The sequence below is a fragment of the Jatropha curcas genome, chromosome 2, assembly GCF_041381405.1.
Source record: "Jatropha curcas cultivar XTBG-Jc1 chromosome 2, XTBG_Jcur_1.0, whole genome shotgun sequence".
Classification (NCBI taxonomy): domain Eukaryota; kingdom Viridiplantae; phylum Streptophyta; class Magnoliopsida; order Malpighiales; family Euphorbiaceae; genus Jatropha; species Jatropha curcas.
In genome coordinates this window covers 4,947,960-5,069,855 of record NC_143152.1, presented here as the reverse complement: position 1 = coordinate 5,069,855, position 121,896 = coordinate 4,947,960, and the positions used below count along the sequence as shown (strand labels likewise).

Sequence of the window (121,896 nt, the reverse complement as noted above, 5' to 3'; positions counted from 1 at the left end):
GAACTCTAGATATACAAAAACCAATCCATACAACTTAAACTAATCAAGGAAAATGGTGAATTGACAAGAGGTTTATAGATATACAAAAACTAAAATACAAGCGAGAACAATGAGTAACATATAATGAAAAATAAGTATGTGCAAACGTAAAAATTCTCAAGACAACTAATTATTAAATCAAATGAATTTGCTATCGAAAAATTAGGAAAAGTTTAATAAATTATGGTAATTAAAATTAAATTTTAAAAAATAATATTATTATATAATAAAAAAAGAATAAAAATTATGAATAAAAATAACGAGTATAAACATGTGCAACCCACGTCGAAAAATACTAGTATATATATTTGTATTAATAGTAAGTATATCATAGGAATAAAGGTCAATTTGGTCATAAACTTGTTTAGAAGGATCAAAAAGGTCAAATTTGACCTTTTTGGGCTAATTTTATCCCTTAAACTTGTATAAAATAATTCAAAAGATTTGATTTCACTTTTTAAGTCAATTTAACCCCTTGAACTTATTTAAACTGATTAAAAAAAATCATATTTGATATTTTGAGTCAATTTAATCTCTAATTCTTCATTGTACTTATAATGTAAAAATCATTATGATTAAAAAAAATCATATTTGATATTTTGAGTCAATTTAACCTCTAATTTTTCATTATACTTACAATGTGAAAATTATTATATAAACATTTATTAAAACTGTAGTTAGGATGAGTTGACTAATTTATTAAAAAAATAATTAATTATAAAATATAGAAAAATTATATATGAAGTATTGTATCTCTATTTACCTTGATTGATGGTTTTGAGTTTATAAATATCTATTAATTTGAACATTTTAAAATTAACCTCGGGTTATCGCTTATGGAATCTATGAATTTTTCATATTGAATAAATTAAAATTATAATACATGTTTATAAATTTATTATATTATAAGAAATGATGTTTTTATAAATTTTAAATTTATACTCATAAGTGTTGAAAAAGTTTGATCTAAGTGCTTTTAGTGTAGGATAAAAACAGATAAAAAGTCAATCATATTAAGTTAAATCAATTCGTAAAAATCAAAAACAAATTCAAGGATTAAATTGACCTCAAAAGTAAAATAGAATTTTTTTTAATCATTTTATATAAGTTCAAGAGCTAAATTAGCTAAAAATGTCAAATCTAAACTTTTTAATCTGCTAAATAAGTTTAGGGATCAAATTAAACTTTATTCCTATATCACATGAGAAACTATAAAAGTATGAACTCAATCTTTATAAACATTTATAACGTACATATAATAAATAAAAATTAATACGACACACAAGCTCGGAGTGGTACAAAATTTAAAGTTGTCATAGTTGAAAAGATTTTATTTAAACACTATCCTCAGAGCAAGCGTGAAAATATATGTGAAAAAAAAAAAAGCAAAGTAAAAAATTGGTATAAGTTTAAGTGTGTCTATCTATACATATATGAATACGGAGTGGATCATTGTGATTGTGAAAATTATCTTACTACATTTATAGACCGACAAAAATATCTTTAAAGATTTTATTTCATTTGGCTATTTATAGTTAGTGTTATTTGTTTCTAATAGAAAATTATTATTTTTATAAGAGAATATTATTATTATTATTATTATTATTAAGTGAATATTTTCTTATTCTATAATAAAATAAATTTTATAAATTGTTATAATCTATTTTTGATTTTTGGATTTCTGGATGTTCTTGGTCAAATTTTATAGAAAGTACATGAATATGGAAGAAAATTAAATGTAATAAATGTTTCATCTAATTATTATCCATTTTATATGATTTTATTTATATTTTATTAATTATTATGTTCAATTGTTTTTTTATTAAGAATTAAATTCACAATGAGCATTATTCTCGATAAAAAAATTATTACAAATTAACTAATGAATATCTACAGTGACAAGAAATATATGCAAGGGCTGTTCTGAAATACTAGTAAACACTAGATAGGTGCACGTTATAACTATGGACATAGGAGTGATAAAATTGTTGGTTCGATTCAACTCAAACTGAACCAATATAAAAAAAATACGACTCGAAGTTTCTGGATAGCAAATTGAACCGAACTAATATTGGCAGCTGATTGAGCTAATTCAAATTAAACCAATCGGTTTTTGCCATGTTAATTAGATTTTAAATTCAACCGATGAATTTTTTATGAAATAGACTCAAATCAAACAATGAATTTGATTTGAACCGATAAACCCAACCTCTATTGAATAGCTTACTGAACTGAAATTCATCGGTTCAGTTTGATCTGTGGTTTTGCACGCCCCTGCAGGAGTATGTAATTTGTATAAAGATAAAGGATAGAATAGTAATTCTGGAGTGAAAAACAGTGTATGGAAGATGAGTGGCTAATACTTTTTTCCTGAAAAAGGTGTATGGAAGAAAAAGTGGCCCAAAAGGACATATTTGGTGGTTCCTGATAAGGAGCTGTCTGTCTATGCAACTTGATGTTATTGCTAGGTCAATTGACAACACACCACAACTCAACACGTGGCATTTCACTCCCTTCATTAAGTTTTTTTTTTTTTTTTTTAAATGACCTTAACTTTTCTTTTAGCACCAATTATTGTTTATTTTAATTAATTAAATTGCCCCACTTATGTTTTTTTATTTATTTATTTTTAGTATTAAAGAAGAATTTATAATTATTAACATATACTTTTTTTATTATTTTTATTTCAAAACAGAAAGATAGGTCTTCTTAAAAAAAAAAAAAAATAATAATAATAGATATTCTTTCCACAATTATCATTTGAGTTCACCCATTTGCTTCAAATGTGCCACAATCAACTCAAGTAATGGGATGACAACTGGATACATACCCAATTCAATGAAAATATATATCATTTCAACAAAAATACCTAAATTTTTGGTGGGACATATATAAATCTAGCAAGTGAAATGCATTGTGATTATGTTGTCTTTTTGGGTGCCTTATTGCATCCTTGCGTATGTATGTATGTATGTATGTATCATGTGTAATTACACTAGCCATTGGGTATAAAGAGATGAGTAATCATTTATTTATTGATTGATCATCTCAAATTCAAGAATATGGATTGGAAATATATATATATATAGAATTGTAGATAAATTTTTTTTTAATTGTTTTAGAGTGAATTAAAAATAAAAGCATAAAGATATTTTAAAGGTTCAAATATAAAAATCTATAAAAATATATCTAATATACAAAAAAAGTTTTTTTTTTATTAACATAACTTCTGTACCTATTTTTATATGTAGGTCCAAGAAAACATATCTAAAAAATAGAAGTGCTTATGAAATATTTTTCAGAAAAACCCTAAAGTATAAAAATATAAAAATAATGTGCTTTCTAATATTTCTTCTATTACTAAGATTTGGGAGAGAGGGCGGTGCCGCCCCAAAGAGGGCAAGTCACGTGACAGGGACGTGACTGGGCGACACAGACAATCTTTTCAAGTTAGGTTCGGTCCTAAAGGATTAGATTGCATTTTTGGCTGTTAACAATGAAGCTTAGCCGTCATTCCTTTGCCACGTGTAGGTTTCAGAATCCCTATCAGTTACACTCAGCATTATTTGGTGGCTCTTATTCATTTACGGACAGATCATTGACACGTGGATTCTTGGTTTGGTGTGTTTGCCTTTAGGGTACTTCCACGTGGTTTTACAGTTTAAATGTATATCTTTTCTTCTTTTTTTGGCTGTCACCGAAAAACCCAAAATAAATAATCAAAAAAATAATAATTACCTAAATAATATCTCTGTTTGCTCGAAATAAACCTTTAACGCTGGCGTTGGTTAAAAAAATAATAATCGAAGATTTCAGATTTAAATTTAAAGTATATAGTATTTTTTAGATATTCGAGACGAAACATCTTGCTTCCTTTATAGTTTATTTAGTGAAAATTAGGTTTAGTTAGATCCATAAATTTAGATATCACAGGTTTACTGGAGTAAAAAATAAATAATGAAAATAAAGAATTAAATATCCAATTTCATTCAGTGAATTTATTTGTGAAACATTTTATTTAATTAAAATTTTTTTAATCTATTATTGTTAATTTTTAAACCTTTGGAGAAGTAGTTGATTTCAACTAATTAGAAATATTAAAAGAACTAATTATAAATTATTATTTTATCAATTTAATTATGGTACACTAAAAGAAAAAATGATATATTATAATATGTTAAAAATAAAATATAATCTTAATATTAATTTAAAAAATTCACAACTTATAGATCAGTTATTAGTGATTAATTAATAAATTTATGAAACAATTAATAGTTAATAGTTAAATCTTCTGTTTTTTTAATTTTGAATTGAAGAAGGAAGAGACATCCTTTGATCTGATATATATTGACTTATAATTGTGGGGACAAAAATGAAAAACACGTCAACGAGCATTTATCTGCATGGTTCTATTGCGTACAAGCTTTGGATGTTCCCATATGAGAAGGGAGCAGTCAAGAAAAAGAGAGCATTAAATACAATTTGTTTTTTCTTTTGAAAAATATACTCATATACATATATTATTAGACGTAAAACTTTGCTATCAGTCAGTTCACATTTCAATAAACAAAAAAAAATTTAATAAATTCTTTTCAATAATAAAATTAAAATTAAAAGATATAATATTAATTAGAGTTTTCCGCCTGAAAAATGATATTGACAAAAGATATATATTTTCATAAGCAACTAGTCTGATAATTAATTTTGACGTCAAAATAATAATTATTCTGAATCTTCTATGCTTGAATTATTTTTTCAAGAATTTGCAACATATGACGAATGCCAATGAGTTTCCATCACTATGCATCAACAACATTAATGAAAGAACTAACTGCACCACCAGACTCCATTAATCGAAAATCCACTCATGTAAATCAATATTTAAATTCTCCAACCAAATAAAATGAAATATCATAATTTTAATTAAGTAAAAGTTTCAAATATAGAGGCAAAGCAAGAACAATAAAAACAAAGAAAAAATATATCTATTATAGGAAAACAGGTATAAGTTTATTAAAGTGAATAAAGATTAAAATCGAAAGAAAACGTAGAAGGTATGGACTGCCGTTGATGATGATCAGCGCAGTGTTAAACTAGGGTTAGACAACTAGAGAGAAAAGCAAAATCTACTCTATTAAATACAAATACATTTGCTAGTTTAGTTTTAATTTTTTTTAAATAATTAAATATTAGGTTCAAATAATTATTTTTGGAATTTTAAAATTACTTTTTGTTAATATATTTTTATATTCTATATTAATTAATCTTTCTGGAAAATATTTATCTACATAGATTGTTTATATGATAATTTCTCATACACTTAGCAATAGTTGATTATGATTTATTTAAAAAATCTATTACTTTTTTATTACTATTTTATCCATTTTTTTTCTTTAATGGAAGATATTAATACCCTTATTTATATTAATTATGGTCATTAGATTTGTTGAGTTAGTTGGAATAAACCCATTGCTTTACATGGTTGGAGGTTCTCCCAATCAAGTAAAAGAGAGTAATTAAGGGTTTGCTTAATATTATTGAATAAAAAAATTATATCTTTAGCTTAAATCTAATATATCTTAATCATAAAATTCTAACACAATAAAAATAGTTTCAATTTTTTTATTAGAAATTAATTTTTTTTCTATTAATATATAAAATGATGTTTTTATATTAGAAAAAAAAGGCAAATTCCAACTCTAATGCCAAAAGGCCTTGAACACACATAAATAGAGAGAACTTCCTTTCACTGGCCTATATATTCCTTATGTTTAATTTTAATGCATATATATATATATATATATATATATATATATAATGTATATGGAAACTAGAAAAGGAAGAAAGAAAAAAGAAAGAATGGACCATATGAAATGATAGTAAAAGATGAAATTGACATGGGGATGATGAATGCGAGATGTGGGACTAAGAGTAAGACTAACTGGCTTTTAAGTTGAAATTTTTATTTATACATATATATATTTGGGTAGCTCACACAGTTGCCTGCCAAAAAGGCTTGAAAATGAAGCATGGATTGCATATTTGAGATGAGTGATGGGTGGGATTTTTGGAAAGTTAGGGGAAAAGCATATACATGGATTTAATGCAAAAGATAGTGAGTGTTAGGTCTGAGTATCATGTGCTTTGCTAGTGAAAAAAGAGGAAAAGGAAAAGGCATTCTAGGTTAATTTTCAAGAAATAAATAAATAAATAAATATGAAAAATGAGATTCATCCACTTGCAAAAATCTAATTCAGAATACGAGCATATGCCTGTGTTTTTTTTCCTTTCTTTTTTTTTTTTTTTTTCTGGGTTTGTTTATATATATATATATAGACACACACACACACACACGTATAATTGGATTAGTAAAAAGTGGTGAAGCATCTACCCCATAGAGCAAAAAGGTTCAATATTCAAACTCTTCAATTGATCCTTTTATTTATTTTTTTTTTTAAAGGATAAAATGGATTTTGTGCAATAGACATCTCATATATATTTCTAAGTTGTATGGTTTTTAAATCTAGTAATGTTTGGCAAATTAATTAAAAATATATATAATTTTTCTCAATTTATATTTATAATCGATATAAACATAAATAAATAATATATACATGTGTATATTTGGAGTACACTATTTATTGAATTAATTCGATACCTATTATTTATTTTTTTATATAATTTTATAGTCTTTGGAATAACTCCATTTGTAAGAGAAGTTTAATATAATACTAATGAATTGAGTGATCAAACAATCAGTATGTTACCTTTTAATCAAATATTAGCATATGTTTTTAATCAAAAATGACATTCACGGATCAGAATAACATTCACTAAATTAATGATAATTTTTATGGTAAAAAATGACTTGAACTTGATATCTTTTATTTAGTGATAACTTTCGTAGTACAAAAGATTCGAACTCGATACTCTTATTGTACAAGACATGAGAAGATCAACCAGATCATTAAGTGATTAGTTATTAGGGAAAAATTATTATTTCGTCCCTGATGTTTGTCATAATTATTTAAGTAGTCCCCGACATTTATACATATATTTATAATATCCCTGAGGTTTGCCACAGTCATATTATGTTTGTCATAATTATTTAAGTAGTCTCCGACATTTATATATATATTTATAACATCCCTGAGGTTTGCCACCGTCATATTAATTGGTCATTCCGTAAAAAAAATATATATTTTCTGTTAATTTTGAGAAGAAAAGACGAAATTATCCTTTGGAAAAATAATTATTTCGTCCTTGAGGTTTATTAAGTAGTCCCCGACATTTATACATGCTGAGATTTTTTGGACGGAAGGACCAAGTAATATGACGAAAGTAACCTTAAGGACGTTATAAATATTTGTATAAATGGCGAAGACTACTTAAATAATTATGGCAAACCTCAGCGACGAAATAATTATTTTTTCTTTTAGTTTTGTTGGTGATCTGGTTATGGAGATGATACTTGACAGAGACACGGTGGTGGCAATGAAGACCGCGTTGGGTTGAGAAAAATGATTAAAATTTGAGTTTTAGGTATTTTAGAGGAAAAGAATTTATAATAATCTCAATAAAAACTTATAAAGGATAATTTCATCTTTTCCGCTCAAAATTGACGGAAGTAAACCTCAAGGACGTTATAAATATTTGTATAAATATTGGGGACTACTTAATAATTATGGCAAACCTCAGGGACGAATTAATTATTTTTCCAAAGGATAATTTCGTCTTTTCCTCTCAAAATTAACGGAAAAAATGTATTTTTTTGACGAAAGGACCAATTAATATGACGGTGGCAAACCTCGAGGACGTTATAAATATATGTATAAATGTTGAGGACTACTTAAATAATTATGGCAAACCTCAGGTACGAAATAATAATTTTCCCTTAGTTATTATCACATGCTTTTCATTAAAATCATCTCAGAAACTAAATTGAATTTAATTAATAGATTTAGACCAAGTTGTAATTCCATTAAGACTTTGAGTGCATGTAATTATAATCAAAACACAAACTCACAAATATTGCCATTTTCAAAAAAAAAAAAAAAAAAAAAAAAAAAGGTAATATGGAGTATGGGATATGGATGGCTTTTTCTTGTTTGTTTAAGGACTTTTCTGACAGCCATATTTTGCAGGCTCATTATGATGACCCCCTAAGGTACAGGTTCAGGTTCAATTATTCTTTCTTTGCTTTTTACAGAAATTGCAGTAGTACAAGACAACTAAATGAAACCCTACAGACAATGGCATCTAGTGGTTCATTGTTATGTTGCTTTCTCTTGTGTCTTATACGGAAACAAACCAACCCAAAGCTAAATTTCACAAGGCATAACCGATCAACAATGTCCAAATGGAGGAAAATGCAAGGATCTTTCTGTGAAACTGTTCAAAAAATGTCCTTGAAATGAAGCAACAGAAGCAAATTAACCCTGTTCAATGCTCCTAGACCTACTGCCAAGGACTCTGATAAACGTGGGTGATGACATTGTATCTGTCTTAACTAAAATATGCCAAAGGCCTTCTGAATCTGGACATTTCCACCCACTTTTGACAGTTTTAGCATATACTAGCTCATTAATGGAAATTTCTATTGCTAAAGGCAAAAGATACCATTCACATAATTGAGTTCATGCATATCTACTTTGAGATATTTTCTCATTCATCCATGCTGCTGAAATAGTCTCCTTAGGCAATACAAGACACAAGTTATGGATCAACCAAGCTAACCTACTCAAAGCTCCGCTTAGTAGAAGCTAGGAGCTTAGCTTAATAAAAGACTGCCTAAGCTTACGAATTTTTGTTCAAGATTATTTTTTTAGGCTTGTTTAATAAATGAACAAAAGTTAAAGCTACACAAAATATAGTTCAACTCATGTACACATCCATGATCTGGCGATCTTGACCAATAAGGAGAGAATACCTTGCAGGCAAAATAAGAAGCTAAGCAGCTGTGAGCCAATGAACTAGACCAAGCAATTCATCTCAGTATTATTATTAATGTCAATAAATCAGAACCAGTAGTTGCCAGCAAGAATTTGCTTCCTTATGATCCAGTTCCAACATTTGAATCCGAAAATTTTAGGTATAATTTCAGATATTTGTATCGCAATAAAAAACAAAGCAACAGAAATATATTGTCAATTGTTTGAACAAAGAAAAAGGGGTAATCATGAATGATGATGCTTTCAACTTAGAGATCTGCATTCTAATCCGACTTGATATACTTAACAGAAAACTGAAAGATAAATACAAGGAATAGAAAAACTAAAATGAATAGGACACTCACTCTCATGGGCTCACCCACACTTTGAAGCATGCCTGATCTTTACAATGGTATGCACTTCAAATCTGTTAACATATAACAGCAAATGCTAGTTAGGAATTACAATATTAACTACCGACTCTTTTTGCTGTTGGCATACCAGGTCAGGTACAAATGCTTGAAGGCTTCTTAATTCTATAATTTATGTTATTTTGTTATCCGTTCTTTCCAACCAGTATCTTGCATCATAGCCACAAATTCACTATAATCAATTCGTCCATCCTGAAACAACACAAAAGGTGCAAAATGTAAATCATATTAAATATGGTAAACTAATTCTGTACCTGAGACTAAATGGAAAAAAAAAATCACAATTGATATCAAGTAAGAAATTATTTATTACATTATCCTGATCAACTTCACGTATTATATCTTCCAGGCGAATATGACCTAAGCCGAATTGATCACAGGCCTGTTGTAGCTCATCTTGAGTGATGTACCCACTCCCATCTTTATCAAAGTATGAAAAGGCTGCATATAGATGATCCTCCTTCTCAATCTTGTTTAGATGAAGCATTGCTGCTATAAATTCACCATAGTCTATGGCCCCACTGTTGTCAATATCTGCCTGAAAATTTTTAAAAAGCAAAGCTTAATGAGAATCAAAATAACAAGGAAGAGAAAAAAATACGAATATTCTCACATATGGAACAATTACTTTGGTGATCATACTCGTAGTTGCCTTCATATGATTTATTTGGGTAGATAATTTCTTAGACAAGTGAACAAGAAGAAGCTAAGAACAGAGATTTGAGGCAGTTATAGCCCTCAAATACTCATCTAAGCTCCAACTTTTTCAAAGAAATAACTTCAATAGTTCTATAACAACATCTCAGCCTAGAAAACAGAGAATGATTGCTTCTAACCCAGCGAATGGTTTCCAACATAAATAAATAAATATAAAGAAAGATGTGATCATGATAATATGTATAATCCTACATTAAAGGTTCGAATCTCAATCTCAGACAAGCACTTACTGCTTGCATCAGCCCAAGAATTTCATTGTCCTTGAGACTAGCTCCCACTTTTTCCAAACCAATCTTTAGTTCCTCTAGAGTAATCTGTCCACTATTATCTGCATCTATCATCTTGAACATTTCTCTTAAGCCAGCAATTTCCTCTTCAGACAGGCTTTCAGCAATGATCTGTGCAGAAACAAATATGGCAGGTCATCCCCAAATAAACTAGGTGAAAGTATAGAACAGAGTCACCAAAGCAAATATTTAGTGAGGAACCTCTTTAACCAGCACAAGATGATAATAATTTTAATTCACTGATGTCTTTATGATATTTTGAAAAACCCTCCCAGCAGTTCAGACACAACAATGGAGGAAAAACAAGAGAAAATTACTCTATTGAAATGTGTGCTCTCAAAATTAATATTCTTTTGGCAGTCATTTCAAATGGAAGAGCAAACTTGACAACAGTTCAAATGACTACATTTCCACAATTTGAACGCCCAGCTTTTGATGGAAGAGATGTACTCACTCGGATGGCAATTCGCTTGAGCTTGGCCATGGCTGAGAATTGCTTCAAGCGACTTAGAACAGCGGAATCAAGAGGTTTATCTGGGGCAACACCTTCCACCTGAACCCAAGGGTGGCCTGCAAAAGAGCAAAAATAAAATCAATTGCTATACCTTATATCAGTCATCTGAAAACAGCTTATTAAAAACACACTCGACTCCTAAACCACTATGCAGCAAGCTGAATTGTTATGCCTTTACCAGTAGAAGACGGCATCACACAGACTTTTCATTTTCAGTAAAAGATACATACATATTAGAGTTTATCATCTATGTATTTTTGCTTTGCGCTTGAAACAAAAATGTTAAATTAACATATCCAAGAAATTTTTCAGAACTACAATCGTCCAGAACAGAATATTGCAATTCATTCACAAAAAAAAAAAAAAAAAAAAAAAAACATTAATCTAATGCTTTATCTGGTGATAACATTTTAAATATTGCAGCAGAATGCATACTCACAGAGAACTTCATGGGCCGTCAATCGTTTTTTAGGATCCCTCACAAGCATTCTTCTGACAAGATCTTTTGCACTTTCAGATATATTAGGCCATGGTTCTGATATGAAATCTAGTTCACCTTTTAAAACCTGTTCAAATATTCCTTGTTCCGTTTCTAATCCCAAATATTGCACAGCATACCCAGAAATTAGACAGCTGAAAATTGCCCGGAAACATTAAGAACAAATACAAAAAGCAGCAAAGCTGAAAAATCATGCATCTTACCATCCCAGAATGGGGGCACACCACTTAATAAAATATAAATGATGACACCAGCACTCCAAACATCACATTCTGGACCATAATGTTTCCGCAATACTTCTGGGGCTACATAATAAGGGCTCCCAACAACATCGGTAAATGTTTCACCTGACAAAGAAATAAACAGTTTCCTGTCATATATGCATAAAATGGATTCGCTCATATGAGGTAAGGGCAAAAGTGATACGATGCCGATTGCCTGCAAATAAGCACATTGTTGGAGAAACTGTACCAGATACAGGAAAATCTATAACTATGTTGGAGACATACTATACAAGCCATAATAGCATGAAATTGCGATACTTTCTTTTCAAATTTTACATTCCAGCATAGTCAAAGAGAGTCTTCATTTTTTCACACATATAAATTGAAAAAACAAATTGCAAGGGAACAATATGTTCTTGCAACCCCAGATCATAATGGTTCATCCACAATAACCTTCAGTAACTGAGTGATGTTTCTTGAACCAAAAACCAGCAGTTCATGTGGTCAAAATTTTGAAGGCCCGCCAACCATTATTAGGACTCTCTATCTGTTATCTGACCATTTACTATCTCATATGACCCCTATATAGATCTTTGACCTCTCACTCATTTCGTATGGATTAATTTTTTCTGCTCATAAATGGATTTCGGAGTTTGTCCAATTTTATGCATATCTCTAAAAAGTTACATAGCTTTATTAGAACATACACTACATTGTAGTCTCATATTATGTAACCTTTGGTAAATAAGAATGATGCTAGCTAAGAAAAGTGCTCAACCAAAGTTAGCCATCCAAGTGTATATGATCTTAAAATATTTCCAGAAAAGAAATCAATGAATTGGTCTAACCTCAAGAAAAAATAATTAAAACTGATATCCTACACTATTCTCCTTGACAATCTCCATGAAGGATGAGCATAGCATAAGGCGAAAAGGCAATTTTCATTAGGAATTGTAAAGTATGGTCCCACCATTTCATCCCAAAGGAAAAAGTCATCAGGCCTCAGAACAGCACTTAACAGGAGTTCTTAACCAGTATTGGATTATAAGCCTTCAGCCATTGAATATTTTTCTGGTTGAAAACACAGGTCGTGTCCAAGAACCTAGTTAACTGAATAAGCTAGAGTACAACCATTATTACATCTCTTTAAAGAATAAGAGAAATCTCATCCAGAGGCATTTAATAACTATTTACTTTTACAGGAAACTGGAAGAAAACTTTTGCAGAGACCTGAGACAAAATTGCTTTCTCAACTATAACGCTGTCCAATTCTTTGCTCACAAGATTGAAGAAAATAAGAGTTTAGGAAAGAAAGATCTAATGTCACTTGACAAACCTTGAACCACCAATAGCATTAGGATTCTGTTTCTAAAACTACTTGCCGATAGCCCTCTTCCCAAGCCATTATAGCCATTTAGAAAACTATAATAGCCCAAAAATTTAGCCATTGCTTAGGTATAGATGCAAACATGACTGGGAATTCATTTACTACTTTCTTATACCATCCTTATGTCTCCTCTTGCAGAAGCTTCTCAAGGATTCTTATGCAGTACCCTCCAGATTCAGCTTTATCCAAACACTGACCAGAGAGCTCCGACTAGTGTGGCACTTAGATGCCTAGTCTTGCACGTTAAAGATCTCAATTCCTCTTCGCATGCATTAGATATTAATAGAACATGCTCATGGGTTACCCATTTTGTATGATTCAAACCCGTGCTTTCTCTTCCTCTCCCTTGAACTCGAGAGGAAGAATGGAAAAACAAGAGAAAAAGAAGATATTATTTATTGGATATAATATCAAGATAGAAACTGTTTGTTTAGTTGACAATCTATGAGTGCAAGAACAAAAGTTTAACTACAGAATCGCATTACCTAACTACTATATAAATGATTAATCCGTCTCCACATAGCTACTAGATAATAACCCGTGCACTGCTGTAGACAATAATAATCATTATTATTTCACAAATATATTTATAGGAGCAAAAATAATATCAAATCTGGCAAGTTTATGTTTTGGAAAGTAATATCATTTATACTCTCACATGTTTAAAGGGAACAAAAATCATAGACACGAATATAATTAGCCATCCAAACCGAAAAGTTCACGCCAAATGCTTGATTTAACTCTTTATTAGCAAATTGCAGATAAAACTAAAATACTAACCCCATCCCCCCCCCCCCAAAAAAAAAAAAAAAAAAAAAAAAAAAAACAAAAAAATGGATTTGTTTTCCCCTAATGGCAGCTTTTTCTTATGTTTATTCTTGCATCTTTACAAACTTCATAAAATCAGTAAGCACAAATTTGTTCACAACATATGCACTGCCATTATAGGAATGTGTCTGTGTGTGTGTTCATAACAGTGTTACATTCATAACTTACAATTTCCCTACACAAAATAAATCATTAAAAAATTAAAAAGAAAAAAAAAAAACTTTCCTGTATGTGCAGAAATAAAAATGGAAATGTGATACTTACGAATTACCAGAACAAAATAGTGACTTTTCTCAAAAAAAAAAGAAAAAAAAAAAGAAAAGAAAAGAACAAAATAGTGACAGCTAAGGTACCTGGTCTGAAAAACACCGAGAGCCCAAAATCTATTGTTTTAAGTGGTGCTTCCTCTTTCTGACTAACAAATAGAAAATTCTCAGGCTTCAAGTCCCTGTGCATAACACCTAAAGAATGACATGCTTCCACAACACCAACTATTAACCTTGCTAGCTCAGCAGCTTTCCTCTCAGTATAATGCCCTCTCTGAATAATTCTATCAAAAAGTTCTCCACCCGCACAAAGTTCCATAACAACATGAACTGCAACAGCATCCTCATAGGCATCCAAAATTTTTATAACATTTGGGTGACCTTCCAAATGATGCATTATCTGAATCTCTCTCCTAACATCGTCCACATCCTCTTTTGAAGTCAACTTCCTCTTTGCAATAGATTTGCAAGCATATTCATTACCGGTAGCCTTCTCAATACAAAGAAATGTTGTCCCAAATTGACCTTGTCCAAGCTTTCTCCCCAAACTATAAATCTCCTTCAAATTTCCAGTTTTTCTCCCTAAAACAGAATCCGCTTGAAGCCCAGCACTTGAAACTCTCTTAAAATTACTGGGTTTCTTATGTTTTGGTTCCTCCTCTGGCTTATTATTATTGATTGCCACATCCCTCATGTCTGGCTTCATTGATTTTTCGTGGTCTATCACTTTAGGTGGTGTCTCATTAGTAATCTTAACCGTTTCAGGTGGGGTATTTTGAATTGCATCGTGATTTGAATTTGATCCACCCTTAGAACTTCCAGAATCTTTTGATTCTCCACCTTTGCTGCTATCTTCTTCTTTAGGAGGTGGTAACCTATCTTCTGGTGGCCGGGTGCGAAAAACAGCTGCAGAAACTGATTGTATGAATCCATTACTGCCAAGATTTGGTCCTACACATGTATTCCCCATCAAAAACAAGCCCAAATTCAAGTCCTTATTAGCTTCCGTTACTCCAAATTATCCAAATTGGTCTCTATTGATCCCATTAATGGAAACAAAAAAAATTGGCAATTTGGTCCCAAACAACAACAAAAATTGTTTGGAAACCTTAATTGCTCCTCTTTTCCGTTAAATGCACTTTCTAAATCAATGAAAAATTGCTCAATGATGATCAAAATTAAAAAGAAAAAAGAATCAGAGATTGGCATATAACAACGATAATCTGTGATGAATCTGGATTTTCAAAACGAATATCTATAAACATACAAAGAATTGAAATCCAATCTGATAAATTTACAGAAATCTCGCTTTACACAAAGAAATCAATAATCAAAAGTAGCCTGTAAATGGAATAATCATCAATTTAGAAAGAGAAATAATATAAAAACTTATAAATTTTGAATTAATTATTGGTTGAAGAAAAGAGAAAGAAAGTAAAGCGAAATGACTTATCGTGAAAGAGAAGGTGAGTTAGATAGATGAAAAGCATTGGAATTTTCTCGTTCAAAAATGGAGACGCCATTTCTGTATACCTGATCAAAGAAGGAAGAAAGAGAGAGAGAGGCTCATATTATTTTTTATTTTTCTTTTTTAATAATGAATTATTAATTTTCATGATACAATTAATTAAAACCATGAAATTAAATTCAGGAAAATATAATTAAAACCATGAAAATTCGTATTAATGCATGGATCTATGCATGGGAGATTAGGAGTAATGTTAATTACTCCATACTTATTAGCTTAATTAATTATTCATGGAAATGATAAGCTACACGCTAGTCGATGAACTCACCGTACGTCCGCCTATTTGTTCGTACTTGATAGGTACTACTAAGATCTTATTTTTCTTGGGTAAATATAAGTTTTCTTTTGTTTTTGTTGAAAGGTAATCAAAGTTCATTCAAAATTCTAAACAGTAGTAATTTGTTGTTTTTTAAATATATAGACATTTTTTAAAACATGTATATATTTTTAAGGGTTTTTTTATAATTAATATCAATTATTTTGGTTTAATATTTTTTTAAATAGGTTTAATATTTATTTTAACGCTATGCAATGTATAAGTTTTAATGGAAGGAAATATTTTATTTTTGAGTAAAAAAAATTTTTTTTTATTAAGTAAATTTTGAAATAACATTACTCTTATATTAGGAAAGGATTAGGGGCAATTTGACAATTATCATGCAATACATATTTGAAAAGGAAATATATAAATAACTTAATTATGCACTAACACATTTCATCTTTCTATAAGGATAAAAAAAAGATTAAAATACATTAATTTTTTTAAAATATATGATAGAATGTTTAAATTATCATTCTTAAAATTAAAAGCCTTCCATTTAATTTTATTATAAAGCACTTAGTAGATATGAGTAAAAAAAAAAAAAAAAAGATTAATACATTATCAAAATCCGAAATGAGCACTTAAAATATAATAAAATAACATCTATTTATTTATTTTTAAACTAGTGTATTTATTGCTATTAAAATAGAACAGAAAAAATATTAATTATGCCCAAATGAATTCACACTAAAATTGTATTTTTAACGATCTACGTGTTCGGTCACATATGTATAGACTCACTTTGCTTTAAGTAAAATTTTGATATTTTAATATATTCATTTGACTATACTAATTGTTTTTCAATTTTATAAATAATTTATAGAGATTAATGTCATTGAAACAAGTGGCGGCAAATCTCAGCCAAAAACAAACAAATACTCAGAAAAAATAAACCAAAATGGAGACCAGTTCAAAGCAGACCAAACACATCACCAAACCTGCCCATTTCAAACCAAAAGTAAATATCGGAAAGTAAATATCCAATTTTTTTATGAGCTTTTGAATTGGATTGAATTAGGAATGATTTAAATAATAGTCCGATCGAGCCAAAAGTAAATATCGGAAACCGTCTAAATCACCCAAAACCAAAGAAAATCGGGTAAAATCTATAGCTAAATCGGACCGGACCATAATTAGACCGACTCAACCTTTTTAGCCTATCAGAGCAGGAGAGAGAAAACAAAAATTTTCATCTTCTTTCTCCTTCACCGATCGGCAACAGCTCTCCCTCCATCTCTTTAATTTTCCGGCCAAAACTCCACGGAATCCGGCAAGTGAGGACTCTATGATGATCTACGCTTCGTAACGATTTAGATTCGAGCATCGGTTTGCGTTGTTCGAGCTTCGTTCGCGAGATATCAAGGTCGAAAGGTTGCGCACCGCTGCGATTCCGTTTTTCGGCGACACACGCCGTTTCCAGCAAACCCAAGGCCCGAGGTTAGTACCAAACGGCTCCCCTCCTCTTCCTCTTTGATTTGATGGCTTTCTTGCCGGTTTTTATGGCCGGAATCGGAAGACCCAACAAAGGCCGGCCGAAACCTTTCCGGCCGAATTCCGGCCAAATGGTCCACACCCGTGTTAAATTGACCAAATGCTATTGATCCTCTCATCATAACGAACAAGTCGACATATCGTTTGCAATTTTTCGGTGCAGTTGGATTCTCCGACCAAATGCGCACGGCAGCCGGAGGCGGCTGTTTGGTGACATGCCGGCGATGATCCGGAGACAGAATCTTCTCCTCTTCATGCTGATTCCGAATATGCAACCCGGTTTTTAATTGGTAAGCCGATTCATGATAAATTTCAAAATGTTCACTCGTTTAGCCGAAAGTTTCTGATATAGCTTACTGTTACCTGAAAAATTATATGTATGATCAAATGGTTTGATTAGGAGATGAATAATAGTACCATCTAACATTTTGTGACTAGATGGGTGTAAGACTTAATTAAGTATAATCACACATTAAATTGATATTAGCTAAATGAAATAATTTGAATTGATTAGATTAAATGAAATTATATGGGGTTGGGGATAAATAAATATATGAACATTAAATAATATTTAAACCAAGTAATTGTTGTACCTTTGTAAGTAAAGAACTATCATATATGTTTACATATTGTGATGTATTGTTGATAAAGTTTATATAGTGAATAAGTAAGGAAACTGATTGATGAAGTAATGTTGGAGGAAGGGACGTTGTTGAGATTATTTTGCTTGAGGATGGGCTGAGCTGATTGTTGATATATGAATATATGCATGTTGATATTGAGATGTAGAAAATTTGAAATAGGTGTTTTGTCCAATTTTAGGGGGAACGATGCGGAATTTTTGGCAAAACGATTATAAGTAATCAGGTTAACTTTGTCAATTGTAAGTACCATGACGATATGAAGTTAGAAAAGATAAATAAATATAAGGAATGTAGAACTAGTCAAACATCTAAAGAGCTAAGACAGTCGAACCAAAATATAGAACTTAGGATTAGCTTAAATTAACAAGTGAAAGTAACTATTTAGAATTTAACTTAATGAAAAGGACTATTACCTATAATTTCTTTCTTTTGTCCTTAAGGATTTTGAGAGAATCATCGACATCTAGTGAAGGATCGAGTAAAGAATTAGTGAGTAGCCGAAAGCAAGTAAGCTGTGAGTAGTGTTAGATAATTTGATTGTCTATACATGTGCATCCATGCATATACAATTATATGATTTCATGCATACATTACATATAATGCATATATGCCATATTGAATTAAAGAGAAGATTAATAATAAATGAATAATGACATGTTATTATATGAATTGGTGAATTGTATTGTGTTGTGTTGGATGGCTTGGGATGAGGCAGGATTCCTAAGATGAAATGGCCAAGGGTACAGTCAGGTCGCTGGGGTTGGCGATTGCCTTGCAAGTGGTGGATACCAAACTGAATATTGGGTTTGCAAGAGGCACAGGTTAGAGCCCCTGTCAGGTCGCTGAACCTAATATGATAGATGTGTAAGAAGTTTGCAAGCGGTGGGGTTAGAGTCCCTGTCAGGTCACTGGACTTCTGATGCTATGGATGATACGGAGGATTCCTGCCGACTATGACCATCCATTGTATGATTAGCTGCTATTGGTTGATTATGTGTGATGTGCCAATGTATGGACGGAAGTGTGCTCATAAGATAGAATTTTATAGCTAGAACTCCTCATTTCGCATGACTGTGTGTGGGGAGAGAGAGTTATCTACCTCTACTGACCGAGTTGAGGTGCTCACCCCTTTCTCAATTATTTTTTTTTCCATGTTGCAAACTTAACCTTATAGCCAGCTGTTGTGCTATTTAAAGATTGAGGAGCTTGAGGTTAATTGAAGTATTTACAGTCTCACTATATAGGTAACTAGTTCCGCGATTGACTTATATGTATATATTGGAAATTTTTGTTAATAATTGTAATCATAGTCTAATATTTATGTTATGTAACAATGAGGGTCCAGTATGATATTTATATGAATTATTTATTGAAATGAGATGGGCCGGTGAGCCTGGAATGAGTTGAGGTGATGATTGCAATGTGTCTGAGACCAATTATGTAAACAAGATTGTATATGTTTGACATTTCAGGTCTACTGTGGGTCTTGGCAGCCTTAAGTCCATTTAGGTTCTAATGTCGATCCAGCTTAAGATGACAGATCGTGAAAGGTTTCGACTTTATTTCCTCGAATATGAGATCTAATAGTGTTATTAGTAACTCATTTATTAAAATTAATTACATGGTTTTGATTGAGTTTTCAAGTTGCAGCCTCTTGTTTGAACAATTGGCACTTGGTAGATTGATTTCATTTCATCGAAGAAGCAATACAAATACATATATCCAAAGAGAAGAGGCACTGCCATCCCATCATAGGATTTTCTTAGCCGGACAATAGCTTAGCTTATCCTTGAATTGGTTACCATTCCTTCTTCCCCAGCCACTGGAGGATGAAATGGTCATTTGCATATGTACAGTGTATATCATCCTGCGCTATGCGATCCCAAGTCCGGTTTGATGCATAAATTCACTTTTGTATTTAGAAAACACTTTAATTTATAAAACTATATCTATTAAATATTTTAATTTATAAAAATTATTCTATTAAAAATTTAAATTTATAAAATTAGATCGATTAAATACTTATTCGATGGTTAAAAAATATGAAAAATTATTGTTTAAAAAATTATATTAAACACATATTAAGTAAATATTTTGCACATAAATATCATAAACACCCAAAAACTATTATTACTAATATGAAGAGAGTTATAATGTTAAATTCATAAGTTTAGAGATATAAGGTTTCTCTTAAAATTTGAAGTGCCTCAAAGTCTGGTGTATCATAAATTTAAGGTCTCTATAAAATTTAAAGTGCCTTAAAACCTGGGGGACAACAAATTTTTTTCTTTGTTATACAAAGCATGCATTTAGCATATTAAAATTTTCCAAAAAATAAGCATTATATCAAATTTCAGATAGACATTCGATTCAAATGATCAAATATCCAAATAGAAACATTGCATAATATTAAAATTGGAGATTGAAGAGTCATTGAATGATATAAGTTTTGTGGAATTTTTGTAAAAAATTTCATATATTTACTACAATTTTGTTTCCTGATATTTAATTTTTTATTGAATTTATAATTTTTTTTATAACAGAAAAATTTAAATTTCTAAAAGAAATTTTATAAAGTTTTTCAAGCTAAGGGTCAACTACCAATTTTGCTATTTTTTTTGTTTAAAATCTTATTTACTTATTGTTCGTTGTAAATTTTAAGCTTAAGTAAAGATTATTAAAATTTAAGTGATATGTAGATAATATATTTTCTTTCATCTTAAATGTTGAATTAATAATCTTATTATCACACTCCCAAATCCGCCTTGTCAATCGAAGGGTCCAGTTCGCTTTTAATTTTCCACGCGTCACAATCTCATGGCCAGTGCACACACTCATGTCTAGAAGCGCCTATTTAACGGCCGTTGGTCCCCTTTCTATGAGGTTGTGACCGTTAATGTCAAACGCTAACGTCGTCAATTACAGGAGGGAAATTAAAAGCACGAAAACCTTCAAAACAAAAAATTGGAATTCGCTCATTTTACTGCAACTCATCAACTCCCTCTCTTTCTCTTCCGCTTGCTGCAAACTGATTTTTCTCTAAACCCTTAATCTAGGGCAAATCGAGGGAAAACCCCAGATTTGGGATCGCTTTGCAAGATTCTCTTGGGTGATTTTTGATGCTGTTCTCGGTGAGATTTTCCTTCAAAAAGGTAAGGTACTAGTCTTTAAATGTTCGATTATGAGTTAATTTGGTAACTGTTTGTCCTTTGTTAATCTTTGCCCAAATCTATGTTTCTACACTGCTCTTATTTTGGTTCATTCTTTATCGATGCTTTAAATGAAAATCAAATAAGAAATGGACGCTATTAGCATATTATGCTCTTTCGGTTTACAAAGTGCTCATTTTTGGAGCTTGAATCCTCAAATTTATTGGGGATACTGTTTTCTTCGAAGTTTTTGGTGTTTGGCTCTTGACGAATAGCAGAAGTTTGAGCATTAGTAGCTTATATTGTACTTGATGGTGTGCTTTTTTTTTTTTTTTTTTTTTTTTTTTTTTTTTTTTGTTGTTGTTAAATTAAAGTTTCAATATGTTTTCCCTTGAAACTCGCAATAATCAATTGTAAATGAAAGCTAAAACATAGAGCATTGCTTGATAATGAATTTGACAGTAATAGTTTTATGATAAAAAAATGGGGGTTGGTTTCTTGGCGGTGGTTTTTCTCTATCTCCTACCTTACCTTGATTCTGATTGCTATGTATATTAATTCCAAATACCCAATAGATGAGCTTGATTGGTGCTATTTCTGGATTCTTTTGAAAACTAGCATGTTAGTTATCTACAACTTTTGTTTTTTCCTGTGGTTCGAAACTTAAGTTATATTTAACTACAGTTGTGCTTACTGAACAATGCTTGATGCAGTTATAAGTAACAAGTAGATTGGCGAAGGAGAGAGGTAACTGCATTTGGGAGAGCTTTTATGGCAAAGGTGGCTAAACCTGGTTCTGTAGCTTCCAATTCTCTTCAAATTGGCGGGGCTACTCTAAATGTTGCTCCAATGGTCAAAAGGAAGACTCCATCAGAACTGAGAGTGAGTTTTGACCGTATGATCTTTTTTACTCCATGTTTTTGCAGAAACACACGTACAAATACAAGTAAAAAAAAAAGAGAGAAGAATTGAATGTAGATTTTGCTTTACCCATCAGCAATAATTGAAGGATGGATTTCCCTTTTTTCCCCTTTTCTAGATAATTAAGATCCATATATCAAATAGGAATTGAAAGCACTCTACATTGGCTTAATGCTTCCAAAGAAATAGCCCTTAATGTATTCAGTTCAAAATTTCTCTCTAGAATCTTTCCAAATCCATGAAATAGAGAAAATCCTCATTTTTCTGTTGCACTTGTTGGCATACAGGGAGAGCAATTGAAGAGAACGAATATTGTAGAGAATGTAGATGAATCTCCAGTCCCTTTGCCTGGTTCAGTGAAGTGAGTTCCTTCTCTAATCTCTTCCCTTCCCCTCCTTTTATTTTAGTGGATAATGTCCTGACACATTCTTTCTAATGACCCAGTAACATTATTGATAATGGACTTAAGAAACCAGATTTACCAAGGAATGCTCGATACATTGACACCCGTATGGATGAAGTATATCCTGTAAAAAAATTCAGGCTCAGGGTGCTTTCTGTGAAGGAAAATGCTAAGGTTGTTACATTTTCAATTCTGGTTTTCTGATTCTAATGTAGTGAATATATATTTGGATGCCGTTTGTCATAGATATTTGTTTGGTATACTTCTAACTGAAAACAGGAAAACAAATCAACTGAACAAACCAATAGCATGAAGAATATATCATTTCTTTCAAATTTGGCTGCCAAGAGACAACTCTTGTGGTATGCTTTCTAGCACAATATATGATACTAGAATGAGTGAACTCTCATTTTTCTCACTGATCCTACTTTACTTCTCCTTGCAGTCCAGAGAATTCTGCTGCTCCCTGTATGGTTTCCAAGGAGGGTAAGTTGCAATCTCAACAACCAATAGGAAGATGTACTCAAAGTATATTCCGAAGCGTTGCTGAACTTTCATCAAATGGTGAAAGATCATCTGGTGTGGCTCTTTGTGATATGGTATATTTTAAACTTTCTTTCTAGTTGTTCCTTCTGATTACTTTAATTATGTGCATGCGCTAAGTAAGTATTACCTATTTCTGCAGGATAAAGCGTTGAAAGGACTGGTTGCCCATGAACCTCCTCCCAATTCTGGTTTAACTGCTGACTGTTCTGCAAATTTTGGCAATCATACACCAATTCATTCTGGCAATTTCTGCTCTGAGTGCCTTGTGCCAGGCCAAAAGGCTCCTCTTGATTTTACTTTGAAAACAAAAATGCGAGTAGCATCCTATTGCTCGGTGAATTGGTTAGTGTGTTATTATATCTGAAAGCTGTTATTTCCTTCATTAGTTTGTCTGGTGTCTGTTTTTTGAGATAAGATAGAATCTAGTCAATTTTCCCGGTTAGTCTATTTCTTGCTACATGTGTGTTAAAAACGCGGTGAATCAAGTAATTTTCCCGTTTACAATGCTTAGTTATCAATGGTCTGATGAAATGTTCATGTGAGTGCGAAATCTTTTATTTTTGATGTCTAGGAAGGGTTAAAAAATGTTTTTGGAATTGTACATGGTTATTTATAGAATGATCATTGTGTGATTTTTGAATGACTTCTTTAGCCTATTTATATGTTTCAGAAGTTCCATATTCACAACTGAATATACACAAACTTAAAATTCCTTGTTCAGAAGTGTGCAGTACCTCTTTAATGAGTTGATATTGCAAGTTATTATTGTTATTTAATTAACATCTTTTTTTGCAATTTGCAGGATCCATAGGTCAATTATGTGCAGTGCCTATAATGGCATGCCACAGTTCACATCCCAACTTGATGGTCCTGAGAATGGTGGCAGCTCAGGGTGGGCATCAACTTCCCAGATTCTTAGTTCTAGAGCATTGCATTCATGGGTTTATCCACAGTCTATTCTACCTCCTTCTGTCATATCAGTATTAAGCTCACAAGCAGCGGAGGGAGGTCTGTGAAATAATAAAAAAAGAAAAATACTTGGATTTATCTATTCCTTTCTTCTTTATTTTTTTTGAAGTGTTTGCTTTTCACTCAATGGAAATAGATTTTTTAACAAAACGGCAGCTGGGATGGGAGGATTCATTTCGGAGCCTTTATTACATGCTTCGGAAGAACATTTGCAATATTTTTTATGGTAATTCAATTTGCTTATTCTATTTAAATTGTTTCTACATTTGTAGCCTCTGCTAAATTCTGGTTTTCCTTGCATGAGTGTAAAAACGCACACAAAATAAGCAGGCCTTATATTGATCTATCTAACCATCTGCAACTTTAAGCAATATGCTATTTTAAGAATTAGTGGATGAAGTGTGTTTATTATTGTATCATCTCATCCGGTCTCCTTACCTCCTTTTCACTTCTATTGTATGTGTGGGTTTGATTTGCTTTTTTATATAATACAGAAGAAGATGATTAAAACATGTAATTTGTGCAAGACTTTCATCTGTGTAGGATCTTATACTTCTCCCTGTTTCTTCAGCTAATCAATGGTACTTTTCTTTATTTTTTGAACCATATGCTAACATGCCAGTATCTTGACTTTTTGCAGTATGTACTTCACATTTTGTAGCAATGTTCATCAGTACAAGTGGTTCAGGAAGCACCAAACATTTTTGCAATGCTTACATCTCTAGGTCAACAAGAGGTCTGAGATCATTGCTGAGAGAGCATGTAAGAAGTTCCTATTCATACATTCAATTTCTTCCAAGTAGCTGTGAGTTAACACTAGATGGATTTGTTTAATCTTTATCATATCATGCTTCTGGCTTAAGCAACTGATTTTCGCTAGATATAAATTTTTTTTTTTATTAATTCTTTTTTTTGTTTAAATTTGAAATTGTAAATGATTCTTAATGTTGGCATTGGCCCTTGTAAAATTTTGTTCACTTAATGCGACTGTGCACAGTAGAATTTTGTTAAAGGTAGTGAAGTGGAAATTCTCTCCAGTAAGTTTGAGCATCCAATCACTTGGCGGAAGATACTGAATTCCTTGGGGATTGTTTTCTGTGATTAGTTATAGGTTCACAGTTCAAACAAAAGATTGATATTTTTTTGGGGGTTCGATTTGTCCATGTAGTTAGATGATAATTGTTTTCACAAGTTCTTCTGGGTCTCTGGCTGCAATTTGATGGTCAGAAATAGAATGTGTTAAGGCTAGCCTAACTGGAAAGCTCTATCCTTATGACTTACACGCATCATCTTTACAAAATGAAATCTTGGCTTACATTGTGGTTTCTCCATCAAACTTCTGGTTAATTTGGGCTTCTTGCCAGGTCTGGAATCAATGCCTTACCTTTCATGTGCATTGCATTCTTTGTTTATAATATGGTAACTAATTGCAGTATCTGTTTTTGGGAAGTGGAGGGTATTTCCTATAGCAATGAAGTTGATGAACAAAATATATAAATTGCAACACAATATACTGAAAATTTTTAGCCTTAGATGTTTTATTGATTTGATATTTCTGTAATTGCCTTCGCTTGTTTCCAAAGGGTTCCTTTCTAGTTTCCAGAGAGGTACTGCTATCTAAGAAAGAACGACGAGAATTGAAGCCCCAAAGAGCCTGTTTTAAATTAAGATTTTACGTCATGCAGCTGTACTTTTGATAAAAACATATTCATTTCATTTCTTGTGTTTTCTACCAGTTTATGTAACAGTAATGTGACACTTTCAATTGGTTGGCTCAGGATGTTTGTTTCTCCATGCCACTTTGCCACTCTAAAGTAGAGCAAGCAACAGCTGAAGATCTAGTTGAGCTCTCAGAGATTGAGAAGCAAAATCTGGGCCAGGTTGGTTATAACTTTTCACGTTTGGTCATCTTGTCACTTGGCTCAACTGGACCATTTAGATACCTTCTTTAATTGCAATTAGTCTTTGGAAGTTATTGGATCCAATCTCCAATATTTTCCTGGAGTCCATTAATTGAAAGTTTTATCCAGTATCAAGGTTAACTGAAAATTATATTTGTGTCTGATTCCAAGGTTTGGTAATATGAGGCAATCATACGTGCTAAACCCTCAACTTTTTGATGAAATCACCTAGAGCAGATTTCTATATAAACTGCCCTTACCAAGATCCTTTAGCATGAGTTTTCTTCTTATTCTTTGTACTTTATAACTGATTGTTTTTCACTGAAAATAATGCAGACTCGACGACCAACCTCCTTATCTGATGTTGATAGTAGCTCAGAATCTCTGCTAGCTTTCTATGGAAATAAAAATGTACATGCATTATATGATTTTTTGTTAAATTACAGGTATGAATGGAGTTAAAGTTTGAACTAAATATTATTTGTTTATCTGTTTGATAGGGAAAACTAATCATACACTTATTTTGAATAATCACATGACCATATTTCACTTGTGGCTGGGCTCAGATCTTCCTTGACTTTTTTGTCTGGTGTGGATGTTCCTGTATTGTACTCGCCTGTTCCATTTCAAAATGCTGCTCTTTCTGCTCCAGAGGTGAGTGTTGCAACCCTAAGCACAAATTTTATTTAATTTGAAATTTGTTGCTTAATTATTAAATTATATCTATATTAGAAAATATCGGTTTGATGTTGACACCAATGCAATTTTGTGCCTTTTCCCTTTAGGATATCGGAGGGAAATCCTCCCCTGTAGAAATGTTGATCCTCTCAAAAAAAGTCATTTGTCTTTCTCTCATATTAATTTCAAAAATGTGCTTCTTTATCTTTAAGAACTAGTCTTGTTTCACAGATAAGATGTGTGGAGATGAAAAGAGTTGATGAAATTGGCACTTCTAAAGTATCTGAAATTAAAGACGGTGAACAAATGCAAGGTTCACCTTCTGGTTTCTGCTCTAGCATTGAAATTAAGGATGCATACATTCCATCATGGATTATTTGCCGTGTATGTGCACTAATGGGATCTGAAGGAAAGAGCTTTGAGGCAAGGTATGATAAATTGTTTGAAATCTAGGATCTCAGCTTAATTAGATATAGGGGGTAATTGAGCCAAGTGATATAGTGCATTGCTGAGCTCAACTCAATGGACATGAGTTTGATCGAGCACTAATTTTCATATTTGAATACTTGAAACATTTCAGGTCAGTTTGGCTTGATTGCTAACAAAATTAATTTTTTAAATTAATATTAAAATTGAGTGTCTCAAGTTCGTAAATAATTTTCAATGTTTTATATAATATCAAGTATATTGAAAATTATTTTTTATAAATTAAATACTTATGCTCATGAGTCACTCAAGTCGGGTTCAGATCAACTTGACTAGAAATGAACCAAGTTCAAATACTTTGTCAAATAAGTTATTCATTTATACTCTTAATTGGAAACTCATTCCTTGTGCTTTGGTGTTGTGTTATCCAGCTTTGTAACTGAGCATACCTCAATTGGCTTGAATATTGCTCTTCAGACAGTGAATGAGAAGTCTGATTCCACAGCTGCAGCAAGCCAAGGCTTGCAACAAAGCAGCAACTCTTTTGGCATTCCAGAAGCTACAGTTTCTCCTTGCTTGGATTCAGGTTTCTTAAAAGCCTTGAAGTACAACAATGGATATTATACGGCTTCTCTCTCTGCCGTCTGATACCGTGATGGTTTTTGCAACTTTGAACTAATTAGTTGTTTCTTCACCTGTAATCTATCTTATATGATTAACAGTTGCTAACCGGTGTGAGAGTCCATAAAACTGACATTTTTTCATAGGGGAAGGGGGGACTTTGTTTTGCTAGTTTAATTGTGCTTGTTGCCCCCTTTTTTTTTTAAGTAACAATAACATTTGATGATTTTTAGTGAGTTAATCACACTATAATTATAAAAGTTTGGAGACATAATTTTGACCTAACAATTCTGAAAACTTGTAACATGTACTACTCTTCATAGTTGAGCACATAAATGTGCACATGAAACAGAATGAAGAAGGTGAATACATACATAATTTTTAGTGCCATATCAGTATCAAATAAGTGTCGCATTAAAGAAATTGTTCTTGGGTATTTTGTCAAACAATTTACAAGCGGACTTAGCAGTTATCTTTTTCAAATCGATGCTGAATTACACATTACAACAAGATAAGCTGCAGTAAGCAAACCTTCAAAAAAGAAAACTGCAGTAAGCTAGAGGAGCAAAAATAATAATATATAGCATCAACAATGTAATATTTTAACAATCAGTAGTAAAACAATGAAAAATTTATGAACAAATCAATGGCAGAATTGTTTTGGATCATTCTGGTTAAGGAAGTTGGCCCTGGAGGAGGAAAAAGAAAGGGTGGGGGGAGGGGTGGGGGTGTGTTCCTTAGAAACAGAACTTAAAATTGCCAGCATGGGAATCTGTTACTGAGTCCCAGTAGGAGAGTTTTTTCTGTTGGGCTTTTTTCTCCTCTGCTTTCTGCACTAATTGATTGATGGTTTCAGGAAAGGCTGCTTCAATAGCGTTCTTAAACTTATCATGCAAATTAACGCGGTCAAGCGTCCCGGATACCAACTCGCTTGCATTCGGCCTCTTAAGAAACTCCAAAACATTAAGCAAATTTCTCCTGCAGCACAAAACACCATTTATATATTTAGGCTGGCCTTTGTTTCCTTTGGCCCAAAAAAACTTGGGATAAAAGCGAATGTGTGAGAAATACTCAATCAGAATACACTTGCAATTCAACATCACTAAAAATCCACAGGAAACTGCAGCTTGCAGTCCCTAATATGGCTTGCAACAAAAATAATACCAAGTCAAGCAAGTTTTGCCATATAATGCAGTAAACAGAATGTCATCATATTTATTGCTAATTTATGTAATAGATGTAATCAAGGATTTGCCACGACATCAATATAAATTAGAAATTAAATTATATATTTCATTGATTGCGAAATTCTGACTAGATAGGAACTACAAAAGGAGCTGGTAGGGAGAGAGAGAGAGAGAGAGAGGAACTATGAATCTATTGGAATTGAGGTCGAAACTGCTTTTGAAAAGTTTCATTTGTAGATGTTGGAAAAAATAGTTAGGGATGGCTATTCAACTGTTTTCAAACTTATATGACTATAATACGGAAATTCATTTAAAAACAAACTATAATTACCTCTAAAAAACATTTTTAACATAGTACTTTACTCAATAGCATCTGAAACATTAACACCAAACAGACTCTAAGTGGTCTCCCTAAGTTTCCTAGAAGATGAAACTCAAATAAAATAAACAAATAACAAACTACATTTTGCATTTCAGTAATGCAGGTCCCTATGTCTAAGACTTACAGCCAGCTTATCATTTTTATCCCAGCTCCAATCTATCTAAAACAAGTGATGAGAAATTGATCCAAGTCCTCTCGACAAGGATAGTCAATAAGAAAATTAAATGCCACCCATAAATTAAGAGCACATGATAGCAAAAAGAAATCTATCCAGGCATTAGAATATATTAATACAGATTAGTCATAAGCCTATATAACTAGACTGATTCTACGATCCAACTCTTAAGAGGTAGTTAGAAAATAAGATAAATGCATCTGAATCCTTAGCAACCGAACTGAGCCTACTTAGATCAGTTGGATGATAAATGGATCTGAATCCTTAGCAACCGAACTGAGCCTACTTAGATCAGTTGGATCTTTCACATACTTCTACATGCAAATTAAGTTGTTGAAAGCAATTTTAAATGGCAATAAGCTAAAGCAACCTCATGCTCTTAAAATATGATTTAATATCAGGGAGTTGTGAACCAATACTAGCTTATCATATGCATTGTCATTGATTTTCCCACTTCGTAGGCTGTGCTTACCATACTTTGGATTATTGAATACTGGGTATCCTCTGGCAAACAGTTAGAACTAATATTTTGGTTTAACTCTCATAAATTGTTGCTCCAGTTATTAACTTAAGAAACTTTAAGTGAGACCAATCTTAAATGGCACATCGATTCTAATAGAGCAAATCATGCTAAAACGTTTCTCAAGATTACTATGGAATCTACTTTTAGTGCTCTGATGAAATTCTTAAAGCTTATTTGTCAAAACTATCATAACAGAATGAACAGAAAAACACACCTGCTGACATAATTCTGAGTAATGGCAATGGATTCTTCTAAGTTGATCACTAAATGCCACCATCCATTGGGCACAAAAATCACTTCCCCGGCCTTACAGATGCACTCAATAGGTCTTCTCTTCCAACTTTTTGTTGCATCATAAAAGTTCATGAACCACTCAATTATGGAAACCGGACAAGCCACTTCTGCGCCATCCGGGCTTGGATGTACCCCTGGTGGTATAACATCAGGTGGAAACAAAATCCATTTCTTAGACCCCTTTATCACTGCATTCCAGGCAGATGTTGAATTAGGATCAATGTGGAATGATGAACCGGAACCTGCCGGGCCAATAATGATCCACCTATAATCTGGTCTCTCGTTGCCTAGAACACTAAACAAATCCTCCCTAAAATAAATTGGAACTTCATACTCTGAACCCAAAATGGGAACCTTTTCGGCAAACTTTGGGTCAAAAAGATACAATGGCCTTTCTTCCCTTACTTGATCCGCATATCTAAAATACTCCTCAAGCCTCATCGCTACTTGTCCAACTGCAAATTTGACATCACCACATTCCTGAAGTAAATAATCCCTATCCCATTTTGGCAGTGCAGCCCAATTATCCATACAACCTTCCAACAATACTGGTTTATTTGGTTCTTCAAAACTCAACACAAATTCCTCAATAGAAATACCCTTCTTTCTAACTATATTGTCTCTCTCAAGCCATTCAGGTTTCATTTCAAGATTAGCACATAACCAACTTTGGAAAAGATAATCAGAGTAAAAGTCTCTAACTTTCATATTTAATCTTCCCATGCCAGAAACATCAAATGAAGGATAAAATGCACCAATATAAGTGGATTTCCAGGATCCATTAAACAAAAATCCATCATTTAAATTATCCAATACAAGATTTCTCCACAAAGGCTCATGGTTAGCAAAAACATAAAAGGATTTACTCACAGCAGCCAAAATTCCCAAATGGTTCCCATCGAGAAGCCCTAAAATATCAAGAACTAGCTCATCAGTTAAAATTTGCAGATTACCTAAACCAGTATTTCTTGAGTTGATAGAGCCAGTATTCATGTACAGATTTCCTAATGGCTGGACCCCACAAGTGTGAGATGGAGCTGAGGATTTGAGACTAAACCCTTCTTCCGTCTCTTCTTCAACATCTTCTGTTTCCTGGTTATTTTGGTAAGCTGATTCTTGGTTTTGGGCCACGGGTTCTTGCTTTCTTCTTGAATGTTTTGCATTCTTGTTTCTGGGTTTAGCTTTAGACGTCAAATTTTTCTTTTTTAGGGTTTTAGACAACAAGTTTCTGTAGCGTAGCATTGTGGCATGTTCCTCCTCAGACAGGATCTGCCAACGGAGGCAATTAGCAAGAAGAGAAGGGTTTAACAAACCAGTTAGTTCATGCGTTTCGACTTTCGAGGACTTAGCAGACAGGAGAAACGTTTCATAACACGGTCTCTTTTCTGGCCCGTCCAAACTGAGTTTAATGGGCTTGGCTCGGACCCAATTTTACTTTTGAACCCATTTGGGCCTTCCACAAGTAAAGTTGCATTGGTTTCGCATAATAAGCTCATGACAGTAGCTTTTTTTTTCTTTAAGTGACATTATGAGTAGAGCTCTTCAATGTTCCATAAATAAGTAAATTTCCAATTTCCAGGGATGAGCAAAATCACTGACTGAACCGAATCGATACTGTTCAGTTGGTTTGTTCACAAAAAAATCAATTTTTTTGGGTGAATTCGATTTAAATCGAAGTTTCTTTGGATCAATTTTATAAAGATTAAACGATTATGTTTAAAATCGAATTGCCCAATTAAAAACTGCAAAAACCATTAAAACAAACTGATTTGATTCAGTCTAATTTGGTTCTAATAACAATTTCAGTTTAGTTTAATTTTGCTTCTAAAAGTAGGATTGATTTTATAAATTCGATTCCCGTAAAGTACATTTTACTGGGAGAGCAAAAAGCTTTTATGTTCTACAGCTCGAGGGGATCAAATCTTCTGACTATACTAAAAAAAAATTATTTCTTTGCCATTTAAAGCAATGTTAGTTTTGATTACTAGAATTCTTTTTAGCATAAGAGAAATATATGGTTTTGAATGGTAATATTAAGAACAATGAGGTTAAAGAACAAATCAAATTAAAGACATAAAAATCAACAAGTGATTGAATCAGCAGAATTAAATTATATTTTTCGACAAATTTTATCTATAAATTCAGAGTTTTAAACTTAAACTGCCTTGATTTGAATATAAAATCATATATGGGAACAGAGAAGAAAAAAAATTTAAAGAGACAAAAGTTAGTGTATTCGAAAGTTTTCAATATATTCTTGGCCTTGTGTCAAAGAACTTACTGATCGGTTTCTTTCAATCATTTCTTCAAAGATTAGGTTAAACTATATATGTGTGTGTATTGTGCTATTAATGGGTTAGAGATCAGATTCAAAGGTGTAAAAAGAAATAATCATTTTTTAAGCACGAGAGACATGTGCCTAAGTGGGCATCTATATCCATATATAACTTTCACAAAAGTAGCATCTCTTTGTTTCCAACTAAAATTTTCTACAAAAAAATCTTACGTAGATCGAGTATACGACTCTATTTATGAACCAAACCAACGAGATTAAAAATTCTTTAAAAAGTATTCTGATTTTATCATTTTTTTTTTCAAGTGTATAATCAGAAATACCTTCATTTCAATAAAAATTTTTAATTTCATTAATTTTGTTTAGAAGTGAGGTCATGATTCCAATCTAAGTAAGGTTTTTTCAATTTTCTAATAATATGAAATTTTTGTACCAACCAAACGTTGAAATCTTACTTCACCAAATATCATACAAAAGCAAATTATTGCAAATACCTAGACTAAATAATTTTAAAGAAATCATTTCGAACTTTGAGAATCAAAATAAAAAAAATTTTTTTTATTCATTTGGAGGTCTAACGGTCTAAAAACTCTTTTAATCGAAATGACCTCCTCACACTAATAAAAAGACCAACCAGACCATACTTGGTTGATACCAAACAAAGAAATTGTTACAGTTAATTGAGCTAATTTCCTGACTATATCAGATAATATACTAGGCTGTGAGGAGATACTACTCCACTCAATTTCTTCAATATCACACAAGATTACTTATTGATTACAAAGTAAATTCAACTTTTCAAGAGAAATGTTATGACGTTATGTAATTAAAACATTCTTTTAGACACCTTTTTATATATATATTTATATTAATTTAGTCTAATTAAGGAAAAAAAATTGTATTAAGGATATTTTTTTTAAGGAAATTGGTAAATGAATCAAATAAAGTAAGAATGTTTTAAAAAATAGTAAATCGAGTAAAGTTCACAAAAGCCATCATCATTTTCAGCTTTAGTTATTATTCTTACTAGCATTGGTCATGGTTGGATTTGAAGATTTATCTAAATTGAACTTAAATACCGGTTTAAATCTTTTACAAACCGAACAACCATAGAAAATATTCAAACCAGTTAAATATATGGATGTGGTTCTAATTCAATTTGGATAATATGGGTCGATTTTGACATGTATATTTTATAAACATATTTTATAGATATGAAAAAAGAAAATTAATTTGCACCTTTTTCATTTTTTGTCTCTGCAATAAAATTAAAGATACACTTATTTAATTTTTCAATCTTAAATTAATTTTTACATTTAATTCTTCGTTAAGTCAGCAATTTGTTCATCTAGAATTAAAATATTGATACTGCTAGCTATATTTTTCTACATTTATTGCTAAAAGAATTATGGAAAACTATGGCTTAATTCATGTATAATTTATACATAAATTGTATTAATATATTTTTTCATAAACATCTTTCAACATTTGGCCTTTCCATGAAATAATTATATATCTAAATAATATGAAATTATAGTTTCATTGCCACCCAATATGATCTAGATAATGCAAAGAAAATTTTCATTTAAAATTTTCATTGGCACCCAATAATTTTCATTTAAAATTATATTGAGAATTCGAAATGCAAGATGAATTATTAATTGTTTGTGGTTAGAAACTCTTCAAATTTAGGTAAGTTTCTTTTATTTAGAAACTTTACATTTTTGAGTTTGGGTAAATTTATTTTATCAATGGAAACTGATATCTATTAAAATTTTTTAAATTTTTATGCATGCATCAAATATAGTTGTAAGTTTCCAAAAGGAAAAAGTTCAGGATAATATTGAGAAAATTTCTTTTGTCATCCTATGTAGAAAAACAAGATCAATTTTTTTCTCGGAAGATTAATCTTTCCTAGTAAAATCATCATCACCAAATAGTTTCAATTTTCTATATTTGTATTTCTTGTTCTTGTGGAAATATCATGATGCACTCAAGCAATATCTTTTTTGTTAGTGAATTGGCAAGTTTCCTCTATATATATATATATATATTGGAAAATTTAAATCTTGATTTGTGACGTATATTCGACCAATGGAGCCTGATAGTATTATATGTTTTTTCATTAATGTTTTTGACACATAATGGTGAGAATTCATATGTGTACGTCATATACAATAAGTTTTTAGAAAAACAATCTAAATATAAAAAATCTTCCCCTTTTTCTCTAGCAATGTAACCCTAATTTTTAGCCAGCTCCTACATTTCACTCTTAATTCTATTTTTTTGTTTGCTTTTAATCAACTCATATATGTTTTTTTCATAATAATTTTTTTTTTCTTTATCTCCGTATTTGGAGCCTTTTTTTGGTCTCTTCTTTTCGAGAGTTTGCTATCAAATAAAAGTATGGTATTTAATTTTATTTGGCCGAAGAATTTTAGATATTTATTTGTGCATGTAGATGTTCGATCAATGAAGTTTGATAGTGCAATCTATTCCTCTGTTAATGCTAGTGAGCATAGAGGCAACAACTTATATATGTGCATCATATACAACAGGTTCTTAAAAAAATAATCCAGGTACAAAAATCCAAAAGAAGTTATTTTATAATCCAATCAATTAAATGATCAGTTACTAATATAAAGATTTTTTTATCAAAATAATTTTCAAGTGGAAAGATCTAATATCATCTCTTTCATTTTAATATTTATTATTCAAAAGAGTATAAACAATTGTTTTGATTTATTAAAAGACCTGTCTCATCTACACGAGCATTTGTAATACTTGATAAATTATTACTATTAATGAATTAAGTTTCTTAATATACATACATAACATGCATGTTCTTAGGGTCAATGATCTAGTAAATCATTCATCAAGTCAATTATGTTGTACATCAATCCTATAACCACTGGATACATCAACACTTCAATTTTGTCCTCATCAATTTTCTGCTATCTCCACTATATAATATATGTGTATATATACAAATCAAAATTTTTTGACAATAGCCCGAATCGAAATTAAAATTGGCATTTGAACTGAATCAAATCAAATCAGTTCGATTAGGTTTAATTGGATTTTTTTGTCATGGCAATTCGATTTTAAACCCAACCAGTTCTACGAAATCGATTCAAACCAAACAACAAGTTTGGTTCAAATCGAATAAATCAACAAATGGAATCTCCTTTGAATAACTGACCGAATCGAATTGATTTAATTTTCAGTTCAATATCAGTGATTTTGTACGCCCCTAATTATATATGTGAGTGCAAGTTCAATGTGCTATTAACAGTTGATTTAGGCTTAAGGGTAAACCATTATTTAGTCTTTATATTTATATGAAATTTATAAATTAAAATTTCTGTTTTAAAAAATCAATCAAATAGTCTCTTTATTTTGTTTTCGTTTTCAACTAAATAATCATTATAGTAAGATTCTATTGATTTTTTATTAGTCAGGTAAAAAAATTAAATAAAATATTTTTTGTTTCAATCTTGTCCTTGATTAAAAAACCAAATTTTTATTAAATATTTGTTAAGATAGTTTGTTATTTTATTTTTGATTTAAGGTTGGTGATATTTATGATAAAAGAAAAAAAAAAAAGGGGTTTCAGTTGGTGGTGGTACATACGTAAAGAAAATTAGAAGTGTTGATAAGAGTCAAATTGATCTTTACTTGTTTAGGCTGCATTTGTTTTACGGAAAATAACTTATTTTTAAATATTAGAAAAATATTTTCCAACAAAACATATTATTTTCTAATATTTGGTTTTTAAATGCTTAAAAAAATAGTTTCTAACATTTACGACAATATTGAAAAAAAAAATTCACCATATAAATAATACATCCATATTATATTTCATATAAAACTATAAAATGTTCACAATCATAATAAAAAAAAAAAATTTCCAATACATCATTATAAATATAAGCATAATGAAACCTTTGCATCCTCAAATCTGAATAGGTTGGATTTTTTACATAGAGACAAGAGATCTTGCTATTGGTAAAAACGATTTTAACATGTTGAATTTCTTGTTCTCTTTGATTCATGTCAGTTTCTGCTATATAAAGAGGAACAAAAATTGCTTTGCTGGTTTAATTGCAGAAAAAAGGAGTCGAGGCTAATGAAACGTTCTTGGCTTGGATCTAGTCTTGGAAATGTATTTCAGTTTTGATTTCAAATTTGTTCGGCAAAATTAGCTGTATTTCAGTAGGTGTTATTTGTTTTGGTAGCTGTTTCAGTAGTATTTAGCTGTTAGCTATTTGATAATTTTTCATATAACGCTAAAAGTTAAAGATAGCTAAAGGTCAGATGTATTAATTTTATATAAAACGATATCTCAATCTCTAAAAGCTAGTTCAAACGCTATGTTATCGAACATTGCAAAGAATAATATTTAACGTTTTGACAAATTAAAATGCTAAAAACTACTTAAAAAACTATTGCTCAACACATCTTTCGTTTGAATGTCTTACTTTTCCTACCTAAGAAACGTTAATGAAAACTATTGTATTTGTTTTGTTACCAGGCTTTTTTCGCTTGACATTTTTAGGCTAGGTTTGGATATATACAAAGTACTGTTGATCCGGATTTAACATTTTCATTTGGGTTTAGATATATATGGAGGTCCACTATTTGAGTTTAGATACTTAAAAATGTTAAGTTTTTCTTTTATTTAGTGTTATACTAACAAAATTAGTTAATTTGCTGATAAAAAAAAAATAAATATAAGCATAATAATTGCCAAATGTTAAAAAATTGAAAAAAAAAAGGAAGAGAAAAAGAAAAGACTTACATGTTTTTTTTTTTTTTTTTTTTTTTTTTTTTTTTATAGTAAAGGAGATCATAATATTATAATAAATCATGAGCAATAAGATCTTCAATACATTGGGGAGTCTTGTCCCATGAATGGAAACAAGGATGTAAACATGCCACATGAGCAAGAGCATGTGCAGGCTTGTTGACTTGTCTCCTAGCCCAAATCAATTCACAAGATGGATTTTGAGAAAGCAATTATTTAATCTCTTCTAACACTGGTGCCCAATCTAAATAAGGTTCAAAACCAGCAGTGACAGCTTGAAATAGTCGCAAGCAATCTGTTTCCAGTAGAACCCTACCAAATGATCTTGCGAGCAACCAAGACAATACTTCCCTCTCAGACCAATGGCCTCTGCGATGTGTGGTTTTAGCACCCCGGCAAAATGACATGTGCAAGCTACCAAAAACTGCCCAGCTTCACTCCGAACAAGGCCAGCATATGATGATCGACCCTCAGTCATATGGACAGTTGCATCAAAGTTGCACTTTACAGTTCCAGTCGGAGGGGGAACCCATGTGAGAACTGAAGCCGACGGAGAAGAGGAAGTGCTTCGACTAATCTGCGCATTCTTCCATTCTCTAAGAAAGCTAGTGGCTGCCATGACAATGTTGTACGGATCAACATCAGTTTGCTGCCAAACCCGACGGTTTCTAGCAAACCAGATAAAGTAGCACAACAAACCAAATAACAAGCAGTGCTCATCACTGCGCCGATCAATAAATCCCAACAATAGATCACTAAACCCAATGGCAGATCCATCCAATGGAATCCGTGCTAGAGTCCAACACAGTCGAGCTTTCTCACAAAAGAATAGCATGTGCATTATTGTCTCTGTTTCACCGCAAAATGGGCAATGGTCATCCTCCGTGATTCGCTTGCCAAAAAGTATAAATTTTGTTGGCAAAATATTACGACATGCCCTCCATAACCAGTGCTTAACCTTCGGTGGGCCTACTAATTGCCATAATTTAGCCCAAACTAGCGAAGTTATGTTTCCTTCAGGCGCCACAAAATGAGGCAAGACAAGTTTGTATCCTGATTTAATAAGGTACTACCTGAACTAGAGAAGTTCCATATTAGTTTATCTGCCTAGGTAGCTCGAGTAAAAGGGATGGATAGGACCTATGATACCTCCTCTGAACTGAACAGTTCAGCTATGAAATCCACATTCCAACCGTTAAGCAACCTGAGGTCTCGGACTGACGTATTCTCAAAACCAGGAACAACAAGGCTATGCGGATAAAAATCATTATCGTTTGGTAGCCACGGCTCATGCTAGATATTGACATTTGAACTGTTACCAATTCTCCACCTATACCCTCTTCTTAGAAATGACTTAGCCGAGACCATGCTCCTCCATATAAGGCTGGGATTATGCCCTAAGGGCGCATCCAATACATTCCCCCTGGGAAAATATTTTGCTCTGAGAACTGAACATAGAAGAGTATTTGGCTCGGTGACAAGTCGCCAAATCTGTATACCAACTAGGGCAATATTAAAAGAGTATATGTGTCTGAAGCCAAGGCCTCCCATAGCCTTTTCAACACACATGCGATCCTAACATAGCCAAGGAATTCCTTTACCATTCAAGCCCTGTGTACCCCACCAAAAGGAGTTCATAATTCTTTGCAATTCTTCACATGAGGAGGAAGGAAGAAGGAAAGTACTCATGCAGTAGGATGGAATCGCTTGAGCTACTGTTTTAATCATTACTTCCTTTCCCGCCCTGGAAAGAAGTCTGTGAGTCCATCGAAAAATGGCCTTTCTCAGTCTATCACGAAGAAAAGAAAAGACTGCCTTCTTGTTACGTCCTACTAAGGAAGGTAGTCCTAGATATCTGCCATGGTTTAAAGGTTGAGAGACCTGCAAGATGTTGATAATCTGCTCTTTAACCAAGACATCCACATTAGAGCTGAAAAAAAACCCCTGATTTCTGCAAATTCACACCATGTCCTGATGCTGCTTCATACTGTCTTAAGATATTTGCAACCGCTGTAGCTTCGTCTGCCTTAGCTTTAAAGAAAAAAAGACTATCATCAGCAAATAAGAGGTGAGACAGCCTTGGAGCAGCTCTACAAATTCGACCCCCATGAATTGACCCCACAGCCTCTGCATGCGTAAATAAAGCTGAAAGTCCCTCAGAGCACAGAAGAAACAAGTACGGAGATAGAGGGTAGCCTTGTCTCAACCCACGAGATGGAATAATAGGACCAACAGTTTGACCATTAATAAGCACATGGTACCTGATCGACGTAACACACATCAAAATCAGTTGAATAAACTCGGCACAGAAACCAAGTCTTATCATTATAACTTCTAGATAAGACCAGTCAACACGATCATAAGCCTTATTGATATCAATCTTTAAGGCCACTGTCTGTTCTTGACTCCTCTCTCGACTTTTCATAGAATGTATTGTTTCAAAAGCAAGAATTACATTGTCTGTAATTAGCCTCCTAGGAACAAAAGCTGACTGAGATGGGGAGATAATTTTTTCTAAGACATGCTTCAGCCGATTAGCTAAGACCTTTGCCACAATCTTATACAAGACATTACATAAAGAAATTGGCCGCAGATCTTTCACAAACTCAGGATTATCAAGTTTTGGGATTAGGACAATGTTAGTCTCATTCAACAATTCAGGAAAAGAGCCATTCGCAGTCCACTGTTTACAGCTGGTAATAACATCTGAACCAACGACTGACCAAAATTTTTGAAATAAGCATGGGTTAAACCCGTTAGGGCCAGGACTTTTATCCGGGTGCATTTGAAAGGCCGCCATACGAAACTCCTCATCAAGAAAAGGGGCCACAAGGCTATCATTATTAGACTCAGAGACTCGAGAATTGACATGTGCAAGAACAGAACTAAACTGAGCAGGAGTGGCTGTAAATAGATCAATGAAATAGTCTAAGAACACATTATGCATATCCCTCGGATCTTCCTTCCAAACACCATTCGAATCACGGATACCTGTGATGAAATTTAATTTTTAACGTGAAGAAGCTGAGTGAAAATACCTGGTATATTTGTCTCCATGAGCAAGCCAGAATATTTTTTATCTCTGTTTCCAATACTGCTCTTCTTTAAGAAGCAAATCACCGAGTTGCTTTTGGACTAGTAAGTACTCCTCTGAACTATCACTGCTCTGGTGGGCTCGAAGACCATTCAGCCGGGTCTTAAACAATTTAATGTCTTTAAGGAACTGGTTACGTATATCACGTCCCCAAATCCCCAACCCATCTCTGCATGTTTGTTAACCCACGAGCACGAGACAAGGGTTGAAACTTGAAAATGCAACGATGAGGCCAGTGTTTGTAACGCGGTGGGCACAAAACCAAGTCAAACAACACCAACAAATGGATTTATTGGAAAATGTTTTTCCATAAAATAAAAAAAAAAAAAAAAAAAAAGGAGGAAGAAAGTTGAAATTCACAAAATTTAGGAAAACAAGTTTCCTCTTTCTCTAATGGAAAACGTTCAATAATTTATTTTCCCCTAATCAATAAATTATTTTATGTTGATTTATTTTTATTGTGTATCAAACAAGAAATTATGGAAGATATTTTTCTATAACTTATCTTTTAAAAATAAATGGAGCCTTTATCGTCATTAAACAGAAAAATTAATAAGAAATTAACTATCTAATTGATTTTTAAAATAAAAAATTTTAATTTATGAATTGTATTAAACTATATAATAATCGTCTTGTATTTAAATATTTATACTCGTACAACCAAAGATATAGATTTAGCCATTAGAATATACTTTTAATCTAGCAGTCTTTCTCATCGTGAGAGGTTGCTCTGTTTCTCCCATTCTTTTAGTTTTTATTTTTTTAGCCGTTACTATCCATCGTCTTTGGTCCGCAGTAATTCCTTTTTGTTCCTTTTCATTATTTTTCTTTAGTTTCATTTTCAATAATTTACAGATTTCTTATCTATTGAAATAAATCTTGAATTTTGCTTGGCCTCAAGCAACAAAACTAAAAATTAAGAAAGCTAGCTTAATATATAGTAGGGAATAATTATTCACAATTTCAATAAGTATCAAAAGTCATTAACATGAGAATGAATCATGTGTTTCCTATGCTAATTATATTCTAGTAAAAATTCAATTTTCAATAAAATACATTCCTTAATTTAAACATAAGTTAACAAGATTTTTAACACTAACAATTATTCAACTTATGATATGAATTTTCACAAAAATCATTTAACCTTTAAATAAGAGGTTTAAATATAAGTTCAACATTCCCATAGGCAAAATTAGTCATCCATTCTCCACAATTGAAATGCATATAATTTAAAAGATCAAAAGGTTTTTATTTAGGTTGTAATGAGGTTTTAGGGATATAATCTTAGCTAAGTAAAGAAAACGATAACATGGTACATAAAAGTACAAAGAATGCTTAATATCAGGATTTTCATTTATATTAAAAATAAATTTTTATTTGTAAAGGGAGATTAACTTGAAGTCTCTTACTAGCTCAAAATTAGAGATATTTTCAGCGATGTCTCTTCATAGCATTTTTGATAATTTCTTCCTTGCTAAAGTTCCCCAAACTTGAATTTTTGATTAATTGCTTCTTTTATAGGTTTTTTTTTTTTTTTTTTTTTTTTTTTTTTTTTTTTTTTCCTTTCTTCATTTGCTAGTATTAATGAAATTTTCTCCCTTTGTTGCTATGTTTTAATAAAAATCAAATCCTTCAATTTACACATTATTGTACTTAGGGTAGAAAATTAAGTTGGTTTATGGGTTAGGTTTAATAAAGGTGAACAATAACTTTTGGATATAGGCTTCAAATTGATTGCAAGGGTCATACTTTAACTTAGGTGGTCTAGGCTAAATATGAAGTTTTAACAAAGAATGCCTAAATCATCTCTTTATAAATATAAACATAAAAAAATTTGTCTTGAAAAAAATTCTAATTTGTTCTAGGGGTGCCAATGTTAAATAAATTTTGATTAAAACACATCTATATATCATAAAATTCACAAAAAAATTAGTGTTTATAATCTTAAAAACAAATAGTTAAATCAAAGAATTATGTTAAGTCAAAAATTAAAATTTAAGCTGAAAAAATAATTAGCTTCGAAGAACAATTAATTTAATCAAAGGTTAATGAATTATGATAAATTTTAAACTTGCTCACAGTTATTCCAACCATATTAAACTAATGAAATAAACAAACAAAATAATAAAAAAATTAAAATTTTAACTAAAATTTTTCTTTTCCCAACTTAATCTAACTAATGAAATAAACAAACAAAATAATAAAAAAAATTAAAATTTTAACTAAAATTTTTCTTTCCCCAACTTAATCTAGCACATTGTCCCCAATGTGTGCAAAAATAAGATCACAACATTGTCCCCAATGTGTGCAAAAATAAGATCACTTTCCCAAACTTATCATATATTATCAAAACAAGATGTAAAAATAAAATAGAGTTGAAAACACCTTATCACCATTGTATTGAAAAATATAATAAAATTCAAGAAAGCGAAACGCACTAGATCAAAATGCTAAATTCTGAAAGTGAAAAAGAACTAAAGTAATATATATATATATAAAATAAAAATAAAAATAAAAATTAATAATTAAAAGCAAATAAATAAAAAAATGAAAGTACGTCAAAATAAAAGAGAAGAAAAAAAATTTGAAATAAAAATAATAAAAAAATGGAAAAAAAATAATCAAAAGCAAATAATTAAAAAAAAAAAAAGTGGACGTAAGTGAAAAAAAAAGAAAAGAAAGTAAAAGCAGGTAGGTAAAAGCAGGTAGAGTAGGACAAAAAAGAAAGAAAGAAAGAAAAAATAGGTAGAAAAAAAATAATGAAAAATAATCATAAAATAAAATAAAATAAAATAGAAAACAAAACAAAACACTTGCACGTGGTCAAAGGAAAAAGTAATGAGTAAAAGTAAAATAAACAAAATTGAAAAGATCATAAACAAATTAATAAAGCAAAAGGACAAAAACAATGAAAGACAATAAAACTTAGCCTGTGTTCACTTTGTCCTTGATAAGCGCGAGAGTCTATGCAGGTCTCCAAGTTGATTGTCACGAACAAGAGGACTTCTCGGTGAAAAATTCATTCTCAAGTGGCACGATCGTGCCATAAAACACGTCCACACCGTGTAAGCTACTGATTTGCATAAATTTTATATACCAATTGACACGCCCGTGCTCTTTGACATATTCAGCCCGTGCTACTTCCTGGTTTGTACAGGCGCGCCATTTAATACACTAAGCCATGCAACTTTTATTCTAGACCATTTCACCTGCAAAATTAGCTTAATTGGAGAATTTAAAAAAAAAATTCAATGACAGAAAACATCATTTTTTTTATTAAAACCTATGAATTAATTTTTTTAAAAAAATTGAAATAACAAACTAAAAAGAGAGAAAAAAAAATATTATGGGTTGCCTCCCATTAGCGTTTTGTTTACAGTCTTTTAAACTCGACTTTTGAGAAGTTCATCAAATAACGGTTTTCTCATAGTATGTATCATGTAATATCACACATGGGTCTTGGTTGAAAACGCCGTCAAGTTTGGCTAGTTTGATAAAATTTATGCTCGTCTTATCAACAACATCTAGCTTTGAATGATAAACTTGGGGAAAAACCTGCATTAGATCATAGAGAACACAATTTATTAAAGATGGTATCATTGGAAAGAAATGATCTTCCGGTGGTGTATATATAAAGACCATTGATGAGCTCAAATCAATAGTCTCAATTATTTCTTCATCCACCAATATTGCTTTCTGCTTGCTTTCATTTGAACTCTTATCCAATGTCCCTTCCAGTTGTACCTCACATTTTTCATGGTCATTAATAATCATATCTGGAAACAAGAAATTGAGATTTAATCCGTCTTCAAAGGAGTTGAATTTTTCACATGTAGGATCTACTTCTTCTAAATCTGCAATTTCCCGTGAAGTTTCCTCAGAATTGCACTCTTCATCTCTATATCCATTAATTGCCATGATTATCAATGCTGTTGCTTGTACCTCCAAATTCTTTATTGCCGTTTGTTGGATCTTAAAACTCTTACGAGTTTCATTCATAAATTACATATGAGATTTAGTAAGGGCAGCAATCAAATCCTCTGAATTCTTTTGCTTCTCTTCTTCATACTCAAAATTTGGAGGGTATTGGTGATTCCAACCCTGCAGTGAAGGATCCCAATGACAACGGTAGTCAAAATCTGTCATATCATTTAATATGTAAAGTACATCTTTATAGCTACTTTCCAGAAGGTGAATATTGGTTGTTGAAAATCCATTATCTACCCAACTTCTTGTTTCTTCATCTAGTCCACAGTAGAATATGTAAGTGATATATTTATTAGCAAAATTATGATCAGGAAATCTCTCCAACAATTCATTAAATCTTGCCCAAGTGGCATAAAATGGCTCCAAGTGTTGTTGATTAAAATTTGCAACTATTTGTTGATAGTACATCTCAAATACTTTGCAAGAAAATGATGAAAAAGAAAATCAACAAAAACAAAGAAAAAAAATACAAAAAATATAAACAAATATTTCGATTAACAAAAAAAAAGTGTAAATTAATAATAGGATAATTTGCATTGATATTGGTAATGCCAATCCCCGGCAACGGCGCCAAAAACTTGACAGTGCTTTCGCAAGTATACGAAATCGCCACAAGTAATATATGATAAGTAGAGTATCGTTCCCACGAGAATTGTATACTGTGTACCAAAATTATGTTATCGTATTATTATTTAAACAATAAATGAGAGAATAGATTCAAGAATATAAATTCAATAAGTAAAATAAGCAAAAGTCAAGCAAACAAAATTTGATTAAAGAAATCAAGGATTTAAAACTACTAGAGATTTTGATTTCACTTAATTCTATTCAATTTATTTTATTAGTTTATTAATCAATTTTAATTGTTCAAGCAGGGAAAATAACTCTAAAATCACTAACAAGCTTTTCCGATGTATTTTTAGCTATTTTAATTCTGTTTAACTACCTATCTTCCAATAGCATAATCAAACATGAATTAAATCATTAAGTTTTGTAGTGTTTATGAATTCATAAATTAAAGTTGTTAATTCATGAAAACCCCCCATGAGTCAAACCATATAGCTTCCGCATCAAGTTGTTATTCTCATGTGATTCATTAACTTTTTCGTATTAAAAATCCTTCTTCCGATAGTGATTAATAAAATAAATCAATCCAGGGGATAACCTCTGCCTGGAAGCATTATGTTTATCAATAAATCATAACTTGAACAAGGAAAAATAAATCTAATATTATAACTTGGAAAAGAAGTTAAGCTACATCAAATCCCTAGTTAACAATACTTGATAAATAAGAATAATGAAAGAAATAAACAAGATTAAGAGTTTAGAAATAAGAACTAGTTAACAATTGGCTTTAGATGGCTTCATTTAATCTTTGCACAACTTTTGAATACTTGAACTCTTGAAGAAATAAAACTATATACAAGGCTAAGAGAATGAGATGAGAGATGGGAGAAGAGATGGACTGGAGATGGATGGTATGGGATGAACTCTTCTTCTCTTTATATAGACTTCTTGGAAGAGAAATACACATGGTCTAATGATCAAAGTCTACCTTTGTTAGGTGATAAAGCTCTCTTTTAGGCCTCAATTTTCTCTCAATCATGCCTTCCCATGTGCATAGATTTAGAAGTTGATTTGCATGTGAAGAAGGTCTCCAAGATTAGCTCATGAAATTGGTGGAAATTGATTGGCAATTTTGACTTAATTTAGCTCTTGGTCTTTTAGCACGGGCGTGCTATGAAGCATGGTCAGGGCGTGCTAGGCTCTGGAAATCCAGGGTATTTGTAGCACGCGTGTGTTAATTGGCACGGGTTGGGCGTGCTAAAATATTTTGCTTCATTTTGTTCTTTTCTGTGTCAAAACCCTACAAATTTTCTTGGGATTAAGTGAGTTATGTTTCAAGGAAACTTTTAAATAAAAACATAACAAAATTAAATAAAAACTAATTTAAATAAATTAAAAATGCTAAAACTCTTAATAAAAATTATATTGAAAATTGTACAAAAATAACACTATCAGATTTAATCTCTCATATCTCATAGATTTTGAATGTTTTTGGTACCATCTTAGTGAGTTGCATGTTTTTACTTTGCAAATAGGGGTGTCAAAATGGGTTGGCGTGTCGAGTTCGACACGAATTCGCCTATCACGTGGCACGATTAGAGTCAATATGAATATGACCCATTTAACAATCGTGTCAAATTTATCGACATGAACACAATACAAAAATTAAACAGGTGACACGAATAAGACACGTGTAACCTGTCTAATATTATAAACAGGTTAAGTGGATTGTGTCGACCCATATATAACCCATGTGACTCGCCTAATACCATAAATAGGTTAAGTGGGTTGTGTTAACCTGTGTATGACCTACTTAACATGCTTATACTATTTTTAAATTTTAACCTATTTAACTCAAATTATATTTAAAAATGAATTTTCAAGATTCATGACTAAAATAAAAAAATTAATACAACAATAAAGTTTAAATATGTTTTATTTGGAGTATTTATATTTGACACTAAAATTACATCTTTACTCTTAAACAAACGAGTCACTCACTTAACTCGTGTGTTTACCCACGACACAATACATTTATATTCGTTCATAAATGAGTGATTCATTTATAACACGAACTCGTTTAACCTCAACCCTAACCTATTTATTTCGCATGTCAGGCGAATCGTATTCGCGTATTAGACCCATTTTGACACACCTATTTGTAATGTGTTCTCTCCTTTTACGTTGTTGAGAATTTTTTATGCGTGTTTGTGCGTTTTTCTTCGTTGACAATTTAAGATTCAAGAGAAATTATTGATTGCTTATGATTGAAGACTTTAAAAGATTGTTTATTTATAGAAAATTGTAGTAATTTTCTAGAAAAGCTTTCTGAGAAAACTAAATAAAATAGTTTTTTGTTCAAATCAGTCGATTTTCTATTTAGAGAATTAAAAAACAGTTTTCTAGTTTTTCAAAATTTAATTAAGGTTTGAAAACTGTAATACCCCGAATTTTTATTTTCGAAATTTTCAAATTTAATTTAAATCAAAAATAAGAAATTTTGACCGTGTGGGCTGTAAATGTAACACAGTCTCAAATCGAGCCCAAGTTTTTGAGTTGGGCCCAAGCCCAAAAACAGATTATTCGGGAATTTTGATTAGAGAACACTTAAAAAGTTTCGATGAAATAAAATGAGACTCTAGTTACTAATTGATTACAAATGTATGTATATGTATGTAACTGCAATATAAATTAATTGTCTTAAAATCAAATATCATTACTATTAATATTGTATTATAATTGAGTAAATAGAGAAAATATTGCGAAACCGAACTAAATAAACAAAATAAGTCGAACCGGACCCGAAAATCAAATTAATTTTTCGAAAACCAAATGAATAACCTGAGAATCATGTGAAAAACCTGCAAATCGAGTAAAAATCTAGCTGAGTCGTTGAATCAGACCGATCCGGTTCGGATCGAACCGGAATCATCTAGAAGTTGGACATACTTTATTTCTTTTCTTTTCTTCTTCTTCTTCCTTTCCTCTCCTGCGTCGACCTCATCTCCTCCTCCTCTTCTCCTCTTCTTCTCTTCCTCTTTCTTCTTCTTCTTCTTCTTTCTTTCTTTCCTTTTTCTTTCTTTCTTTCCCTTTCTTCTTCCCTGCAACTGGGTCTGCGTCACTGCCAGCTCCTCCTCTAGCTCATCGCGCCACCACAGCCCCTTCTGCCTTCGATCGAGCAAGCGCCGCGCCTCACCCAGCTTGTCACGCCATCGCCACCGCCTAGCCGCCGCTCCGGCACGCCTCCGATCACCAAGCTAGCAGAAATTCAACAAAAAAAAAAATTATATTGGGGTATAAATTAATTTAAATACATTTTAGTTAATTAATTTAATTTTATTAATGATAGTTAATTAAATTTAGTTAGTTTAATTTTAATAATTTTAGTTGATTTAGTTAATGTTAATAATATTAGTTAATTAAATTAAGTTTATTATTTGCAGTTAATTAATTTAGTAGTATTAGTTAATGAAATTAATTTTATTATTTGTAGTCAATTAGTTTAGTTAAGTTAATGTTAGTAATGTTAGTTAATTAAATTAATTTTATTTGTAGTTAATTAATTTGGTTAATTTAATTTGGTCATTGTGAGTAGTTAATAGCTTTATAATATTAGTGTTGATATAATTAAGGTAGTTTAAAAATAATGTTATTGTAATGTATAAATTGGATTGTGTGGTGATGTTGAGATTGAAGGAGGATAGGAAAATGTTATTTGATTAATTGCCCGATGGATGGGCTGTGTGGTTTGAAATTATTAGATAAACTGTTGATATTTTAACAGGTGGATAATCCAAATTTTAGGGGAGATGCTGCCGAAAAGTCGGTAGAAAATAAATTGTATTTTAGAAACTAAATTACTTATAGCGATTAAATTATTCATAGAAATTAAAAATATAGAATAAGATTATGAGAGGGATAAATAAACAAATAAATAAATAAACAAGAGGAACGAATTTATATATAGTTCAGTGAATTAAATACCGACTAAAGTTATTAACATTATGAATATTATATGATCAATCGTATTATCATTATTAATATTATTATTATTAATCATATTAAATATTTTGATTAGTAGTATCATAAAATATTAATTACCAAATAATTAGACGTTTTACTTAACGAATAAATTAGAAGAAATAAATCAAATAAAGATGCACTATAGATATACAGTTTAGTTTGATAAGTTAGTGAACCGACGAGTAATGAAAATAAATAAATGAAAACAAATAAATGAATGTAAACTGCATTTTCCAAATTAGAATTCTTATGCAGAATTTTCTTATTATATAGATACTTATAAAGTTTCGGACTGTGAAGAAAAAGGCCGGGAGCGCACAATAAGAAAGGCAGTCCTTTGAAGGACAACAAAAAAAAAAACTGTGAGTAGTGTTAGATAATTCGCCTCATTCGCCTGCATTCATGCATTCACGACTAAATGGTATCATGCATTACTGCTATATTGTGATGCACTATTTGTTGATATTAAATAATGCTTGATTACCTGTGATGTGATATTGCTGTGCCTTGTTTGTGTGGAATTGGGATGAAGTGGACCACCATGGATTTGTGAGGACAGTCTATGTGATATGGATCCTGAATATGATATGATATGGAGTTTGACCGTCAGCCGGGTAAATGGGAGATCGGCGCCTCCGTGTGCACCTGATGATATGGATTATATGGAAAACCACAGGATGGCTTCTTGTTGTTGCGCACCTGATGATCTAGATTTGATTGTAGCCCGCAGGGTGGCCTCCTGTTGTGAGCACTTGATGATCTAGATTGGATGGAGACCACCGGGTTGCCTCCTGTTGGCATTTTTTTTTTTTAAAAAAAGAGAGAGAATGGAAAAACAATGAGAGGACTGGTCAGTGAGGATTAGACCAGTTGGCCGTATGGGGGTCGGCTCCCTGGTGCACATGTATGAGAGGGCGAGCCATGTGTGAGGACGGCTCGTTGGGGTTTTAGGTGGTGCCACTGACTAATTTCCACGTGATGTGATTATATGAAGGTGATACTAATTGTGGTTGCTGTTGTATTGCCATTTGTGTGACACTGCATGATCATAAATTTAATCGATAAACAAATAAAAATATTTTAGCATCTGTATGATTGTGTGGGGTGAGAGGGTTATCTAACCCTACTCATTGAGTTTGGCGCTCACCCCTGCCTACCTATTTTTTTTCCAGGTAATAGAAGAAAGAAAAATCCTATGGAGTTGAGACATAAGTATAGAAGACTGTAAACGATAAATAAATGATGATGTAAATGTACAGGTAGAGTTCCGCAATTGTATTCTAGTGGGTTGTAGATGAACTGTACTAGTGGTACATAATTGAAATAAATTATTGGGCCTGTATCCACAATTATGGATAGTAAATGAGATTTGCATAATATAGGCTTACTACGGGCTTCGGGGGCCTTAAGCCCACCCAGGTCCTAGTGCCGGTCCGGTCCATGGAAATGGGTCGTGACAAAGTTGGTATCAGAGCATAAGTTGGGCCTTAGGAATCAATTGCGGAACTTAGGAAATTGAAACATAGGACTCCTATGTTGGGATCGGCCGTAACCAACAAAGGAGATGTAGTTTGGATTGAATTCCATTTTAGTGCCGGTGGACGCATCGCGCACGAGAATGGAAGGAAATCTATATGAAACTTAGGATGAGAATTAAAGGTAGATAAATAATAGTAAATTATAAACAGGTCTGGGTAACTGACGTTGATAAAATAAATTTTGAGTTTTGCTAAATCCTCTCCATAACTTTTGAAGCAGAAAATCAGTTGAAAATTGGTGTAATGGCCTGATCACCCAGTACACCTTGATCCAACAAGAGACACTGCTTCGTGAATTACTTGAAACTGTTTAGAAAAGAATTCAGAGTTTTAAAGACAATAAGAAAGTGAGTTTATTTGAATAATTATATATATATATATATAAAAAAAAATGTTTTAGTATTTATTGGAAATTGTTTTTGTTGTGAAGTTGGAATTAATTGTTTACTTTTATTGTTCTGTCGATTCTCTACAACGATTGCAATTTTGATTTATTGTCTATCCCGAGGACTAAATTAGGCCTACAGAAAATAATAGTGATAAATTAATAATAAATGGTATAGAATATGAATTTGAATGAAAATTTCAATTAAGATATAGATTAAATTCTAGGAATGTTGCGGTTAGGGATTACATAGTGGAAATTGTAATCTAAATTAGAAAGGGAGGATTTAGGATAAATAATCATACTAGACAAGAAATCCTCAATTAACCAAGGCAAAACTTAAGGATGTAAAAAGAGGAAATTTGTAAATTTCTCAAGTAGAATATTAAGGAGAATAGGAATTTATTGGAATAATTAAATAAAGTCAAACGTGGAAACGATAAATTGTGTTTAAGTACAACAAAAGGTAATTGAAAGGTAGTTGATTGGGTAATTCTCGACATATAGAATTTAAATAGAGTTATTAAAGCAATATAAAAGACAAAGGTAATTTAATCATAAGAGTAAATGTGAAGACGCATAATTTCTGATAGGTCATATTGAGGTGAGGCAAAATAACTAAACAGAATAAAGAAGCAGGTAAAACTTCCTTGAACAATTAGCATGAAAGGTAAGATTTTGGGTGTTTTAATATAGAATTAAAAGTAGTAAATAATTGGGCAAAGGTTTGAATTTAAAATTTGATTAATATGGAAAAGATTGACTAATAGATAATAGAAGTAATTACAAGCCATGGAATTATTATAAATCTATATGAGAAATTTACGAAAAGAAAATGATAAGTTGAGCAATTCAATTGAATCGTTAACAGACTTATGGAACTAGTGTGTATGTAAGGGATAGCTGTTATAATTTAAAAAAAAAAAAAAAAAAAAAAAAAATTTATAAGGTGAAAAGTGTAGTAAGTGTATTAGATATGATATAATTAAGATTCTAGTACATGTAGGATACTTAGTGGGCTAGACTAAGTTGATGAATTAATTATAATAAAATGAATGTAGAAGATGATGAATAACTTTAAATCACAAATGGGGGAATGAATGGGGAAAGGAACGTGGATGCTATAGGAAAACTTAATAATTAAGGGAATTTGATATATCTAGGTAGAGAGTTATGTAAAAAGAACTAGTAGTAATTGTGAATCTACGTTAATTATAAGAAACGTATATAAAATCTGCTTTCAAGCATTAAGTACAAAATTAGATTGAGGTGCTAAGTAAAATAAAAGCAAAATGTAACAAAATTTGGAAGAGGATAAAGGTCAAAGATAACTCATAATAATGAAGTAGAGATTGAAAAAAAAAAAATAATAATTTAAATTAGAATAAAGAAAGCTAAGAAGCAATGACCTTAGGAACTTCATAGATTCATGTACCCATCTTTAAAACTCTTTTACGGATAAGACTTAAATGAGGTTGGGTACACTAAAGAGATATGAAGGATAAAAGAAATATTAAAAATAATAAAAATAAATTGGGAAAGAAATAAAGCTCAAATGTAAGAAATATGTACACAAAATAATAATAATAGTAAAAATAAAGATAAAGATAAATAATAAATAATAATAATAATAATAATAATAATAATAATAATAAAATAAAAATAACCTTTGAAAAAAAAAAATTGAATTAAGGTGTGAACTAATATACTTGACAGACTAGAAATAGCCAAAGGAATAATAATGATGGATATTAGAATAATCTTGGTTAAGAAGATCATTTAGGGATGAAATATGTAACAGAAGACTGGAACTTGATGATTTGAGGATTGTCCTCGTGGAGATAGACAATTCATTTTTGTGAAATAACAAAAGGTTTTCAAAAAATACAGCGGGTATTGATTTTCAAACTTGATAAAAATATTTTTATACCGCGATTGATATTGGTATTTAAATGACATTAAGGTAAATGCAAATATTTATTATAAGAATTTTAAAGTTATGTGTGTGTGACATGCTGATATTGTTACACGTGGAAAAAAAAAAAAAACAAAAAAAAAATTTATTTTGAAATTTTTTTTAGATATAGTTAGTTACCAAGGATGGTCAACCTAGGCTGTAGTTGATAACTCATTAGTTGAATTTTTGAATATATGATTAATCTAATGATTTATATCAGCGAAATATGTATATTATAACTATTAGTAAATCAAGACTTTTAATTTGCTCAAAAATCTTTAGTAGACAGTTGATGAAATGTCTGATATGAGATAATTAGTGTTGCAAACTATTATTATAAATGAAACCATTGAATAGAAACTTTCTTAAGAAAAAGAGATTTGACATCAGTAACAGAGATGAACTGTAGATTTAACTTGGGAATAAGAGATATAAAGCAGTGAAACTTAGAAATAGATATATTAAAAAAAAATAAAAAATAAAAAAAAATAGAAATTTTGAGTACTATGCCTTTTTAACTGTAGTAAATTGTGACAACAGAATTAAAGAGACTTGATGTGGAAACTTACATTGCCAGGTAATTTACGAAATCATAAGAAAACTATTCTACTTTAGAGAACGTTTTGGAGTAAAAGATATGTTAATACAATACAATGTAAATATGTGACAAAGTTGATAAATATTAAAATTAATAAATTTAAATCCTGACAAGATGGCTGGCAGCAAAGAAAAAGAATATTCGAAGTTGATCCTTCTGTGAGACAATGCTTAAATTGATTAGGGGGCTATCTGAAAATGATAACAGTAGTAGATGTAAACAACCCATAAATTTATTAAACAATTAAACTTCAAGAGGAAAGTCCGAGAATAGTGATTAAATTAGTGAAATGTATAGATATTAGTTGATACTAGTTGAGGTTGAGATAAGAACACCAGGTGGCATTGTGCTAACCTGAGAAACTAGAGTTGATAAGGTTAAATGAACAAATTTAAGGAAGTGATAAATACCTTGCTAAACTTAAATAAGAAAAGGGTGAGATAGATAAATTGATACTATATTTTAAAACTTGGATGGAAAATTAAACAATTAGCTTAAGTATTATAAATGTGGAGTAGGACCTTGCGATTATTTCATAATTAAGGTATAAACTGAACTTTTATATGGAACGAATAAATTATTTAGTTGACGCAGAGTTGGGTGAAAGAAATTGAGTTAGTGATGTCTACTTAAATGGTGTAATGTCGGAATTGTAAGACAGTGTTATGTCGGGACTTAAGAACTGTTATTGAGATAATAAATATTAGGGTGAAACGATAGTGATCGGATAAATCGTGAAAAATCATGATTCGTAGTATAAAGAAACTAAGTGGAAGGAATGCTGAATAAGTATGCTTTACTATCATTAAGATGAATTCATAAACAACCTAAGTGAAATGAGCGGTTATTATGAAAGTCAACTTTTAATGATATATGTTAAGATAATTTAAGGAATAAGTGTTAGATGTAAGGATGGCGATTAAATAGAAAGTGTGGAGATCCCTATAGAGTAAGATAACTAATAGTGCAGAGATGTCCTTAGTAAAGGAGCTATTTAAATAATTACGCTAGTATACAACAAATATATTATGAGAAAGATAGGACTTGTGTAAATAAGACTCGAATCGTCCTGCGATATTATAAAAAGCAGGGGTTACAAGATAATTTTCCTTAATCTTGCGTCTCTTAGACGAAGCTTCTTGTAAGCCTTAGGCAAGTAGTGCGAACATGGAACAAAACGTTGCTTTAAATAAGATAATTGGTAATAGAAGAACAACCAGAATACCTCTACTCATCTTTCCTCGATCAATATATGTGTTCTGGAGCTGTCATTTGAAAATTGAAGTAATTCCTATGACTTTGAAATTCTATCTCTCTGTCCATTCTCATTCTTTTTCTACTAGACTCAATTCGAGGACGAATTGTCTTAAGGGGGGAGATTGTAATACCCCGAATTTTTATTTTCGAAATTTTCAAATTTAATTTAAATCAAAAATAAGAAATTTTGACCGTGTGGGCTGTAAATGTAACACAGTCTCAAATCGAGCCCAAGTTTTTGAGTTGGGCCCAAGCCCAAAAACAGATTATTCGGGAATTTTGATTAGAGAACACTTAAAAAGTTTCGATGAAATAAAATGAGACTCTAGTTACTAATTGATTACAAATGTATGTATATGTATGTAACTGCAATATAAATTAATTGTCTTAAAATCAAATATCATTACTATTAATATTGTATTATAATTGAGTAAATAGAGAAAATATTGCGAAACCGAACTAAATAAACAAAATAAGTCGAACCGGACCCGAAAATCAAATTAATTTTTCGAAAACCAAATGAATAACCTGAGAATCATGTGAAAAACCTGCAAATCGAGTAAAAATCTAGCTGAGTCGTTGAATCAGACCGATCCGGTTCGGATCGAACCGGAATCATCTAGAAGTTGGACATACTTTATTTCTTTTCTTTTCTTCTTCTTCTTCCTTTCCTCTCCTGCGTCGACCTCATCTCCTCCTCCTCTTCTCCTCTTCTTCTCTTCCTCTTTCTTCTTCTTCTTCTTCTTTCTTTCTTTCCTTTTTCTTTCTTTCTTTCCCTTTCTTCTTCCCTGCAACTGGGTCTGCGTCACTGCCAGCTCCTCCTCTAGCTCATCGCGCCACCACAGCCCCTTCTGCCTTCGATCGAGCAAGCGCCGCGCCTCACCCAGCTTGTCACGCCATCGCCACCGCCTAGCCGCCGCTCCGGCACGCCTCCGATCACCAAGCTAGCAGAAATTCAACAAAAAAAAAAATTATATTGGGGTATAAATTAATTTAAATACATTTTAGTTAATTAATTTAATTTTATTAATGATAGTTAATTAAATTTAGTTAGTTTAATTTTAATAATTTTAGTTGATTTAGTTAATGTTAATAATATTAGTTAATTAAATTAAGTTTATTATTTGCAGTTAATTAATTTAGTAGTATTAGTTAATGAAATTAATTTTATTATTTGTAGTCAATTAGTTTAGTTAAGTTAATGTTAGTAATGTTAGTTAATTAAATTAATTTTATTTGTAGTTAATTAATTTGGTTAATTTAATTTGGTCATTGTGAGTAGTTAATAGCTTTATAATATTAGTGTTGATATAATTAAGGTAGTTTAAAAATAATGTTATTGTAATGTATAAATTGGATTGTGTGGTGATGTTGAGATTGAAGGAGGATAGGAAAATGTTATTTGATTAATTGCCCGATGGATGGGCTGTGTGGTTTGAAATTATTAGATAAACTGTTGATATTTTAACAGGTGGATAATCCAAATTTTAGGGGAGATGCTGCCGAAAAGTCGGTAGAAAATAAATTGTATTTTAGAAACTAAATTACTTATAGCGATTAAATTATTCATAGAAATTAAAAATATAGAATAAGATTATGAGAGGGATAAATAAACAAATAAATAAATAAACAAGAGGAACGAATTTATATATAGTTCAGTGAATTAAATACCGACTAAAGTTATTAACATTATGAATATTATATGATCAATCGTATTATCATTATTAATATTATTATTATTAATCATATTAAATATTTTGATTAGTAGTATCATAAAATATTAATTACCAAATAATTAGACGTTTTACTTAACGAATAAATTAGAAGAAATAAATCAAATAAAGATGCACTATAGATATACAGTTTAGTTTGATAAGTTAGTGAACCGACGAGTAATGAAAATAAATAAATGAAAACAAATAAATGAATGTAAACTGCATTTTCCAAATTAGAATTCTTATGCAGAATTTTCTTATTATATAGATACTTATAAAGTTTCGGACTGTGAAGAAAAAGGCCGGGAGCGCACAATAAGAAAGGCAGTCCTTTGAAGGACAACAAAAAAAAAAACTGTGAGTAGTGTTAGATAATTCGCCTCATTCGCCTGCATTCATGCATTCACGACTAAATGGTATCATGCATTACTGCTATATTGTGATGCACTATTTGTTGATATTAAATAATGCTTGATTACCTGTGATGTGATATTGCTGTGCCTTGTTTGTGTGGAATTGGGATGAAGTGGACCACCATGGATTTGTGAGGACAGTCTATGTGATATGGATCCTGAATATGATATGATATGGAGTTTGACCGTCAGCCGGGTAAATGGGAGATCGGCGCCTCCGTGTGCACCTGATGATATGGATTATATGGAAAACCACAGGATGGCTTCTTGTTGTTGCGCACCTGATGATCTAGATTTGATTGTAGCCCGCAGGGTGGCCTCCTGTTGTGAGCACTTGATGATCTAGATTGGATGGAGACCACCGGGTTGCCTCCTGTTGGCATTTTTTTTTTTAAAAAAAAGAGAGAGAATGGAAAAACAATGAGAGGACTGGTCAGTGAGGATTAGACCAGTTGGCCGTATGGGGGTCGGCTCCCTGGTGCACATGTATGAGAGGGCGAGCCATGTGTGAGGACGGCTCGTTGGGGTTTTAGGTGGTGCCACTGACTAATTTCCACGTGATGTGATTATATGAAGGTGATACTAATTGTGGTTGCTGTTGTATTGCCATTTGTGTGACACTGCATGATCATAAATTTAATCGATAAACAAATAAAAATATTTTAGCATCTGTATGATTGTGTGGGGTGAGAGGGTTATCTAACCCTACTCATTGAGTTTGGCGCTCACCCCTGCCTACCTATTTTTTTTCCAGGTAATAGAAGAAAGAAAAATCCTATGGAGTTGAGACATAAGTATAGAAGACTGTAAACGATAAATAAATGATGATGTAAATGTACAGGTAGAGTTCCGCAATTGTATTCTAGTGGGTTGTAGATGAACTGTACTAGTGGTACATAATTGAAATAAATTATTGGGCCTGTATCCACAATTATGGATAGTAAATGAGATTTGCATAATATAGGCTTACTACGGGCTTCGGGGGCCTTAAGCCCACCCAGGTCCTAGTGCCGGTCCGGTCCATGGAAATGGGTCGTGACAAAAACCAAAAAGTTGTTTTCTACATGCATATTTTTCAATTGTTTTCTATTTAAAGAAAATAACATTTTCATAATTAAAATTATAATATCTATGATTTTTTTCTACAAAATATTCTTATTCAAAAAATAAAAAAATATCTAAATATCTTAATTGTATATTTTTATTTTTTTTAATTTTGTGTTATAATTTAATATGTAATTATTTATTATTACAAAATATATTATAATTATATCCTTTATTTTTAAAAATTTTACAATATGAAAAAAATTGATATCAATATTATGTACAATTAATAGTTAAATTGAAAACTTTTTAAATAAAAAATTTCTCAATTTATTTTATATTATTTTATTTCTTTTAATTATTAAATTATGAATAATGTTTTTGAAGGTTTTGAATTAAAATATGACTTTTCATTCTTACCAAAGTAAACAAATTTTCCATTTTCTGTTTTCTAATTTAATTTTCTAAAAAAAATTTTTTTTCAAAAAAAAAAAAAAAAAAAGGAAACAAAAAATTATTTTCTGTAAGTAAACATACCATAAAAATTCAAGTTTGGGTATTTTTTTTTTTTTTTTATCAATGTAGCTTGGTAATATAGCTTATTTCCTCATTAAAACTTGATACTTTAAGTTTTTATGCGGTAGCAAATGTAACAAGTTCTCGAAAAATATTAGAAAATGTTTTTTTATTATTTTATTTGAAAAATGACCACTTTTAATCCTAGAAATTACTTTTTTTGCCAAAATCATTTATAAATATAAAATTTCAATTTTTATATTTATATTATTATATTTATATTTATTATTTTTAAAAATACTATGACGTACTAAGTTATATTTGTTTATTAATGAATGATGAAGTTTGTTATATTTCTTAGCATTTCTTTTTTTGTTTGAGGTTGCTTTATTGTGGTTAGATGTATTGCACTTTTGTAAGTTGCAATAATTAAAAATAAGATATGATACAATTTAGTTTTGGAATTTTATCTCATACATACTTTTTGAAAACATATAGATTAATCCCTAAATTATGAACAAAATCCTTAGAGAAATGCTGTTTTTGATATTTAAAAGAAAGCTTTTATATGAAAATGCTATAGATGAGATTCAAAGTAACCAAATTCGATAATAATAAAATAAATTTATTCATCTGAAATGAATCTATGAACTATTTATCAAAATTTGCTAATCAAATTTTACCCAAATAAAAATATTTGGGTAAAATGGTTTTTATGTTTTTTTTAAGATGGTTTTTTTATGTTTAATAACTTCTGTTTAATTATTAAAATAATTCAATAATTTATAATTGAAAAATTAAAACATATATTCTTTTTTCTGGACTAAATAATAATATTTCCTCCTCTTCTTCTTCCTTTTTTTTTTTTTTTTTTTTTTTTTGTGAAGAGATAGGTGGAAATTGAAAACATATGGCAGTGTCTTCATGGAGGCAGATACATGCTATTTGCTAGTGTATAAAAAGCATGAACATTGAAAAATATATTTGATAATTATATATGCAATTAGGAATTGGAAATTCCATTTACAGAAGTATCCAAGCTTTACCTCCTTTCATATTGAACTTTTTAAGTCTACCAAAAAACATTACCACTATCAGAAGAATCTTTCCTTCATCACTCCATTTTCCAGAAAATCCATACCATTTGTCCTTGCAATTCATTTCAGGGTTTAATTGTCGTTTACAACTATATCCTGTCGTAAACCCTACATTTCCATATGCACTGCAAGGTAATTTAAATAGGTCAGCCAAAACAGATATTTGATTACTAACTAGAAGAATCCTTTTCTAGTTATTAAGAGTATTTTCTCCGTTTAATAGTTCGATGGAAGACTAATCACTTTTCAGGCTGAGTAATGATTATATTTAAAGTTCTCCTCAAAATGTTTATTTTGCAACTCGGTTTTATAGATTTGGGAAATTCTAATACTTGTTAAGTTGGTTAAATTCTTAAATTTTATAATTAATTGAAAGTTAAAAGAATAGTTTTAAGCTTTAATTAATAGAAGACATGTCCAAATGGGAAAAAAAATTAAAAGCAAAAAATAATAAAACGAATATAATCTTACCTTATAACTTCTAACACAATATTCAATGCGTTAAAATTAAGTGGATCTTCCTTCAACTTTTTTCTCTCTGTTATACATATGAGGATGACGAAGATGACCAAATAAGAAAGCTGTGAGAATATTATATTCTCCAAAAGCTTTCTTTTCCTTTTTCTACCATTCTCATGCATTTTTGGATCATCATTTACAGGATGGAAGGATGTATATGGAGGAAGGTACCTACAAAAAAAAAAAAAGTATATAAACATATTGAAATTTAAAAAAAGAAAAAAAAGAAAGAAGATATTAAAATATGTAGTTTTTGTAAAAACTATAAATGAATAGTCAATGTACGAGGAAAGAGAATAAAATGTAACCTAATCTCAGAGATAATCAATGATTGTATTAAGTAAATAATATTTTGATTACAAAGTATATGTTGATTAATCCAAACCGTTAAGATTCCCATCCAGAGAGAGTTTAAATATAATATTTTTTTTTAATTATTGAAGTCAAATAGTAAAACTATATGCAAGTTCAACATATACAAGACTCAGGGCATGTGTATAAATCCAAATTCAAACAAACAATTAAATACTAATAGTTTAATCTATTATTAAAAGTACCAATTATTGGATTCAATAATGCAGTTTTTACTATTGCTTAATATTTTATTCTAATAAAAGACTTTCTTAACTAATACACTATATATATAACTATAGTGACTTTTAAAACATCAAAATATTAGTAGATCAGATATGATTAGTTGGTCTTTTCAATTATATAAGAAATAGGAGGTTTTGAGTTCGAGCTATCTCGATTATAAATGTTTTCATTGATTTGGTGAGTTCAGGGGAGAGCTACTCCTATTATGTAGCCCAGTGTTATTTTACTGATCAGACCTCCTAACGAATAAAAAAAACATCAAAATACTAAGAGTATTTTTTTGAGAAAAATAGAGCATTGATTTCATATAGAAAAATATGAGTAATTAATTAATTATGTGATTTTTTTCTTGTCCACACATAATACAATTATGCCTAATGCTTCCCCTACGAAGGTGGGTTAGAAATTAAAATCATTTAATTGAAATATTAAATTACTTTAAATAATCATTTAATTAAAATATTAAATTAGTTTAAATATTAATATATCAAATTATTCTAGGAGTTCTATTTAAAAATTTTTTATAAAAAGTATTTCAAAATTTTTTTCCAACTCATATTTTGCTTTGCATTAGATTTTAACATGATCAAAGCGAATATATAAAATAAACAATTCATACGACCGAATTCAACCAATTTGGAACTAAAACTCGGTTATTATTGTTGTATTGATCATTTTCAATTGGATTTTAATATTTAATTATATTGTATATATATAAACAATGAGTACTTCAGTTTTTTTTTTTTTAATTTCTTTTTAGTATTATTAAAAAAGTACTAGGATTTTATCTTTTTAACCATTTGAATTATGAGAAAAACACTTAATTGTGGAGTTATTTATGAGCGCACTAGTAGAAGCCAATGCATTTAATCACTTTGTTCTTATATTCTATTGTGTAGAGAATAACAAGAAGAAAGTTGAAGTGTCAACATCGATCCCATGCATATCCTATAGTAGGAGGTTTCCAAAACCCTGTGATGAGGGAATATAAGAGAGAAACATCCCTTTTTTTTTTAATACAGTTCTAGTGGATAGAATTGGAAACTGGGAGTGTCTAAACCAGAACCAGACCAGAAAATTTCGAACTGAAATCAGTCTGAGAATACCAGTTTTGAGCCGGATTCGGGAAGGATTAAGATTGTCTCTTAAATTTTTTTAGACCAAAATTGATCTGAGACTGCTAATTGAACCAATATTGTTTTATTAAATAATTTTTCAAAAAAATGATTGCGGAGGTTGGAAAAGATCCTAACTTTGAACCGTGACAGTGACCAACTCGTAAATAATTGAATTGAGACGGAAATTGAACTTTAATTCTGATTTTATCCTCTAACCCTAAGTCGACAACTCATCGAACTAGAACCACCCATCAAATCAAACCGGTCATTCCAGCATCAAATCATGAATCATACACATCTTGAATAATGGTTCAAGAAAATATTTGATGTTTTATTTAGTTGCTTGCATTTTTAGCATTTATTGATAAAAATGTTATTTTAAAAATACTGGTCCGTCCATGCATATAGGGGTGGCCACGGTTTCGGAACCGGCGGTTCCGGTTCCAAAAAAATTGAAACCGAAACCGAATTAAAAATTTTCAGTTCCAGTTCCGGTTTGGAACCGAACAGTTTCGGTTCCGGTACAGTGTCAAAACTAACGGTTCCGATCGGTTTTCTAGCAAATCGCATAATTTTAAATTTTAAAGACCGGTTTTCAAAATTTAATAAATTTGTGAAAGTTATTTGTAAAAAAAAAACACCTAAAAAATTAAAAAATGGTTCAATTAAATTTATTTTTTTAAAGACTTGAACTTAATTTTTTTTTAAAAAAAATTCTTCAACTGAATTTATTTTTTGTTTAAAAAAATTTGAGATTTCACAACAAAATTTAAAAAAAAAAAAAAACAAAACTGACAGTTTCTAACGGCTAGAACCAGTGGTTCTAGCCGGCCGAAGAACTGGCGGTTCCAATCCGATTCCGACTGGTTTTGTGGAACCGCCGGTTTGCGGTTCCACAAATCTGGAACCGGAACCGAACTTGAAATCTCCGGTTTCGGTTCCGGTTCGGATCGGTTCTGATTCCCACCGATTCGAACTAACGGTTCCGGTTCCCGAAACCGTAATATGGCCACCCTTACATGCATATAGACTTAATTTGATTTTCACCTATATTAAAAATAACTAGTTAATGTAGTTAAATCATATTTTTTTATTTAGCTTTTTTCAAAATTATCCCTTTATAATATTAAATGATATATATAAAATTAAAAATATAGATTTGCATTAAATAGGGTATATTAAGAAATTATATAATAAATGATTTTTTAAAAAGGAAATAGAACTATATTTTGAGACAGACCAAAAAAGAAAGTGAGTCTATATATATAGGACAGAAGGAGTACTAAATTAGAAATTATTAAAAAATTATTTTTAAAAAATTGGCATTTCTTAATAATAAAAGGTCCACCTAATTAAACAACTCTTTGAAACTGTATTTCTCATGGTATAAATGATGGTTTTCAGAAAAGTAAGTTTGAACACTAATTAAGGTTGTGTTCAGCAACAACTTTTTTAGCGATTTAACTGGTCAAAACGCTAAACACTATCTTTTATAGTGTTCGGTAACATAGAGTTTGAATTAATTTTTAGATACTAATGTAGCGTTTTATAGAAAGTTAACTCATCTAACGTTTAGTTTTTAGCGTTTCATGAAAAGCTACTCAAAAAGCTAACAGTTAATGCTACTAAAACAGTTAACAGCTATAAAAACAGCTAATTTTGCTAAACAGACTCTAACCCGTATAGATGAATAATAAATAATAAATTAAGTAATTAAAAACCAATGATATTTCATTGGGTGGGGGTATTAAAATTATCTCCAAAATCATTTTCAACCTAACATTGTAGTGGTTAAAAATTGATATGTTCATGAAAGTTGTAGATAAGATAGGCGAGTTTATATATGGGAAAGGGAATAACTATGCCACCAACGAGCAGTTGAATGAATGGAGCAGACTTACATCAGACGGACCTTAATTGCAAAATTTCTTAAGTGAAGACATATGCGCAAATTAAAAAGACAAAACCAAAAAATGAAATAGCTATGCTATTGTATAGTTCAATTCCAAGGTACCAAAATCAAAAGTCATTTTTGAAACTATAAAATTGCTGAGTTTAAGATTATAGCAGCCAAATTAATAATAAAAAAAATATTAATCAAGTATTAATAGAGGTTTAGAGAGAGAGAAAGAGAGAGAGAGAGAGCGAAAACTAACATCATGACGATGAATAGCACCAGTATAGCAGGAGAGAGAATTGAGAGGTCCACAATAGTTTCACCAGTATGTCTTGAATTGACAACTTGAAAGAGAACACCCATTATTTTCTGGTAAGAATTCATCCCATTTAATGCATCTGAATTCCACTCCAAAGAACAGAAAAGTATAAACTGAGCCAATATAAACCCAAACACAGTGACAACCAAAAATGAGGAATGCAGGCTTGGTAACAAGTGAGTATATCCAATTTTCTTGCCACTGTATGTCAACAGGTAATTGGAGTACTCTTCTTTCTTCAACTTTTTTCCCAAGAACCAAACAAAAAATCTCAAGCAAGAAGGAAATAGAGTGTTCCCAAGAAGGACCTGAGGGATTAGCATTAGAAGAAGACCTGAATTCTTGCTGAACACAACCATGTTTTCATTTGTGGGTACGAAACCACAACTTGCAAAAGTTGAAACTACGGTAAAGAAAGAAAATGTTACAATATTTAGCCCTTTGGAATCAAGAACATTTCTTGCACTTGAAACAAAGGCTACATAAAGTAAAACTAATAATATCCCTAGAAAATGAATTAGTAAAAGATAACCCAAAACTACGAAACCCAAAAACCTAGTTGACTTGTATTTTAACAACTTATTATCTAAAGAATCTACTTCAATTTGAACGTTAGGAACTATTTGAAGATTATGTTGGTGAGTTTCAGGTTGTGTTACCATACCCATTTCTTGATCATCCCCAACTCTACAATTTTGACAATTAGCTATAACTACCCCACCATTTTTCCTTGGTGTTTTGGTTCGAAATTTTCTTAAATGAAGACCCATCATAGAAGTGAAAACTTCTCCACCTATAAACATCAAAATAGTTAAAACAATGAGTTGGGAATTGGAGAAAACCTCCATTTCGACAGTAGACATGCTTGAAACTGTAGTTGCAGAAACAGAAGTGAAGAACAAATCCAAATTTCTTGGAAAATAAGTTTTTGGCTTAAAAACCTTTAGAACCCCAAAACCCAGAAAAGAAACAGACACAAAATAACATAATTCAATCCAAAATGGACTCCCTCTGAAAAACATGAACCTAAAGGTAGAGTATGCCATTAAAAACATACAACTACAAAGAGCGTAAAATTTTTTGCCAAAACACATGGCCAAGTTAACCATCTTCATCTTGAAAAAGAAAGTTATTTGCTTGCCATGAGAGCTTGGGTGTGTTTGGATATATATAGGGGACTTTCATATAACTATAAAAACGATACCATTGCACCAACTATAGATAGTGATTTCATATTCAACAATAACTTTAAAAAAAAAAAAAAAAAAAAAAAAAAAAAAAAAAAAAAAGGAAAGGAAAAACAAAAGAAGGTGGTGTTATCTATAACCCCAATCAATTAATGAGAAACCAATAAGGAAAAATTATTTAAAAAACAGAAGGAAACTTCTAGGGAACTTGACACGGTCGGTTTGATAATTTAGGCTTAGTATATTATAGGGTGGGGACTACTTCCATAATTAAAATTTCCAAGGCCGCAGGTATATATACTTCATTAATATATATATAGTAAGATGTAATTCTAGTGGAATCAAAATAACCTCTTTTAGATTTAACCATATCTCCATCTAACAACCTTCTATCTATCTATAATCTATCATCTAAAATCTCTATTTATAATCTCTATAATCGACTTCCATATTTATGTTTTTGAAAAAAAAATGATCAAAGACGTAGATAAATTGAAATTTATGAATTAATTTAGACAAATTACATATATTAATTACTATCTTCATCCAAAAAAAGATAGTTCACTTTTTTTTTCACATACATTGAAGAAATGGAGGTTATTCTAGTTAGTGTAAAAATTTTGTTAATTATAACTTTCTTATTATACCCGTTCCAAATAACACACGCGTAGTTATTATATTAAATAACAAAAACCATGTTAGATAATATAAAATGAAAATTATAAATTGCAAGTAACAAACATCGAAGACTTTTTAAAATTCAAGAGGAAAAAAACGGAAGAATAAAATTATTTATTAAATAATGTACAAATTTGAAGAAGGAATTAGTGATGATCATTAAAAATAAGATAAAATTTAATAAAGACATAACAGATAATTTAAATATTAAATACTCACTCTATTATTTTTATATAAACAAACTTTCATTTTTTGGTGTTTTTTTTTTATATGGACAAACTTTTCTTTTTTGATAATATTGAAAAAAACCAATTTGGAAATCCCATATTACCCTTGTCTTATTCTTTGTGAAAGTTTTATCAAGGTAATGCAGACGAAAATATAAATGAGCATTAAATATGAATAAAATTTAATGATAGAGTTGTTATTCTTTAAATTTACGTTGGAAAAATAAATATAGTCTAATTAAGAAAATTATGCACCGATTGAGATTGAATTTGAGTTTTAAAATTTACAAAATTTAGATATGGAGCACAGTTAATAGTTGTGATTCTACAATTTGGGCCATTTTTTGTGAAGCTACTTCATATTTAAATTTTTTTTATGGTTACTCAAGTCTGTTGGAAGATTATTTGAGCATGAAATAATCTTTTTTTTAAAGCAACTTATATAAAGAGAAACCAATAATAAGTTTCCCTCAAAAGCTAAAGCATAAATTTTTTTTTTTTTCTGCACTCGTTTGATTTTCGGTCCAATTTTTTTTATTCATGCGCATATTTTATAGGATATATTGTTGTATTTGTGCAAATTTGTGAGCAGTCGGTTTATAAATTGGGTCCAATAGTTTATAGATTAGGTCCAATTTTTTTAAGAAGCCAAGGTATTTATCAAAATTTCAACTAAGGATGCGTAATTGAGTTTCAAAAATTTAAATTTTTATTCCCTAATCAAATTGGGTCCAATAGTTTATAAATTAGGTCCAATTTTTTTAGGAAGCCAACGTATTTACCAAAATTTCAACTAAGGATGCAGAATTGAGTTTCAAAAATTTTAATATTTATTCCCTAATTAAATCTCTTAATTTTTTTTAGGAAGACAATGCATTTATTGAAAAAAATATTATTAAAGGTGATTTTACATTTTAGAAGAAGAGTTAATATAATACTAGGAGTATATTATTAGAAAAAAAAAGAAAAATAGTTAGTTAAACTAATTTTTTAATCGTGGTGAAACTATGATTGTGTCTATATAAAAGATGAAGGAAGTATAATGTAAAACAAAATAAATGAACTTTTTTTTTTTTGAGACAGAACAAAATTAAAACATCAACTATCTTTTTTGGATAGAAAGAACAGAAAATTTCAAAAAAAAAAAAAAAAGGTCACTTGACCCCTCTATTTATGTGGTGGATCCGCCATACGTGATAAGTGATATGATTACTAGGCGGAAGAGAATGTTGCACAAATTCCACGTTAAGTTGTACTATTGGTTATATAACGGGGGATGCTATAATTATCCAATTTGTGATGGGCCAACCCTATGGCTTCATGGCTTTAACGAGGAGTCAAGACAACAACCACCACTTAAAAGCTAGCTGCTTTTTTTTATTAAATTTTGGGTATAAATATAATTTAATTAAATTCTTAAATTATATTCCCTCCGTTTCCATTTTATTTACATGGTTTGACAAAATACACATATTAAGAATTTAGTCAATAAAAGTTAATTTGTCCTTTTTATCCTTAATAACTTATTAAGATATTAATAAAAACTCTTCATTTAATAAACAATTATAAAAATTATTATGAGAAAAATAATTATTTCTATATACAAATTTATAAACTTTGCAAATATTTTGGGACATCCAAAAAAAATAATAAATAAACAAAATGAGATGAAGAGAGTATTTAAATAATACTTAAATCTCTATACATTTGAGAAAATGTCTATAACTTATACTTTTGTCTCATTATCGGATCCTCCTATCCAAAAATGAGCTGTTTATTGTAAGTCAAAAAGAAATAAGAGATATTATAGTTATTTTTTGAAATGTAGAGGGATTAAATATTTGCTTAGACATAATTTAGAAACTCAATTATATTTTATCCTTAAATTTTAGACCATTTTGAATTTAATTTATATGAAATTCTATCTAACACTCCCCCTTCAAATAGTAATTTGGGTAAATAGAGCAACGTAAATTCAATACCACAAATATAGAAAGAGCAACGTAAATTTACAATATGGGAGGGTGTCGGAATCTATCTTTTAAAACACCATACGGTTTGTATAAAATTCAATACCAACTTACTTTTTATCTCTTTACGCTTGCTCACACATGGACCAACTATTAAATTTTTATTAGCTTATCTTCATAAGGGCTAAAACATGAGAGTCCTGGGATTTAGCTTGTTTAGGCATGAAGCTGTCCCATATTAAAGTTCATAGCACGTGTACTATGACGTATCAAAAAATATTATTTTCCAGTGTCAATATATAATTTTTTTTTTAAAAAAAAGGTTAAAATATAAATAAATTAAACTTTATGAATTAATTTAGATATATATATATATATATGTATGAGAAAATTTCAAAAAAATAAAGTGATCAATGGACCCTCTTTTTATTAGGTGGATCGCACTATCGTTTATATTAAAATATATGCCTTGAATTAAAATTGGAGTGCAAGATTTATGTTGGAGGGTATAGAATCCATAATTTTGGACATTTTTTGGCATGGATTTCATAATTTTTCTATGCATCAAAGAATATAAGCAAAAACGACAATCAAGTGCAAATAAAATGACATGTCCTTTGGATGTGAGCCTCGGAGATAATCAACAACTATCACACATGGTATCTCCACTAATTGTTGATAAATAAAATTTGCACGTTTTTCTATTTAGTTAATGCCTTTTTAAGTACCTAAAACTCATTTTCCAACCTTTTATTTCCTAAGACTCTACTATTTTTTTTATTTGCTTGGCTTCTCGAATTTTTTTTTTTTTCTTGCTTGGAAAAATTCATCAAAGATGTATCTAAGATTTGATAGAATATTTCAAGTCTTCTAAAGAAGAAAAAAGATAAAGTACCTCTAAATCTTTTAAAGTGTCTTCTTCTACTCCTTTTTTAGTTACCAAAAAAAATTAAAATATGATAATCAAATATTGAAATAAAACCCCATTTTATAATGAATACAACCGTATGATTTTAATTCTCACTCAAAGCTATCAAACATGATTGAGATTTGACTTCAAGTTGCGAATTAATTAATACCTAAAAATTTTATTTTCCTTCTTCTCCTATTTTCGCTCAATTTTTTTTTCATTACTTTCTTTAAGGGATGTGTAGTCATACACATTTTTCATGTAAATAACTAATTTATTTACTTTGCTTTCATCAACATAATTGGATTAATATGTATATTCTTGTCATATATTTTAATATTCTCATGATAAAAAATATTTTAATAAACTATATTCTAATAAATTGGTTAAATATTTATTTATCTGAACCAAAAAACTTAATATCAATAAATTGGTCTCCTTAAATTTCTCTAAAATAAAAAATTAATGTGGCACTCCTTTAAAAATTAGATTTTCCAAAATAAATATACAACGGCTCCTTCCGCGGACTAAATCAAAATGGGCACGTGGACTACCTTACGCGCATTGGACACGGTGCTCAAGTATAAATAAATAATAATATAAATTAAAGTGACACATTAATTGTCTCTCTAATAATGCCATTGTTTAATAAAAACTATGGTTAGCACAGCACCATGCGCCACAGTAGTATTAAAAAATAAAATAATTTTTTATAATATTACTTAAAAATAATAAAATGATCGCCACATGCATTATAAATATCCGAATCTGTTTAGATATTCAATTAGAAATTAAGTACTCGAACCCGTTTAAAAATTTACCTTTAATAATTGAAGTCGTCCAGAACCTGATTCTAATTACGTTTTTACATTGAAAATATTTTATTATTTTTTAAAAATAAAAAATAAGTAAAAATTATAAAATTATTTTTTTGATTTAATTAAAAAATAATATAAATGTTAAATTATATATATATTGCTTTAGAAAAATAATTATTTTAAATATTTTTGGAATATTAATTAAACGGGTATCCGAGTCTTTGAACACGACCTGAACCCGATACGAGTAGTTAAAATACTATCTGAACCCGTCCCAAACCTGTTTATTCACTATCCAAATCCGTCAAAATCAGATCAGATCTGATTAGGTACCGCCGGGTCAAATAAAATTGTCATCTCTAATTAAAATATGCATTCTTAAGTATTGTATGAACCCTTTTACTAACAATAGCAAAAATCATATATGGTATGACCTGTACTAAAAAATTCACACACACTATTAATGAATTTTTCAATAGTGATAATAATTTTGAAAATTTAACTAATTATATTGAAATAAAATTTTTTATTTTTATGTTTATGATTTATTATAAATGATTGTATATTTATTTAAAATATTAATATATTATTTATTTAGTGTAATGTGTCCTAAGCATGTGAATGTTTTACTTATTTAAAAATTATCGTATCATGTACATTCTCATATTTCGTGTCCTGTATTCTTACAACCTACTTCCTAGTATATGAGACTACCCTATACACTAAGATAATCAACCAAGGTGTTTTTTTAATTATTGATAAAAAAATAAAGTGTTTTTTTTTAATTTATTTTTATACCATTGAAATAAGAAATTAAGTTTTTTTATTTTATGTTTATAATTTATTACAAATGATTGTTTATTTATTTGAAATATTAATGTATTACTTATTTAGTGTAATATGTTCTAAGCGTGTGAATATTTTATTTTTAAAAAAATATCGTATCTGTACGTTCTAATTTATATTTTTTAAATTATTTATTTAATAGTAATATATTGTTTATTCACACTTTTTAAGCGTGTAGATTACTTATTAATTATTTTGTAATAAAAAATAAATTTATATTAATATATTAATGCTAGAGATGATCTTTTTTATAGATATTATTTTGATAAACACATTATCTAAAAACATAAAACAATTTATCATCTTACAATTGTATTTTATCTATTTAAAATTATACCAACTCTCATTACACGTGGCAATTTTAGATACTTATATTTAGCTGTCATCTAGAGTAGACTTCCCTGCTTTTATAGGTTATATAGATATGAAGATCCATGTTTTCTAACCTAAGTTCTCTTTTTCCTTAACACCATTAGCTTCTCCCACATCACGGCTTTTAAAAATCTTGAAATTTTTCTGCGGCCTTTACTCGTTCTTGTTTCATCAAATTGATAAAATTTTTGTGATTGAAATAATTAATATTCCAGATTCTCCACATAGTGAAAAATTCAATCAAATCACTCTTAATTGGCATGTTTTTACATATATATATATATATAATGAAATTAAATATAATATAAATTATAACTAATTATAAAAAAATATAATCATTAACTTGATTCTAGAAATTCAATTGTATTGACAGAGCATTACACTTAAATAATTAAACTTATAATTATTAAGGGTATGTCCTGTAAAATTAGTTGTTTTGGTAGTTGTTAGCTGTTTTAGTAGCATTTAACTGTTAATTATTTTAGTAGCTTTTCATAAAATGCAACGGTTAGTTGTTTTAGTAGTTTTTCATAAAATACTAGAAGTTAAACATCACATATGTTATAAAAAATATTACTTTAACCTCTAAAAACTAATTCAAATGCTATATTATATAACACTATTTAAAATAGCATTTCGCGTTTTGATCAATCAAAACGTTAAAAGCTGTCATGAAACACAGCCTAAATACAACAAATATTAAAAAATTAAACCGGTCGAAATTGACTCTATAATTGCTGAAGAACTAGCTAATATGATTTAATGTATAAAAATAAAAAAGCATGTTAGCTAAGGAAGAATATTGGAAAACCTAAAACTATTAGTTAGTTGTTGACTGTAATCTAATAAAAAAACAAATATAAATTCAACTATATATTAAAACAATCCTCGTAAGAGCTATTACACATAATTGATTCCACGTACTCTCCATCTATTAATTTTCTTTTATGATTAAGAGTAAATTCTAAGTATTAAATAGCAGCAAATGGGCCGGTGCATTATTGCAGTGAGACTGTCCGATATATAATTGAGAAAAAATATAAATAACTGCAATAATATGAGAAATTTCAAACATGTTTAATAATTAAATAAATTAGAAATGAGAATATATTAATAAAGAAAGCAAATGGTACTAGGATCCTAAGTACAAATTATGGTACAACCTAATAAATAAATTGAAGAAATTATAGTAATCCAAATAATACAAGTGTAGGGACAGTGTACTCGTCATTTTTAACATACAATTTTATGAATTATTGGTGTATTATATCATTTATGAGTTCATTTGCGTTTGCGATGATGGCTAGCAAGTACCATAATTCAATTACTTAATTTAATTAAAAGGATTGGATTATTTAATAATTGGAATAATTCCTCGTTTCCTTCTTCAGCACCCACTGTGTTATGGAATAGGGATTCTTACTCCTCTGAATCCTATTACATAATTTAGCTTTTTAAAAAATATTTTATATGCCTTTGTATTATTCTCTCTATCGATCTATTTTATTATTATTATTATTATTATTATTAAGGTCTTTTTACCAACATTTCATATTCCATCCATTATTGTATTCCATACTTCATATTAAACAATAGCCTAAAAACTGAGATTATATAAATTAAGAAGCTTTTAAAAAATTATCATAATATTGCTAAGTTATATGAACACTTGAGAGCACTTTTGAAAATTTTATAAGATTTTTAAATAAATTCATAAATTTTTTTAAAATATTATATTAAATAATATAGTTAAAAATTTAAAATTAAAAAAATTAAAAAATGAATTATGGTTACAAATTTGAAGAGAAAAACAATGGATTGCACGTAAAATTGAGTAAGAGATAATTCATTATCTCGTTATTGGATATGGAGTGGACGAGTGAAGATTTTTAGATATGTGTTCCCATGCACGTGATAATCATATGCTTTGATCCTGCAATGAGAATTAGGTTCAATTGCTCACTTTTGCTCGCAACTTGAAATCTTAAAAATACCTTTTGACATTAAAAAAAAAAATTCTGAAAGAGTTTAATCTTACGTATCAAAACATAATTTAGTAGTACCGTACACATATGATCTAGCAATAATTCAAATTTGAATTTCCTCTTTTTTAATATTTAGAAAAATTGAAAGATCTCAATGTGAAATGAAATCTATAGTTGCAATAACCCAAACAATTTGTAAATTAAGTTTACTTATATTAAAAAGATTGGATAAATTAATAAAAATATCAACTAGACTGCATTGATTACACTTTTACGGTTTTACCGTTACAATGGATCTAATATGGGGTAATAATCCATGAAATTATAATGACTATTTTCCAACAATCTAATACGAATTTAAGGAAAAGCATTTGTTCCCAACTTTTGGATATAAGAGTAATCTCATTTTAAGGACTTGTAACTACCCCTCTTTATGGCCATGGCTGTATTGAATAACAACTTTTTAAATAATTTTTAACATTTTGACTGGTAAAAATGTTAAATGTTATTTTTTATAGTATTTCAGTAGCTAGTATAGTATTCATTAAATATTATTTTTTATAGTATTCGCTAAACGTTTGAATTGGCTTTTAAAATTTAAGATATCGTTTTATAGAATATTAACTCATATAATGTTTAATTTTTAACGTTTTATGAAAAGTTATTTAAACAGTTTAGCTAACAACTAAACCTTATTAAAAAGTTAACAGCTACCAAAACCATCCATTTTACTGAACAGACCCTATGTATTTTTTTCATAGATCCAATTCCTGATTGTACATTTAATTAAGTTATGTCTTATCGTTTGAGCATTTTTTTAGTTTAATTGAACAAAACTTATTATAAGATTTTAATTTTTTGCAGTTGTGAGGAGAAATTTATAGGAGTGTATTGAATTAAGAATATTGTAGATTTTAAAATTCCAATGGTATTCAACCTAGATTTTTTTAGAGTTTATTAAAATTTTTTGTGGTATTAAATTCAGACTCTTATAAAATCAATAAAAATCTGATGGTATTTAATTATAACTTTTTAAAAGTCCATATAAATTTGATGGTATTTAAAAAATTGCTGATTTGGAAGGATTTTATAAAAGTATTAATTTCATTGGATTTTAGAGTGCTACGTATGAATAAAAGAGTCATTCATAAATTCATCCTTTAACCTAAAGATTTTAAAAATCTTTTAAAATTTATCAAAGTTTTAATCCACCCTTTAACAGAGATGTAAGCAGGCGGGTACCTACAAATTTTAAACTAAATATATAGGCATCCGATTTAAAATTTTACTACTCATATCCGTTCTAAACCCGTTTAAATACCAATTTAAGTATCCGTATTCGAATCAGTTTAAATTTTTACTACTCGTATTTATCCAAAATCCGTTTAAAATATCTCTTAAATGAATAAGATACCCGCGAATCTTATCTCAATTCGAACTTATTTAAAAGTACATTTTTTACTAATAATGGACATGGTACCCGTGGTTACCCATTACCGAACCTATTTAATACAGCGGTTAACAGGTAGCAGGTATCCAAAAATCTATATTCATACCCTACTTGTATCCATTACGGATAATAATTTCACTGCACATATCAATTACAAGTAGTAATGTTACTATTTGTATCCGTTTCAAACCCATTTATAAATATCTATATCCTCTTTAAACGGATCGGAGCAAAGCAGGTACCTTAAAATACCCGTACAACTTCCATCTCTATCCCTTAAATTGTAAAACAATGTATTAATTATCGGATTAGTTTCGAATTAATTCATGCGCCGGACTGCCAAGCTCCGTGAGCCGCAAGCGGCGAGCCGTGCATTGGGCCTATGTCAATATGCGCCACCTTCTTGTGTGAGCTCTGGCAGCTGACGCAGGTCCTGACTAGCGATGGTCACTGGTTTTCGATTTCAAATTTATATTTATTTAAATCTGTAATATTTCGATAAGACGGTTACCGTTCAGTCAAGGGACGAGAAGCCTGTAGTCTTTCGACAACATCGCTATTATTCGAGGAGCACATGATGGCCGCCGGCGACGCTGGCCGTTGCAAGTCTTTCACCATCATCGGCAGTCCAGTTTTAATATAGAAAAAAAAATGATTTTAGGGAAGATAACACATTTTACTTTTTAGTCCCTCATTGTTTTTCGATTTTTTAATTAGGATCAACAATATTTTAATTTGTTTAATTAGGTCTTGGAATTAATTTTGATTGGATATATAAAAATCATTATAATTTTATCTAAGTCAATAAAAATCTATAAAAAAAAGTCTCATCAATTCCATAAAACTTAATGTAAAATTCTAGCAAGATCTGTAAAAATCTTAGAAAATCCTTCAATTTCGTCACACTCAACGATTCTTTTAAAATCTAACACAATTCTAATTCAATATACCCTTAATAATTATATATTGCAAAGGTCGAGTTGAACAAAAATTATAATGAATATAGTCTAAATGCAATTCCCCTCATCAACTTGGGCCGAAAGGGCCTAACAACAGGCCGGACCATGCCTAGTGCAACGCTTAAGAGGCCAGAAGCAAGCTACTAAAATGGACTCTTCTCCTCTAAAGATCAATTTAATATCATGTTATTAAACTGATAAGAACAGATACCACATTCTGATCCTTCTTGTCAATTCAATATGAAAAATTAATTAATTTAGTTTAATCAGTTTCTTTAATTAATTAATTAATTAATATTTGAACCTTTGATGATAATATTTGTAATCGCATTTTAGTTCGGAAAATACTTGTCTAAATCGGGTTTATGACTAATCACACCAATGAAAAACAGAAGAATGAATTTTTGTTCTTCCTCCATTTATTGTTTCAGCTCTTGCTTTTGATTCTCAGTAATAATCAAGAAATAATTGGAGGGGAAACATAACTCTTTCCTATCAAATAATTACTAATTTACATTCTAAATATATCAAAAATTTATATTACCCCTATATAAAATTAATTTTACTTAATTTGTCACTCTTTTTGTGATTTTTTAAAACTAATAACTAAAAAAATTATATGTTTTTAGATAATTATATATATCCAAACATCTCAAAATATATTATTTACCTTAACCTTTCAAACTTAGTGTCAACTTTATTCATATAATCAAAATTTTACAATTGATGAAAGATTAATGTTTCTTTCTTAATTGAGAGATTGATGAAGAATTAACATAGGCTTAAGTTTGGAAGTGATTGAAAAAAAAATATAAATGTAATAAATCATATTTAATTAACTTTTTGACCAAAAATTAAAATTGTAACTAATTTAAAGAAAACTAGGATAAAAGAATAGTATAATTTAAAAGATTTGTATAAATTTATATTTTTTTTTATTATTATTAGGCTTTTTTCAAAATAAATTCTCTTTGAAATTGAATATAAATTTGAGAATTCCAAACTAAAATATGTCGAGCCATTTCAGTGGATGGTGACATGCATGATAATTATGTGCCAAGTCCAACTTTCTCAAGGGCCAAATTCAAAATGAAGCTATGCTTTTAAATAATGCATGTATAAAAAAGCAAGAAATTCTATAGATAAAACTAAGCAAGAAATTGGATGCTTTCCCAACATTAATAATAAATGAGTGCTAACAAAAGATTGCACCGATCTTCATTGGGATGAAGCGGTTGAAATTCCCTTTTTCATAATCGAAGTTTTAAATATGGAAATTGTCATATTAAGAGAGTCATCTCATATGTAGTTCTTGCTAGGAATGTAAATAAATCGAACCAGCTCGTTTAGTAAACAAGTCAAGCTTAAATTTAATTATATTCAATTCGAAAGCTTATCAAGTTTTGTCGAGCTTATATATACATATACACTATTTTTTTAGGTTTACTCGAATTCAAAGCCTCAAGATTCGAGTCGTCATATTCGAGTTTAAACTTCTTTTAGTTGAATTCGAGCTTTAAGTCTGCAGGTTTGAGTTGGGCTCACCTGTTTACACCTCTAGCTTCTATAATTTTCAAACTGGATCTAGTCAGAAATCCATTGAATTTTCAGATATAAGTGGTTATAGTCAAAAAGTAATAATGATTGTTCCATACTTTATGGACTACCTAAAATGGACTAATCTGCTTAAATTGTACCATTATAGAATATATCAGCTGTATGGATAATAGGAAAGCCAATCATATAAAAATTTAAGTCTCCAATAATTTAATAGAAAAGTTCAAATTTTTTCAAAAAAATTACAACTAATTCCAAATTTCAACATTAATTGCAATCATACTCATTTGTACAGAATTAATCTGAAATCGTGTAATTTATTATACTTTATCATTATTTCTTTTCAATCATTTATTACCAAACTCAATTTTATCATAATTTTTCTTTCTTTCTTTTTTGTTTTTATAACATCACATCAAAATGCAATTTAAACTTGTGTTTCTACTCTTGCGGATAACATCGTTTACCATCTCAACTACACTTTGTTAGTAATTTTGCTTGCAAAAAACTTAAAATAATAATTGTTGATGAAATAATAAAAAGAATTAATTTTTTCAAATTTTGAAATTTTAAAAATATTTTAATTTTTTGTAATTATACCTGAAAAAATGAGAATTTACATACTCTCACTTAAGTTTGTATTAAAGAAGCGAATGGGAAAATAGTGTAGAGGGAAAAATTCCAGAGAGCAAACTGCTACTGCTAAATTATTAAACGCAACATTTTGTAAAAGAGATTTTCGTTGCAAAGCAACTATTTAAGACTCCATTTTCCTATTGATAAAAATAAGTTTTTTCAAAAATAACCTCTATAAAATTACATTACCTTCTAAACTTATTTTACATTAATAAGTTACCTATTTTAATAGAAAACAAATTACCTTAAAAAGACTTTCCTATTGTAATAGGCAACGAGTTGCCATAAAACGACTTTGATGAGGTTAATGAAAGGGTTAGATGGATGAGTTTGGTCTGTCCTCATAATGGAATATTCATTTTAACGGCTGAATGAAATGATTGGAACTCAGTACTTCAAATCGAAGTTTCATCTGCTCCTTCCTTCTTCGGCCGGTTGCGATCAGGAAGGAGCCCAAAATCAGACGTTTTAGAAAATGACAAAAGCTTCCATATATAAATAATATATTATCGAAAAAGCCAAAATAGGCCGGCCAGAAAAATCAGAAAAACCATAAATTCAAACTAACTACCATAAAGGAAATCTGAAACTCAAAAGTACCTACCTTCTCAAGACAAAAACACCATAGACGTGAAAACAAAAGCACATAAATATAGAATCAAACTCATAAATATAAAATTTTAAATAAATTCCACAGGATTTTACGAAATAAGTTCGAGATTCATTAACCAAATAAGGCCTTAACAATGTATCAGCAGTTAGTTCGATACATTAAAGTGGGGGGAAAGAACTATGTGCTATACTCCAACTTATCGATACCATTATTGAATGTGTCACAAACAATCAGCACCGATTAAAACAACAGAACCATGTGTAATACCGACCAAAATTGCAGGCTTACCAGGCTGTCCAGCTTTTCTTTTCTTTTTTCTCCCCAACCTTTGTTTTTTTTTTTTTTTGGTGTTTAATCTTTTTCATCAGCTGGAATTATGTGTTTGCTAAAGGGATAACTGAACTTGCAACATAAGACTACAAATGTTGCAGATAGCTAATGAGGTTTTTGGCAGAAATCAATAAGTGAAATTAGAAAACTACTCTGTTCAATAACAACTGACCTTTAATCCCAAACCATTTAGCGAAACAAGCATGACAATTCTGTTCAAAAAAAAGGGTGAAAAACTACAATATGATATAGGAGAGAAGAAACAAACAAATCCTCAGGATGGATTTTTCTTTTGTCTTCCATAAGAAAAAGGAAAACCGTTGCATATTATGGTGGGAATCATACAAGAATCTGAATATACAGGAGAGGAATTTCAAGATACGTGTACCGCAAGCTAAGTTCCAACACAATACTTGGGTAACTTTACCCATATCATATCCATCTTTCACTGATCAACCATCAAAATATATTCAATCAAGAAATTGAAATCAAAAAACACTGCACAAAACACCCAAATCTGCAGCAGCAAGGAATACAGAAAAAGAATGCTAAAAATCAAGGCAATGTTATAAAATACTCTTGAGGCTCATATAGAATAGCAGCTTTGATTGGATATGGAAGTTTGAATAGCGGTTTTATACTTGTGTACTTGTAAGACATCTCCACTGCCTCATGCGGGGCCCTTTGTCCAGAAGCAATAGCAAACCAACATTGCTTGCCGAAAGTCCACACATATACCTGCATTTCAACATTGGACAATACCAAACATCAGATACACCAAAAAAAACTACAATTAGTAATTCCACAGACATAAAATTCTTCATCTTGTTTTTAAGGCCAATAAACTGATGCATCTAAAATCTCAATATTGTGCATCTCTCCCAGCCTCTCAGAAGATTATTTACAGTTTTGCTACTGCCAAATTATATGCAGTTCCTTTAAAAATACAAATAGCACTCAAGAATTATAGAGATTAGACCCTTTCCAAATTTTCTGGATTTTTCAACTATTGGTTCCTGTAATCCATCCATATCTACTGTTTATTTTTCTCCCTTTATTTCTCGCATCAAGAGTAGGTGCAAATGTATTTTCTCCTAGTTTTGAATATATCTTATCATCGTACAGAATAAACTGCCTATGTGATGGCATGAGTGTATTAATCGAAGAAACTAAATCATGTCAGTTATTTTATGTGTATATTAGTGAACTCACTTGCTTCGGCGAGCTCTCTTTCTCCAGAAAAGGAAGGACGCAATCCACTGAGCACACAAAATGGAAGGCAAGAAAGTTTAGAGATAATGCAAGAAACAATTGCAGCAGGGTGTTTATAAAATAGCTTCCATACTTCAACACTAAAGTTTATGATTCTTCCAGCAATGAAAGATAAGTTTGAGATACAACCCAGCAAAGCAGGAGTTGATTAAGTAATAAACTGTAGCTGAAAACCATGATATGGCTGAATGAAAAGAAAGATAAAAAGAAATGGAAAAGATAAGAACAATCTGATAAACACAATACACATAGCTAGATGAGAATTTGAAATAGCTATGGAGATCACCGAGTTGAAACAGAGTTCTAAAGATAACATAGAGAATCTTCATTCATATGCATAGTGTTCAAAATTACCTTAAAAACTGACATGAAAGAAAAGGTTCCAAGCAGGGTTGGCTTCTGTACAGTAATTCGTCTTTCTGGCGACATTTCCTTGCACAAATGTTGGGCTATTTCTTTCAACAGCACCATTTGTGCTTTATCAGTCCGCATTGAAATAATTGCCTGCCTCATAGATTCCCTGTCAGCCTCAAGCGCCTGAAGCCTTGTATAAAGCTTTTTGATTTCAGGATCATTATCATCAGGCCGATTCAATGCATCCCTTGGAGTGGAAATATAATCTTCGCAAATACCAACTCCAGGTTTTGGTTCTGCAACACCATTATATGGTACCCCATTATGGACAGAATCAATGGTATAAACTCTGTCACTCATGTCATCTCCAAAATCTGATGCATTATCCACCTTTCTCAAATTTGAGTAGTCATCTGATTGCGAAACATAATCCATCTTCTTGAAGCTATTGTTGAAATCCATCTTCTTAAAGCTATTGTTGAATTCCATCTTCTTAAAGCTATTGTTGAACTTGAAACTAGGAGATTCTGTGGCAAGATCTGGACCTGCTTCCCTTGGCATCCCCATGAATGAACTTGAACTATCCCCAGAAAGCATCCTATTATGTTTTGGCCGCCTGGGAGAGTGGCCAACTATCACCTTCTCTAGAATATTCTTCGCACCAGAAAATTCCCCATCTGGTTGACTGCTGCTAGAACTTTTCTCCATCTGATTGATTCTATATTCCAAATTCTTCAAATGGTCCCGACCACGAGGAGTCTCACCAAAAGCATATTTCTCAACGTCCACAATGTCATCCTCACCCTCCAAAGCACTCTGGTTCTCATTCAAATTGCATTTCAGGGGTGGGTAATCATATGGAAATTGAAACTGAAATTGGGCAGCATCCAAATTTTCTGTTATACTTGGATTACGGCTAATCCCACTTTTTTCACCCTTCTCCCCATCTGCCTCTGCCTCTGTAAGCCCAAAACTCATCATCCTATGCTTATAAGCCTGAACCTCACAAGTAAGTGATTGAATGGCCTGTTCTCTTTTATACAATAAATCCTCCAAAGCTAAAAGCTCCTGCTGGTCATGTGACATCTTCTCCTCTGCAAAACGCTTAAACTGCCGAGCTTCCATTTGTATCTCTGCCTTTTCCCTTTGCAACCTCAATATCATTGACATAGCCTCATTTGCTGCCGTGGAAGAGGCATTTCTCTCCTCTTCCAATTCAACATATAAATCCTGTATTGCTTTCTGTTGGCTACTAACTGTTTCACGTAGTGCAGCACATTCATTCTCAATTTGCACACGAGGATTTGAAAACAGATCAAATCCTGGTATAATGAGTCGTTTTCCCTCTTCAAACTCATCATATTTCCGTTTCACAGACCTGAACCAATTGCCTGAGGAGGAAGAGGTTACCAACGAACAAGTACACCCACAATTACAACATTTCACCGAGTCCCTTGACCGTGATGGCGAAGACGTAGGTGAGGATACTCCCAAATCCATAAAGCAATAACATCCAAATTCAAGGTGATTGAAGATCAATTCACAATACTCTCACTATATTAAACATGAAAAGAATAATAAACAATCTAAATGTAAGTGTAAGCTGATACGTCTTATCTTTGGAACTCTCTACGTTGATTTTATAGATCTTTGACAATTAGTTTCCTCCCTCGATTCCAATTACCAGCTAATTTTCCTCTGAGATCAGTTAATCACATGCAAAACACCTAAGGAAGAAAGAAAAAGTAGGAAATTAAACCCTAAACCAAAACAAATACCTTTAAAAAACATTCGCTTTGCGTTAATGTATAAATGTTTCCAGCTGAAAGCTTTCACGAGGAAATATATAATTGCATCTCAACAACTAAAAAGCAATAATTTTTTCACCAAGGCGCATTTATAACAAGAATAACGGAAAAGTTGAGCTTCGAGGTGGGGGGTGGGGGCGAATTCTTCCGAGAAAATCTCTCCAACAAGATTTCCATTCAAAAAAACAAAATCACCGGAGACATTGAGAAAGAGAGAGAGAGAGAGAGAGAGAGAGAGAGAGAGACCTGTGAAAAGCCTGATTCAGAGAAGAATCCCGTGGAAGGTGAATTTGGCGGAAGATGAATTTGGAGGTGAAATTTTCCCGGGAAAATGAACTTCCCGGAGAAAACGTGAGAGAAATTTTGAGATCACCGAAGCCACAGACAGAGATGGACCTGTAAAACTTTCTCCAACTTTTTCCGGGAAAAATGAAAAAGAAACAGCAGGAATGGCGTTTGGAGGGAAAGAAAACCCAAAGGAGAGAGAAGAGGGATTTGGGAACCCTAACTTTTTTTTTTAATTTTGATTGAGAAACAGTTTTTTTTTTATTGTTCTTCTCGATTTTCGTGTGAAAAGAGAGAGTACGACAAGTTCATTTTTTGGGGAAAAAGAAAGGCAAGGACACAGCGGGTGACTAGTAGTGATTAACGATCCAGATTAGTTGGAACAGAGTTTAACACCTAATAAGTGCTGTGTACTGCCTTTTTTTTTCTTTAGCTAAATTATTGATTTTTTTTTTTTTTTGGGACTGATTAGTGGAAAAGAAAAAGGAAATACACAGTAAAATTATTCGACAGCGCTGAGGTGGCAGGGACGAGTAAATTTCGGTTAAAATTGAAAAACTGATCGCACCAATTTAATTGGTTTTTGATTTAATTATTTAGATATTTAGTGTAGTTTCGCTTTAAAATTTTTTTAAATAATTTTTGTTTTGATTTTTGATTCAGTTATGTAATATATGTGTTTTCGCTCAACACCAATCAAAATTAATTGAATCGATCGAAATCAAATCGAATTGAAGAGTTTTGGTTCAATTTTAAAATGAATTTTGGTGTGGTTTATGGTTAGGTTCAATTCAAAATCGAACCATTACTTGCTTTGTCTACCTCTCTAAATAAACTAGTGAACGTACGTGCCTATTTGCAAATATTCTTTCTATAATTATTTTAAAGAATATTAAACAAATTTTTTAGGCGTGACTGGTCAAAAAAGAAAAACTGATGCACTTTGCTGTTCCAGTCATTCAAAACATGCAGGCATGAAATGCTTTTCTTCTTCTTTTTTTTTTTTTCTTCTTTTTTCTTTTTAGGTTATTCATGTTTATAATTTTTTTACATTAAAATTAGAGAATTTATGGGTGTGTTCACTTGTAAAAAATTAGAGTAATTTTTTATAAAAATTTTTTATTTGAAAAACTAGAAAATAGTTTTCCAGTTTTCTATAATTTAACTAAGATTTGAAAAATAGCTTTAAGTTGTTTTTCAGAGTTTACCTTTATAACAAAAGACATGTTTTTTCCACTGTTTTCTTTTTTTTTTTTAATGACATTTTCATAATTAAAATTATAATATCTATAAATATTTTTTTTTTCTATAAAATATTTTCATTTGAAAAAATAAAAATATTTAAGTAAAATAAAGTTTTATATTATGCTTGAATAAATAATTAATTTTATTATCACAAATATATTATATCTTTTATTTTTTAAAAATCTTACAAAATAATATTATTAGTATAAATAACCAATAGTAAAAATTCATAAACTTTCACATACAAAATTTCTAAATTTATTTTATAATATTTTATTTCTTTTAATTATAAAAGCTACGAATAATATTTGTGAAATTAAATTAAAATATAATTTTTTATTATTATCAAGTTAACGCATTTTTCATTTTCTGTTTTCTAGTTTTCATTTACTAGGAAAACTGTTTTTTTGTAAGTAAATGCACCCTATAATTTTTTAAAAATTATTTTTACATATGCTTTTCTAAAAAAGATAGCTTTAAAATGAAAATTAATAATGTGGTGAATACTTAAATATATCACGATACATTGACTTCTAAATCAAACAAATTAAAAGAAGTTGTACGTTCTAAAAAACTAGAATAAAGCATAAGATAATAAATGAATCGGAGTGCATAAAACAATAAATGTAAAGGAACTTGTAATGAAATTTAAAAAAAAAAAAGAAATAATAAGATTGCAATACTAGAGGCTGTCAAGCCTCAAAATATCAATAATATAATTAAAGGTGAAAATAAAGATTCTACCAATATGATAAAGAATGAGTTGCCTTCGTTAAATTATGAGCTCCATCATTCACAGATCAACAATTTATAATGAGAAAATCAAACGAAGAAGAAACCCTATTAAAAAAGACAAATGAGAATTGAATTAAAATTTATAATAGAAATTGAAATTAGAATTTATTTTATATGCGACCTGCTAAAATAGAATTTGTTGCTGCATGTAAAGCTTAGAGACGACAGTTGCAGCTATTGTTAACTCTTTTTTGCTATATTACTTTTATGAAGAGCTCCTCCATCGGGTGGCTAAGAAATATCAGTTCGGGAAGTTCTACTTTTAAAAAATAAATAATAGAAATTGAAACGGTTGACTGGAGTTTGGAGTTTGGAGTTTGGAGTTTGGTGCTGCTGTTGATAAATTTGGTCTTAAATTAATTCGATTTCGATTTAAAATTGAATCGTGGTCGTGTGTACTATTATTATAACAACCAATACAAGCAAAATGAATCAAATGGCAAGTTGTTGGTATTTAATTTTAATGAATTCATTGCCTAATTTTAACAATGATAATAACGTCACCTTTAAATAATTAACTCAAATTGGAAAAATATTTCAGCTTTTTATTTACAAATTTAGAAAGATAATTAAGAGTTTTAATTTTTAAATTTGGAAATGTAATTAAGAGAAAAAAAAGGGTGTTATAAAATAATAATGACATGTAATTTCACTTCTCTAAAAAGTATGAGATAACGATAGCTTTTTAAGTCGCTATTAGTTTTTTAACTGATCAAAACACTAAACCTTATTTTTTATAGTTTTCGGTAACATAACATTTGAACTAGCTTATAGATATTAAGATAGCGTTCTATAAAAAATTAACTCATGTAAACGTGTTTAGCTTTTACTATTTTATGAAAAAATACTCAAATAGCTAACAGTTGCCAAAACAGCTAGTTTTGCCGAATAAACTCAACATGTATCCCATTTTCATATATATAATCAACATAGTGTGTCTTAAAGTAGGATGAAAAATGTTAATTGGTGGTCTGGTCGTCTTGTTACTTATATAAGGATTGACACGTCTCAAGTTCGAATCTTTTTAACTCCAATAGTTTTTAATAATTTGGTAAGTCAACGTCTCATCAAAGATAGAAAATAAAAGCTTGTTTAGCTGAATAATGACTTTATCACGAGAAAGGAAAGTTGCAATATATAAATGATTGTTTGTTAATAAGTATTTTCAGAGAAAACACACGTGAAAATAAAGAACAAGCATTTTTTAAAAAATGACTTATCTTATTTTTTATTTATTAGTTTTAAATTATGTTATCACTAAAAAAATAATTTTTAAGTATCCAGATCAAGTAAGAAAATATACTTCTTAGATGCATTTAAAACATAAATTTACACATACATAATTTGATTTAAAAATATAATCCTTTTAAGTACATAAGCTTAGGAACTTAGAAGTAATTCATTTATATTAAATTCTAAAAATAGAAATTAACAGTTTATTAATATGAATAATTAATAAGTGAATAAATAAGTCCGTGAATGATTTAAGTTAATTCGTAAATATAATATTTAAACTATATGTATGAATGTATATTTACTTATTTGACATTTTAAAATTTTAAGAATACAAATTAAATTGTATTAGGTACATATCCACTTAGACATAAATGTTTAAACATGAGCACTTTTATCAATATTAAAACAAAAGGTTTTAAAATATTCTATGTACTCTTTCATTTGAACTTAAATGAAAAAGAGCAAAAATGTTGTTTCACAATGATGAGATTGCACTTTGAACTTTCATTAATTTCAGAAAAATGTTTTATATATATATAATTTTTTTTTCCTTTTCATTTTCTCTCTTCTCCAAACATAGCATAAAGAAAGTTATTTATATTTTCAGATATTATCTAACTTTTTGTAATTTTGGCAGCAGAAGGGCAGAAGTTTCTTTTCATTTTCAATCTTTGGTTATTTATATTTAGGGGTGGCCACGGTTCCGGAACCGGCGGTTCCGGTTCCGGAACAGCCGGTTCCGGTTCCAAAAAAACTGGAACCGGAACCGAACCGAAAAGGTCCGGTTCCGGTTCCGGTTTGGAACCGAACGGTTCCGGTTCCGGTTCCGGTTCCGGTCCGGTGACAAAACCGACGGTTCCGATCGATTTTCCGGCGAATCGCATAATTTTAAATTTTAAATTTTGAAGACCGGTTTTCAAAATTTAGTAAATTTGTGAAAGTTATTTGTAAAAAAAATACACCTAAAAATTTAAAAAATTCTACAATTAAATTTATTTTTTTAAAGACTTGAACATAATTATTTTTTACAAAAAAATTTTTCAACTGAATTTATTTTTTGTTTAAAAAAATTAGAGAGAATAATAACTTAATAAGAGATATTGTAGAGTAGAGAAGAATAATATAGAGTAAAGTGTAGTAGAGTGTAGTATATTGTAGATAGAGTAAGTAGAGAGAGTAGAGATTTTTTTGGTAATGAATTTGTAAATGAAACGAGGTATTTATAATAAATCTAAAAAATTATTTTTCTAAAAATACCCTTGAAACTAGCCGTTATGTAGCCGTTTATAGCTGTTGGGAGGGGTAATTAAAAGATTTCACAACAAAATTTTAAAAAAAAAAAAACACAACGTTCAAACCAATAATTATAAGGAGAATATGTATTTATTTTTTTATTTCATTTTTCTGTTGTCCCTTTGTAGGCCGTAGGGTTTATAATTTTATTTTGTGTCAAAGGTTGGGTGTCAGAGAGTGGTGGGGTTTCTTTGCTCTAAAAGGAGCTTTTTTTTATTTTTATTTTTTTTTGGTTGGTGTGACAGTTTATAATGGCTAGAACCGCCGGTTCGAACCGGTTCGAACCGGCGGTTCCAACCGTCCGGAGAACCGGCGGTTCCAACCGGTTCCGACCGGTTTTCTGGAACCGCCGGTTCTGGTTCCAGAAAATCTGGAACCGGAACCGAACCGGAAATCTCCGGTTCCGGTTCCGGTTTGGCCCGGTTCCGGTTCTCACCGGTTCCGGTTACGGTTCGGGACCGGTTCGAACCGACGGTTCCGGTTCCCCGAACCGTAATTTGGCCACCCCTATTTATATTGACTGCTTATGTTCGTGATTATGGCGGCTCTGGCTTATTTTATTTCAGTCAAGGATACTGTAAAAAAATTAAAAGAATAAAAGCGTGTGTGTATTGCGAACGTGAAAAATACAAAAAGAGATGTTGGAGTCAGTGAAGTGAGGTCAGGCCCGCCCACTGGTCAACTAAGCTTCTTCACGGGTTAGTTATAGGATGCGGAGTACGTTGCGGCTAAATGACCTCTTTGAACGGCGCCATATAAGAAAGACATGTTTAACCAGTGAATATCCGCCAAACCGAATAGATCCCGTTTGATAATAATTTTTAAATAATTTTTAGCGTTAATCTTTTTTACAGTATTTGATATTTTTGTGTTTGATTTAATTTTTAGATATTAAAATAATATTTTATAAAAAATTAATTCATATAATATTTATTTTTTATTTTTTTATGAAAAAATATTAAAACCTAACAATTAAATACTGTGAAAACAACTAACAACAATAAGATAACTGACTTTGCCTAATAGAGTTTTGGTTTCTTCTTAATCGAATTACTAAAAGACAACTGAATAAGAGTCTTGGATTACGACGGTTACTTGGAGGGATATATATGTCAAACTATTTACCAACTTCCAATGGCACATTGTCAAGTTAGGTTTTCCTCAAAATAGTGTTTGAAGGAAAAGTAATTACAGAAGAAGTGCCTTTCTGACATTTCAAAAGTATTTGTTCCACTGTGGCAGTAATAAAGGCAATTGATTTAATTTTTTTAATGCCAACAGCTTTTTCTGAATAACTAAAGAAACTAAAAATTTGCGATCCAAACCCAACTGAACTCAAATGGAACTAAATTAGACTATAAATAGTTTGAGAAGAGAGAAAAAATCTCATTTGCTTCTTTTTCTCCCATTTCGTTTGTGTCGTGCAATGGATGAAGGCTTACTGTCTCTCCTTTTCCGATCGAACTTCGACAACAATTTAATAAAAATAAGACGGCCAAACACTCATCTAGTTACAACATGCATATTTTCAATCATTTGGTCAATTGAGTTCCTATTTTTCGACTAAGAAATTTAAATTTTGTTGTTTTTTAGTTTTTCGGTTGGGTTTTGTGAATCCAACTACAATCTTTGTTGAGATAAGATTGAAATCAAAATTTTCTATGAAATAAACTTAATTTTTTGTTGATTAAGAATTTAGTAGAACCATTTTGTAAATTGAAATTGACTTTTAATAAAATCAATAAAATTTCTAAAAAATTGATAATTGATGGAGTTTTAATCATTTTAATGTATGGGGGACAAGTTTTTAAGAAGTAATTCATTTAAAATACTATGACCTTTGCGTTTTGTATCAATTACACTCCATTTTAATATTAATGCCCGGACACCCAATTTTAAATTTTTATAATTATTGTACTCTAATTTAAAATCAGCGTCTAAAAAATCAATAAACAATACAAATATGGGCCTCACACACTAACACAAGGGTTAAATTGATCAAACTCTTAACTCAACTCAAAACGCACCGGATTGAACCGAACTCTCAAAATTCCTAAACCTAACTTCTCTTTCTTCTCTGTAATTGCTGCAACAACAACGGCGATAAAGCTGAGCGGGAGATGGTCCTGAGCTCAACCAAATGAAGAATTATTTTTTTTTGTATGCCTTGGCCTGACGAACTTGCTACTGGTTATAGGTGATTTTAAATGACCCATTCCTTAGCTAACGAGTTGAAGATAGCAACTTTTCTACTGTGCGCCTTAGGGATGAGTTTCTGGAAAATGTCCACCTATTTATCTTTGAAACTTATTGCTGTATACATCAACGTATTGACATGGGGTAAGTGCGGACTATAGACTTGATTTGTTGTTGTTGCAGGCTTGCAGCAATTATAAAGAAGAAAGAGAAGTTAGGTTTTGAGATTTTGAGAATTTGGAGCTTTGATTGAACGAACGTTAAAGGGGAAGGGAAGGTTTTCAATCCGGTGCGTTTTGACTGGAGTTAGATGATGGGTTAACTTAACCTTTGTGTCAATGGGCCGTATTTGTATTGTTTATTAATTTTTTAGCACTAATTTTAAATTAGGGTATAATAATTACAAAAGTTTCGAATTGCTGTGTCCAGAGAATTAAGGTGAAGACGAGATGTAATTCATATAAAACGCAAATATCAAGATATTTTAAATGAATTACTCGTTTCTAAGTTGGTTGAATTTATCGGTAACCGTAGGAGGCCTGCCGCAGTACATTAATTTTTCCTCGATTGATTCTAAATCTAAACCTTCACCGTGACATCACCAACAATAAAAGTGCATTTGAATTCCAACCATGACATCACAGGTGGTAAAACTGCTTAAACTTGTTTAAATGGCATTATAGACTCCTCATCCTCTTTGTATACTTGACGTGTCTGGCATAAGTCGCGACAAAAGTCTTATTTGATTAAGGTTTTATTTATTTTTATAAAATAATTTACAGAAAAATATTATTTATAATTTTACTTTATTTGGAACATTCGAAAAATAAGTCAATGATTTTTTTTAGTAAAAAAACTAGGTCATTTATTAAAGAAAATGATTTTTTGATTTTAAGTGAGAAAATATTTTCCGAATATTAACAGATTTATTATAATCTTATAAATATATATTTTTTAATTTATAATATTAGCCACTATTATTAACGTACCATTTATCACTATCAGTCACCGTTAGCCACTGATACTGGTCACCAATAACTTTTATAATTTATTTTTTTTTGAATTTCTCATATTTTAACAATAAAATTTTGAAAATATTTAATTTTTATTATTATAAATATTTTTATGGTTTTATGAATTCAAAATTTTAATAATTTTTAACTCATTTTCAATGTTGTTACAAAATCGGAGTAATTTAAAAAATATTTTCTGTTTAAACTGAATTATTTTTTGAATACATTAATCATAACAATTCATGTATTTTGCTGTATAAAGTTTTCATTAGACGTATCTGTGGAGATGAAACTACTTGTATTTGGACTTAAAAGCCTGATGAAACTTCATTGTTGCCTAAATAGGTTTCCTTAGATGGGTTGTTGGATCTTATATGCAATAATGTAGTTCTTTCTTATTTGAATTACTAAAAGGCCCCTGAACAAGAGTCTATGCGGTTACTTGGAGGGATGTATCCGTCAAACCATATTTCAACGGCACATTTTCCAAGAATGAACCGTTTAAACCTATTCAAAAATTACAAATTCTCTAATTCTCTCTGAAATAATCTTTCAAGCCAAAGTAAAACAGAAAAAGAAGAGAACGAATCGACAAATTTTTTTGGTTTCTTGCAGGGATTATTTTAATTTCTCGAAAAAGAAAAGGACGCTCCTCTTCAATCTCTGCGAAAGCCCCGCAATATTATATAATCAATCACCAATCTGCTCCACTTCTCTTTCTAATTTCGTTTCTTGTTCTTGTTCTTGTTTTTCTTTTCAATTATAGTTTTTGTTAAGTGGATCTTATTATTTTCTTTTTCCAGGTTTAATTTCTTGTGCGTAATGGATTCAGGATTCATGCATTCTTCTAACAAGATTCATTCTCGAAGTCCTCTTCAAGAGCGATTTCTGCGCAGGAAAAAATCCAAAGAAAATGTGAGTGAATTCTAAATTATGTTTGAAATATATGCATATATGACGAATTTTGGGTTCTTGATTTTGATTTAATTACTCTTTTTTCTGCTTTGAAAATTCAAGATTTAGAAAATTTTTTTATATAATTTTCTGATTTAATTTCGTTTTTATTCGAACAGTGGGATAGATTTATACCAAATCGCTCAGCAATGGATCTCGATTATGCACATTACATGTTAACAGAAGGCAGAAAAGATAAGGAGAACCCAACTGATTGGAATTCACCGTCGAGAGAAGCATACCAGAAGAAACTAGCTGACACCTTCAATATGAATCGGACTCGAATTTTGGCCTTCAAGAACAAACCGCCTGCTGCTATAGACCCAATTCCACAAGAGTTCTTTTCATCATCAGCATCTTCTTCTCCTTTTCATCAGCATAAAACTGTAAAATCGCGTCGCTACATTCCTCAGGTATTTTTTTTTGCTAATAATTTTGTAATTGGAACAACTTTTGAAGATTTTTAAAATGCGGTCACTAATTGCCAAAATTAAGGATGAACTGGAACCATTAAAACTGTTGAGTGCAAATGAATGAATAATTCTTGAAATTGAATCTTAAGTTGTATTTCTATAAATGATATAAGTAAGAAAATCAAAATTGGATATGTAACCAATCAACGTTGGTTATTTGGAAAGAAAAAATGATATTCTTAATTTCATTAATAACAATAATTATGAGTGTAGGTAATTTTAGAACATAATTTTTTTTTACTACCAGCATTACCATGATTCTTTTGCTAATTGACTCTAGCAATTTTGTGCCTAATTTTCCTTGAATATGGTTACTCACAGAATTCAGAGAGGACACTGGATGCACCAGACCTAGTAGATGATTTCTACTTGAATTTGTTAGATTGGGGTAGTAATAATGTGCTTGCAATTGCTCTTGGAGACACAGTATATCTTTGGGATGCTTCAAATAGTTCTACTTCGGAACTTGTTACTGTTAATAGTGAAGATGGTCCTGTTAGTAGCATTAGCTGGGCTCCAGATGGACAACACATTGCTGTAGGCTTAAACAATTCAGATGTTCAGATATGGGACTGCAGTACTAATCGACGGGTATATACATTTTCTTCCAATTTTGCAACTTATGTGACTTGTGGTATCATAGGATTACATCATTAATTGATTTTTTTTTATGTGACATGTTATAATGTGATAATCTGTGCAGCTAAGAACACTAAAAGGCGGCCATCGATTGCGAGTAAATTCACTTGCCTGGAATAATCATATTCTTACTACTGGAGGAATGGATGCAAGAATTATCAATAATGATGTGAGAGTAAGAGAACATGTTGTTGAAACATACAGAGGACACCAGCAAGAAGTTTGTGGACTAAAATGGTCAGGTTCAGGGCAGCAGTTAGCTAGTGGAGGGAATGATAACCTTCTTTTCATTTGGGATAGATCGATGGCCTCTTCAAATTCACCATCGCAGCAATGGCTTCATAGGCTTGAAGAACATACAGCTGCAGTTAAGGCACTTGCTTGGTGTCCATTTCAAAGCAATTTGCTTGCTTCTGGTGGAGGTGGAGATGATAGGTGTATTAAGTTTTGGAATGCCCATACTGGTTCTTGCTTGAATTCCATTGATACTGGTTCACAAGTTTGTGCTTTGCTGTGGAATAAGCACGAGCGTGAATTACTTAGCTCTCATGGGTTCACTGAGAATCAGCTTACTCTTTGGAAATATCCATCAATGGTAAAGATGGCTGAGCTCACTGGTCATACATCTAGAGTCCTCTTTTTGGCACAGGTAAATTAATAAACAAAATCTTGTTCTCCTTTTTTTTTTTTTTTTGTGAATAGTAGACTGATGTGATCTATTTTGTCATTGTTCTACGCAGAGTCCAGATGGATGCACAGTGGCATCTGCTGCTGGGGATGAGACCCTGCGATTTTGGAATATTTTTGGTACCCCACAAGTGACTAAATCTGCACCTAAACCAAATGCTGGGCCATTTGCAATTGTGTCTCGCATTCGTTGATTTCAAAAAATGGCAGAATTTCTGGTAAGTGTTGTCATTCATGTTTTTTTTTTCTCTTTCTATTTTCTTTTCTTTTCTTTTTTGTTTTGTTCTGTTTTTATTTTTTTCCTTTTGTCTTGGTCTAGTTTCCATCTTTATAAAGAAGTTTGAAACAAAAGTACAGTGTTCGCAGTACATAGATTTGTGCTGCAAAAACAGATGAATAGCTCATATACTGTAAATACAATGGCTGTTATGACAAAACGGGCATTTTCTTGATCATGGTATTTGACTAATTTGTTGATGTACTGTTAAATTTATGCTTAATTTTAGTAATTTGGTCTTAAGCTAAGCAGTGACAAACAAAAAAGTATAAGCTGTTTGTATTTTGAGTTTTTTCACTTGTTTCTTTGGAGATATTTGCATGGAGATAAGAGTGAAATATCTACAACTATGATGTATAAATCAATTGCTTTACTTTCCAGCTATCCTAAACCATCATGATAGCCTGGCCAGCTATCAAAAGAATAAGATTTTTTATCATAAAGTGTGGAAATGATAGTGTTAGCTCTCTTATTATTAATCTATAATTAAAATTAAAATCTCAATTTCCTTTTAGCAGCCAAATGATGAAGAGAGCCTAAAACTGAAAGCAAAAAGGTGGATGAGATGTTATACTAGAAGTGTTTCAATCCAAAAACAACCTTGTAAAATGCAAATTTGAGGAAATACAATGTTCTAGTAACTATGTATTTTATATGTGGTCATGTGGTTTAATATTTTTAAATATTTCTGATATAAAAATAATAATCTATAAAAAGGTAATTTTATGATTGACTTAACATTTTCTCATTATCCAATCTCCTCTTTTCCTAATTACATGCTGTCTTTTTCTCTCTTTTTTCTTCTTTTTCTAAAAGGAACAATGATGTTTGGTGCTAAAGATAGATGAGACGTGTTCCAATTTCATCATGATCCATTAAGTTCAGAAAAGCAAAAAAGAAAAATAAAAAAAGAGCCTTCGTACATATATTAAGCAATAAAAAGTATCCATGCATGTCATAGAAGTTTCTTAATCTTTGTACTTTGTCTGGAAAGTAGAGGAGGGAAAATAATAGTGGAAAGAAAAAAAATGATGAGGAATTAGTTTTTACCGTATCAGTTTGGTTTTAAGCGTAACCGATGAAATTTTATGAACTCGATTCAAACTAAATAATAAATTTTATTCAAATTGACTAACCCAATAAATCAAATCTCTCTTGAAAAGTTTACCAAATTGAATTGAAATGGATCAGTTTGGTTTAATCAATAGTTTTGTACACACCCTAGGTATTTGGATAATTTCATAAAAACAGTGTGGATTCTTTTCTCTTTTTGTTTTTGAGCATTGGAGAAGAGAATTTTTTAATATGGGTCTATTGTCAAATTGTAAGTGAACTTACAATAAGACATAGGGGTGCGGATTCTTTTCTATTGACAATTATCTTATAGGCAAAATGATAGTAGTTAATCAGTTATACAACTATTAGCCCCTGAAAAAAACCTAGCCAGAAAACGATAATTAGCCTCATATGCTATAAGCCCAAGCCCAAGCCCATCCATAAACTAGCCCTCAAACTTCATACAGAGAAGGTAAAAAAACGTTCAACAATTTTTCAAAGCTTGTTAACATTTCTTTTTATTGCCTTTGATGACATTTTGGGTTTAGCATTTATTTCAAAAATCAAACTAATAATGTTGAGTAAAAAATATTTATTTAAAATATCAACAATAAAAAACATAAGTGAATGAGAACTATCAAGAAAAAGAAAACAACATAGGCCAAGCTATTATTGTTTACAGTCAAAAGAGGGGTTAATTGATTTTTTTTTTTTTTTTGGAAAATTTTTAAAAATATATCATGTATTTGTCTAAATTAATCCATAAATATACATGATATATTTAAGTTATTTGTGTTTTTAATCTCTCTTTCTTCGAAAAATTAAATATTGACTCCGAAAACTATAATTTTAACAAGCATATAAATTGAATTGGACGAAAGGTACCATATGTGGTATGTTTTGAATTATGTGGCCAATACAATGAAATGTTTCCATTGATAATGGATGATGCAAGCAAAAAGTTTGATTAAAGGTGAATTGGGAACTTTCTATAATCCAACATTGTTTGTGTTAATATCAAAATGATTGCTCTTAGGAATTTAAAAGTTCAATCATATAGTATAGATCCTACAATTGGGTGTTGTTGGGCAAAATGTTGGTAGTCCACTCAATGATGATGGCATTTCATTTCTCCCAACCAAAAGAATTCAAAGATGCTCCTATGAATCTCAACTAACACCAATTGTGAAATTATCAATTTTGGTTATATAAATATAAAGGTAATGGCTATTGGCTCAAGTTGATCCAGGATCATTAAGTGTAAAATATCTAATTTATTCTCATATAGTCATGTAAAATGTCATTTACATCGTCATTGAAAATTGATAGATTTTAAACAGATTTAAAATTTAAATTTCAAATCTGTTTCTCTTTTTATTAAATAACTCTAGATAAAATAGCAAGTAGGTTACATTCTCCTCACGTGCTACTCGTTTTTTTTTTTTTCTTCATAAAGGAGGGCTAGAGACCCAGATTACACATTAACTACTCTAGGGAAAAAAACTCCAACTTGATCAGCATCAACCCATTTACGAGCTTCCCTTGGAGGTCGTTCACTCACCACATGAAATCCTCGTGGACACCTCAATGCCTTATTGGCAAGGCGGTCAGCTAAACAATTGGCTTCTCGGTAAATGCCTACTACGAAATATTCACCTCCAATAGACGTGGTAGACTTCTGTTTTACTATTATTAATAATTGTTTTCCTTTCATTTTTTTTATTTTTATTTAATAAATATATGTACATATTTGCATCGTAAAAAAAAGTTTCATTGCCCTCTTAATTCTTTATAAACATTTTCCTCTTCCTACAGTGGACGCTTATTGCAGCAAAAAAAAAAAAAAGGTTTATGTAGTTTTTCATGGAATAGAGCTTGGGATAGATAGTGCGACATAAATATTCAAAAGGCCAATTCAATTACTCTAACTAAACATTAGTCTATTGTTAGTATTATCAACTTTTATTAGTCTTTTGAGTAACATAGATAATGTGAGCTTACAAAATAAGTATATGTTTGCTCTGTTGCATGAAGAATTCAAACGATGGATTAACTTGTATTGTCCATCTAATTCGATTAGTTAATTGAAAAGGTTGAAAGTATAATACGTATAAGTCGTTTTAAAGCCAATTACGGTAGTAATGTAGATAGTACGATATAGATATTGAAAAGATTAATTCAATTACTCCACGATAATTTATTGGATAGCATAATTTAAGTTGTATATATAGTATGCTCACCAAACTTATGTAATGGAAGATTGTAGTAGATTTTTAAAATTTTTGTTAAATGGACAAATGATTTAATAGCATAATCTACTGATTATATAGTTTGAATGATTTAGATACAAATAATTGTGTCATGTCCTTTCATAACATATTTTTATATATTTTAATTTTGTATGGCATATAATACAAATGTGTTATATTAATTATGGTTCATTAATACCCACAGCAAATGTTATATATTAGTTGTTTGGGTAAATAATGAATGGATGAAGGCTCTTAGCTTGGATGGTACATGCACAGGTCACCTGACTTGGTTTTAGGGATTGGTCCTAGTCCTAGGATTGATTTTTCTGTGTTATTTTAATATATAGAGAAAATTCTTCATAATCTTTTATTGAATTAGTTTAGGAGACAACTCACTTGCTAATTATTGTTTTGGCAAAAACATTTAATGCATTAATGATGAGCTATTAGCGTTAATCTTTTTTTCTTATGGCATTAGTAATGATGACTTTACTTCTCTCCAAAACTCATCTACTTTCCCTTCAATTTATCCCTCCAAAATCACCCAAGGCTATAAGTGTCTTTTTGGATGCCATCATCCAGGATCATTATGAGTTATTTAGCACTACCCTAGGTATAATTGTACTACCTCTGTTTCATGATACTTGTCATATTTGAGAAAATAATTTGTTTTAAATACTTGCCACGTTTGTAGTTTCAAGGAGTAATAAATCTTTTTTTTTTTCGTGTTTACTCTTTACATATGACCAATAATTATTATTTCAATTCAATGGTTTTCTAAGAGAATTAGTATTAAATTAAAAATAGTATAAGCAATTTATGCATTTGGCCTGTGCGAAATTAAAATGGATTTCAATTTTATTTCATGTTTAATTAATAGTCAAAAAATTAAGTAGTGGATTGGCGGTATCCCATGAATGAAACTATGCATGAAAATGAGATCAAAACCTAGATAGTGGCATTCGTGCTCTTATGCATGTATCTACAATGGTTGATGTGCCCCATTCAAGAACTTAAAAGGCCACGAAGGTTGGCAAAGACTTGTAAATTTGTTTACATCAATTATTGCCAATTGTAGTTGAAACATGAGGGAAGGAAATGTCAAGTTTTCAGTTTTTAATTTGTAAATTATTAAATAGACACTCAAATATCACAATATTAGAGTTTTACAAAATTAATTTTTTTGAGTCGAATCAAAATTAGTGATTAATAGTATTGAGATATTCTCTTTTTTCTTGTTATCCTTCAATTTTATAATTAATCTGTCCTTGTATTTTAAAAAATGCACTAGTTTATCTCTATAGTTTAGATCTGTTGATGGTTCAAATCTCAAATAATAGACAAAAGGATAATTTTGTTTAATGGAAAGAAACTACAAAGATTAGATAGTGTAATTTTTTAAATATAAGAACAAAATAGTTAATTAAATCGTATTTTTTTCAAAAAGAAATTATACATCAACGAGTTTTGACTTAGAAGTATTAGAGGCATCTCCAAAATTATTATGATATATCTCGAATTCAAAATCCAATCCAAGACAAAGTATAAAAAAGAAAGAGAAAATGAAAAAAAAAAAAGAAATATAATCCCCTAATTATAGCTAAGTTAATAGTACACATAACCAACCTAATTAATTGGAAATTACTAATTATTAGAATACTTGAACTCTAAAATTTATACATGGATTTGATTAAGTGGAGTTATGAAACATGAACTTCTGAATGGCTTCAATCACTTGAAAAGCAGATTCAGAGTAAGGATTATTTGTGAAGAAACCATGCTCCTTTCCCTCAAATTCAAGGTAATCTATTTTCTTTCCCATTTGTGTCAACCTCTTTGCATAGTCCTTAACCCTATCTTTCAATAGTTCATTGCTGCCTACCATCACCAACAGTGGATCAAGACCAACCTTTTCAAGATTCAAGCTCTCTGGTCCAAATGGGTTTGCCAATGGATGATCTCTACTTTCTCCAACAGGCATAGACAGCCTCCAAAATCTGCATATCATCAATATTAATTATTTTATGAGCTGTTAGTTACCGAACAGAGTCTAAATTTGACCTATTGAAATTAAAACATTTTTAAATGAGTAATTTTAAAGAAATATAATTTATTTATTTACCAATTAGTTTTATAAAAAAATTATTATTTTAATTTGTTGACATTAAAACATATTATTTTAATACCGACTATTTTAATTTAGTTTATTTAACAAATGAACCAATTTTTATGCTGAGGTAATCAATTAGATTATTAGATAAAGCATAAGTTAAGTGCACCTAAGCATGTGTTTCATGTAAAAGTTGCTTCAATTATTGAATTACTTTTCATAAGATAAGAGTAAGATTAAATAATATTGGAGAAGGCACTACCTATCTCATATACATGTTGGACAAGCCACTAACTCTTAAATTGTGAACTTTGGCTCCTAATGTCAAAACAAGCAATTAAAATAATACCCTAACACAACTTAATTATTTTGAGCAACTATTTCAAAGTGCATCTAAAAATATTTATATTATATGATTAGAAACAGATATGATTTTTACATTTTGATGTATGATTTTTATATCTTAGTATATATAATTATAATAATTTGAATTTTCTAATCCTAAACTTTTATCTTTCCCCTTACTAAATTATTAATTCTATCCATTGCCCCAAATGTTTTGGATCCATCGACAAACATAATGCAATCAAATGAATTTAAGTGTAAACTTACAATGCAAATTATGCTTATCGCTCTGCCAAGTAGCCTTAAATTTGAAATCGAGTATGGAAAAGATAAATTTTGATTATTGTTATTTTTCTTAGTATTGAAAAATCAAAGGTTCCAAGTTGAATCTATCGTCTAAGTCATACATTCATTTATAATTAGACTATGTTTTGGTGTACAATTTATTACGGCGATGAGAAAAATGAAAAAAAAAAGGTGATTTGATATAGTATTTTGATTAATTAAATTACAAAAAATGTGGATATTTTTAGACTCCATGGAGAGATTACAATTAAGATAAGGTAGGGTTGTAAATGAGTCGAGTTGCTTGAGACTCGACTAGATAAAAGCTCGTTCGAGCTTGTTCAATAAGCTTATCGAGCCGAATTATTGAGCTCATAAACGAACCGAGCTCGAACTTAGCTATTTTTAAATGAGCCGAGCTCAAGTTTAGATTTCTAAGATTAGAACGGGCTTGAGTATATTCTTATCGAGCGAGCTCGAGCTCATCAAAGCTTTGATCAACTCGTTTACAGCCCTAAGATAAGGAATTGAATGTAGACATGCTCAATTAATCTAATCTGTTTAATTATAGATAAGGAGTAAAATTTGAAGGTGAGATGAGAATACGTGAAGGAAAGAAAGAAGTTGACCAGTGGCTTGACTTATTTAGGACGGACGGTAGGACCCAAAAAAAGAAACCAAAAATGAGAGGACTAAGTTGTCTGTTCCTTTATATATATATATATATATATATATAATAAAAGGTTGCATATAAGAAAACCATTTTAGAAAACAAACAAAAATCATTTTTTCAAGTTTGTTGGTATATTATTTCTTGAAAATTGGAAAATAAAAATTAAAGACAAAAATAACAGCCACTATTATTTGGTGACCCTATTGCTTGTTGTTTAGATTGCTCCCCAAATAATAAGCTATCTATCTATTTATCTATCTATGCGATATATAAAAGTAAAAATAAGAGAGGAATAATAAGATTTTTTTATATTATTTTTATAAAATTTAAGATATTTTAAAATAATTTTAGTCATAGTTAATAAAAAAAGTATATATATATATATATATAATTTGATTGGATATTTTTTTAACATTTTTAATAAATAAATACAAGTAGATAATTAAGCATTTGAAAATTTAAAATATTATTATTATTATTATCTTGTTACGTCTAATTATATTTTATTTCATTATATTATGCTTTGTGTCCTATTTTGGCCCCCATTGATTAATATACAAAGTGATTACCTTCACAAGCTATAAAGCAAAATAATGCCATATTACATGTGCAATTGTACTCACAAAATAGTTTTATTAATTGTTTGTGACACGTCGGCCGATAAGAAATTTACAGACAAAATTATTTCTGTCAATAAATTTTAACTTCAAACATAATATTATTATAAATTTTAATTTATAATTATTCTTTCCTTAAAAAATATTAAGGATTTAATTTTCATGTGAAGTGAGGCCAAGGAACAAGTGGCACCACCGTTGTGTACGGACCTAAAGGCAAAGCACTATCAATCTCTTTTAAGTGAAATGGATGTGGTCCAAAAGAAAAGAAACCCATCATAGTATATGTGTGAGAAACGTTGAAAATTTTTAATATTTTCTTTATAGTTTTCCTTAAAAAAAAAAAAAAAAAAAAAGTCTTTGTCATTTTCCTATGATAAAATTAGGGTTGTCCATTAATGAAGATTAAAGAAAACCCGTATCTTTTGAGTCTGACCTTTGATTATACTCCTTATTATATTGCAATATATGCTCATCTAATCGACTAGATAAGACTAATTAATTTCTTCCCCTAATCACAGATAAGACCAACCCAATATTAAACGGGAGGTGTAATTCTTCTCGAGAGCTATAGAACATGATATATTTATCAAAAATCGAACTTGTAGTTTTGCTTTTATAAAATTTAAGGTCGCTTATTACTTTAATCAATTCTTTATTAGTTGTAAGTCCTGAGCGTTTAAAAACAAAGAAAAAAGCAATTGTTTCCCTTATATTACATTTGATTTTGCCATTAATCACAATTATATATAAATATATTTTCTATATCTCAAATCCCCGTCCCAAATTATTTAAGATAAAAATAATTTCCCTCCACCAATAAAATTTTTTTAATTGATATTTTATATAATGTTATTAATTTCTAAAGTGCTTACTGTTTTAGTTGAAAAAAAAAAAAACACAGTGGAATAATTTTGAAAAACTGTAGAGGCCTTTCTTTCCTGACGTTATCACTATGTTTAGGGGTTTTTACGAATGAGGGGAAATAAAAGACCATGGGATAGGAAAAGAAAGTATAAGAAAGGTTGTGTAATATTTTGGTATTTGGATATTTTGAAAAAGATGAAAAATAAAATTAAATACTTTTTTTATGTTAGATAACAATTTCTTCCTGTCTATTAGGATGTACTTTTAATAGGAATTTTCTTCATCCACAAAGATGAAACACTCGATCTCTTATTAAGATATCTAAGTATCTAGATATCTTTAAATATAAATACGACCGTGACACATATTAAAAAAGGCCAGGTACATATATTACTTTGATTCATAAACTATATAGTTAACTAAAATTATACATTGCACTATTAATTAAATTTTTGCTTTTGACTTATTGAATTTATTTTAGATTAATTTTTAAATTGAGATTTTAAACTCACAATCTTATAATTTTAAAAGCATCTTTACTATTATTGATTAAAAAATTATCTGACAGCTTTTTTTTTTTTTGAAAATATTTTTCTTTAGGAACTTAGAAACACTTAATTAATTAGTCCATCAATTAATGTATAATAAAACAAATAAGATATGCAGTTGGTGAAATATAAAATGTGAAAATGCAATAGATCAAATAAAAATTGAAGGGTGCAATGAGTATTTCCTAATTCATTCAAGAATATATTTATATATACATTTGTCCAAGTAAAAAAAAAAATGAAACTGTAAATGAATTATTATTATTACTAATTAAGAGATAGTTCCATGGGACAACAGAATGAGAAGGTTTTGGAATGTATTAAAGTTCTATTTGGTGAAATAATAATGGAATATAATATAATATATATAATATATATTAAAATATATTTAATTACGTTACACTATATTTTATTATAATATAATTCACAGAACAAAAATGTAAAAAATTTCAAATATAAATATATTTTAGCAAAATATATTTAGAAAGCATGGGGGATGTGATGTGATTTGATTATTATTACACAAATGTTTACTTTATAGTGTAAAATGAGAAGGAAAATAGAATTTTGACAATAAAAAAAAAAAAAGTATTGCATGAAGAAAAAATAATGGGGGAGAGAGAGAGATTAAAATTTAACAGTACCTGTCTAGTACATCAAGATTCAGAAACTGTTCACTAGGTCCTTCCTCAGACATCGTCCTAGCAAGTCCACCAAAAAATGGCGCCAACAGAATATAACCTCGTACTCGAACCGGAGCCAACCCGTTTGAACCGGCACCGAACCGAACCGCCAAGTGGTGTGCAATATTCCCACCAGAAGAATCACCTATTACAAAAACCTGGTCAAAGTCAACATCATCATTACTTAACCATGCATCTCCATTTCCACTCTCACTCAAAGCTTGATTTCGCAGCCACTGCATGGCACTGACTGCATCGTCTATGGCTGCCGGCAGCCTATGCTCCGGCGCCAAACGGTAGTCTATAGAGATAACCAGAGCTTTTAGGCCAGAAGCTAGACGCAAACAGCAGTTATGACAGTTAGGCCATAAACGAGAGCCTACACAGAAACCACCGCCATGGATAAATAATATTATCGGAAGTTTTTTATTTTTATCGTTTGAAGATGGTGATGGTAGGGAAGTGGGTTTATAGAGACGAAGAGAAAGATTATGATTTTTATCAAAGAGAGAGTCTTTGATGAGGATAGAGTTGTCATTAATTACTGGCAAATTGAAATTTATAGATTTAGGCCTAAAAATGGAGCCATCACTAAAGAGTTGAAGAACACCCATGCAATCTTCTACTATATGGGGAAGAGAACCCATGTTTTGAATTTTGTTTTGGTTTTTATGTTTTGGAGATATGGTTATTGGCTATGGAGGTGAAGAGGGTTTATATAGACAAGAGAAGGGAAGAGTGGTGATGGGTAAAAGGGTAATTTGGTAATTTGATAGGGATATTAATGGAAGATGGTGGCTAAAGTTAGTGGCATATGCCCTCATGGTTATTGGTTCATCTTATTGTGTTGAACAAGGACCATAGATAAGGTTATTGTGTGGATGTGGGCAATGTATTAATTGTCACATTTCTACTTTTCTCGTAAAATCATTCAAGTTGTCTAATTTATAAAAAAAAAATATTAAATAAATTGATTATATTAACCTTATTTATAATAAAAAGAGAGTTTTTAAAAATTATAGCAATTAATATTCATCATTTAATAATTTAGAGTAGGATTAGTGGTTTTATATAATTTATTAGCCTTCATTTGAATCAATCCGCATACAATCTTCTAATTTATTACTTTCTTTATACTAAAAGTATAAATTTTTGTAGGACGATTAAGAAAGTAATTAATTTTTCTAAATTATACTATCTTTGTTACATAATACTTGTTACATTTGAAATTTCACATCCCTTAAGAAAATCATTAAATTTGTCTAAATTACAATAAATTATTGAGTAAATTGACTATATTATTCTTAATTTAATACTAATTCTCTAAGAAAACCATTAAATTAAAGTAATAATTATTGATCATATACAAAGAGTAAATATAAAAAAAAAGATTTATTACTCATTGAAACCACAAATGGGACAAGTATTTTGGAATAAACTATTTTCTCAAATGTGATAAGTATTATAGAACAAATGTAGTAATAAAATCAATTAAATTATCCTTTATTCACGTCATTACTCTTATCTTACATCATAAATTGTATCTAAGGCTTAAATTGGAAAAGATTATTTATTACTCTTTAAAATACTCAATATGATTTATATTTTGTGACAAAACAATCAGCGTAAAATGACTTATATTTTGAGATGGAGGGAATATTTTTAAACTGCCTTATATTTTGAGAGTAGTTATTTGTTACTCCTTTCAAAAATAGTTACTCCTTCTGTCCTAAAATATAAGGCGTTTTGAGTATTTTAAGGAATAATAAATAATATTTTTTCAATGTTACCCTTATTTATATTAGATATAATAAATGTTTTTACAAGTAATAATTAGTTTTGACATAAATGATAATTTGGTCAAATTATATTTGGTTTTATTATAATCTAGCAGAGTTAATTGCTTCTTTTAATTTTATGTAAAAATCTTAAACGACTTATATTTTGGGATATAGAGAGTATTTATTACTATATTCATCTATAAATATAAGTCTTTTAAGATTATTGCACATTAATTAAGAAAATAATTAATTCTCTTAAACTATATTCATTCTGTCCATAAATGTAAATCATGTTAGATTTTTTTTTGTTTATAAACTTAAGTCATTTTGAGAATATTAAAGAGTAATTAATAAATTCTTTTTAATTTTATCCTTATACATATGAAAGACATTAAATATTTCTCCAATTTTTAAAAATTATGTTTTGTCAAATTAATGATGCGAGATAAAAGGTAACTTTAGCCAAATTAATGAATATTTTGTTATAATTTAAGAGAATCAATTGTTTTCTTATTCACCATATAAAAACCTTAAACGACTTATATTCATAGACTATGATTTATATTTGTGAATAAAGGGAATATACCTTAAATGCCTTATGTTTATGAACGATGAATTATGTTTGAGGATAAATTTGATTAAATTACCTTTTAGAAAATATAAAGATAATTATTACATTTAATATAAATAAAAGTGCAATTGGAAAAAATATAATTATTCTAATATGTTTTTAAAACTGACTTATATTTATGGATAAAAGAATTACTCTAAAACAATTATATTTTTAGACACTGACGGTGCTTATTTTATTAGTGTCATGGTGTCAGAACGTCGGAGCCTTTGGCACGCGTGTGGTGCCTAGACTTATCTCATAACCTAGGCCAACCATGCATAATCGAAGGGTCTTTGCATCCTTTCCGACTGTAGGACTCATCTAGCAATGCATATCTAAGGATCTCACACAACTGTATATGGGCTCAATGCCTTCGGGCATCCCAGGCAGCATAGTCCTGCCTATACTGAAACCTTCACTTCAGGAGAGATGCGCACTATAGGCCCTCGGCCCTATAGTGTCCATAGAGCTCCTTCTCTGTGGAGACATCAGTCCCTCTTAGTAGAACATGATGCTTGCATCGTAGCTCACTAGGGCCCGGTCCCACATATCGGCCCCGGGGCGGCAGAGAGCATTACACCTGGTTTCCCCTCTCATATTCTTGGTCCAAATGTCATTCAACATGCTATTCTTGTCTCCAATAGCCTTACTTCGTCTATAGAGTCACCATGGTATGGCACCACAGGTAGGGATGCTAGACTCACACGCCTACAATTAGAAATTACAATTGCAAATCCAAATAAAGTTGTACGGTTTGGATTTTGAATTGTCCTACTAAAGTGGATGTAACATCCTCTTGAGTTGAGTCGGGTTGAATCAAACCTGGTTGGGGTAGAATGGATGATAAGTGGACTTATTTGCATGGAAAGTTTAGGACTTATTTGCCTCCAAACATATAGCTTGGGTAGTAAGTTGTAGCCTTTGTATACTTGAGGTACCAATTAGAGAGTTTTCACAGCCAAATCACTTCTTCTAGAGTCTACTCGTTCCTATCATTTTCACTTTCCTATTTTCACGTTTTTCATTTTCTTCTTACGTTTCCCTTCCATTTCCTTACACTTTTCATGCAAGTTACGCAGTAAGTCCACTCCAAGTAAGTAGAATTCCTTGAAGTTATATGTTATTCACTCTTTAATTGAGTTATATTGGAGATGAGTTATGAGAATTCTTGTGTATAGGAGAAGAAAGTTCAAAGGTAGCAGAAAAGAGAAGCTAAAACAGAGCCCCAGCTTTGTGGCAAGACAGGTTTGATATCTCTTGTTATTTCCCATGTTCTTTGCATGAAAAATTGTGTGGAGTGTTGCTCACGAGATCATATGTTGCTTATTGTGGAGTGAGAGGATTGAAAATGATGTGAAAACAGGGGATGGAATGAGTTTATGAACCAGAGTTTGCTGGAAATTTTACCAGCAACTTCATCTTGATTTTGACCCCAGTAAATGATGGAACTAGGAATTGTCATAGAAGAGTTATTTGTTCCTCTATGTGTTATCTTTACGTGGGCTTTTGAATCACTCAATTTGAAGTTGTATATTGAGAGTTATGGCCAAAAGAACACAGACTGCGCAATCTGGAAACACGTCGCGCGCCCGCGCGGTCTGGAAAGCAAGTCGCGCTCGCGACTTTCACATGCGCGGTCGCGACTTTGGCCAAAAACTCTCTGACTCTCAAATGGCACATCTCGCGCTCGCGACTTTCACATGCGCGGTCGCGACTTTGGCCAAAAACTCTCTGACTCTCAAATGGCACATCTCGCGCTCGCGACTTTCACATGCGCGGTCGCGACTTCGGCCAGAAGCTCTCTAACTCTCAGTTTGCGCATTTCGCGCTCGCGAACTCCACAAGCGCGCTCGCAACTTCATCTCGCGCTTGCGACTTGTGCTGCGCGGTCGCGACTTGAGCCAGAAACCTCTCTGACTCTCGATTGCACTTCTCGCGCTCGCGAGGTTTAAAGACGCGCTCGCGACTTCTCCCTGGGAAGCATCTCGCGCTCGCGACTTTTCCCTGCGCGCTCGCGACTTGTGTTTTCATGCATTTTGGACTTCATTTTCTATACAATTACATTCCTTTGCTCAACATGCATGCATCCAATCATTGTAAAACAAAAATATAATATAAGAACATGGATTAAAACAACATGTAAGCATTTATATGGTGTGAAATCAAATCAATATGATGAACTATGACGTTGTGAAACCATTTATGTGCTATTGTGTTACATTGTTGACATGCTAATCTTAAGCTCCATTGAGGTTAGGTAGAAACCATGTAGATAAGGCTATGTCGCGACATAGAATAGCAGATCTGCGCCCCATACAGTTTGGAACTCCGGCTACAGGCCGTTGAGTGGATATGATTAAACCGTGCGGTGCAAATCCGGTTAGGGGCACCAAAACGGACAATATTGGCATAGGCGAATCCGGTTCGAGGCCTATAGCATACAGTTTCATCCAGTTTCATACAGTTTATCTTATCACTTCGGTTTCACTATAACCTTATGGAGCCATACATATATTTTAACTTGCTATTGCATGAATCAGACAGTAAAATAAACAGTAAGAAAGATCATCAAGGTGAAATGAAAGCCGTATGTTATGTGTGATTATATGTACTTACATAATTCTTTCTGCATATATGTGTGCTTAATTATGTCTTTCTATATTGAGATATCCACTGAGCTGTAATAGCTCAGCGAGTTACCTGTTTAACTCGCAGGTTTTGAGACTGGTCTATAGAGCGACAACGTACAACTGCAGCAGTTCATCTGTAGAAGACACGGTCTTCAGGGTAGCTCCCTATTTTGATATGTATCTTTTATTATTCTTTCATGGCATGTACAGGGCACACAGTTGGGCCCATCTCATTTTGAACACTTGTATAATGTATATAAATATTCAGTACACTAGTAATGTAAACGGCATCGGTATATATATATATAAATATTCAGTATTATGATATCAGCATGTCTAATCATACAGTCAACCAGTGTTGTAGCATCTCGACTCGGTTCATTCGGGTTAACGGGTGGACCGGGAAGGGGTGTTACAAATTTTGGTATCAGAGCCCTCGGTTTAATTTCCCCGGGCTTGAATGCATAAGTCAGTATATGTACATGCCATGACTACCCTGATGAACTAAGCAGTTGTTATTATTTTAGGAGGATGTCTCAGGAAGGTGAAAGTGAGTCACACGCCTCCAGAGCAGTGGAGGGTGAGGCTCCAGCAGCACCAGGTCAAGCTAGAACAGTGGAGGGTGAGGCTTCAAGAGCACTAGGTCAAGAGGTGCTGTTAAAACAACTTGCAGATACTTTTCGACAGATTGCAGGGGTGATGCCTCAAGCACTAGTAGTGGTGGAGAGAGAGAGAAAACCCCCATTGGAGAAGCTTAGAAAATATGGTGCAAAGGAATTCAAAGCGAGCAAAGATGATAGTCCCGAAGTAGCTGAGTATTGGCTAGATGGGACATCGTGAGTCCTAGAACAATTGCAGTGTACAGCCGAAGACAAGTTGATTTGTGCCACTTCATTGCTGATAGAGGAGGCATATACATGGTGGACCACTGTGCAACAGAGAGTAACAGCAGATCAGCGTACTTGGCAATTCTTCTTGGATGAATTCAAGAAGAAGTTCATTACCGAGGCTTACCTAGATGCGAGAAGGAAAGAATTCTTATACCTGCGACAGAACAGAATGTCTGTAGCTGAATACGAAAGAGAATTTACTAGACTCAGCAGGTATGGTAAGCAGATAGTGGCTACAGAAGCCGAAAGGTGTAAGAAGTTTCAAGAAGGCTTGAATGATGAGATTCAGATGGGAGTGGTAGCTTCCAGATTCAGAGAATTCTTAGCCTTGGTAGAGGCAGCTCAAGAGATAGAGCGAATACAGGCCAATCAGCGTTCTAGACGCCAGCGGTCTCAGCAGAGAAGAGACCAGACCCAGAGTGCACCCAGTACATATCAGCCGGAGAGCAAGAAATTCAGAGGTGCAAGTAGTTCATCTGGTTCTAGGCCTCCTTTTAGTCAAGGCTTAGTCAGGGGCACTAATATGCCAGCAGCATCAGTGGTGGCTAGTTCTACCAGTGGGAGTCGAGGTTCAGGCAGAGGTTCTGGTAGAGGCACTGGTAGAGGTGCAGAGTCAGCCGGTTATACTTCGTCACCTTGTGAGCATTGTGGCAGACGACATGGTGGAGATTGTTGGTTGGTGACTGGTAAATGTTGGACATGCGGAGCCTCAGACCATCAGAAGAAGGATTGTCCTAAAAGGGCAAGAGTTCCTACACCGTTCATAGCAGGCCGAGGTCGAGGCGAGACCTCCGGAGTGCAGAGACAGCAGTCAGAGACTGTGGACAGGCCTGAGACCAGGGGTCCAGCCAGGGTTTATGTCATGCGAGTCAGAGAAGATGAGGAAGCTCCAGATGTCATAGTTGGTGAGTTTTCTTTATGTGATCATGGAGTTTATGCTTTAATTGATCCTGGCTCATCTCATTCATACATTAGTGTGCCTACACCCTGGGTTAAAGGGTTAGCGGTTGCACATGTGGGTCAGGGTATGTTGGTTACCAATCCATTAGGAGATGTAGTAACAACTCATACAGTGATCAAAGACTGTCCAATTGTTATTCATGGAAAGGAATTTCCAGGAGATCTTTGGAGTTGCCATTTAGAGAATTTGATGTTATTTTGGGTATGGATTGGCTATCTAGACATAATGCTCTAGTTGATTGTGCAAAGAAAAGGGTGACAGTATATACACCAGCAGGGGAAGAGATTACAGTAGTTGGGAAGCGGTGAGATTTTTTGAGTAATGTGATATCAGCCATAACAGCAAAGAGATTAATTCAGAAGGGTTGTGAAGCATACTTGGTATGTGCATTACACGCAGAGAAAGAAAAGTCGAAAGTGGAAGACATACCAACAGTGTGTGATTATCCAGATGTATTTCCAGATGAGTTACCAGGGTTACCACCAAGGAGGGAAGTGGAGTTTACCATAGATGTCTATCCTGGAGCAGCACCAGTATCTATTGCACCTTACAGAATGGCACCAGCAGAGTTAAAAGAGTTAAAGATTCAGCTGCAGGAGTTATTGGATAAAGGCTTTATCAGACCCAGTGTAGCACCTTGGGGAGCACCAGTGTTATTCGTCAAGAAGAAAGATGGATCACTCAGACTGTGCATTGATTACAGACAGCTGAATAAACTGACAATCAAGAATAAGTATCCATTGCCTCAAATCGATGATTTGTTTGATCAGTTAAAAGGTGCAGGTATGTTTTCTAAGATCGACCTCAGGTCGGGATATCATCAGTTGCGTATAAAGGAAGAAGATATCGCTAAGACTGCATTCAGGACCCGATATGGTCACTTTGAATTTTTAGTAATGTCATTCGGTCTCACAAATGCACCGGCGGTTTTCATGGATCTCATGAACCGCGTATTTCATTCATACCTGGATCAGTTTGTGGTGGTGTTTATAGATGACATTTTGGTCTACTCCAGAGACAGGGCAGAACATGATAAGCATTTACGGATTGTACTTCAGACATTGAGAGATAAACAGCTGTATGCTAAGCTCAGTAAGTGTGAGTTTTGGCTAGAAGAAGTTTCTTTCTTAGGACATGTGGTGTCATCGGAGGGTATCAGAGTGGATCCTAAGAAGATTGAAGCTATTGTTGATTGGAGACCACCCAGAAATGTCACAGAAGTTCGAAGTTTTCTGGGTTTAGCCGGTTATTACAGAAGGTTTGTAAAAGGATTCTCCATCATTGCATCACCTTTAACAAGACTATTGAAAAAAGAGGTTGTATTTCAATGGGATGCTAGATGTCAGCAGAGTTTTGACACTTTGAAGAGAAAGTTGACTGAAGCACCAGTGTTAACTCAGCCAGTGTCAGGTAAAGACTTTGAGATTTACAGTGATGCCTCTCATACTGGGTTGGGATGTGTACTCATACAAGATAAGAAAGTGGTCGCCTATGTCTCCAGACAATTGAAACCACATGAGTTGAATTATCCAACCCATGATTTAGAACTGTCAGCCATTGTTCTAGCATTCAAAGTATGGCGGCATTATCTGTATGGTGAAAAGTGTTACATTTACACAGATCATCAGAGTTTAAAGTACTTACCAACACAGAAGGACTTGAATTCAAGACAACGGAAGTGGATGCAGATTCTGGCTAATTATGATTATGTCATTAATTATCATCCGGGCAAGGCTAATGTGGTAGCGGATGCCCTTAGCCGGAAATCCTTGTATGCTTTGAGCTTAATGAGAATTAGTATGGAGTTACAACAGCAAGGAGCTATTCTCGCACAGATGCAAGTACAACCATCTTGGCTTCAGGAAGTTGCAGAAGCACAGAAGAAAGATGCACAAATAGCCCTATGGGTTAAACAAGTCCAGGCAGATCATGGTGGGAAATTTAGATTGGATAGCAATGGAGTTTTATTTTATGCAGATAGAATTGTTGTACCACAGACAGGGGAGGTCAGACAAAAGATTCTGCATGAAGCTCATAACAGTCCATATACAATGCATCCAGGTAGCACCAAGATGTATCAAGATTTGAAGAAAGGCTACTGGTGGCCAGGCATGAAGAGAGACATCGGAGATGTTGTAACAAGATGTTTAACATGTCAACAAGTAAAAGCAGAACATCAACTGCCATCCGGGTTACTTCATCCCATAATAGTGCCAACATGGAAATGGGATCAGATCACGATGGACTTTGTTACTGGCTTACCTCAGACACAGCGGAAGCATGATGCAGTATGGGTAATTGTGGACAGATTAACCAAGTCTGCTCATTTCCTACCAGTTAAGACGGACTATTCTCTGGACAAGTTAGCAGAAATTTATGTTAGTGAGATAGTTCGACTACATGGAGTTCCATCATCCATTATCTCTGATCGTGATCCAAGGTTTACATCGAAGTTCTGGGGTAAACTTCAAGAGGCATTAGGAACGAAACTGCATTTCAGCACTGCATTTCATCCGCAGACAGATGGGCAATCAGAGAGAGTGATTCAAATCCTGGAAGACATGTTGAGATCATGTGTTATTGAATTTGAAGGCAGTTGGGACAAATATGTATCTCTCATGGAGTTTGCCTACAACAACAGCTATCAAGCGAGCATCAAGATGGCACCCTATGAAGCATTGTATGGTAGAAGATGCAGAACACCTGTATGTTGGACAGAACTTAGTGAGAAGAAGATTTTGGGTCCAGATTTGGTGAGAGACACAGAAGAGAAAGTAGAAATCATCAGAAGACGGCTGAAGGAAGCAAGTGATCGACAGAAATCCTATGCGGATTTAAAGAGAAAAGACATTGAGTATTCAGTTGGGGATAAAGTATTTTTGAAGGTTTCACCATGGAAGAAGATCCTAAGGTTTGGACAAAAGGGTAAGCTAAGTCCTAGGTTCATTGGTCCATACGAGATTGTTGAACGCGTAGGACCATTAGCCTATCGCCTAGCATTACCTCCAACCTTAGATCGAATCCATAATGTATTTCATGTATCCATGTTGAGAAGATACAGATCAGACCCCTCACATGTGTTATCAGCAGACGAGATTGAAATTCAGCCGGATCTCACGTATGAAGAAGAACCAGTTCAGATCCTAGCCAAAGAAACTAAAGAATTGCGGAACAAGAAAATAGAATTGGTGAAAGTTCTTTGGAGGAATCATAAGACAGAAGAAGCAACTTGGGAATCAGAAGAAACCATGCGACAACAATATCCGCATTTGTTTACAACAGGTAAACTTCGGGACGAAGTTTTTATTTAGAAGGGGAGAACTGTAACATCCTCTTGAGTTGAGTCGGGTTGAACCAAACCTGGTTGGGGTAGAATGGATGATAAGTGGACTTATTTGCATGGAAAGTTTAGGACTTGTTTGCCTCCAAACATATAGCTTGGGTAGTAAGTTGTAGCCTTTGTATACTTGAGGTACCAATTAGAGAGTTTTCACAGCCAAATCACTTCTTCTAGAGTCTACTCGTTCCTATCATTTTCACTTTCCTATTTTCACGTTTTTCATTTTCTTCTTACGTTTCCCTTCCATTTCCTTACACTTTTCATGCAAGTTACGCAGTAAGTCCACTCCAAGTAAGTAGAATTCCTTGAAGTTATATGTTATTCACTCTTTAATTGAGTTATATTGGAGATGAGTTATGAGAATTCTTGTGTATAGGAGAAGAAAGTTCAAAGGTAGCAGAAAAGAGAAGCTAAAACAGAGCCCCAGCTTTGTGGCAAGACAGGTTTGATATCTCTTGTTATTTCCCATGTTCTTTGCATGAAAAATTGTGTGGAGTGTTGCTTACGAGATCATATGTTGCTTATTGTGGAGTGAGAGGATTGAAAATGATGTGAAAACAGGGGATGGAATGAGTTTATGAACCAGAGTTTGCTGATAAATTTTACCAGCAACTTCATCTTGATTTTGACCCCAGTAAATGATGGAACTAGGAATTGTCATAGAAGAGTTATTTGTTCCTCTATGTGTTATCTTTACGTGGGCTTTTGAATCACTCAATTTGAAGTTGTATATTGAGAGTTATGGCCAAAAGAACACAGACTGCGCAATCTGGAAACACGTCGCGCGCCCGCGCGGTCTGGAAAGCAAGTCGCGCTCGCGACTTTCACATGCGCGGTCGCGACTTTGGCCAAAAACTCTCTGACTCTCAAATGGCACATCTCGCGCTCGCGACTTTCACATGCGCGGTCGCGACTTTGGCCAAAAACTCTCTGACTCTCAAATGGCACATCTCGCGCTCGCGACTTTCACATGCGCGGTCTCGACTTCGGCCAGAAGCTCTCTGACTCTCAGTTTGCGCATTTCGCGCTCGCGAACTCCACAAGCACGCTCGCAACTTCATCTCGCGCTCGCGACTTGTGCTGCGCGGTCGCGACTTGAGCCAGAAACCTCTCTGACTCTCGATTGCACTTCTCGCGCTCGCGAGGTTTAAAGACGCGCTCGCGACTTCTCCTTGGGAAGCATCTCGCGCTCGCGACTTTTCCCTGCGCGCTCGCGACTTGTGTTTTCATGCATTTTGGACTTCATTTTCTATACAATTACATTCCTTTGCTTAACATGCATGCATCCAATCATTGTAAAACAAAAATATAATATAAGAACATGGATTAAAACAACATGTAAGCATTTATATGGTGTGAAATCAAATCAATATGATGAACTATGACGTTGTGAAACCATTTATGTGCTATTGTGTTACATTGTTGACATGCTAATCTTAAGCTCCATTGAGGTTAGGTAGAAACCATGTAGATAAGGCTATGTCGCGACATAGAATAGCAGATCTGCGCCCCATACAGTTTGGAACTCCGGCTATAGGCCGTTGAGTGGATATGATTAAACCGTGCGGTGCAAATCCGGTTAGGGGCACCAAAACGGACAATATTGGCATAGGCGAATCCGGTTCGGGGCCTATAGCATACAGTTTCATCCAGTTTCATACAGTTTATCTTATCACTTCGGTTTCACTATAACCTTATGGAGCCATACATATATTTTAACTTGCTATTGCATGAATCAGACAGTAAAATAAACAGTAAGAAAGATCATCAAGGTGAAATGAAAGCCGTATGTTATGTGTGATTATATGTACTTACATAATTCTTTCTGCATATATGTGTGCTTAATTATGTCTTTCTATATTGAGATATCCACTGAGCTGTAATAGCTCAGCGAGTTACCTGTTTAACTCGCAGGTTTTGAGACTGGTCTATAGAGCGACAGCGTACAACTGCAGCAGTTCATCTGTAGAAGACACGGTCTTCAGGGTAGCTCCCTATTTTGAAATGTATCTTTTATTATTCTTTCATGGCATGTACAGGGCACACAGTTGGGCCCATCTCATTTTGAACACTTGTATAATGTATATAAATATTCAGTACACTAGTAATGTAAACGGCATCGGTATATATATATAAATATTCAGTATTATGATATCAGCATGTCTAATCATACAGTCAACCAGTGTTGTAGCATCTCGACTCGGTTCATTCGGGTTAACGGGTGGACCGGGAAGGGGTGTTACAGTGGAAGCTATCCCTCTTTTATTCGTTTTGGATGCATGATTGTTTAATAATCAATGTGTTATGAATATTATTTGTTTCAGTAATTGTTTAATGATATGTAAAAATTAGTTGGTAATATTAATTTGATATTAAAAAAGTTCATGAAAGATTTGATAAATTAAAATAATATTATAAATTATACAACTAGCAAGAGTTAATTTTTCCTTTTGAATATATTCACTAACTTTTTATAGTGGACGTGATTTCAGATTTAAATTCAAAATATATCATTCTCCGTTTATTTTAGGATATGTGAAAAGATGAATTAAACTTATCACACTAATTGATTTGGATAAATGATAAACATTGATGCTTCGTATGTGCAATGTTCAATTGGATATATCCAATAACTCATTTGGATAAATGATAAACATTGATGCTTCATATGTGCAATGTTCAATTGGATATATCCAATAACTCCTTTATTATGCAAGTCACATCAGTAGATTATAAAAGATTAAAAAGATAAAACCAAATATTTAGTATTTTATTTTTACAAACGTTAAACTAATAGTACCTAAATTCTACATCTATAGATGTGTGTCTTTATATATATATATATATAAACAAGAAAATTTCTTCCTCTTTATTTAGTATTTTATTTTATTTTTCACATATATATAGAAAGAAAAAATTGAAATAATCACTTAATTTATTTTCATCTAAAGTTTATTTATAAATAATATCTTTTCTTTAACCATTAGAAAACACAACTCAAGAAAATAGAGAGTTGTTGAGTTCGGTGATTAGGGATGACCATGGGCAATGCGTAATGAATATCTACTTCAAACTGAAGTGTAATAATACTTATAGAGGTGTAAATGAGTTTAGCCGGCTCACACAATTGTTTGAACATAACTTGAAAAAAATTCAAAAAGGCTTGGCTCGAATTGAGTTCGAGTTCGAGCCTGAGCCGGATCGTCAGCAAACTAGCCGAACTCGAGTCTAATAATATTCAACTTGAAAACTCATCGAGCATATCATTCAATTTGAAAGCTCATTAAACATATTGAATTTTTATAAATATATATGTATAATATTTATTTTAAACTTATTCGAGTATTAAATCTCAAGCCAAAATCGAGTTTAAAATTTTTCTGAGTTGGATTTAAATTTTAAATTAATTTAAAATTCGAGTTCGATTTGAATTAAATTCTATCAAGTTAAATTTCAGGCCAGACAAGTTCGAGCTCGACTTGTTTATACCCCTAACTACGAGTGTTTGCTGAGGGGTATTAAGGACCAGCTAAATTGGCGGGAACATAAATACTTCCTATTGAAAGAAAGGCACAAGCGACAACAAGGAGCGATTACTGAAAGATGGACGGTTTGTTTCGCGCGGAGCAGCAGCTTAAAATTGAAACAACACAACGCATATCTCGGATTGCGTCTGGCTTTGTGGGGAGCGGAGACTTTACAATTTTGACTGCTTGTGCTTGCTTATGGGACAAATCATTGATGAAAAATAAATAATAACGGTCATACTATAAATCCTTTACTCATATTTTATAAATAGTAATAATATATTTTTACCCATAAAAATACCTTATAATAACATATCCTTCAATGTACTGATGATTTTTCAAAATTAGAAATTTAATTCCGCAAAAACACTTAAAAAATGGAACATCTCTAAAACGAAATTAGATTTATCCAAAAAAATACTTACGAGTAAACACACAAAAAAAATATTTTTATTGAACAAAAAAAGCAAACTCATTTAGGCTTTGTTTATTTCCATAAAATAATTTTTAGGAAAATATTTTTCATAATTTTCCGTTGTTTGGAGTGTTTAGGAAAATAAGTTAGGAAAATAGTTTCCTGATCAAATGAAAATTAAGTTAGTTTTTAAGAAAAATAACTTCCCATTTTTTAAGAAAGTAAAACATTTTTCGAAAATTGACAAACCTTATAAATCCTTTCGTTTTTTAATTTATTAATCATTATAGTCACTACCACTGGTCATCATTTACCACTTACCACCACCACATCGGCCACCACCACCACATCGGCCACCTCCACCAGCCGCCGGTGGTCACCACCACTGGCCGCCGACCCTTTCATAATTTACATTTTTTTTACGTTCTTCTTGCATTTAACAATAAAATTTTTAAATTATAAAATTTCTATTATTATTAATATTTTTTATTATCTTTTGAGATAAAGACTTTAATATTTTTAACTAATTTTCAATATTACAACCAAACAATGGAAAATAAGTCATTTGAAAAATATTTTTCAGTAAATTATTTTCCATCAAATTATTTTATGGAAATAAACTGATAAAGTGTTAAAATTAAAATAATACTTATACACCTTTTTCTGTAAACTTATCTTATCATCTAATGTAACTTTATTTTATTTGTCATAATCTTCTTTTCAAAAAAATGGTGAAACTCAAAACCTTTCGGACTTTGCAAGGAATCCATCATATCACATGTAGCAACAAATTTTAGAATTTTTAACTTTTACATATAAAATATTAATTTGAAATGCGGCTAATAAAATTTTTTATTGTAATAATTTTCACATTATTCAATTATTTAATAAATATTTAATAATTTTATGCAGTTTTCTTTTATAAATAATGGGCATGAAAACTATATAGTATCACATCAGACTGTAATAATTCATAGAAATGCATTAGCCCTACACGATTTCAAATAGTGTTTTCTTCCACGACAGCCATATAGCTGCTAAAAGAAAATCTGAAAACAAGGAGCATTTTCCTGTATGGAAATGCGCATGCAAAATGATTTTCCATCTAGGAATCATTTGATGCTTTAGATATCAAAGAGCTTTGAATATTTTAAAAAAAGAAAATCAATCAAACAACTTTTAAAAAGCTTTCAATAAGGACATTTGGTTGCATTTTGTCCTACCCTCGTTTTGTCTTCTTATTCAATTGACTTCTCTACTAACTCTCTTGCCTCTCACCACTTGCTAACATATTGGGAGGCTACTTTCTTTCAAGTCCTTTTCGATAAGCCTCAGTGGCCTTATCTTCAGGTAAAGTCATCACTGCACACTCAGTCTTGTGCCGTAATGCAAATCTTATAACATTTCAAATCCAAGAACTTACCAAAGTTCAAATGTCTGGTTACAGTCAGGATCTTTATGCACAGTGTTCAGTTCGGCCTATAGATTTTGCCTACAAATGATGACAAACGCAAGAAAAGCGGCTTAGTAACTTTTGTATCAGCTTCTGTGTCGTGTATTGAACACTCACCTTATCTTATCTTCCTCTGCAAATCAAAGCATCCTGGATACTTGATTGATATTACAGTAACACTTTCAAGTATTAAGCTTTGGCAGAAAACTTAAACAGCAGCAGAGTCGGAAGAAATGAACATGAATTTTATGTTGTTCAGCAACAGTACCTATGACTACACGTAATTGATTGTGTTTTCCACTATTGTCCCTGGCCATTAGACTTAGTCTGATCTTACTGGCCTCGCATGTGACCCATAACAGGGAATCGCTCCCAGCAGAGATTTTTTTCATTCACAGTAATCAAACACTTAACTACTTGCTCAAGGGATCCAAATCTTTTCCACTCCGACCAAACTTTCGCTTAAGGGTTATTGAAAAGAAAAATTCATTGAAAATGTAGGTTGGAGACCACTAAAATTTGCTTTTTTAAGGCGAAAGAGCCAAACGATTCTCCAAAAGTTTTTTCCTTTTTCTTTTTTTTCTCCTGTTTTTCTTTTTGTCCAAGTTATACTTCACACTTACCCTCAGATCCTTCAATTGTCAGTATTTTGTTCAAAAACCAAATTACCCAACATCAAGGCATTTTTTTTTTTTTTTTTCATATAGGAAAAACCAAATTACCCAACCTTGCGTTGAGCACCTAAATATTGGTTTGGCTGGAAAAAGCACAATCCGCACTTAATTTTAACCTCAAAGGAAATTCATCAAACCTGCAGCCTCCAGACATAGCCTCCCTTTAGAGTGTAGACTGCACAGTTAGTTTTTCACAGAATCAAATCCTCATGAAGGCGTAAAGTTAAATAATCATCCAATTTAGAATTAAACTGAATTACTTTTTCTGTTTATCTACAGTAAAAAAACTTTAAAAAGTCAATCAATACAAATTATCAAAATAGTTCGTAATATTTCGTCCTCATCTAACAGCAGCAAAAATGTAGGATTGTCAAAATGTACAATCTAGATACATTTTCTAGGGTCGATCATGTATGTGTTTGATGTGAAAGAAAAAGATAAACAAGCATGAACCAAAAGATGTTAGGTTGTCTCAGCAAAATGTGAATAATACAAATTCAAGGATGTACTGACCACTAATTTGGCCTGTTATAACCTCATGTATGTCAAATAGATTCCATAAGTAGGGCCCAAACAAGATATTCTAAATGGTACAGATGGGCTTAGGAACCTACCTCAGTAATACAAGCTCTTACAAAGAACTGACAAGGATGTGCCAGCTAGGTGCACCAAAAGGTGCTCTTAAAAGCAAACATGGGGCGGAATGAGTTTTCCTGGGTTCATGATATTGTTTGGATCTAAAGCTGCTTTAATTCTTTTCATTGTCTTCAAGGCCTCCACTCCCAGTTCCTTCTCAAGATACTGAGCATAAATGAATCACACAATACCAATTAATACAGATATAAAAAGAAATCCCCTGAAACATTTATTACGTAACAATGTCCAATGGTTATAATGTAATAATACATAAATGTCCTAGCATAGTTGGCTAAATAAAAGATTTTTGTTGGACACTGGACTTTCTCCCATATTGGATAAAACCAAAGCCAAGAAAGGGCTTATAATGTTAAATTGACTCGAGTCATAAAATGGTTAGGTTCAAATCAATTTCAGCTCAAAATTCATAAATTTCAAGCTTCATATTTCAGGCTAACACTCTATGCTCTCGTGGCCCAAGGATTCAGTGATTGTATATAATTATGTTGATCTCAAGGCATGAAAACATAAGTTCAGAAATAAGCTAGATGAAAGTCTGTTGTCGTTATAGTAAATCTATTAACAAATGAGCAATGGAGTTGCATCAGTTTTTAACAAGATGAAATGTACAAGTTCATGGAAACAAGTAAAATACCTTCATTTTTCCCGTGCCAACACCATGTTCACCAGTACATGTTCCTGCCATGAAAAAAAAAAATGAAAGTGTTTAAGTAAGGAGTAACTTGGTGTTTTTTCTTTTTTCCTCTTTTTGCAGCATCATTGACAAATAGCTTCTTAAGTACTCAAGGAATCATTGTCCAACAAAAGGCAAGCACAATATGCGTCCGGAAGTAGGTACCTTCCATTGACAAAGCAGCATAAACCATTAACTGGTTAAGTCTCTCTGCTTCTTGCCTCTGGTCTTCTTGGTTTGGGTCAAAAAGGATCAAAGTATGAAAGTTTCCATCACCAGCATGAGCAATAACTGTGCTGTTATACAGAGAAGGAATAACATCAAGACATCAGTTCAATGAACTGCATAACTATAAACAAGTTAAACTTGTATATTCTGTAGAAGATATATTTACTCAAAGAATGCATACCAAACCAAAGGTGATGCATCCAGCTCTTGTTTAGAGCTTGATATTAACTCTGCTAGCTTCGATAGAGGAACGCACACATCCTGCATAAAATCAGGTTAGAGAAATGGAACAAGGATAACCTGATGGAGTGTTCATGGAAACTTCATTCTACGAGGAGTATATCATAATTTGTAAACAAGAATCTGTAGTTGTTCTGCAAGCTTTAGAAAGTAATATTTCCTCTATTTTAGAAAGGTACAGACTGCTATTTGTCAAATGAAAAATGTAATTTTTTCCAAAGGAAAAAGAGGTTAAAGTAAAGTGTTAATTAGTAATCAATTAACTAAGTGAAGGAAGGTATGGTTATTTGTGAACATGGCAGATTTCTCTCAATACCATATATATATAAAATATATGTTGAGAAAGAACCAAGAGGAGATTATTAACATGGATGATAAGGAATCGTCCTAAACAACTAAAATGACAGCTACCAACTTAAACATAAGCAGAAGCTAAACAGAAATGCTCTCCAATCAAGTCAAATAACATTCAAAGAGACCACTCTAAAGCCCAAAGCACATGGCCATATAGGAGCCAGAAACACCACCTTATCCCATAACAAACTACAGCACAAATTGATCCTTGAAATACTAACCATTTAAAAAGTTGAAACAGATACATGTTAACAGATAGGATGACTGGGAATTTAAGATGTTTAATTGACATTCTTCATAACAACTCACCGAAATCATTGCCTCACATTTGGGTTCCATTGCAAAACAAGCCCATAGAGCCTCTTTTCTTATCTGCAGTAAACCGAGAAGTTTTATCACAAAGCTTAAATATTACCACTATTTGGATCAAGTCTCTGACTAAGGAAGCTCATCAACAAATCAGTAATTGCATTGGAAGTATTGATAAGACATGAAGAATAGAAACCATCAGGATGGGATTGATGGGCACTGGGATAGGACCTTCAAAAAAGTTTGGCCGCAGAAAATTAATATCCCAGATCTAGGTCTCCTTGTGAGTTTCAAGACTGGATTCATTTTTGTATGAGATACTGGAAACTCACCTGGCATTCAATGGGATGCTGGGTGGAGGTTTTAGGTGACCAGACCCAAAACAAGAACCAATGACTAGACAGATATATGTGTTCTGAGTAAAAGCTAAGCATGCAAATGCATTTTATTTTTTAACAAGTAAATTAATTGAAAAATACACAAGGAAGCATAAGCCAAGTACAGAAGAAGCATGGAACAGATCCACACCGTTTAAGAAAAAGCTGAAGAAAGAACATAAAAGATAAAACTGAAATTTTAAATGCAAAGAACATAACAAAGAAAAAAAGGATGACGCACAAAAGTAGA

At 31.3% G+C, this 121,896-nt stretch overlaps 8 protein-coding genes, 3 long non-coding RNA genes and 1 pseudogene across 16 annotated transcripts in view; 5 read left to right on the top strand and 7 right to left on the bottom strand.

The window, feature by feature from the left end:
• Nucleotides 1-9,157: 9,157 nt before the first annotated feature.
• On the bottom strand, nucleotides 9,158-15,711 carry CPK20 (calcium-dependent protein kinase 20). The gene is made up of 7 exons (XM_012218868.4): nucleotides 14,210-15,711; nucleotides 11,621-11,764; nucleotides 11,358-11,510; nucleotides 10,859-10,974; nucleotides 10,348-10,515; nucleotides 9,714-9,938; nucleotides 9,158-9,592 (listed from the first exon to the last, which is right to left on the bottom strand). The coding sequence occupies exons 1-7, from the start codon at nucleotides 15,090-15,092 to the stop codon at nucleotides 9,518-9,520; spliced, it is 1,764 nt and encodes a 587-aa protein (XP_012074258.1). The 5' UTR covers nucleotides 15,093-15,711; the 3' UTR covers nucleotides 9,158-9,517.
• Nucleotides 15,712-16,954: 1,243 nt separating this feature from the next.
• LOC105635770 (uncharacterized) lies at nucleotides 16,955-19,522 on the top strand. Its single transcript, XR_001046932.4, has 3 exons — nucleotides 16,955-17,409; nucleotides 17,627-17,753; nucleotides 18,823-19,522. It is a non-coding gene; the product is annotated as an uncharacterized LOC105635770 (long non-coding RNA).
• Nucleotides 19,523-21,063: 1,541 nt separating this feature from the next.
• On the top strand, nucleotides 21,064-28,009 carry LOC105635769 (downstream neighbor of Son). 2 transcript variants are annotated; one of them, XM_012218865.4, is made up of 15 exons: nucleotides 21,064-21,259; nucleotides 21,970-22,138; nucleotides 22,465-22,538; nucleotides 22,622-22,754; nucleotides 22,860-22,942; nucleotides 23,026-23,179; nucleotides 23,266-23,468; nucleotides 23,929-24,134; nucleotides 24,232-24,321; nucleotides 24,736-24,857; nucleotides 25,874-25,975; nucleotides 26,333-26,442; nucleotides 26,563-26,650; nucleotides 26,906-27,102; nucleotides 27,532-28,009. In XM_012218865.4, exons 2-15 carry the CDS (start codon nucleotides 22,028-22,030, stop codon nucleotides 27,746-27,748), a joined length of 1,890 nt encoding a protein of 629 aa, XP_012074255.1. In that variant the 5' UTR covers nucleotides 21,064-21,259; nucleotides 21,970-22,027; the 3' UTR covers nucleotides 27,749-28,009. The 2 variants fall into 2 exon arrangements, with proteins under 2 accessions (XP_012074255.1, XP_012074257.1); XM_012218867.4 differs by having other exon boundaries at nucleotides 21,064-21,264.
• A 269-nt stretch (nucleotides 28,010-28,278) lies between these two features.
• LOC105635768 (transferring glycosyl group transferase) lies at nucleotides 28,279-31,610 on the bottom strand. Its single transcript, XM_012218864.4, has 2 exons — nucleotides 30,203-31,610; nucleotides 28,279-28,699 (listed from the first exon to the last, which is right to left on the bottom strand). The coding sequence occupies exons 1-2, from the start codon at nucleotides 31,522-31,524 to the stop codon at nucleotides 28,459-28,461; spliced, it is 1,563 nt and encodes a 520-aa protein (XP_012074254.1). The 5' UTR covers nucleotides 31,525-31,610; the 3' UTR covers nucleotides 28,279-28,458.
• A 16,381-nt stretch (nucleotides 31,611-47,991) lies between these two features.
• LOC149498113 (uncharacterized) lies at nucleotides 47,992-50,430 on the top strand. Its single transcript, XR_016319428.1, has 3 exons — nucleotides 47,992-48,324; nucleotides 49,327-49,415; nucleotides 50,226-50,430. It is a non-coding gene; the product is annotated as an uncharacterized LOC149498113 (long non-coding RNA).
• A 5,006-nt stretch (nucleotides 50,431-55,436) lies between these two features.
• On the top strand, nucleotides 55,437-57,875 carry LOC149498112 (uncharacterized). The gene is made up of 3 exons (XR_016319409.1): nucleotides 55,437-55,769; nucleotides 56,772-56,860; nucleotides 57,671-57,875. It is a non-coding gene; the product is annotated as an uncharacterized LOC149498112 (long non-coding RNA).
• Nucleotides 57,876-59,499: 1,624 nt separating this feature from the next.
• Nucleotides 59,500-65,315, bottom strand: LOC149498111 (cation transporter HKT1;3-like). The gene is made up of 3 exons (XM_089718250.1): nucleotides 63,964-65,315; nucleotides 60,045-60,263; nucleotides 59,500-59,698 (listed from the first exon to the last, which is right to left on the bottom strand). Exons 1-3 carry the CDS (start codon nucleotides 65,136-65,138, stop codon nucleotides 59,500-59,502), a joined length of 1,593 nt encoding a protein of 530 aa, XP_089574376.1. The 5' UTR covers nucleotides 65,139-65,315.
• Nucleotides 65,316-75,503: 10,188 nt separating this feature from the next.
• On the bottom strand, nucleotides 75,504-75,675 carry LOC149498110 (U2 spliceosomal RNA; annotated as a pseudogene).
• A 3,188-nt stretch (nucleotides 75,676-78,863) lies between these two features.
• LOC105635767 (myosin-binding protein (Protein of unknown function, DUF593)) lies at nucleotides 78,864-82,629 on the bottom strand. 2 transcript variants are annotated; one of them, XM_012218863.4, is made up of 4 exons: nucleotides 82,242-82,626; nucleotides 80,188-81,914; nucleotides 79,774-79,820; nucleotides 78,864-79,299 (listed from the first exon to the last, which is right to left on the bottom strand). In XM_012218863.4, the coding sequence occupies exons 2-4, from the start codon at nucleotides 81,685-81,687 to the stop codon at nucleotides 79,197-79,199; spliced, it is 1,650 nt and encodes a 549-aa protein (XP_012074253.1). In that variant the 5' UTR covers nucleotides 81,688-81,914; nucleotides 82,242-82,626; the 3' UTR covers nucleotides 78,864-79,196. The 2 variants fall into 2 exon arrangements, with proteins under 2 accessions (XP_012074253.1, XP_037492775.1); XM_037636847.2 differs by lacking the exon at nucleotides 79,774-79,820 and having other exon boundaries at nucleotides 82,242-82,629.
• A 7,936-nt stretch (nucleotides 82,630-90,565) lies between these two features.
• LOC105648982 (cell division cycle 20.2, cofactor of APC complex) lies at nucleotides 90,566-93,826 on the top strand. Of its 4 annotated transcripts, none has more exons than XM_037636849.2 (6): nucleotides 90,566-90,973; nucleotides 91,132-91,425; nucleotides 91,807-92,076; nucleotides 92,189-92,773; nucleotides 92,865-93,029; nucleotides 93,607-93,826. In XM_037636849.2, the coding sequence occupies exons 1-5, from the start codon at nucleotides 90,881-90,883 to the stop codon at nucleotides 93,003-93,005; spliced, it is 1,383 nt and encodes a 460-aa protein (XP_037492777.1). In that variant the 5' UTR covers nucleotides 90,566-90,880; the 3' UTR covers nucleotides 93,006-93,029; nucleotides 93,607-93,826. The 4 variants fall into 4 exon arrangements, with proteins under 4 accessions (XP_037492777.1, XP_037492776.1, XP_037492778.1 ...); XM_037636848.2 differs by having other exon boundaries at nucleotides 93,604-93,826; XM_037636850.2 differs by lacking the exon at nucleotides 93,607-93,826 and adding an exon at nucleotides 93,131-93,266.
• Nucleotides 93,827-97,877: 4,051 nt separating this feature from the next.
• Nucleotides 97,878-103,224, bottom strand: LOC105648981 (alpha/beta-Hydrolases superfamily protein). The gene is made up of 2 exons (XM_012235493.4): nucleotides 102,486-103,224; nucleotides 97,878-98,393 (listed from the first exon to the last, which is right to left on the bottom strand). Exons 1-2 carry the CDS (start codon nucleotides 103,169-103,171, stop codon nucleotides 98,087-98,089), a joined length of 993 nt encoding a protein of 330 aa, XP_012090883.1. The 5' UTR covers nucleotides 103,172-103,224; the 3' UTR covers nucleotides 97,878-98,086.
• Nucleotides 103,225-119,256: 16,032 nt separating this feature from the next.
• LOC105648980 (FAD-linked oxidases family protein) overlaps nucleotides 119,257-121,896 on the bottom strand; it is an 11,695-nt gene continuing 9,055 nt past the window's right edge. The window contains exons 14-18 of the mRNA XM_089717669.1: nucleotides 121,270-121,332; nucleotides 120,548-120,627; nucleotides 120,304-120,434; nucleotides 120,100-120,143; nucleotides 119,257-119,609 (exon numbers count right to left, since the gene is read on the bottom strand). Of these exons, the coding sequence (XP_089573795.1) occupies nucleotides 119,490-119,609; nucleotides 120,100-120,143; nucleotides 120,304-120,434; nucleotides 120,548-120,627; nucleotides 121,270-121,332 (438 nt within the window). The 3' untranslated portion in view covers nucleotides 119,257-119,489. The remainder of the gene's footprint in view (nucleotides 119,610-120,099; nucleotides 120,144-120,303; nucleotides 120,435-120,547; nucleotides 120,628-121,269; nucleotides 121,333-121,896) is intronic.

Coding starts and splice junctions, on each gene's coding strand:
- CPK20 (XM_012218868.4), bottom strand. CDS start 15,092: ATGGGGAATACATGTGTAGGACCAAATCTTGGCAGTAATGGATTCATA. Junction 11,511..11,620: donor TGTGCCCCCATTCTGGGATG/GTAAGATGCATG, acceptor ATTTGGGATTAG/AAACGGAACAAGGAATATTT. Junction 10,975..11,357: donor GACGGCCCATGAAGTTCTCT/GTGAGTATGCAT, acceptor GCTCTTTTGCAG/GCCACCCTTGGGTTCAGGTG.
- LOC105635768 (XM_012218864.4), bottom strand. CDS start 31,524: ATGCTACGCTACAGAAACTTGTTGTCTAAAACCCTAAAAAAGAAAAAT. Junction 28,700..30,202: donor ACTCAGAATTATGTCAGCAG/GTGTGTTTTTCT, acceptor TTTGTGCTGCAG/GAGAAATTTGCTTAATGTTT.
- LOC105648981 (XM_012235493.4), bottom strand. CDS start 103,171: ATGGGTTCTCTTCCCCATATAGTAGAAGATTGCATGGGTGTTCTTCAA. Junction 98,394..102,485: donor AATCTTGATGTACTAGACAG/GTACTGTTAAAT, acceptor GATGATATGCAG/ATTTTGGAGGCTGTCTATGC.
- LOC149498111 (XM_089718250.1), bottom strand. CDS start 65,138: ATGAAGATGGTTAACTTGGCCATGTGTTTTGGCAAAAAATTTTACGCT. Junction 60,264..63,963: donor GTGCTATTCATCGTCATGAT/GTTAGTTTTCGC, acceptor TTTTTTTTGTAG/GTACCTTCCTCCATATACAT. Junction 59,699..60,044: donor ATTGTGTTAGAAGTTATAAG/GTAAGATTATAT, acceptor ATTACCTTGCAG/TGCATATGGAAATGTAGGGT.
- LOC105635767 (XM_037636847.2), bottom strand. CDS start 81,687: ATGGATTTGGGAGTATCCTCACCTACGTCTTCGCCATCACGGTCAAGG. Junction 79,300..80,187: donor CTTTCATGTCAGTTTTTAAG/GTAATTTTGAAC, acceptor GTTGAAATGCAG/GTATATGTGTGGACTTTCGG.
- LOC105648982 (XM_037636849.2), top strand. CDS start 90,881: ATGGATTCAGGATTCATGCATTCTTCTAACAAGATTCATTCTCGAAGT. Junction 90,974..91,131: donor GGAAAAAATCCAAAGAAAAT/GTGAGTGAATTC, acceptor TTATTCGAACAG/TGGGATAGATTTATACCAAA. Junction 91,426..91,806: donor CGCGTCGCTACATTCCTCAG/GTATTTTTTTTT, acceptor GGTTACTCACAG/AATTCAGAGAGGACACTGGA.
- LOC105635769 (XM_012218865.4), top strand. CDS start 22,028: ATGGCAAAGGTGGCTAAACCTGGTTCTGTAGCTTCCAATTCTCTTCAA. Junction 22,139..22,464: donor AGACTCCATCAGAACTGAGA/GTGAGTTTTGAC, acceptor GTTGGCATACAG/GGAGAGCAATTGAAGAGAAC. Junction 24,135..24,231: donor CTCACAAGCAGCGGAGGGAG/GTCTGTGAAATA, acceptor CAATGGAAATAG/ATTTTTTAACAAAACGGCAG.